This window comes from Humulus lupulus, chromosome X (assembly GCF_963169125.1).
Source record: "Humulus lupulus chromosome X, drHumLupu1.1, whole genome shotgun sequence".
In the NCBI taxonomy this organism is placed as follows: Eukaryota; Viridiplantae; Streptophyta; class Magnoliopsida; order Rosales; family Cannabaceae; genus Humulus; species Humulus lupulus.
The window spans coordinates 184176262-184295813 of record NC_084802.1 but is presented as its reverse complement, the minus strand read 5'-3'; the positions used below and the strand labels follow the sequence as shown (position 1 = coordinate 184295813).

At 33.3% G+C, this 119552-nt stretch overlaps 12 protein-coding genes and 2 pseudogenes across 16 annotated transcripts; 7 read left to right on the top strand and 7 right to left on the bottom strand.

Moving 5' to 3' along the window:
* Positions 1 to 9182: 9182 nt before the first annotated feature.
* Positions 9183 to 10948, bottom strand: LOC133805342 (26S proteasome regulatory subunit 4 homolog). Of its 3 annotated transcripts, XM_062243502.1 has the most exons (5): positions 10788 to 10948; positions 10177 to 10283; positions 9900 to 10077; positions 9653 to 9793; positions 9186 to 9568 (listed from the first exon to the last, which is right to left on the bottom strand). In XM_062243502.1, exons 1-5 carry the CDS (start codon positions 10866 to 10868, stop codon positions 9350 to 9352), a joined length of 726 nt encoding a protein of 241 aa, XP_062099486.1. In that variant the 5' UTR covers positions 10869 to 10948; the 3' UTR covers positions 9186 to 9349. The 3 variants fall into 3 exon arrangements, 2 of the variants coding, with proteins under 2 accessions (XP_062099487.1, XP_062099486.1); XM_062243503.1 differs by lacking the exon at positions 10177 to 10283 and having other exon boundaries at positions 9183 to 9568; positions 10788 to 10921; XR_009878932.1 differs by lacking the exons at positions 9186 to 9568; positions 10788 to 10948 and having other exon boundaries at positions 9665 to 9793; positions 9890 to 10571.
* A 1906-nt stretch (positions 10949 to 12854) lies between these two features.
* On the bottom strand, positions 12855 to 14723 carry LOC133804218 (uncharacterized). Its single transcript, XM_062242374.1, has 3 exons — positions 14569 to 14723; positions 14398 to 14450; positions 12855 to 13571 (listed from the first exon to the last, which is right to left on the bottom strand). The coding sequence occupies exons 1-3, from the start codon at positions 14633 to 14635 to the stop codon at positions 13002 to 13004; spliced, it is 690 nt and encodes a 229-aa protein (XP_062098358.1). The 5' UTR covers positions 14636 to 14723; the 3' UTR covers positions 12855 to 13001.
* Positions 14724 to 19974: 5251 nt separating this feature from the next.
* On the bottom strand, positions 19975 to 21152 carry LOC133803361 (uncharacterized). Its single transcript, XM_062241372.1, has one exon. The coding sequence runs from the start codon at positions 21086 to 21088 to the stop codon at positions 20357 to 20359; it is 732 nt and encodes a 243-aa protein (XP_062097356.1). The 5' UTR covers positions 21089 to 21152; the 3' UTR covers positions 19975 to 20356.
* Positions 21153 to 30084: 8932 nt separating this feature from the next.
* LOC133803454 (protein RGF1 INDUCIBLE TRANSCRIPTION FACTOR 1-like) lies at positions 30085 to 31822 on the bottom strand. The gene is made up of 4 exons (XM_062241507.1): positions 31646 to 31822; positions 31316 to 31561; positions 31017 to 31232; positions 30085 to 30906 (listed from the first exon to the last, which is right to left on the bottom strand). Exons 1-4 carry the CDS (start codon positions 31646 to 31648, stop codon positions 30544 to 30546), a joined length of 828 nt encoding a protein of 275 aa, XP_062097491.1. The 5' UTR covers positions 31649 to 31822; the 3' UTR covers positions 30085 to 30543.
* A 10206-nt stretch (positions 31823 to 42028) lies between these two features.
* LOC133803944 (uncharacterized) lies at positions 42029 to 43544 on the top strand. The gene is made up of 2 exons (XM_062242091.1): positions 42029 to 42537; positions 42752 to 43544. The coding sequence occupies exons 1-2, from the start codon at positions 42114 to 42116 to the stop codon at positions 43297 to 43299; spliced, it is 972 nt and encodes a 323-aa protein (XP_062098075.1). The 5' UTR covers positions 42029 to 42113; the 3' UTR covers positions 43300 to 43544.
* A 3093-nt stretch (positions 43545 to 46637) lies between these two features.
* On the top strand, positions 46638 to 48233 carry LOC133803263 (F-box/kelch-repeat protein At3g23880-like). The gene has a single exon (XM_062241234.1). It carries the CDS (start codon positions 46794 to 46796, stop codon positions 48033 to 48035), a length of 1242 nt encoding a protein of 413 aa, XP_062097218.1. The 5' UTR covers positions 46638 to 46793; the 3' UTR covers positions 48036 to 48233.
* A 618-nt stretch (positions 48234 to 48851) lies between these two features.
* On the bottom strand, positions 48852 to 50433 carry LOC133804761 (omega-hydroxypalmitate O-feruloyl transferase-like; annotated as a pseudogene).
* An 8718-nt stretch (positions 50434 to 59151) lies between these two features.
* On the top strand, positions 59152 to 59943 carry LOC133806495 (uncharacterized). The gene has a single exon (XM_062244588.1). The coding sequence runs from the start codon at positions 59152 to 59154 to the stop codon at positions 59941 to 59943; it is 792 nt and encodes a 263-aa protein (XP_062100572.1).
* A 674-nt stretch (positions 59944 to 60617) lies between these two features.
* Positions 60618 to 75952, top strand: LOC133806494 (shaggy-related protein kinase zeta-like; annotated as a pseudogene).
* Positions 75953 to 77625: 1673 nt separating this feature from the next.
* On the top strand, positions 77626 to 85549 carry LOC133803919 (uncharacterized). 2 transcript variants are annotated; one of them, XM_062242065.1, is made up of 13 exons: positions 77626 to 78022; positions 78431 to 79469; positions 79564 to 79788; positions 79877 to 80103; positions 80209 to 80283; positions 81449 to 81520; positions 81605 to 81703; positions 81993 to 82064; positions 82146 to 82260; positions 83438 to 83506; positions 83657 to 83912; positions 84016 to 84097; positions 84774 to 85549. In XM_062242065.1, exons 1-13 carry the CDS (start codon positions 77888 to 77890, stop codon positions 85272 to 85274), a joined length of 2967 nt encoding a protein of 988 aa, XP_062098049.1. In that variant the 5' UTR covers positions 77626 to 77887; the 3' UTR covers positions 85275 to 85549. The 2 variants fall into 2 exon arrangements, with proteins under 2 accessions (XP_062098049.1, XP_062098048.1); XM_062242064.1 differs by having other exon boundaries at positions 77627 to 78022; positions 84013 to 84097.
* A 2453-nt stretch (positions 85550 to 88002) lies between these two features.
* LOC133803923 (uncharacterized) lies at positions 88003 to 90271 on the top strand. Of its 2 annotated transcripts, none has more exons than XM_062242069.1 (9): positions 88003 to 88159; positions 88265 to 88291; positions 88383 to 88462; positions 88985 to 89057; positions 89219 to 89276; positions 89435 to 89486; positions 89568 to 89592; positions 89691 to 89782; positions 89883 to 90271. In XM_062242069.1, the coding sequence occupies exons 1-9, from the start codon at positions 88052 to 88054 to the stop codon at positions 89932 to 89934; spliced, it is 567 nt and encodes a 188-aa protein (XP_062098053.1). In that variant the 5' UTR covers positions 88003 to 88051; the 3' UTR covers positions 89935 to 90271. The 2 variants fall into 2 exon arrangements, with proteins under 2 accessions (XP_062098053.1, XP_062098052.1); XM_062242068.1 differs by having other exon boundaries at positions 89880 to 90271.
* Positions 90272 to 90358: 87 nt separating this feature from the next.
* On the bottom strand, positions 90359 to 93429 carry LOC133803922 (probable protein phosphatase 2C 27). The gene is made up of 4 exons (XM_062242067.1): positions 92560 to 93429; positions 91755 to 91949; positions 91343 to 91548; positions 90359 to 91237 (listed from the first exon to the last, which is right to left on the bottom strand). The coding sequence occupies exons 1-4, from the start codon at positions 92755 to 92757 to the stop codon at positions 90679 to 90681; spliced, it is 1158 nt and encodes a 385-aa protein (XP_062098051.1). The 5' UTR covers positions 92758 to 93429; the 3' UTR covers positions 90359 to 90678.
* Positions 93430 to 99262: 5833 nt separating this feature from the next.
* On the top strand, positions 99263 to 104158 carry LOC133803920 (glutamate receptor 3.3). Its single transcript, XM_062242066.1, has 7 exons — positions 99263 to 99564; positions 100070 to 100513; positions 100649 to 101994; positions 102086 to 102363; positions 102620 to 102651; positions 102752 to 103158; positions 103417 to 104158. The coding sequence occupies exons 2-7, from the start codon at positions 100198 to 100200 to the stop codon at positions 103876 to 103878; spliced, it is 2841 nt and encodes a 946-aa protein (XP_062098050.1). The 5' UTR covers positions 99263 to 99564; positions 100070 to 100197; the 3' UTR covers positions 103879 to 104158.
* Positions 104159 to 106843: 2685 nt separating this feature from the next.
* On the bottom strand, positions 106844 to 108909 carry LOC133803918 (glucan endo-1,3-beta-D-glucosidase-like). Its single transcript, XM_062242063.1, has 2 exons — positions 107433 to 108909; positions 106844 to 107339 (listed from the first exon to the last, which is right to left on the bottom strand). Exons 1-2 carry the CDS (start codon positions 108829 to 108831, stop codon positions 107308 to 107310), a joined length of 1431 nt encoding a protein of 476 aa, XP_062098047.1. The 5' UTR covers positions 108832 to 108909; the 3' UTR covers positions 106844 to 107307.
* Positions 108910 to 119552: the final 10643 nt, after the last annotated feature.

The following is a 119552-nucleotide window of genomic DNA, read 5'->3' as shown; positions in this document are numbered from 1 at the left end:
GTTGCGGTGAATATTTCAAAGTTGGTCCACTGTGCCGGTTAGCGATCCTATCAAAAATGTCTGCTAGGCTCGTTACACAAACAGCCCAACACGTTCCTTCTTCATTTCCTTGGTTCCAAATGGGACCAAGGTTAATCTGGTTCGACCAATCAAAAAAATAATATCTTCGCCTTGATCTTCTTGGCTGTGAAACAAAAATGCAAAACTATAAAACATATGATAATTATACAAAGGAAAAAAAAATTACAAAAAGAAAAATTAATAATCATGTTGATGAGCTCGGATAGAGAGAAGAAAAACTGATAAATTATACTTGTCAAAAACAATTTTTTGTGTGTGTGGGGAAACTACATCTTATGCAATCTATTTATGTACGTGATAAATACATACATATTTGACCTTCGTAGATCAAAAGTAAATATAAAAAAACCCTGTAGGAGAAATATTGTAGGTACCCAAAAGAAATCATAATAGTAGATCTATCCATCTTTTGGTTTTTTTTTTGTTTATGCCAAACCTGTATGTAAAATAAAAGAGATGCGATATGTGAGAAAAAAAAAAGAAACAAGAGCCTAAAGAATTCATAATAGTAGATCCATCTATCCTTTAGGTATTTTTTGGTTTCTGCTAAAACTGCAAGAAAAATAAAACAGATGCAATATGTGAAAAAAATAAGAGCCTAGAAGGGAAGACGCATGAGAGCTTATGCGCGTTTAGGTAAAAGGAAGTGGCATAAATAAAGAACCTTTCAATTTGATTTGCTTTTAATGAGTTTGTTGTGACTGGTAGGAATTAGATTGGGAGGTTTGTTGAATTTAATTGCTTTTAACCTCGACTACCCATTATTGCAACACTTATATGTAATAAGAAAAATATAATAAAGTAAGTCTTTTTTAAATATATAATAATAACAGCAATATCTTTTTTGCTGCATTGTTAAAATCGATAAAAAAAATTTATTGCTTTTAATGACGGGTAGGAGTTAGATAGGGAGGTTTGTTGAATTTAATTGTTTTTAACCCTGATTACTTATTATTGCAACACTTATATATAATAATAAAAATATATTAAAGTAAGTCATTTTCTAATATATAATAATAAAAGCAATATCTTTTCTGCTGTATTGTTAAAATCGATAAAAAAAATTTATTTAAATAAAAATTAATAGACATGTGGACCACTTTCAACTATCCACTACCAGCTTTGAATTACACCCACTACCCCATAATTCGTAATATCAACTTTCAACTACTCACTACCCATTAGTAATTGCTATTATCTCATAACATGTAAAGAGGAAGACGATGATTAATGATGACCAATATAAGGTTAACCCATAAATATTAAAAAGAAATTAAGGAAAAATAAATGTTGAATATAAAGGTTAGGACTTTCCTTAATATTCCTTCGCTGGTCAATGAAATCCTGCCACGGGCCATTTCAGAGGCCCAATTGCTACTGAAATACATAATGGGTAAAATATATGTATAAGAAATTACATAATTATCCTTTACATTTATGGATATAATTAAAAATCATAATATGGCATAATAATAATTTTTTACAAAAATATGAGAAAAAAATCCTATAGAAAGGTATACAAATTTTAAAAAATCATAAAATAATACTTATAAAAAAAAAGCTATATTTTTGAAAACTTTATTAAAATCTCATTTAACATATTTTTCACTTTTTTTTTTTTATATATATATGTACAACAAAACTAAAGAAACTCCAATAATCATATTAGAAATATTATTTACAATACAATATATAACTGAATATGAAATATATCTACTGTAATTAAGTCCACTAATTGCTCCACCTTCTTATTTAATTTTTTTTTTATATAAAACAACTTTCCAATTATTTGTTCGTGTAAACAAATTTGTTTATAATGTTGCACATTTATTTAAAAAAAAACAAATTGTTTATTAAGTTACATAGATTTTAAAATGAATCTATTTCAACCAACAATACTAGCATTCTAAATAATTTTTTTGAAAGACAATATAAATGTATTATTTTTATTTTATGAAAATTTATACATATTTGTTCTTTCTAAAAAAAGTCAATGACATCATTATTGATTGGTTAATTGATCCCAAATAATATATAAACACGTAAACATTATTGTTTATTTATTTTTAATGATATAAGATTTCATGAGTTTTGTCATGAACCACTCCAATGGCATGTCATTCTTGGAATTCACAAGAATGTATCTTCCTATTATCATTTTCCGACAATCTTCCTAAATATATAAATGTGTATTATTATGAGTTTCCTGTGGTTAAACCATAAATACAAATGTTTATGAGTTTCATGAATGTTGACTTTATTAGTTTATGTAACAAATTGTGTGTCTTATGAATAGATTTGTGTATTTCAATTCTTTTGTGTAACAGTGATCTTTTACAAAAAGACATCTAATAAACAAAATTAACATGGCTAATGAAGAACAAAAACTAAACAAAAAAGTAATAAATATATTAATATAAACCATAATAATACACAATTCAAAAGTAATAGATTTTTTTTAGACAAGAAAGACTTTTGGTTGTCAACAATAATGTGCATAACCAGAATAAATGAGTGGATTGATTTTTGAAATATATATATATTTATATGGTAACTTTCATTAATTAATAGTCATGTAGTCAATAGTTAACTTATATGTATAAAAAATATTAAATACAATTCTAAATAAATTTAAGAAATTAAATATTCTAAAAAAAATATATGGATTAATTTGGATTTAACTTATAAATTGTATGTTATAATATAAATAAGTTTTTTGGTATTAATAATGTATTAAAAAAATGTAATGATTAATGTAAACATTCCTTTTAAAATCTTAAAATTTGTGGGATCTATCAAAATATTTGATTAGTATATTGTTTTTGAAAATTATATCTTAATCATAATTCTAATTTTGTGTTGTAATTTGTTCTCTATGCTCCTATGAAAATTACACCTAATACCCAATTTAAGTTAACTTCTTTATTTTTTACCCACCTTTTAAAACTCTTAGATTAATACCCAAACTATAAATGACTCTACCCATTATACAGTGGTCTAGTAGAACTGACAGTGGAATATTATTTCAAGAGGGAAGTAAATGACACGATAAAAACAAATATTGAGATTTTTACATTGGACTTCTAGTAGTGTTTTAAGGGTAATATGGAAAATGTGCTTTAAAAAGTGGGTAATATTCAACTAAATGTTATTAGTAGCTATTTTTAGTTAACTAATCCTAAAATTGGGTATTTTTCAAGTTATCCCATCTTCTCTGCCTCATTTTACATGAGTATCTTCCTCCCATCTCACCTCTCAAAAGATCGTCTCCTTCTCCTAGTTCATGTCCTCGCCGCGGGTGTGATCGTTCTAACCTTGACAAAGCAACTACTCTAAATGAGCAATCTAGTCAACTCACCGCCCCTCCCAACTGTCCTGTTGACAACTCAGGATCTCCTTTTCCTCTCCTCTCTTGTTCTTGCCATAATCCATACGGTATTACTAAACTCTGGTTTCACCCTGAATGTTATATATATATATATATATGTTAGTATCCAAAAAAAAAAAGCCTTATTGGGCCTAGAGAGCGAATGCAGCGTTTATTGTTGGGCCCAAAGTTTCCACGCCGCCGAAGACGTTGCATTTAAGTAAGTAGGAATTCATTCTAATAATTAAAATACTGCCTCCGCAACAAAAGAAAGGTATGATCTCTTTGAGGAGGCGGTATGTAAATTGTATACAAATATTCAAACCGTTTTTAAGTGAGTGGAGGGAAAGTTGGTTACTCCTCAACCAATAAGATCTCATCATTTGTTTGAGCTCTCTCCACTCCGCCTCTATAAAAAGCTGATGTTGTAAACAGTAAAGGAAAGCTAGGATCTCTTATCGTTACTCTATTGGAAAAAATACTTTTCTGGTTTAAGCATAAAAGAGTTTTCTTGTAGGTAACTCCCGACGACGTTTTATTCACTTTAGCGATTCAAAGTCATCGGAGACAAGAGATTATGTTTCAAAAATACCGCAACAAAATTCAGACCCTAACAATTTATATGCAGTTAGGTGGTTGAATTTTTGTGGTTTCTTGTGACTATTAGAGGCTGAATTTGTAGGGTTTATTTTCTTTCATGGAGTTTTGATTTTTTCTTTAATTTACGTATATATAGTGTTTATTGTTTTTGATGGGTTCCTTACTGCCCCTTGACCATTTTGTTTATTGTTTTTGATGGGTTTCGCTTTTGCTTTGGTGTGTTTATCCTTGGTATTTTGTAAGAGGAAACTACAAGCACTTGAGATTAGGCCAAAATTTGCATGCTCTTATTAATTAGTGCCAAAAAATACACATTTATTGATTTTAATAGTCAAAATAAATTAAGTTTTAATTAATATTTTCATCAAATTAATATGATTAAATTTATAAATGAAAATATTTAATTTTAATTTAGTTTTTTTATTTTGTAAGATTTAATTAGTATTTTTGGCACTTGGAAACAAAGAAAAAAAGAAATAAATAAAATTGAATAAAGAAAAAGAAAAGTGACATTTTTGAAGTGAAGATACCCACTATTCGGCCCAAGCCCAGCAGCAACAACCCGTTTCCTCCCTAGCCCACCGAAGCCAGTCGCCTGACGCCTGCCAGCCTACCACGCAACGCCACCTCACTGCCCAGCTGCTCTTTCCTCTCTTCCCTTCAGCCTCACTCCAGGCCCAACCCAATAGCCCACATTCCCTTTAGCGCCCAAGCACTTCCAGCAAGCCATTTTGACCCGTGCCTTCTCCAAACAACTCCAACGTGACCCTCCAAATCCTCCTTTAGCCACAGTAAGCCCAACGCCAGCAAGCCCAATGCCAGCAGCCCTCTCCCCTCAGCTCCCCTTTTGACGTGGCCTCCTTTAATTGGCTGGGATTGGTCAAAGTCTCCTGTGCCACAGCCACCTTTTAGCCCATGTTTTGTGCACTTTGGGCTTGCAAAATTGCCATTTTGAGTTTTGAAGCTCATTTTTTTCGGTGCTTTAGAAAAATGGCATTTGACTATACACCAAAATAATTAGGTTAATATTTATAATAAGATTTAATTTTTCAAAATCATATTTTATTATTAATATTTCAGATTTATTTTGTAAACCCCATTTTGTTGTTTAATTTCTTTTTAGTACTTTTCTCTCTCTATAAATAGAGACCCTCATTTCACATTATGTATGTAATATTTAGGTAGTAAAACTCTACCAAATTTTAGTCTTATTTATCATATTTTCGCTCTAGAATTTCATGGGAATGTCTAGCATAATAGGCTAACCTTCTTGGGAAGGTTATGATGATCCTATATGCATTATGATTTTGTTTGGTATTTTTGATTCACCATGTGCTTAAAGTTTATATATTTGAGAGATTTATTTTCTTTCATCTCTATTTCTTTATCTTGTTATCTATATTTATGCTTACTAATAATATATAGATTTTGTCAAGCACTTTTTATGTATTATCAAATTAGTGAAAATAATATAGATAATATCTTTATCATTTTCCTCATCTCATTCATTTATATTTACTTTTGTTAAAATCTATATAGAATTAGTCATGTTCTTTCTATGTATTTTATAAATGGTAAAAATAATATTTGTGTTAGGTTTTATGTCCAATCTCCTATTGCATTATTGTCAATGGTATAATGTCATTTTTAGATTTCTCATAATATTTATCTCATCTTTCCATGGTAGAGAATAATAATCATTTGAATACATTTTTGTAAAATCTAATGGGTAGAAGGTCTACCTGATAAGCGTACAAAATATACGCTTATTTATAACTTTTTCAGATTGATTTGGTTGTTTTTCTCAAGAGAAAGTGTGTATTTAATTTGTTTGGTGACCTTGTGCAGTGTGTCGCCATAATTCTGATTAGTACGAGAATTTGGATAAATATCTGTTTTAGTAGTCGAAATTGGTTAATATTTGGAGATGTGGTGCAGGCGATACAACGCCACTTGAGGATATTCAATTTTTGGCTTAGTAGAAACGACATCAGAAATTACGTTTTTATCGAGTACATTCGGCAGGCGATATATCGACACAAGGGTATTTTTGGAAATTTTTATGGAAATTCGTTGGTTTTGGTCTTTGGAAAAAGAAAAAAAAGAAGATAACAGAGAGGGGGAGTTCTGACGGCAGGAGAAAAGAAACAGAGAAGAATCTATTTTTATTTATTTTCTTTATGCTTTTGAAATTTAGATTATGTGATGAGGTTTAATATTATGAACTAAATTCTTATTTACAGTATTTTAATGTAGTCACTGGATATTCTATTTATCTTTAATGCAATTTCTAAGATGTCACATAAGCCAAACTCTCTTAAGTGACTGAATCATAAACAACACATGGTAAGTAAACTCATCTGCACGAAGGCAAATAGGACACCTTGGGTTAGATGGGACCCCACAATTTTTGAGATTGAGCAATAATGGGATCCAATCCATTGAAGCCTTCCAAATGAATATCTTTATTTTGGATGGGATCCTTAAAGTCTATAGAAATTTCCACCATCTAGATGGACTTGTCGAAGCCCTTTACACGAACGACTTGCCAATAACCACTACGAACATTATAAAGACCTTAGATCAGAAGTAGCTTGATTAGTGAGCAGAATCGAAAGGATTGCTTCAGCTTCTTTCTGGATAAAAGCATGCTTAATTAGTTGAATATTCCAACCTACACCAGGCCAAGAAGAGACTCAGCCATAGAACAAAGAGCATCACCCCTTGCCAAGAGAATCCACTAACAAGTAACTCTCTTCCCCACATGACACTTTTCCACAAGTACAAAGCCTTTGGTGGATAAAGGGGCTTGAAGGAAAGAGCAAGAAGGGTAATAAAGGCCTTTAACTACCTATGCCGCAAGACAATTGGGGTAGTTTTCAAGAACAAATACTTGATTGCTCTCTTTCCAACACCATGTCCTAAAGTTATCAACAACATCCCATCATTTCCAAGTATTTCTTGAATAAATTTGCATCCCGTGTGAGGAGAATGAAACGGGAAGAAAAAGTTCATCATATTCCAAGTCATTTATCTTCCACTATCATTTATATTATGTTGATCAACATACTCATCATGCATAAAAATGAAAATATTAAGACTAAAAGTGAGACACATATTGTCCAAAAGTCTATATTTATAGCAGTCCATGAGTTTGTTTCATGTCTAATTCCAAAGACATTAGTTTCTAAGTATAATAAAAACAAATATGTAATGACAACAATATAATAGTCAAAGTGTATGTGACATCTACAAAAAGAGACTGTTATATCACAAAAAGTATGTCAAATTTTCCAAACACTAGTTAGTGTTTACTGTTAACCCAAGATATGTTTCCAAGAGGGGGGGTGAATTGGAAATTTAAACTAATTTCGGAAATTTAAAACTTAATATGCCAAATTATGCAATAAATCAAATTTATCAAGTATAAGCAAATAATATGGCAATCAAATAGATATAGCAAATAATTAAACTTGTAATGTAAAGAGTTGAAGGTTAAGAAATCGCAAACTCTCGAATTTTACAAGGTTCGGTAGAACTAAGCCACCTACGTCCTTGGTCTTCAAAGCTAATGACCTAGCTTTGAGTTCAACTATCGAGCCAAGTTAGCGGGCTTGACTAACCCTTACAACCGGGAATTTTTCACCAAGGTATTTCCAAACCTCTTACAATAGTTTTCCACCACCAAGGACTATCAACCTCTTTTTCGGATTGTTGAAGTGCCAATCTCACTCTAACCGGGTTGTTTACAAAACCGGTGCCAACCTCACCTCAATCTCAATATGGGAATGTGTTTGATATTACAAGCAAAAATCACTCTAGAAGTATGATAATACAATGAGAAACCTAGAGTGATTAGCAAGCACACTTAGAAGAAATAAATACAAATTTTGGCTCAAGTGTGTGAATATGTGTTTGGATGAGTTAAACTTTGAAAGCTCTTTGAAATCAATGGATTTGGTTTGGTATATGTAATAAATGCTCAGCCAACATCCAATTTGAAGTAAAAAACGAGTTTATATAGAGATTGGGAAAAAACTAGCCGTTTATAGCCGTTAGGGATCAATTTGCGAAGCTGTCTGCCGCGAACCGGAAGTCCGGATGAGGGAACCGGAATTCCGGTTGGAAGCAACCGGAATTCCGGTTGCCCATCCGGAATTCCGGATGGCAAACAGAGAGCAAAATCAGTTTTAAGCCTATTTTCCCGTTTTTCAATTCTTTATAACTTTTAGCTCGTTTATCCGATTTCAAAAATTCCAATTGCGTTACGACCGTATCGGGATGTATTTTCTTAAAAGTGAATTTAGGATAATTATTTCTCATTTTAAAAAATCACCATTTTTTAGTGCGTGAGTGAGCCAAATTCTATACTTATGACTTAAAGTATACTTGCAATCACTTTACAAGACTAAGAAATGAAGTTAAACCTTTATCTTGAGTTTCTTGAGTCTTGAAGTCCATTTCGGGTCGTTTCCAGAAAACTTGGTAAAATGACCATTTTGCCCTTGGTCATAATTTTGACTTTGAAGTGCTAATTCACTTTAGTTTTTGCTACAAAATCAACAAATCATTAGTAACAAATAATAATCAAATATTTGTTAATCATCAAAACAAGGAGACTTAAGAGTTTGGGTCAACATTTACTCCTTCAATCATCCAAGTGTTGATCCTTTATATACTCAAGTTGGTACTTGGGTTCTTTCAAAGCAGCATCAAAAATCTTCCAGTGTCCTTTTTTTGCAAACAAAAAAATCTCAAAAAAAGAAAAAGCCATTGAATAGGCATTGCAAAATGGGGTGGCGGGGCGGGGCCCCAACCCGACAGGGCATCTTTGCTCCGGTAAAAATGGGGTCCCGCCCCGCCCCGCCCCACTATGAATTTAAGCGGGGCGAGGCAGCCCCGCCCCACTAGGAATTTAAACGTGGCGGGGCCGCCCCGCCTCAATTTTTTTTTGTATACTCTAACTCAATTCTCTCATGTTACTTATATACATAGTACGTAAATTTGATATTTTATATGTGGTTTAGAATATTTTTAATTTTATATAGACTAGAAAAAATTATAAATATTGAAAAATATGTTTTATATAATTCATCCTTATTCTTGTATTTATTTTGTAAATTTTAAAATAAAAAAACAAAATATAATATTTGATGGTGTAGTTGATACCAAGTGTAAAATATAAAAATTACAATAAAAATAATATTTAGGCTTGGGGAAAATTCTAAAATTATAATTTAATGTTTCTTAAAAAAAAAAAGAGTTAAATGGGGCAAATGGAGTGGGGCAGACCCGCCCCAATTAAGCCGGGGCGGGGCTACCTGCCCCGCTCCAAGAAACTAATCGAGGCGAGGCGGGGCGGGGCAAAATGTTCCCGGGGCGCGGCGGGGCAGAAGCGGGGTGGGGCAGACCCGCTCCATTCACATCCCTACCATTGAATTTGATGAAGGCTTCCGGTACCCATTTTTTCTTGTTGGACATCACCTTATCTTTAGCCTCCTCAAAGTCTGCCTGGATCGTCTGAAACACACAATGAATGTTTTATTAGAAAAATCAACCAGGACCCAATTATGTATCTATTTAAGTAAGTCAATATTTTGTCACCTTAATTCGAAGATCCCCGTTGGCAATCAAACGAGCTTCAGTGAAAATTGCCTTGACATCAGCGCCGGAAAAATCATCCTCACTCCTCACAAATTTTTCCAAGTTCACGTCCACAGCTAACGGCATCCTTGATGCGTGAATCTGCAACGCAGAGTGAAATAGATACACAAAGAAGAATTAATATAATGTTGAGAAAAATCAAAATCATAATTTGAGAAAATGATAATCAAGTCATACTTAATGTTACCCGGAAAATGCGTCTTCTTGCTTTGATATCAGAGAGAGGCCGAGGTAGAGCAATTCTCCTCTCTATTCGACCCCGGGGTGAAGCTGAAGCTGGATCAAGAATCAGTTTAGCATCTCCTCTTGAATCAAAACCGCCTAACTGGTTTAGCTGCTCCAGCCCCCAAGAATGAGCATCATACCTGCAAAATGAAATGATATATAAATGATCCAAGCTCAGCAATGTGCAACAATGAGTGATTATTCTTATAACATTAAAATGTAATAGAAGAATGGCTCACCTCTTTGTATCATCATCTGCAACCCTAAAGAGCTCTCTAACTAGTTTTGTACCAATTCCGAACAACTTTTGAGTTATGAAAGCGGCTAATGTTGAATTAGCAACTGACTAAGAGAACATAAGTAAAAGGTATAGCTCAGAAAGAGTTTTACAATTCAACCAAATAGATCATCAATGTAATAATAGATCATGCAAAATGCACAGATTAAGTTTAATCCTCTATGAGCACATGAGAAGAAAACAAAAATATCATAGTTTGCTCTGTATTGCTAAATTTTTTTAAATTAATTAATGATCATTGCTATTGCAACTTGGTACCGTTTTAGTAAAACTTTTTGATTATTCCTACTTGGTTTGTCATGGTATTCCAACCATTGTTTTCTTTTATTATACAAATAAATATATATATATATATATATATATATATAAAAAACAACACAAGACTCAACAACAAGCACAATGATGAATCACAACAAAGATAGCAAACTAAAGAATTTAACAGGAGCAATAAAACTGGAACAACAATCTTGAACTCTAAAGCTAGTCTCTCAAAATCTTCTCTCTGTAAAAGCATATATTTTAAATATATATATATATATCTTGAATACATACCTCTGTCGCGCGCTTTGTGCGATTAATTTGAAGCTCCTCTGAATGTGTTGTGCGATTATCATTCTTCAGCCGCGGCCTCATGATCGACGAGAGAGAGAGAACAACTGTCTTTCGATTTGTCTTCTAAAAATTGAGCTGAGCTAGGGTTTTGAGATTGAATCCCAATAGTTCCTATTTATATATCATCCCCCAAACCCTTTTCATGGGCCCCTTGGCTTGGCAGAGTTCATGTACATGTTCATGGGCCGAACAAGTCTGCAAAATAAACTAGAAGATTTTTCATATATATATACAAGATTATGTAAATAATGATATACAAATAAACTCACATAATGTGGTTTCAAATAATATTGCAAGTTAATTTATGCATAATCTAATAATATATTTTGCATATTTGGAAAATCTTCAACACAAAAACGCCGGCTCACCAAGGATCTCGTCCTTTCTCCATTTTCCTCTTCTATAATTAGTTTGTGCCTTAATAGTCTCAAGTCAGTTGTTTGGAAGAAAACTATGGTGTAGATTGTTTGATGATAATCCAAGTGCTCTTAGGTTTTTATTAATCTTTTCCAAGAAGAATTCATGTCCTTATAGTTCTGACTTCATGACATTTGTTTCTGACTCTTGAGATTACAAACATTATCTTGTACTTGTACTCATAAAACTTATGATTTTTTAGTGTGTTGTAGCATTTAGAAGGAAGAAAACTGAAGTTTGCTATCTATGAGCAACTCAAATCAATCACCAAATTGAGAATTATTATATATGTTTTTAAACTAAACTAATAACAGAAAAGGAAAAGGACATAATGTTTTTATTCTTCTTAACATATTCTCTTATTAACTGAAATTTCTTTTCATCTTAGGAAATTGATTGCTGAAGCAATCGATGACTATGCATGGCTCCAGTAAGTACTATATATCTTACTTATTTATGCTCTTTTCGTTTTGTATTTGTTCCTTCCATCTTGTGTGAATCCTTTTCTTTATATATATATATATATATATATATATGTTTGGATTGGTTCCTTGGATCTCTACTCTATTCATCCATTCTTGTCAAAATTTCACATTGGTAATCTTGAATAACTTTATTTGTGTATTTGTCTTCATGAATTTTTTTCAAAAATATGTTTTGAATAGGCTCTGCATCTGCATGGAATACTTCATCTGTGATTGTAACGGTACTAGTATTTTTTTGTTCTGAAGGTGCATTATTAAGTGGGTTCAGAAAGCATGGAGATAGTTCTGGACTTGTTGTGATATATAAACGAACAAAATTGTAGTGATGCTGAAATCATATGCTGTTTTCTTGAGACAAAACAAAATTGGGATTCCACATCCTATGCTTTTCATATGGATTCCAATAATCCAAGAACAAAATGAAAATGGCCAGTCCAGTGATACATACATATATTTATTCTTGGTCAATCCAGGGAATTTCTTATGCGTTCAATGAGAGAGAAGACCAAAAGTATTGTGTCTTGTTTCATTCATGTAAAGTATTACTATTATAGCATGTCATAACAAGATCAGTCAGAGGATCAAGTAGCTGCTGCATTGGGGTTTTTGTAGATGAAGAATGTGAAAAAGAGTAAGTTAGAGGAGGAGCTGAGTGTGTGAATCATTTAGTAGATATTTCTCTAAAGTTGGAGATTAAGTAATCTTGTTGTTGTTATGATTATTGTATAGGAGGAATAGGAAGCAAAAATACACAAATGATGTTGATTGTCATTATTAATTAACTCATTAACTAATTAATTATATTACTATTTTTGCAGGGAAACAGAAGTGCACTTTAAGGGAGAATCCATTGCATAATAAAATTTGTATTTGTATTTGATGCTGATGATGATATGAGCTTTTCTCTCTAAAGCCTGCCAGCCAGCCAGCCCCTTTGAGTTTGAGATTTCTTCTCTCGTTTCCTTTCCAGAAATGAGATCACTTTATATATAATTAAATTGCTTTTTTATTATTGGCGGCTTCCATAATTATATCATATTAAAAAACTCAAACACTGAAACAAGAGACGCTGCGAGAGAATTTATGTGGAGGAAGAAAATTCATATTCATCATCATCATATATTAGCTAGCTAGCTAATATATTCATTACTTGAACCGAGAATTCATATTCATCATAGTAATAATAATCCTAATTAATAATAATAGTAGTTTATGTCATGCCAAATGCACAACGAAAACACATATAGTACCATCATGCGTCATCATCATCATCCTTATCCCTCTCCCCCTCCTCATCTGAAGCATCTGTAAAATCATCATCATCATCATCGGTTGGTTCACGTTCAGGAGGGACAGGTTTAGGAGCTTCAAAATAAGATGGATCAGGTTCTACATCAGATTCTGAAGACTCATATGCCAGCTCGTCAGGCGCATCGTACTCTCTGAGCAACTCCTGGTCGATTTCTGGGTAGTAAATCGCAGGCCTCACAAACTTGACAATCATATTTTGTGGATCACGACACATCTTTCCCTTGAACACAACTAGAACTTCAGCTTCATAGAAGTTGAAGTCTGTGCCCTCTAATGTCAGGAAATACGTGCGGGACATGGGTGTAGCCGTTGCATTCACTCGCACAAGTGACTTCAGCCCGATAGGTTCCTGCACCCAAAACTGCACACTGTCTCCTCCTCCTCCTCCTAGATAAGTCAGTGCAAGATTAGCTGCCGGCAACACCCTCCTATCTTGCAATGGATAGCGTAACAATTGATATTTACTTGGCTGCAAATACTGATGACCTCTCCATCTACCCACATAAAATCCCTGCAATGCATATATATATATATATATATATATATACATACCTCAAAATCTTTTATAACCAAACCGGAAAGTGAGGAAAGGAAGAATTTCATTTTAGTGAATCGATTTTTATAGACTGTGGTAGAATTTTATTTGTCTCCTATATATGTTAGATTATTACATGCATGTTACGTTTAATATTTGAACGTATTTGATTGTTTATTGTACGGAATAAAATTATGAAACAAAAAATAATCTAAAATATAAACAGAATTGATCATAATAAGTTACCTCTCTTCAAAAAAAAAAAAAAAATCTGAAGTTGGAATCCTCCCCATGATCATAAAATATATAATTAGAAGTAATAAACGAATATAACTTTGTTGTTTTCCATTTGGCACAACTATGTTATGGAATTTTGCATGATTCGATAAACCTCAATTCATCTTAATTAGTGCCAGCTGTATATAAAATATATTAATCTATCTATTCTGCAGTCGAAAATATACTTTAAAGATGATAAAATAAAACAATAATTAAGCAAGAGTCGAGGGTCAGAACTGAGCAATGCTGTAATCAAATCAAACTATTACTTTAAAATTTAAATGAAGGCAGCACGCAGTATCGTGACATTTTTTTTTTCTTCTAAATTTTTAATATTAATAATTGATTAAGAAAGAAATTAAAAAGTGTCAAGATTTAATTAATATTTGTGAAAAAAATAGAGAGAAAAAGAGAAAGAACCTCTCAACACTAGCATACAATACAATACCTCTCAACAACAACAATCTTCAACTATAAAGCTAGTCTCTCAAAATCTTTTCTCTCTCTATATATATATACATACCTCTGTAGCGGTAATTAAACTTGAACGTTTCCTGCGATTACTTAGAAGGTCCTCTTCGGATCATCGGAAACAGAGAGAGAGATAATTATTAATTAGTTTACAAAGAAGAAAGTACATGAATGCATAGATACATATGATCAACGAATTAAGGCAAAAGTAAGAATATTATACCATAAGAATACCGGTGACCATTCTTATATGTACCAATATGATTAAACCGGATCTTCTTCGGCGCCATAGATGATCGATTCAATCAGAGACAAAGATAAACAACACAAATCTCATCGAAACTGAATCCCAATAGGTCTTATTTATATATGGCTGTCATCCCAACCCGCTTTTGGAATTTTACACAATTCATTACAATATATTTTTTAATTACTATATTAATACCAACCAACATATTTTCATTTATATATATAAATCTAAACCGATTTCTCATTTTAATATAATTGTCTTTATTATTTCTTATACTAATATGTCCTAATTTATTAATTGGCGTGATATTAGGTTATCCATTTAAAACTTACCTTTCAATTTTTTTTTCTCTTTAAGTTTTTATTCAAAAAGTTTTCTGAACCCAACTGTCATTTACGTTTCCCAAACAAAGCTCTTTACCGATTTCTAATCTTAATTATTATAATTGTTTGATTTCATTTGTGTATATTTATTCCCTTGTCATTATTATCATTAATTTTATATATTAATTGATAGATATATTCATTTAGGTCAAATATTACATTTATGTGTATGTATTTTATTTATGGGAAATTACAAATTTTGAAACTAAAACATATAAGGAAAGTGACTGAACTTAAGAAATTGTATTTTTATAATTTTATATATTAAAATGGTATAGATTGTTTATATTTTTGTAAATAGTTTAAGTAATGTTATTAGTAATTTTTTTAATTTTGTTGTATATAAGTGAAATTGTCCAATCCTTTTCATATTAGGCCACTCAACGCCTTTGGGCCCATGACTTGGAAGAGTTCATACTTTCATGGGCCGAACAAGTCTGCAAAATTAAATGGGCCAGTGAGGAACAAGACCCAATAACTGTCTATGGATTAATAGAATGTCACTATTGAAATAAAAGTAAGAAAATTACCAAAAACGTGAGTTACGTAATGGATTGTGATTTGATTTTAAAAAGGGGTTTTTTTTTATATATATGTACAACAAAAACAGAGAAACTCCAATAATCATATTAGATATATTATTTACAATACAATATGCAATATATAACTGAATATGAAATATATCTACTGTAATTAAGTCCACCAATTGCTCCACCTTCTTATTTAATTTTTTTTAAAAAAATAAAACAACTTTCCAATTGTTTTTTCGTGTAAACAAATTTGTTTATAATGTTACACATATTTATATTAAATAAACCAAATTGTTTATTAAGTTACATAGATTTTAAAATGAATCTATTTCAACCAACAATACTAGCATTCTAAATAATGTTTTTGAAAGATAATATAAATGTATTATTTTTATTTTATGAAAATTTATACATATTTGTTCATTCTAAAAAAAGCCAATGATATCATTGATTGGTTAATTGATCCCAAATAATATATGAACACGTTTGTTTTTTTTTTTCTACAAATAAATTTGAATAATAGTACACAAAAGAATTGAAATACACAAATCTATTCATAAGACACACAATTTGTTACATAAACTAATTAAGTCAACATTCATGACATACTAAATGTTTATTTTTAACAAAATAGAAAAATATACATTCTTGTTTATATTCTCTTACAAAATATTACTAATAATAAACAATATCTTGATTCAATAATATAAACATTTATATTTATGGTTTAATCACAGGAAACTCGTAATAATAAACATTTATATATTTAGGAAGATTGTCCGAAAATAGGAAGATACATTCTTGTGAATTCCAAGAATGACATGCCATTGGAGTGGTTCATGACAAAACTCATGAAATCTTATATCATTAAAAATAAATAAACAATAATGTTTATCAAACAATCTGTGAATACAGAATCAAAAAGTTAATCATTTTACAATAATAAACTAATATAACAATTTAGTCCCATAATATACCATTCAGAAAATAAATTCATAATATACAATTATATATATATATTATTTTTTCTAATTTTAAATAGAAAAAAATTAAAATAATAGAAATTGATTAGTTATAAATATTTTATGTATTATTATAAATATTCTGGGATTTTTTGAGTGCAAGATTTTAAAATTTTTGAAATTATCATTTTAAGTTGTTATACTGTCGAATTTTTCGTGAAATTTAATTAAATAAACTATTTTTTTTGTTATATGTTATGTCAAATAAATTAGTAGTTAATTAGAAATTGTTTTGTTATCTCTATCCCGATTTTCCTATGATTGATGGTTGTTGACCACAACCATCAATGATAGGGATATGGCACAGATGTAATAAGTTTTGATTTATTAAATTATTAATTAGAGGCCCATTTTTTTATAAATTATTAAAAATTAATAACTTATTAATTAATGAATTTATAAACTAATTAGTAATTATTTATAAAATCACTATTAAATTTTTAATAATTAAAATTTTAAATTTTCATGTATAGAATTACTAATTAATTGTTGAATAAATTATAAATTAAAACTTGTTAGTATTAAGTGATACTTTGGAAATTGTTTGTATAGAGTATGCCACCTGACCGAAGCTGGCTAAGTGCTCGGAATCGGCTATCAGCTTAATATAAAAGTGGTGTTGCTGAGTTTGTTGAAGCAGCTAAGAATCACGTTGATTATCGGGGTCTAAGTCGTTGTCCGTGTAAGAAATGTGGGAATGCTCGTTTCCACACCCCTGATGCCATCAGAAGGCATTTATTCAACACTGGCATTCAACCATCCTACTTAGTATGGTATTACCACGGAGAGTTGGTAAGTGGGGAATCAGATGCAGTCCAAATGGAGGACAGTGACGAGATGGCAGCTGTGTTAGCTGATATTTTAGGAGAAGACAACGTTGACGGAGAGCCAAGTACTGCTCCAACTGGAACCTTTAATGACCCCCCCTTAGATGATGACAATAATCGTGACAAGTACAATAATTTGTTTAAGGAGATGTCAAGTGAGTTATACCCTAGTTGTACAAAGTATTCGGCATTGAACTTTTTAGTGAAGCTCATGCATTTGAAAGTGATGCATAAGTGTATCAACCATTATTTTGATGGTTTGCTCGAATTATTAATTGATGTTATGCCTGTGGGAACAATCTTACGTAAGAGTCACTACGAGTCCAAAGCTAAGTTACGAAGTCTTGGATTAGGAAACGAGACGATAAATGCTTGCAAACATGATTGTGCTCTCTTTTGAAAAGAGAACTCGAGTTTGGATTTTTGTCTTGTTTGTGGTGAATGTTGTTGGCAAGAATCTGGTGGGAAAGGGAAGAAAGTTCCCCATAAGGTGTTGTGTTACTTTCCATTGACACCACGTTTGAAGATGATGTATAGCTCTCGATATATTGCAGATGATATGAGGTGGCACTATTCTAAGAGGCCTAATGAAGATTGTGTGATGAGAGAGACCCTGCTAATAGTGGCTGATGGCCATTAATTCCCTTAATGGGGAGTTATTACAAATGCTCCCAATCATTTGGGGTTTAAATGCTCATTAACACCTCTGGGTGCACTAATTAAAGTTGTGGGCTCGCGTGTATCGCACGGGGCCCAATTCATATAGTTGCAGTGCACCAACTTTACGGGAAACATGTCCCTGACACTGTTATAATGCGGCTGCACGCTTTCCCATGTCAGACGACGCTTTGGAATATGCTATTTGTCGAGTGTATGGACTCGACACCACTGCTCAAGGTACCAAAAGCTGTCAGATGACCGCTGGTGGTCCAATGTTGTGGTGAGGTCACCTGGCAATGCCCTTTACGTCCCGAGGACAAACTTCCGGACCTAGAGGACAAAAAGATCAGGGAAACATGAAGATCATGACAATGGTCCTTTAGGGCGTGGCCTAGCTGGAAAACATCCACACTTGGATGGCCACAACGCACTGGGGAGAGCGCGAGGACACCGGCATGGGTTCTCGGGGCGTGGCCTAACTGGAAGACATTCATGCCAGGATGGCCACAACACACTGGGGAGCTCGTGAGGACACCGACAGGGGTTCGCGAGGCGTGGCCTAACTGGAAGGCATCCACGCCTAGGAATGTCACAACGCATTGGGAAGAGTTTACACTCCGAGGAGCTCTAATTGAACTCTACAAAACCTCACTGGCCCCCATGGAGCCCAATCACTTCTCTAATGACTGTCACATGTCAAATGATGAAATCACGGACAACAATACCCAATTTCAATTACAGGGTGACTTTCCAAACACACCATTAGTTTAGTCCCAAAACTATTATTATATAAATATTTTAATGTACAACAAGGTTAATTTAAACATTTTAATAGAATTATATATAATGTGTTCAAAATTTGATTTTTTAAGTTGAATTTGAGACATTTTTTGTTTTGTTAGAAAGAAAGTTGATGTTGTTTTATATTTGGAGATATTAATTAATTGGAATATTTAACTCCACGGAATGGATATAATATATATATATATATATTTATATGGCCATATTTATATATTGGTGTAAATAGTCTATAATTAATGTCGTCCTTCAAAGTCAGCCTCAAAATTTTGATGTTGCCGAATTTGGCAACCATTGAAAAAACGAATGATAAGATTATGATAGAGCACTGTATGTGGTCTCTAACATTATATTAATTATGAATTGGATTAATTAACTAATAATGAATTTGAAATTTTATTATTATCATTAATTATGGTTTGATGTACTCATACTTACAGGAGGAAAATCACACGTGTTTGAGATATTATATAATGAAAATCACATATAACTTGTTTTTAGATATTTATTACAAAATATGAACCACCTATAATATATTATATAGAAAAAATAACTATATTTGAAATTTAAAAAAAAAAAAAAATTGCGGTCCATTCAATATATCTATTTGACTTTTGATAAAAAGGTTCAGTCCATTCCGGTAGACGTCAAACCTCAAAATTTATTAAACCGCGTTCGCATTTCGGACTCGTAATCAATTATATATAAAAAAAAATTTATGTTATCTTCTACTAATGATAATCTCATCTAATCTAATTAGGAAGAATGATTATACATATGTCGACATATTGTATTTAACTAAAAAAAAATTAATTAAATTCATAAATAATTTACTAAATTAACAACTCATAATAAAAATACAACAATAAATCATATTTAGAGAATTATTTGAACACAGGTTTAAAAAATAATATAAACATTTATGAACATTGATTTTCTCTTATATGTAATAATATTACCATCCTTTTCTTATGTATTTATTTATGATGTTTGACAAATTAATTTGGTTTTAAATTCAAACTTTTTTTGATTTCGTTTTGTCGTATCGAAATTAAATAACTTCAACGAGTATTCGATTAATTCAAATATTAAGCTCAATAATTTAAAAAAAAAAATCGAACAAACAACATTACAAACACACGAAGCATTTGTTTTAGAATTGGTAAATTAAACTGAATGTATAAAATTAATAACAAGGATCTGATATACATTTGCAAACTTATAAACAAATTATAAGTATGAGAATTAATAATTAAGACAAAACTATGTAATTAATAATACTAATTAACAAACCTCAATATTATATATATTGAGAGATTTCGATGATGATGTGATGACCACGATGAACCATACCACACTGGATCTTTTTTTACATAAGCCGTAGATCTCTGGTGTGCTATATACATATAATTTATATATCTATATAGAGTTGTTTATCGCTTAATAATTACAATTAATTAATAAAAGAATATGTTAATATATCGAAGCTCGATGATGATCAATGATCAATGATCGATGATGATGATGTTGAAGATGACGACCTAAATTAGGATTGTACCTTCATAGATTGTTGTGAGTTTGAGCCTAAAAGAACGAACAGCCATCTTCGTTCTTTTAGAAGTCAATCTCTGCAACCTCCTCACAGATCCAGTTCTAGATATCCCCAACGGCGTCGTACCACCACTGCCGCCGCCGCCGCCACTACCTTTCTTCTTCTTCGAAGGCGCTATGGTCAAGTAATAGTCCTGATCGAATTGGATCGCCGCCGTCGCATCGTATTCTTGATGATTCTTCTTCATCTTCATTTCATGCTCCACCACTCGATCATCACCATCGTGATGCGTGATGCGAGAATACTTACGGCGGCGCTTGGCTGAGTATGAGGACGAAGACGATGATTCTTTCTTGTCGAGATCTAGTGCTTGAGTGGCTTTGAAAGCGAGAGCGGCCATGTCTGAGGCGGAGAGCGGGTGTTCTCTTTTCGAGGAGTGGAGAACGAAGTAGATGTGGTTGGGGTGGAGACTGTCGTGCAATTCCAAGGCCGGAATGTGTTGATCGAAGTACAGAGCGTCGGAGTTACAGATGAACAGATCGGAGGAAGAAGAGGAAGCGGCTTCAGCATCAAGGACTTGGGCGACGAGAGCCGGCGCAGGGTATTGGCGGAGATCGCCATTGATGGAGACGACTTTGGCGTTGTTGCTGTAGTTGAAATGAGCTGATCCGGAGGCAGTTGATGAAGTTGTTGCGGAGGAGATTGAGAAGCAAGCGCCCATGGTTTGATTTGATTTGGTTTTGGGGTTTGGATTTGGGTTATAATTAGTAGTAAGCTTTGTTTGTGGTTAGGATCGTATATATATAAAGAAAGAAAATGAAATGGAAAATTCAAAGAAGAGACAGCGAATGTGCATGCGTTTGTTGAGTGTGACGTAAGCGAAGGTGTCATCCCCGAAACCACACACACAATATAAAAAGCTGTCAAACAAGCCCCAAACAAAAACTGACTTGACTCTCTATAAATTATCAAGTTCGTTATACTTTTTCTTTTTCTTTTTTTAACTTTATGTGTGCGTAATTGCTGAGTCAGTGACCTTCGTCCGAGCCTTGATCGTCAAGTTTCACTGATCTGCCACGTGTCACTCTCTCTCGTCTCTTCGGAATTATATCTACGCAATGCATGTATGTGTTCAGATTAAGTCGATGCTTTTGTATTTCTAACGGGCTTCCTCAGTTGTCAGTTCATCAACTGTATGTATCATGTACGGCCTATGCTACTCTGCCACGTGTCTCTGCTGTGACACGTGGCTCTTGCTTATTGGGACATGTTTCAGCTAGTCATATTTATTTGAAATTTAATCTATTTTTTCAGTTTTGTAAAATAATAGAGTTTCAATTAATGTTGATAAATATAATTAATTTGGTTAAACTATCCATTAATTAATTTGTGAATTTTCTTTTCTCAGAAATATCTCTATCTCATTGTAGGTCAAATTAATTATTTTAAATATACTTTTAGACTAGAGAATAAATTAACCAAAACCTTTACTAATGTTATCAAAAATATGATCACCCTTCCTTCCTCATGGGGTAGCCGGGCCAATAGTACTATGACACGTGTCACTCTTTCATATGCACACGTGTCAATGATTGTATATTCACGCGCTCCCCCCTCAGTTGCGCTTATTGTGAGTTCAATATCATCATATGAGTTGCATGAATCGAGTGCGGCCGTCACTATTTTAGTGTTGAGGATCTTTGACCTTGTCCCAATATGTATTATTATAACATATCATACATTTATTAAAAAAAGAAAAAAATATATAAATATATATTATCTCCGTTGGTTTCCAATTTCCACACAATCAAATCTTTTCTTTTTTGTACTCATAAACATTAATTATAATAATAATAATAATTGATCGAGGTAATATCTCTAGTTCTATGGGCAAAAAATCAAAGTTATTCTCTTTTTTTTTTATTATTATTATTATCGTTTTCAATTATTGTGAGCAGGAGGTAGTTAATATATTATTATTTGAAATGATAATATTGTCAACAAAACAATTAAAGGGTTTGACTTTTGAAGAAAGGAAAGAAAAGTAAAAGGTCTTTGGACGTGATAAGCATCAATCACAACCACCAATATACACCAATATACGGCTACAAATAAGCTAGTTTTCAACAACAGCATTATGAAATCTTTTTTATATTATTTGAGTTTTTATAATATAATGAAAACAACCATATTGGCTATTAATTAGAGCCCAAGAAAACAATGACCAAATTGTACGGCTTGTCCCTTTCATATGCATTGTAATTAGACATTTTTCTCTATTGTTGTAGTTATAGATAGTGTGGACTTTCTAAACAAATAATCTATTGTATTGGGTTTGGTTTGGTATTTTTTTTTGGAACTATAATAATAAAAGCATTTGGGCTAACTAGTAGTATTGAGGAAAACAGGATCACCAGCCCATTTATACAATGTTAGTCCAAATCTATGTAATTAATATAATATGTAGCTATCTATAACTAGATTGATTCTTACACATATTTAGTACTATTTAAAATAGTGTATTTGTTTTTTATGAAGAAAAAAAAGTCTTACTATTTTTACTACAAGTTTTGAGTATATGTTTGGTAAGAGATACATATGCCATAATTTTTAAAAAAAAAAAATCATATTTGTTGAAATTCAATACAAAAAACAAAAAAGCATAAAAGTTGGTCTTTTTTTGAAAAATCTCTTCTTTGTTAGGTAAGATAAATTAGTTAGGTGTCCATTATTATTTTGAAAGGAATTTTTATTAGTTATATATATATATACATATACATAGCAGTTAGATGGAACCGACCACATGAGTTGTCCAACATTCTTACAAACTGCCAAATATATATACTTTTTTTACCTATTAATTAATAAATGTAGTTAAGCTAATCATCCTATTTATTAGGCCGGTCCTTGTCTCCAATCAAATTAATTATTTATAACATTAGTGAGACAAGTTGTGTTGTGCATTATTTTTTGTTGCATATATTTATAATTAATTTCCTTTTAGGTACACCATATCCTATAAAGTACTATACATATGTATCATTTAGTCCATATCATATTATGCTTTTCTTTTTTCTTTTTTCATTCTTAAAAAATATTTATAAACAATCAATCTATATGCTTTTTTTTTGGTAAGAATTAATATATAATAAACAATTAAACTACACTCATCAGTTGTTGTGTATGTTATCTTTTCATTTGGAATTGTGATCCATTTTATTTAATTTGTCTTGTTACTGGTACATTTGGGAGACTTTCTATATAAGATTGATGATTTGTTCACTAAATTAACATTTTTGGTAATTTTTAGTCCTCTAATTTGCTAATTCCGAGCCTGAAATTATTTTCACATGTAGAGCACTTGATATGGTCTCAACTCAAACTAAAGGGTCATTAAGCATAAGCAAAATTCAATTTTCGCCATGTTTAAAATTCCGGAAAAAACTAGATAGTGAAGTTGATTTGCTCCCCTTATTAACTAATGATTAGATTTAAGTCAAAATAATGATGATTTGGTACATGTTATAATTAGATTCACAAAATGACCACAATATAATGCAATCTATTATTATTATTATTATTAAGAAGGCAAAATGTTCCCACATTGTATGTGAGACTATACTCTAATACCTAATTTGAACTATAAGTTACCACCACCACCAAGTGAAAAAATAAAGTAAAGAGAATGTACATGCAATGTAATTTATTTATATAAAAATTTGCACATATACATTCTTTAGATTAGTCTATTTTGGTTGACTTGAATATTTTAGTTTGGAAGATGAACATTAACAATGATGATTGAGCACTCGTTAAAAAAATTTCTTTTATGAACAACAAAATTGTAATAGAAGAAAATCATTAATTATAGTGTAACAATTAAAATTGTATTAGGAGGGTAGTCCAATTATTTAGTTAATTATATATATATAAGTTGATAAATAGGAATTGGAAAATGGATCCATTCTCCAACTATTGGCTTTAGAGGTAACCTAAAATTCATTGTGACATACATAATTCTTTTTTTTATTTAAAAAATTCCATATATTATTGTTAAATGGCTAAGGGTAAGTGAGAATTAGTTTTTTTTTTTTTAAAAAGAAAAAGAATTAATAAGAAACGATCACTTAGTATACATATCTCATTCCTGAACTCTTCGGCTTGTTAAGCAATCTCGAGTCATGCATCTCTTCACTACAACAACTCTAGACTGAAAAATTACTCATTTGTTTGTTTTAGTTTTTTTTTTTTTTTTTTGTGGAATTTTTTGTTTCTTAGATTTTCAAGAATAGAAATTCTTTTTTGCTCACTCTCTCTTGTGTCTTAAGATCTTCCATCCAATGTTTATATATGATAATGTTTATTCTAAGGGAGGTGATCTGTAATATACCAAATTCTCTAATGTGGCTTAGTGCTTAGATTAAGGGGTCAGGAGAGTCATAATTGGTTTAATATGTGATTATATGCATGATTATGTGAATTATATTATTATATGATTGTATTTTCATGCATGTGGGCTTGTTTCTTATTAAAGTGGCATTTTCATAATTTTGGCATGTTGAGGACATATTTGTATGTGATATATGGGTGAGACCACATTGTTATGTGGATATGTTTGAACTATTCGGCATGAGATGATCCTAGGATGCAAGTCAGCGATTTGATCATAACATGATTAATTATCGGGCTTGGGGTGAGCCTAAGGGTAAATTAGTGTTTAGTACATTACTGGGAGTGAGCAGATAATTGGATATGATTTTATAATTATTTGAGGATATTGGGAGTAATGGGAATTGTAGGACGTTAATTATGATTAATGGGGTCGATGGAAATGACAATTTTACCCTTGGATGGCTTTGATGGCCCTAGGGGCAATTTGGTCATTTAGGCCATTGGATATGTTCAGCCAAAGGAAGGTTGTGGATTGAATTAGCAGAAAACAAGGGTTATTTCTTTTCTCTCGGTTGAGTTTTGAGGCAAGCTAGAAGATTAAAGTTGAGGATTTAAGGCTTGAGAGTTTAGGATTGTATTACAACAACTGAAGGTGTTAATTCTGGTATTGAGGTAAGGATTTTCAGCTTAAACTTCAAGGTTTTTACTCTGTTTTTAGGTGGTTTGAAAGCTTGATATTTTGATCTTAGGATTGGGTATTTGATGGTGTTTTGAGTGTTTCTGAGCTTGGGTTTGTTGTTAGATTATGTTGTATTAATGATTGGTTTTGATATTGAGATTTGTTTGATGAGTTTTGGCTGAGTTTGGATTGAGGAATATGCAGGGGAGCTGAGTTTGCGGGGTCAAGTCACGACCGAGTTCATGCAAGTCGCGACTTGAGTGAACACTAGAGCCTTCACTGGGCTTTGTCTGGCAGACGCGCCGTGACCCTCAGGGGCAAGTCGCGGCCCGCCCCTGGCACCCAGACAGAAGGCTATTTGTCTGGGGGGGCGCACCACGGCCCTTGGGAGCAGGTCGCGACCCGCCTGTTCTTTTTTAGCCAGGCTGGGTTTTGCTTAGTTTTAAGCACGAGTTTTCAAACCTTAAGGCTTGGGATCGAATCTACTAACCGTTTTAGCAGGATTCGAGGTCCCGGGGGCTGTGTTTTAGTCCATGAACCTTTTATTACTCATTTTATTGATGGAATTTCATATTTGGTTATGATTAGGTGACCGCTAAGGGCCTAGGGACATGATCATTCTCAAGGGTCGTTCTTTATTTATTTTACACTCAAGTCTGAGGTAAGAAAACTGCACCCAGTATGTGACATACATGATTATTGATGAGGCATATTGAGTGCTCTATATATGGACATTGGTTGCATTGTAAATGCCTGACAGCATTGCTTACTTGTGAATGACACTGACTTATTAGTCAGAAACGACAATGGTGTTTAGTACTGGTCGTGACACTCTGACTTATCAGTCATGATCAGAAATAGTACTAAGCGCTGGTCGTATGGAATTGACTTATGAGTCAAGAGCGGCAATAGCATATTGAACGCGGGCCGAAATGATTAGATCTAATCAACATGAGCATTAAATTCTTGATCGACCTATTGGTCGAAGAAAACTAAAGCGCTTGGCTAGTCTAAGGCTAGTTACTCAGAGCCATGGCTAAAAGGCTCAGGTGACTTGATAGTCACATGGCTTAGGGCGCAGGACCCCAGAAAGACTTAATAGTCATCTATTCAGGGTGCAGAACCCCAGGATGTCTCATTAGTCATCTTTTTAGGGCATGAGACCCCAGAAAGGCTTAATAATCATCTATTCAGGGTGTAGGACCCAAAATTGACTTGATAGTCATTATCTGATCAGGGCTGCGAGCCCCATAATGATTTCATGATCATCTATTTATATTGTATACATGCAGTAATAAGTTTTCTTACTGAGCCTTGGCTCACGAGTGCTATGTGGTGCAGGTAAATGGAAAGAAAAACTTACCCAGCCTTGAGTGGGGAGCTTAGGTGGCAATGTGTACATATGCGGCCGCCTGACCACCACAACCAAGGTGTTTCTCAGGGGAACTAGGGTTAACCCTATTTTTGCCGCTTAGGTCGGCGAATTGTAACTTTTGAACTGTATTGACCATTTTGGATTGTAAACAACTTTGTAAACACTTTTATGGGATCCCATGTATAGTTTAATGTTTAGTAAAATATATCCATTCATTTTGACCGAGATTTTCACCCTGGCCCATTAATAACACTTAGATGCACATTTATGACCTAATGACTCGTTTAGAGAGTTAAGCATTATTTAAAGTACACAGTGTTATGACCTTGGCTAACTAGGGCGTTACATGATCCCTTTTAATTTATTGTGGTCAGCAAAGTACTTTCTCACTTTTAATAACTTTGTTATTTATTAAAATAGATTATAGGATTTATTTAAAAAAAAAATAATGTTTGGATGTCGTATCTTAAAAGAGGTTTTCAAATTAATATATATTTTGATGTATTTATTTATTTTAATAATTGACAAAATAAGCCTACAGCAACGACTCTGTAGAGTAGACCAAAAAGTCGTTGCAATAGTCTACTTAGACGACATGTCATCATTAAAATATAGTTTGCAATAGTGATGACAATTTAATGTCATCACAATAGTTTTTCTATTTAGCGATGACGTCGTCGGTGAAGAACCATGATTTTAAAAAATTTGAATTCCGTTACCTATAGAGACGACATTGTCGTCGCTTGAGGCATTTGATTTTTTTAAGAAAAAAATAAAATACTCTATAAAGAGAGAGGAAAAAAGAAAGGGAAAATTGGTTGAATGAGAAACAAAAAGGGTGTGCAAATGGGTTACATTCACAAACCCTATAGTGACGACAATAGTCATTGCTATTAAGTAAAAAGATTGTTGCTATATACGCGATGACAATGTTCTATTTTTCGTCATTATAGTGTGTTCAAAATTTCCCACATTTTTTAGTTTTGCCAAAAAGAAATTGGTGTGGGATTTATCGTCCAAAATTTTAGCATTCTGTAATGATGACATTGTCGTCACTACAGACTTATTCAAAAAAAATTATTTGTATATATATTGTTTGTTGTTTTAAGGGCTTATGGCGACGATAATATCGTTTCAAGATGTCTTTAATTAATTAAAATTAAAAAATATATTTTTTATATTTTTTGTGGTTTTGAAAACTCAATACGACGATAGTGTCGTCGCAATAAATATCGTCGCAATAGGTTCATTTTGTTGTGGTTGATATAATAATGAAATAGAGAATTTATTAGAATCTTTAAAAATATATATTTATAAATTTCTTAAAAACTAAAAAAAAAAATAAAGAAAAAGAAAAAAGTATTCTTGAGAAGATATTTTTTCAAAGTTGTTCCAAACATTCTTAAAAGCTATTTTTAAAGATTCAAAACCTTGTTACAAAATAGGACCATAATATAGTCATGTCATGAGAGAGATTGGTCTTGTATTTCATATAAAAAATAAAAAATTGGTATCGTACCCTTTGGGGATTGTGGTAGGGCATGGACGTTACGTGGTAAATGTAGCAACGTGGACAACCCTAGACAAAAACAGTCACCTATATGTAATATATATAAATAATATAGGATAATTAATTCTTCTATATGATTTTTATTTTAAGCCCTATCAGTAGAACTTTCAGTGTTTCTTGACCCGTGAACAGTTTTCGGCGTGATTTTTTATTATGACCGTGTATATTGTAACTATTTAGGGTATCTTGCAAATTTTCAAAAAATTCTGAATAGTTTACAATACCAAAAACTAAGTTCAAACATGTTTTTTTCTACGTGCATAAAAAAAAATTAGTCACGTGTGTAACGATATATTTTAACTTAGTTTTCAGTATTGCAGACTATTCAGAATTTTCTGAAAATTTTCAGGATGCTCTAAATATCTACAATATATACGATCATAAAAAAATCGTGCTGAAAATTATTCACGGATCAAAAACACTGATAATCTCATCGATAGGACTTAAAGTAAAACCTAATAGAAGAACTTCCCGTACAATATATTCCAACTTTCTCGATCTTCATTTCATTTTTATATATGATAAAAAAAATGTAAAATATTGTCACTAACTGTCGTTGAATGTGGGGCCTTATTATTAATTAATAATCGTAATAATCACCATCATCATCGTCATCAATAATAGATAAAAATAAAATAGCTCAATTATTAAATAATTAAAAGAGATAGACTAGAGTGAAGAAAACGAAATAAAGCGGCTAATGAAGGAAGGAAGGAAGGAATGGAGTCGAAGGAGAGCACACGCAGGCAGCAGAAGCAGCCATTCAGATTCTTCACGCCTCTCACGAACCCACTTCCACTTGTTTATTATTCATTCATTTTTATTTATCTATTTATATATATATGGAATATGGATATATATCACTCTCTCTCTCTCTCTCTCTCTCTCTCTCTTTCTCACTCTACATAGACATAATACATATCATTATTATATATATATGTACTTAAAATAGTAGTCCAAATATATATGTTTGTATAGGAGTCACTTTCAAGTGGATAGAGAAGAATAGAGGTTATTTTGGAGCATCTGCAGGTGTGGGGCTTACGTGTCTTTCCCAGCTTTTTATTGATATTTGAAGTTTCGTCTCATTCACACTCTCATTCTCATTCTCATTCTCATATCCCAATCTCAATCCCAACCAAACTATACACACATTTTTGACTCCTTCTTCTTCAAATCCATATTCATCTTCATCCACATTCCATTCAAATTCAATACATAATACAAACTCATAACAAAAACCAACCAATCACAAACCCCATAAATAGCCCTAACAAGTTTATTTCTAGCAAGCTAGCTAGCTACCCCACATTTTTTCACTTTGGTCTTATCATCACTTTTCCTTGTTTTCTGTATTAATTAATAATATTATACATAGATAGAGCCAGTTAAGCTAGAATATCACCAATAAATGTAGAGAAGAAATGACTAGGATCGTCCTTTTAATTACAAACAAATAACAATATTACTCAGTTTAGTACTAAACAGTGACATTTGTGATCTAAGGGGATCGATTCGAACCAGCAATAAATTAAACGAAAAAAAAAATTAAAGACTCCCAACATTGTAAAACCAAGTGTGTCTGGATATTTTTTGAACTATAGTGTAAGATTATTATTCCTTTGATCTATCAAAGTCCAATATCGAGATTCAAAAATTCCCCAACTAAAAGCTAGGTGGGTTCATCCTTACCATGCAGAATAAACCAAGAATCATCCAATCCACAGAATATTTAACTTTATACACTGTACTACTATTCATTTACTTTACAATAAAACAAACAACCAACCATATAATACAATATCTCACACACATATATACATATTATGTATCACTTTCTATCAATCATATTCTACTGTACAATCGAGTAATGCTAATAAAACTGCATTCCTCTAATTTCAAAGAGACTCCACATACTAATATGTTTTTTCTTCTTCTTCTTCTTGTATTTACTACTAATTAATAACTTAAACTATTGTATTAGTACAGCTGATCTGTTTTAACACTACTAGACTATATGTATATGTATATATATATATGTCCTGTCCTGTGTAACATTCTTCTTCTTTCTTTCTTTCTTTCTTTCTCTGTACATATAAAAGTAAAAACTTAAACAGACTTATTAGTTTTTTAGAGTAAAAGAAGGCAATACTGATTTGATTAAAAGGGTGCGCGGTGAGGTATGCCTTTTCTTCTACTGGCATTGCGGTGGTTGAAAATTGGCGGAGTCGAAGGAGATATGGCCGAACCATTTTCAGAGCTCCATGACGACCTCCGATGCTTCTGATCTCCTTTATCATCCATGGATGTTCTCATCATCTTCTTCTTCGGAGCCATTGTCCATGAATCTTCCGAATCCGATCCACCACCATCACCATTGAAGTTTACGTTTGTGTTCTCGTGATCATCACCATCATCTCTGTTGTGTTTCCCCGCCATCGATGACGATGACGATGTTGATGATGATGATGACGATTTCACCATGAATGTCAACTCTTTGTCTCCTCGCTTCATTCCTCCCAGCTGCCAATCCAAACATATATATATATATAAAAACAAATACTTAAACAAGACAGAGAGAGAGAGAGAGAGAGAGAGAGAGAGAGAGAGAGAGAGAGAGAGAGAGATGAGACCTTGCAGCCCAAAGAGCAGAAACGAAAGGAATCGAGAAGGCTTCTGCAACAAATCTCACAAGTGTTGGTGACACCTTTTCCAGGCCTAGGCTGAGGACGCTCATTCAAGAAGACAATCTTGGCGCTGTTGATTATGTAAGTCTGAATACAAGAAATGTCTATGTACTTCTGAATCTCATTCACTCTCACCACGTTGTGATAAGACGACCTCCGAATCTAATTCAAACCCAATTAATCAATACATGTAATATACACATACATATTAGAAAGAAAAGAAAAGAAAAGAAAAAAGTATGTACCTGAACGAGGCGGTGATCTTTGTGATTGAATAAACAGTAAGAACAGAGTGCGTGGCCCATGCAGTCGAGACAGAACATATTGCATTCGCTCTTATTGGAATTTCCATGGATTGAACATCCCACGAAATAGCTTGCTCTCAGCATTGGTTTCAGCCACCGAGGACTCCTCCTACTCAACCCCATCTCCGATATCTCCTCTTTCTCGTAGTATTCTTTTCCTACTTTCCCAACTACCACTGGACTCACCTATATCCATACACACCCATCAGAACACTACTACTAAATAGTTTAAAAAAAGAAAAAGAAATTAAACCACAAAAGACAACATACCATATGGCTATGGCTATGGCTATGGCTGTGTGTGTTGGAACAGAGCAGAGCAGAGCAGAGCAGAGAAGAAGAGAAGAGAAGGGCTGTTATGTTATGTTGTGTTGTGGATTGTATTAAAATGTGTGTGAATGTGAAAACTCTGAGTTTGAACACCCAAAACCTATGATTATGATTGTACTGTGTTCATACATATATATATATATATTTGTAAGGCTAGGCTAAGCTAAGGGGTATGAGGAAGGCGGTGGTCACTCAAAAAATGCAGTAAAAAAGATATAGATAAAAGCCATTTTATGGCCGTAGGATTGTCTTGCCCACTTGGGTTGGGTGTGAGAGTGAGCCTTTTTCCAAATCCAACGACAAACGTTACACGTGTCTCATCTTTATGCATAATATATAAATAATATTATCTAATATAGGACTCTTTGCCAAATTATTTTTATTTTTATTTTTTTGTTAATATTTGTAGAAAATAGTATTTTAACAATTCATGTCTTATTCATTTTTTTTTTCGTTTTAATAATATCATGTTGTACGATAGATATTTCTAGTCAATAATACTTTATAGAATGAATGATATTCGAAACACACTCAATTTCACCTTCAAAACAAGACTATTTTGTAAAATAATAATATTAGCAACATATATATATTTTTTACTAATTAAAATACTTATGGGTTGTTTGGTGTGGGGGCAAAGTAAAGGTGAAAATTAAAATTAAAATTCTTTTTATGATTTGTTTAAATTTTAAGAGAATAAAGTTAATAATTTGTGTGGGTCCCATATGTATTTTAAGGGTAAAGTGAATTTTTTTATACACAAGAATTTAATATTACCTTTATTCTAAATCTATTTATATTTTTTAAGATAACTCAACTAATCAAAACAAACACTCATAAAATTTCCCAATCACTTTCAAAAGTACGGTACGTAATCAAACTTGGACTATTGTTAGTTTCCACCCATTCAATTCAACTCTTCTCATCTGTATCTTAAATTAAAAACTATATATTATACCTCCCAAACAAAACCTGGTCTCCATATAGGATATCATATCTGAATTTTGGAGCACTAGCTAGTGCATTAATTTTGGAATGAGCATTTGAAATATAATATAATAGCCTGATAGTGTTAAATCTTATGAGGTATTCACATATGCAATATATTAAAATAATACATTTTGTTACTTGTTACATAATTAAAAAATATAAATACATGGCTAGTAATACTTAAATTTTAATATGTGTGACAAGGGGTGATCTCATGTTAATATTCTAGAAAACATATGAGATATATAAAACAAAAGATTTATTGTAAAATTATAATATAATATTTTACTACTTACTGAATATGAACAAACATATCTGAATAAATATCTAATATACTATTTACTATTGCTGCCTCAATTTCATCCAATAAAAAATTGTTATACAATTAATAATATAATGTTAAAATTAATTAATTAATTAATCATTACATCCAAGGAAACCTCAAAAGTGCAGTCGCATCCTAACGCATTGTATATATAATAGATACAATTGGCTTAATTTTATTTAAAAAAATTATTAATTAGTTTTATTAAATTTGTATAATTAGTATATAAATAAATAAACAATATTATATATAAAATAATGACATAAATATATTAAAAAATAATTAAAAAAAATATTATTTATAGTTTTTAATATATATTTATATATAATATAATAATATTTTAGATCACAAAATAACATATTTAAAATTTATGATATTATTCAAATTACACTTTAATAATTGGATAATAAATTTGTTTATTCTTGATAAGTGATAAATGTTATTCTAATTTCTTACGTAGATATATACACGACAACTATGTATAATACACTTATAATATATATAGTCATAATATATATACACTAAGTTAAATCAAATAAAAAAAAACATGTTTTCTTTTTAAATATGTTGACGATGTTTTTCGTCAATTAAAATTAAATAAGAGCGATTAAGTACTTATAAACAATAAATGATGAAAAGAAAACATGGTTCAGTAGTTAAATTTACCTATATCCACGAGTCACTTTTATTAAGTAAGTAGTTTACGTTTAAAGCTTTAAGAGCAATTTCACAAAACTTTGAGTACAAATTTGTGCGTAAGAAATTCTTCTCATTTGAATTTGAAATACAAAAGAATATATTAAAATGCAATCAAATATATTAATAAAATAAATATTCCTTAAAAAGAGGATTGTTTACACACGATTTTAACTAGCCCATAATTGTAGAGATTTATAACCGCATACACGTTGTTACTCCAACGTGCTTTCAAAGCCTGTTTCATGTTTCGAGCTCATCGAAACATTAACATCGCCTCCTTACCAGTCTTTGGAGGCTATATTGGAGGGAATCTCTGCCTTCGAGCTCACATTGCATGCGTGGGTGCCAATGACGTGCCACCTTAGAGTGATCGATTACTTGCATAAGTTATTAACCATACGGTTTATATTTCAAAATTTGGGGTGTAACACATTTTGCCTCCTCAAAAGTATCTTTTCGAGACCCGTGTAACATTTTGCATTTATTTTATTTTATTTGGAAAAAAAAAAGAGATAGTTTAATTTAAGAGGCTTATGCATTACAATAAAGCAAAATTGTTTTCTAATATATAGATTGTAATCAAAATTATATGAGTGCAAGGACGGATAATTAATTTTTCAAGGGCCAAATAATCATTTTTTTAAAAATATAATAGTTTCTTGTAAAAATAGTACTTGAATAGTGATGAAAAAAAAAAGATTCATATAAAATAATTTGTTTGAAACTTTATTTTCCACATCTTAAATTAACTAAAATTTATAAAATGTACTAAATAATTATAATATACACTATCATATAAAATAATTTGAGTTATAACTTATTTATATACCAAAAATAATAAAAACACGTATTGGTGAATAAAAAAAATACTATAGTTGCTCATATATATATTTGATAATTATATGATTATAATTATTATTTTATCTAATTTTTATCTAAAATATTTGGTTTGTGAATCATATAAACTAAATTTTATTATATAAAACTTTAGTATATACTTTTATTATATTGTTATTTTAATAGTATTTAATACAAGACTAGATATTTAAATCTTAATTTTATTAAAAAAATTATCATTTATGTTTAAAAATATTATCATATTATATATATATATTTTAAATCATAAACAATGTTTTTGTTTAATTTTTCATTTAATATATTTATATAATTTTTTTATATATAATATTATTTATTTATTTGAAATTTATATAACAATAATACAAATTTAATAAAAATAATTTATAAATTCTATAAATATAAATAAACAAACGTGTATTGCTTGTATCTGATACAATATTATCTGTTTATAATGTTTGTTGTTGTTTAATTAAGCTACACTAAGTAATAAAAGAAACCTGTTTTCTTTATAAATATAAATAATAATTTTTTTAATAAAAATTAAGATTATATATGGTATATTATTATAATAATGATATTTTATAATATTTGAATTTATATTAATATAATTATTAAATATCTAGTATTGTATTGCCAGATGTAGAGTGGGTAATGGGGAGACCATTTCTATTAGCCCAGACCCATGGCTTCAGGATAAGGTTAACCCCTAGATCACTACAACTCATCCTGCTTTATTTGGGACAAAAGTCTCCACCTTGATGCATGCCGATAGACTTGAATGGGATGAGGATGTGATAAACGACCTTTTCAATTCTAGAGACGCCGATTGCATTATGAGCATTCCTTTGTGCTCTAATCGGCCTATTGAAAATTGGTATTGGTCGATGGAATCATCTGGGTTTTTTTCTGTGAAAAGTTGTTATAAGGCGCTTCAAGTTCTTAAGCATGGAGAGGCTTCAGATATGGAAATAGTGTTTTGGCTGGGTCTGTGGAAAGTGAAGGTACCCCCCAAGGTTAAGGACCTCGTATGGAGGGCTTCTTCTGGTTGTCTACCTACAAAAACCCAACTCCACTTTAGACATGTGGAAGTGAGTACAATCTGCCCTTTGTGCGAGTTGGATAGGGAGACTATCTCTCATTGTTTGGTGACTTGTAGTCAAGTGTGGCCTTGCTGGGTTCGTCTGGGGCTCAACCTACTGGCTCCAGGCGCTGAATCATTTGGCAGTTGGTTAATGCAGGCTCTAGTTCGGCTAGATGAAGATCAGAAGGCTAAAGTCTTTATGTTGCTTTGGGCTGTGTGGAAGAGGCGTAACGATTGGGTATGGCAGAATAAAAGGGGCTCGTGTTATGGTATTTTGCATCTGGCTGAACATTTGTTGACATCTTGGAAGAAGGCTCAAGACCGTGACATTGCTCCCCTGCCTCATTTCTTGTTGCCTGAAGATGGGCGTGAAAAATGGAGCAAACCTCCGCTGGGATCCCTAAAGATAAATGTTGATGCAGCAAATTTCATTGAGACCTCGAAGTACAGCTTTGCTGGAATTATCAGAGACCACGATGGAGTCCTTTTGGAAGCTTTCTCTGTTTGCAGATCTTGTTATGTGGCTCCGGAGTTGGGAGAGGCGTTGGGGGTGCGCGAGGCTTTGAGCTGGCTAAAGGGAAGGAATTGGATGCAGGCGGTGATTGAAACTGACAGTGTTCTTGTAGTTCAAGCCTTGAGAAGCAACATTACCATGGATTCATATTTTGGGTGTGTTATAGAAGATTGTAAAGTCCTGTGGAAGGACCTCAGTTCTGTTTCAATTTTGTTTGTGAAACGCGCTGCTAATAGGGTAGCCCATGCTTTGGCAAAGGAGTCTTTCTTTGTGGCTGAGCGTAGTTTGATTAAGGAGACTATCTCCTCTTTTGTGTTGGTTGTAATTTTACAAGATTGTTGCTAATAAAGTCCACACTTTTCAAAAAAATATCTAGTATTGTATTAAATATATTATTATAATAATGATATTTTATTATATTTGAATTTATATTAATATAATTATTAAATATCTAGTATTTTATTAAATATATTATTATAATAATGATATTTTATAATATTTAAATTTATATGAATATAATTAATAAATATCTATTTTTAATAATTTTGGAAGATATATTTCGTTAAAATTAACCCAAAAAAAAATTGTTAAAACAAAAAATATTTATTATCTACACACTTTTTATATAAAAGATATATATATATATAGTATACAAAATATCATACAGAACATATTCAAAATTCGAATGTATCTTTCTCTGTATTCCATTATTATCCCTTTTAATTAATTAATATATATATATATATGTATATATTTATGGCTGATTCTCATTCTCATTTTCCAATAGTTGAAATGGGCCAAGATCAATCTATTTGATCAGCCTCTATCCATCTTCTGCTTTACAAGCCCACCAAGCCCAATAATCTTATGATAACACATTGTTGAAACTTATTTTAGATACAATCCACTGCAATTTGTTGTCTTATAAGATATAAAATATGTATAAATAGACACAGAAAGTAAAACTTATGATAAATTTAACATATTTCACTCTATTGTTTTGAAGGTTCTTTCTTTTTTTAGTAATACCACTTTCCAAACCAAATGATTATAATTAGTATATATATATCACAATATACGTTTGCATAATTTTATTTATAAAATTTATTAATTATATAAATTAAATTTGTATTATTGTCACATAAATTTTAAATAAATAAAAAATATTATATATAAAAATTTATTAATTATATTTATTAAGTTTTTTAATTTTCAAATAAATTTTTAATAAATAAATAATACTATATATAAAAAAATGACATAAATATATTAAAAGAAAAATTAAACACAAACATTGTTTATGGTTTTTTAAAAAAATATATATATAATAACATTTTAGATCATAAATTTTACTATTTAATGTATAAAATATTAATGATATTATTCAAATCACACATTTATAATTGGAGAAGAAACTTATTTATTCTTGATAGAAAATAAATATTATTATAATATTTTATGTAGTTACATGTTTTCTTCATAAACATAAATAATTATGATATTTTATAATATTTGAATTTATATTAATATAATTAATAAATATTTAATTTTAAAAGTATATTATGTTAAATATTTAGAATATTCTGTTAAAATTAATAAAACAAACTATTAAAATAAAATTTGTTGCCTTATCTGCATATTTTTTATATAAAACATATATTATTGAATAAGCTGGCTAGAAACTTTAATATTTGTCATGAACTGGTTGCGATTCCATTAATAATTCTCTCATTCTCATATAAATACATATAGGGAATTGTATGTTTTTCTTTTTGGACGTACTCTTATGTGTTTTTATTTTTGGTTCTTAGATTAATTGTAACATAATTTGTTTTTATACGACAGTGCATATTATAGTTAAGTGTATATTATAGTTATCTACAATTATGTAAAAATTCTAGATCATTTAAGAGGTTAAAAATAGAGTTTCAAATAACTTATAAACTAAAACAAACATACATGTACAAAATTCGGATTTCTCAATCTAATAGATACGAATTAGGGATGATTGAATATTGATCACATCGAGAAGAAAATCAAAGCTATATATGGATTTATATATATATAAATATTAAAAAGTAGAAAAATAATTGAGAAAAATTCTTGGGGAATAAGGAACAATATTAGTTGGCAGTAAAGTATGGGGCAAGGCAAAGGCAGATTATTATTACTTAAAAAGCATGCATTATTAATTAATGTGAATTTCTGGTTGGGTACAAGTAAGTGATGATTGGAAAAATTAATTAATACTGGTGACAAATATTATGTATATAATAAAGTACATAATTAATATGTATGTATACATGGAATGGATTGATCGAGTAGTATAAGATACCATATGCCAAAGTAGTGTGTTTGGAAAAGTTGTATAATTCGGTTTTTAAAAGACTTGAAAGTCTAAAAGATAGAGACATAGAATATTTTCCTTTTTTTTCTTCTAATCAAATCATTTATATAAATATATATATGTATTTATTTAGGAAGGTAGCGTACAATATTCATCCTCTTTCCAACAAATAAGTCTCAATTAATATTTCAACTACACCACCAAGTTTGAAATTATGTACGTATATATATAATTTTGAGGAATATTACTAAAGAATGGGGAAAGTGATTAGTGCAATTTAATAATACGAGTTTAATATTAAATTGCACAAATTATTATTTGCTATGTTATGTGGGCAATACTCAGTATTTGAGGTAAGTAAAATTTAGTATAAGAGAAACACTTTGTACATATTAATATAAAATAAAACCAAGGTATATACATAATAAGTGAAAGTTGATTAACTAGTCCTACCAATTACTCACTTAAATTAATTACTAAAATTCAGATTCAACAGAGAAACATATAGTGCAGAAAAATAAAAATGACATAATCATTTTACAAGGCTTAACTATAATTTCTCACAATCTACTTCATTAGATATAGTTCGGTGGTACGAAGCAAATCCACTAACAAATACTCAAAGTTATTACAAGCACTTGACTAGAAAAACAACCAAAAACTCAATTTTGAATTGATTCAAGAACATGTAACCAACTCCCTATTTTTAGTGAAGATCTCCAAGCAACTAGCCTCCCGCTGGTCTAGTGGTTTGCGCGAATCCCTCCACCTGCTGGATCCCTCCAGCTTCACCTCGAGCTCCCCTCAAAATCTGCTTGAACTCCCTTCAAGCTTTGAACCAAAAAACCAAATATAGAGTGGTGAGCTCTCACCAAAACGCTATAGGCAACGAGCAATGAAGCATTGAATGCTTTAGACTTTTTGCAGAGGTTGTTTCTTGAAGAAACCATTTTTTAGCTACTCAGAACGGTATGGTAAACACACACAAAGAGAATATATATATACTAGGGCACAAATATATAAAAAGAGAGCTCGTCAAGGCATGTGCTAAATTAAAATCACGAATATTTTGTATTTTTGATATCTCATTATTCAAAAGTATGTCTTAACATGATATTTAAAATATGAAAAATACGAGATTAATAAAATGAGCTTCCAGTATGTTAACATGCAAATGCATGTCTAAACATGATAAAACAGATGCCTTTACAATAAGTATATAAACTAGGGGTGAATATTTGACCCGCAACCCGAAAACTCGTTTTTTTGGAAAACCTGTCGGATTCGGGTTAAATCTGACCTGAACCCGAAAGGAGTCGGGTCGGGTGTGAAATTTGTTGAAACTGGGTTCATGTTCATACCCGAAACCCAAAAAAATGGTATTTTTGAAAAAATTGTAAAAATTGGTATTTTTGCAAAATTGGGCTTTTCGGCCCAAAACCCAAAAGGCCTAGCCCAACCCGAATCCAACCCAAAAAAATCCGAAACTCGAAAAAATTTGAAAAAATTGGATCGGTTTTGGTACAATTTTTCTCCACCCGAAACCCGCAAAACTCGAACCCGATGAACCCAAAACCTAAAAATCTAACCTGTGTGCACCCCTAAAATAAAGGGGTCTCATTTTTGCTTAGTATTTTGTAAAGATGAAAACATAATTCAGTGCCAAAATAAAATGAAACTTACATAATTAAATCGTTACAATTTATATATATATATATATATATAATTGTTTAACCTTACTAATTAGATAATTATAAAGATACGATATTGGACTTGGACTAGACCAAGCTAGGTGGCTAAGAAAACGTGTAATATATATTGAAAATAAATAAAGAGAAGTGAGAAGTTGGGTTGGGAGAGATTCGTGATGAGTAGAAAGTAGAAAAAGAAGGCACGGAAAGAAAGAGGCATGCAGCTACCCACCACCTCTTAAAGGAAATTTCATGTATTATGCATTGTACTATAACATAATTATTATTTATGCCACTATAATTAGAAATTCCCAAAATATGCAATTTTAGAAAAATTGGACACAAATGCCCCTCCCACATTAACAACCCACCTCTCTCTCAAACTTCTATCAATCCCTTTTTCTACTACAATATCGCACCATCACCACCGCTTCCCCGCGGCGCGAGGGCGGCAGAGCACCATTTCAATGCTGCTACCGCCATTAACATCACTCTCACCATTGATGTTGCCCTCCCACCACTATTGAAGCACCTCTTTGAAGAACTAATCTATTTATATATATATACATATATTAATGATTTAAAAATATCAAATCAAAAACTCAAACTTAGTATTCACTTAAAACAATATATTTTACGGTTTCTAACACATCTATGCATGATTTATTGGTTTTGGTTGCATTTTTTTTCATATCTAAAACTTTGAAAAATCTGTCGAATTTTGAACAAAATAGCAATGATCTGGTGATGTTATAATGATGCTCTAGCGATGCTTTTGTGGTGCACTAGCAATGCTCCACGATGCTCCAATTTTGTCATGAATTTTTAGATAAAGAATGATGCATTATAAATATTTTTACGACGTTTTTCTAGCAATGCTACAGCGATTCTCTCATTTTTTTCACAATTTTGAGGTAAAAAGCATCGTTATAGCATTGTAAAAGCGTCATGGAGCAACACTAGTGTGATGCTATACTATGCAATAGTAATACTCCCATTAAATCATATTTTTGAGGTAAAAGATATTGCTATAGCATCCTAAAGGCAACACACTAGCAATGCTCCATGATGCTTTTACCAAAAAAATTATGAAAAAAAAATATGAGAGCATCGCTGGAGAAGCATTGTGAAAGCATCACTGGTGCATGTTTTAATGTGAAAAAGTCAATTGTGTCCAATATTTACAAAAGAGCATATTTTGGATGTCTAATTATAGTGGCATATATAATAATTATGTTATACTGTGATACATAATATAATACATGAAATGTCCCCTCTTAACTTAACTACTTAACTCACATGCAACTGCATGCCAATATTTGTTATTGAATATTATTGATTAAAGAAAAAGCTAAAAGGAAAAACCTTGACTTTTGGGCTCCTTGTATATAATATCGTATCTTACTTTCTTTCTTTCTTCCACTCTCCACCAAACTTCCCGGGAATCAACTCTGTTTTAGGGGGCCACCATATGTAACCTAGCTCGTGCTGCCTTCCCAACCAACAAATAATATATGTATATATATATATCCAACTCATAACAAAATTGATGTGTAATCTATATATATATATATATATCTATGTATAGTTAGCTTTTGTAACATACAAATACATGTACTAACTATACAGTATTCCACATATACATAAATATATATATATATTTACATGCACATGCATGCGGTGGCCGCCATGCATGCTCTGCATATTCGATTGTGTAGAAGAGATTAGTTGTCCCCAAACTCCAAATAGTACTACTATTAGCTATAGTGGAAACATTTTTTCAACTATAAATATTCTCATCCTTTGCTAGCTTGGAATTTGCATACACTACAAATTAACTAATCATTATATACTAATAACCAAACTCATCGATCATCTTGTACTGAGAATTTTTTTATCAAGCATGAACAAGCAGGCCTCTGAGAAGAGTAGAGCGTTTCTACTAACACAGATGCATTCGATGGCCCAACCAGGCAGTGTTACTGCTAATATTACCACTACCACTACCACCACCAACACCAACACCATGGCCACTGCTGCTGCTGCTGAGATGAGGGGACAATACTCTCCTGCGTATCCGCCGAGGTCTCCTCAGCTGATATCGGGGGAGGAGATGATTCACTTCAGCCACCCCCAGCACCCTCTCTCCTTGCTTAATCTCCCGGACCGCTTCACCTGCGCCTCCTGCAAGGAGCGCGGCGCAGGCAACAGGTACTCTTGCCTGCAATGCAATTTTCAGCTGCATGACTTCTGTGGCTCAGCTTTCCCTTCCCTCAAGTCCCATCACCTCCACTCTCAGCACAAGCTCCTACTCTTTTCCAAACCAGGTAATCTATATATATCGAATACATATTATACTGATTAATGATTATATATACTGGCCAGGCTTGTGCCTTGGATCCTCAATCAAAAAGGTCGTTAATTTTAATTCTTTTATGAAAAGGGTCCTTGAGTATATATATAAGCGATCCATGGATTAGTCTGCATGATCAAATAGTAGTCTTATCATCATGAGTTAATTTTAAGTACGTACGTGTGCAGTGAAAGGTGGTGGAATTGTGCAATCCAAGTGCGATGTGTGCAGCAAGGCAATCCAAGGGTCTGCATACAGATGCAACGCCTGCAGCTTCCAAATGCACCCCTGCTGTGCCAACTTGCCCTTGGAAATGCAGAAGTTCTGGGTTCACTCCCACACTCTCAGGCTTCTTCCACCCAATTATTACGGCAATAATAATAATAATGACACTAACGTGGTGTGCGGTGAGTGCAACCGGAAGAAGTCAGGCAGAGTGTACCATTGCAGCGTCTGCGGTTACCATCTCCACGCCGTCTGCGCCAAGACCTACATCAACGGCCTCCGCGAAAACGGCCACAAAAGCGATGACAAGCCTAACAACATGCTCGGCACAGCCGCTCGAGTGGCTTCTCAGGTGGTCATTGATTTTCTTGGGGGTCTTATAGAGGGCATCGCTGAAGGTGTTGGCCAAGCCATTGTTCAAGATGTTGCCAAAGGCAGGTCCAATACTACTACTACTTCTACTAGTAGTAGTAACGGTGCCAAAGGAAAATCATCTTGGAATAATAATTAATATTTATTATAATAACTCAACCCATCCTTTTTCTATGCATACTGCTATATAAATATATAGAGAGATTTATTAATGATTTGTTAATTAATTAGCTGTTCATATATATAATATATGCATAGCTTTTTTCTCCAAGGACAAAAAATTACTACAATATATTAGTGGAGGATGCCCTGGAGATTATAATATATAAATATGATGTATAGTTTGGATTTGTAAGTTTATTCATATATTTCATATGCATAAATGATATATATGTATTTGAGAAGTAATGTCTATATTTTTACTTTTATTTCTTGTGTGTTGTGTTTCTGTAATTGGCTTGAAACTCTCTTTCCTAAAGTAAATAACAACTAGTCTTTTTTACTTTTGAATATTAAAAAAAAAAAGCCAAACATCTTATTTCTTTTTTACCTTTTTTGTTTAAGAAAAAGGATTAAGGACAGAGTATTATTGGGAATTAATTTTAAGGTGATTTGCCTTTGAGTCAGATTTCTCCATACAGAATCAATAGTTCACTCCCTCGCTACTATCTGTTATGTTTTGTTTGTCTTCAGTATTACTTAAATGAGATCAGTTTAATTAAGCCAAAATTAAAGGAAGGGATATCAATAACTCTAAAAGTAACCAAAATAATGGTGCTGATTGCTTTATTCAACTTTGCAATGAAAAGACAACAAGGCCAAGATCTTGCCAATCAAGTAGTGTGCAACACATAGATATTATAAATTATTACATTTGCACAACTGCACCAAAAAAGTTTGCTATTAGATGAATCAAACAAAGAACTGCACTACAAAATATACTGAAAAAAGTCAAAACTCTGAGGGATTCATAAATGAATCATATGAAAAATTTAATAGCATTATTCCTCATTCATGCAGCCTCTCCATAAACTCATGAATCACCATACAAAATAATCTACCTTGTGCATTGATGCTTCAAAGATTTTAATTTCTAACTGATCAACATAAATTAAAGCAAGATCTGCAACAGTCATAGGCACCAAAATTGAAAGAGATCATATTTTCTTAGTTTCTTTTGTTCCTATAGTTGAATATTAGATGCATTTGTTGCCAGGTAATAAGACATTGTTTGGTAATAAATAAAAAAGTTTACGGAAATCAATAACTGAACAAATTTGGTACCAAATCAAATCATAAAAATTTCTTGATATATTTTTGCAGATTAAAATTAAACTGTGGAAAATATTGTATATCAAATCAATATTTTGATTTATTTTTTTCAATAAACTAAAAGACCAATAATGAACCTGTCCTTTTCTTCTTTTTTTTTTTCCATAATAACTTAGTTAAAAGTTAAACTTTAACATAATTTTGCTTGATTGAGAAATTGGTAGAATTTTTTTGTCAACAAAAAAAAAATTGGTATAAACAGATAATGTTTAATTAATACTATATTTTTACAGTATTTTATAGAAAAAAAATATACAAACAAAGTGTATTTGGAAAAATTATAAATTATTCTGTATTTGGAAAACAAAATGTATTTTATGTTAAAATTATTTTCTAAATAAATTAAGCATTACTTTTTTTTTTGTTTACTAAAAAAAATGATTAGTTCTAAAAAAATGAATCCATTTTTGTTTTTTAATCAGCAAAAATATGTAAAGAAAACTTTATTTAATTTTTTTAGGGATAATGAAATATTTATGATTTGAATTATGCAAATTTTGTGGAGTTGTTGGTTTTCGTGAAAATTTGGGATCCTTGTATTGTATTTGTTAATGTTATCAAACAAATTACAATGCTTTATTATTGTATATATAAGTTAAATGACATGTGTAAAGTCAAACCAATTAGAACATTTCTTTTGTCAAATGCCTAAACTAAAAGGCAGTTTACACATTTATACTTATAAGAATAAATAATAATAATTTTGTTAGAGATAAAATAATATAACTAAAATATATTAATTAGTGTTGTATATAACTGATTTCATTTTATTTAATAAAATATTACACTTCCTTAATTTACTCATAAACTTAACAACTTTCCTAAAATAGCTTAATTAGTCAATTTGTCTATTTATTACTAATTTATTTTATATAAGATTTGACTACTAAAAAATCGTTATTATTATTTGAATAATGAATGTGAAGCTACAACCAACTTGAAGATCATACCAATATTAAAGTGGCATGGATTATTGAGAAAATCAAGTATTTTGAATACCAATTGGTAGTTATTTATTTATTGTTTATGTTATTTTTCTTCTTATGTTTCATCCAAATCTAATACAAAATTTAGACTTTTACCCAACCTCTATATTGGATGTATCTGATTTTAATAAAAATTTTCATTCTATGAATATTATAGCACACTTCTGATTTATATATTTTATTTTTTTAGGTGTTTTATAAAATTTTATTTTATTTATATATTCTATAAAACTTTCATTTTATAGATGTTCTCTTTCATACTTTGACGTTTATTATGGCTAATTTCTTTTAGGACATTCATATTTATTATAGGATATGACATATAATTTATTTGGTATTAATTTTTATATTGCTTGCATATTCAGTTTATATGTAAGAAAACTAAATGTAGCTTTTATTTTATTTGATATTAGCCAAAAGTATATAATTATATAAAAAGATACCATTAAGTATATAATTAAATAAATGATGATTTTCTATGTATAACATAATAATTTAGTGGTAGTTTTTTTTTTAAAACTTTGATGTTGATAATGTTATTTTCATGGATATTAAAAAGTGTTTTTTTAATTATTTATATCATCAATGTTATGCTTTTATTGTATGTAAGACACGAAGGGTATTAAAAATAAGAAAAGAAAAAGAAGTATTTATAAAAAAAAAATTATTGATGGACACGAATTAGTATTTTTCTATTTGTTAAATTAATCACTTTTATACTATATATGAATGGATATTTTTTTTTTTTTATGTAATATACCCATAAGTATGTATTTATATATAAAGTTTGGAAAAAGTATTCAAATTAGTAAACAAATACATTTAGCATAATTATATTTGACATAAAATGAATTTCAATTAATTGGGATTGCCATATGAGATAAGAGTATCAATTAACTACCCATAAGTAATTAAGTAATAAAGTGATTCGGTAATAAAAAGGCCAAGAAAATAAGGAAATAAAATAATGTATCAAAATGGCAACTAACATACACCATATTAAATTAAAAAATAAGAGGTACAATAAAATAAAATGATAAATAAATTTGGAATATATACTATTTAGTATTTAGGTTAATTAATATTATAATATAAGTATATTAAAATATGCATAACAAATTAGTAATTAATTACAATAGTGAAATGTGTGTGAGTCGATTTTGTTTGCAAATCTTGTTTAAAGCTAAAGGATTTTGCTGGAAATTTCAATGTTTCGAGGGAGCGAATCGTGAACGATGACTATATGGGTTAATTTAATTCTCTCTCTGTAAATTAGGGTTTGGTTTGTTTGTTCTTTTTCTTTTTTTTTTGGACGATGCCGATGGCAATGATGGTCAATAATTCGAGCTATGGCTGCAAATTACCAAGGGAGATAATTGAAGAGATAGTGTTAAGATTAGATGCAAAATCTGTGACACGGTTCAAGTGCGTCTCCAAATCTTGGTTGTCCAGAATAAGCGACCCAAGTTTCATGAGTTGCCACCACAAACGACAGGTACCTCGTACACTCCTAGGCCTGCAATTTCTTGACGATGTTTTGGGTATTAACGAAGATTGTGGAATGTTATGCTCATTCCGTAGCTCGGAAAACTTCCATGAGATTTCGTCTAAGGTATTCCCCATTTACAAGTTGAGGAGGGAGAATATGGCAATGGCCTTTGTGGGTAGTCATTATGGTGTGATTTGTTGGGTAGACAAAATTCATAATTGTGTTTATCTTTGGAACCCAACAATCGAAAAGCATAAGAAACTCCCTCCATCCCCATATACTCCATCTGAACCTGGTAGTTTTTCTCCACTACTTACTCTGTATGGCTTTGGGTACGAACCATTGACCAATGATTTCAAAGTGGTGGCTGCGTGTGGAGGTAAAGATACAGAAACACGCAAGTGTAGTAACTTCTTTCAAACATGTGAGCAAGTTTCACTGTATAGTTTGAACAGCAATTCATGGAAAACTATGGTCATGCCTGACCTGTTTTCTTCAGATCAAGATTATGATTCTACCATGCTGCGTATCTTTCCGATCAATGGTACGGCTTCCGTTGTTGTTAGCGGCTCTATTCATTGGCCAATCACTATTGTACGTCCACAACTTAGACAAGAAAATTTGGTTAAGGTGTATTCTGATGGGGTAGTTGCTTTTGATCTAAGTAGCGAGCAATTTAAGCTCATTAATCCCCCTTCGTCTTTAAACAATGAAGTCTTTTACGTTAGAAGTATTTATAACTTGTGTGGCTGCCTATCTCTGCTCACTTCACCATCATATTTGTTATCATGTATTGAGATATGGGTCATGAAGAAATATGGTGTCTCAAATTCTTGGACCAAACATATTTCTTTGGACTTGGTTGACCGATCTTTGCCATCCTCTCCTAGAAATACATTCCAGCCATTAGGTGTATTACATAATGGTAACCTCTTACTCGAATCAAGATATCGTGGTACTCTGGCCTTTTATGATCCCAGGAGTGATAGTGGAAGGCTCCAAAATGTATGTCCATGGGAGCAGGTTTTCTACTTTGCTACTTATGCTGAGAGTATCTTCCTAAGTTAAACAAATGAGGCACAAGTTTTTGTCTTTACTTCTTCAAAGTATGGTTCTTGGCTGATTGATTCGATCTCTTCCTCTTAATTTTAGTAGTGTTATTTTGGTGTTCTGGTACTTTGTATTTTTGGAATATTTATTAGTTTATTCGGGTTTCCATTTAGAATTTTATTACTGGTTCGTTAAAATGATTTCATGCTTATTATTCTGTTTTTTGTTTTGTTTTGTCGGTATGCATACTTTATATCTACTTACAAGTTGAATATATTATGATATGATATAATTGAACAACCACATATCAAACAAGATATAATATCCAAGGTACTTTGATTGGCTCATTCATTAATCCTGAGTAGAAAACAAAATGAAAATTTGAATCTATGCTATAAAGAGAGTACGAGTAAAAAACATCTAATTCTGCTAGTATTATTCCATTATACTATTCTATGGTAATACAAATTCACCATGACACAAAGCAGTATACTTAATAATATGAATTTATCAACATTTTTCGAGTAAAAGCAGTTATCATAGCCTATAAAAGAAAAAAGTACAATAATTAAAATTTCATGGGATAAAGGAGAAGATAAAGAGTTAAGAAAATTACAAAATGGAAAGACAAATAAGAAAATGGTTTTGCAAGTTCAGTCACAGAGCCTTGGTGTTCAAGAGACTAATCCATTTTTTTTTATCATTGAATTGATGAATTATAAGACCTTATTCCTTTTCCAACCAAATCCAAGGCCTGGGTTCCCACTAATGACACAATGTTCAATAAATAATGCCTCAATAGAGGTTCATAGGTAATATATGGATAGATATAGTTCAAATCTGCATTAGTTCTGCAAAGACTTTCATGGCTGATTCTGCCAAACCCAATAAAACATTTATGTTTTTCCTCTTTTTCCCATGAGAGAGGAACAAAATACGAAAGGCTCTCCCCAACCGAAATCAGTGGTGTAAGACCAAGTTGTGATCAAAAGAGTTGCAGCAAGAGAAGGCCTGGCTCTTGTCATTTCAAAGTAATCAATAGCAGAGCTCTTGTAAGTACTGTCATTAACCATATTAACTGCTTTCTGAACTTGGTCAACTGCGATAGACAGTGGATTCTCCAATAGATCACCTGCTCTACAAAATGAATTAGTTAGCACAATTGCACTGCCAAAGGATGCCACATCTGCACTTGCCTTCAAGCAGAAAGCATTTGTTTATTTGACATCGAATCTCCTTTTGGAATTGGTGACTCAAATTTAGACCAGCCAATAACAGCAAACAGGAGCTTTGTGTTCTGATCAGGTTGTATCTTTAGCGACTCAGTTCTCGCTCTCCATACAAAGGCTGAGAGTGATTCAGATGTTGTGCACTTGTCTTGAACGTCATCTTCTCTGGCTTTTTTCTGAAGTTGTTCAAGTTTTCAGGATTAAAACAGGACCTATAAAGCATTTCTTGCTCACAGAGCTTGCTGGTTTCTGAGATATCTTGAAACTCGCTGAATTCATCATGAGAATACTCTCTTTTTGGAGGGTTACTTGCTTTAAGTATGCTTCTATCTAGAATTGGAGAGAGACATTTAAGGGTAAGCCTCTTGCAATCTCACCCCAAGAGTTCACAAATTCCATAGCTCCAGTCCCATCAAACATACAATGGTTCATGCATATAGCCCAAGTACAAAGCCTCCTCGTCTGAACTTAGTCACGTGTAGTTTAACCATAACATCATTGTAAAAAAGAAAGATAAACTTAAGAAGTGAACTCTGTTATAACTAAACTCATTCCACAAATAAGAAGAAACTTTTTTGTTCTAATACTTGAACTTCATAGCTGGAACACTGTTAATCAATCCTTGTCATTCATTTTCATAAAAAATGAATCATGAAAAAGCTCAAATCAAATCAAATCACATATGTTATCTTATTTGAATTCTAGTTAATGAAACTTCAAATACTCAAATCTACAAGTAAAACTAATGAAAACCTTCAAGTTATGCAAACCCTGAGCAACTAGAGGAGGAATCTCAAGTATGTTTTTGGCATTGGGAATCTCATAAAACAACTTTCAGGATCAGTCTTTGTTATGTCACCAATCTCTTCAATAGAACAGTTAGCTTCAGCCTAAAAAAAACAGCACCTTCCCCAGTACAATTCACTTATCATTTTCCCTGCTGAACTAATAGTTAACCTTCCAGCTAGAACTAAAACCTTTGACAAGGCCTTCTTGATAACTTCCACAGCTTCCTCATGGCCTTTCGAATCCGATTTGAAGCAGTAGATAGTGCGAAAAATCACGGTTGTATTCTAGTCAAGGGTGGAGAGGAAGCGGAGACCCTTCTCTGTCTCCTCTGCAGGTGCAACCAAAGTTGGCTCTTCTAGATTAACACAAAGCTCAAAGGTCTTGTCACTAACTTGAATTTAATAAGTATGAAAACTCAGAATGCATATGCATTATGCTAATGAAACTTTCTCAAGGTATGCATACTTGAACTGAAGGGAGTATTTTGATCAGAGACTAACAATAATTGGTATCTGTGTATTACATTATTGAATGTGGGGCTGGAATTATATAGGGAGAACTAGATAGAAAACTTGACCATTTTCTTGTATTGGTTACAATAAAATTTAAAACCATAAGGGTACAGATGCTCAGTCCTAATTGGAGATATTAGATAAATCAATAATGAAATCCCTTCATATTAGAAAAGGACTCAAGCATAGAGTGCGTGAAAATGACAGAATTTGGATTTTAATTATTTGTTGGTTTTTCCTTTTTGTCTGGTTTTGAACAATGGTCTTCTCTGTCAGGTTATGTCTAAGCTCATATGGACTGTGGTAGGCAACTGGTCAACGAACCAATACCTCAACATATAGCAAGATCTGCAACAATCATAGACCACCGAAGAAAGACATTAGCTGGAAGAAAATAAAAAGGCACCAAAATTCAAATAGCTCTTATTTTCTTAGTTTCTTTTGTTCCTAGTTGCTCAGAGTGTCATCATCTTCTCAATGACAGAAGTATGTTGTCATTTATGATATAGTATGTTATATTTTAAGAAAGCTAACTATGATCTAAACAAATATTGGTTCTATCATGTAAAAACTGGCAGCCAAATATGTCACTCTGAACCAAATTTGGCATCCAAATATGTAAAAACTGGCATCCAAATTTGGTTCCTGTCAACAAATTTGTTAATTTTTTTTAATACGGAACCAAATATGGGTTCTACCACATACATATACATACGAAAAGAGAAAAAGCATGTCAAAACAAGGCATCCAAAATAACATATTTGCACACATTATATTATCCTGCAATTGTGGTTTAGAACTTGAAGTGCATATAGTTCATGAGCTTCAACATAATTAATACCCACATACCATAATCCAATTCTTTTCTCTAAAAGTAAAAAACTCAGTAAAGATTTCTACTTATCACAATCACATATCACCCAGAAATGCATTTCCAATAAATAAACAAGCTTTCAAATCGAAAAATACCCAAATATATATATATATATATTTTATAGAAGATGAAGAAGAAATGACCTTTAAATAGAAACAAAAGAATCAAACTTCCGTTTTCTCGCAAAACCAAACATGGGTTTATTTTGACTGAAAAGTAAACCACGTCCAACCTCCCTAATTTTGTAGTGTCATTTGATTTTTTTTTTTTTTTTGACAAAGTGTCATTTGATTATTTTATTGTATTTAACTTTTAATAAAAATAAAGAAAGAAAATTAAAAATAATATTAAAAAAAGAGTCTTTTTTTTTTTTAATATCAGTAAAGAAGTCTTAAAGTCAAACACCTGGCTTCTAACGGAAATAAAATGTAAATCTATAAAAGATTTGTTTTACAAAACAAGAAAACACAACGTTCTTTTCTCCTAACGTCTTCTTTTCTCCCCAAACACAACTTCTTCTTCTCCCAACTCAATCTCTTAAAGTCAAACTCCTGGCTTCTAACGGAAATAAAATGCAAACCGATAAAAGATTTGTTTTACAAAACAAGAAAACACAACGCTCTTTTCTCCTAACGTCTTCTTTTCTCCCCAAACACAACTTCTTCTTCTCCCAACTCAATCTCTTAAAGTCAAACTCCTGGCTTCTAACGGAAATAAAATGCAAACCTATATAAGATTTGTTTTACAAAACAAGAAAACACAACGTTCTTTTCTCCTAACGTCTTCTTTTCTCCCCAAACACAACTTCTTCTTCTCCCCACTCAATCTCTTAAAGTCAAACTCCTGGCTTCTAACGGAAATAAAATGCAAACCTATAAAAGATTGTTTTGATCTTTGGGATTCCTGGGAATAGGAATCGATACCTATTCTTGTATTTAGTGTAATTACTTATGTATTTCCTATATATACCTCTAGTCCTAGGTTGTACAATATATCAGTGAATAAAATATACAGTAAGAAACAACTTTTTCCTCACCATTTCATCATGGTATCAGAGCTGTAAGGCTCAATTCTGTCCCCCTCTCAGTTTTCCTCCATTTTTTCCGACGGTCGTCCCTCCTTCCAGTTGCAAACCAGTCCGGCGACACTCCAGGCCTCCGGCGAAGTCATTTGGCACCTGCTCCAGCGCTCAACCTCCAGTCGCTCCTCTCCGGCGTCATCTCCAGCGTCTCGGCCAGTCCATTCCGGCGGCAGTCCAGTCCGGCGACGCTACAGTCGGACCCCTGTAGCCCTCAGCAGCTCTCGGCTCCACTCTCGGCACAGAAGCTCTCGGCCCCGTAGCCCTCCAGTAGTCTCTCTCAGTGATGTCGAACAGTGAGGAGGTTACTTCTCAAAATATTGGGCCTCACTCAACCCAGCCCAATGAAGGTAACCCTAACCCCAACTCAGCCCACACTCAGCCAAGTCAGCCCATTGGGTCTATGGGCTCTCTTTATAACCTTGATAGTGGTTCACTTAATATTACAGCCCATAAACTTGATGGCAAAAATTATTTACAATGGGCCCAATCTATCAAACTTGTTATTTGTGGTCGTGGTAAATTAGGATACATTACTGGTGATCTCCATGCACCTCTTTTCAATGATCCTACATACAAGGTATGGCAAGCTGAAAATTCTATTGTACTTGCATGGTTAATTAATTCAATGGACTCAAAAATTAGCCGCAGATATCTATTCTATAAGACTGCTAAGGAGGTGTGGGACGCTGCCCGGAAAATGTATTCTGACCTTGGTAACGCCTCTCAGATTTTCGAAATCCGTACTAAGCTTAAAGAAATCAAGCAAGGTAATCAAACTGTTACCCAATATTTTTCCGACTTACAAGACTTGTGGCAGGAACTCGATTTGTATCTGGATACCACACCACTATGTGCTAACTGCACTACAATCCAGCGGAAGCAGTTAGAGAAAGAACGAGTCTTTGAATTTCTTACGGGGTTAAACAGTAATCTTGATGAAGTTAGAGGTCGTCTGGTAGGTCGTGCCCCATTTCCTGACACTGAAGAAGCCTTCTCTGAGGTTAGACGTGAAGAAGCACGTCGTCGTGTCATGCTCACTACTCCTGACCTGCAGCCCATTGAAAGCTCAGCTCTCGTTTCAAAATCTGGGCCTCCACCACATGGCAGATCCACTCCCGACCCTCGACCTAATCGTAAGGGTGATCGACCTTGGTGTGATCACTGCCAACGTCACGGTCATACTCGATCTACTTGTTGGGTTATTCATGGTAAACCACCCAATTGGACCCCTCACCGCCAAAATGAAAGAAAGGCCTATCAAACTCAAACTGAGAGTACCAATGATCAGAATAGTGCTGGTACCCCTTCATTCAGTAAGGAACAACTTGCCCACCTATACACTCTTTTGAGTCAATCATCCATAAAACCCAGTTCCGGTCCTGAGACTCATAGTGCATCTGTTGCACACTCTGGTAATTTTTCTTCCACCTTCAACACACCATGGATCATCGATTCGGGTGCCACTGATCACATGACAGGTTTACCACATTTGTTTGATACTTATTCTCCATGTTCCACTAAATCTAGTGTCACAATTGCAAACGGCACCCATTCTCCTATTGTTGGAATAGGCACTATTAAATTATCTGCTGACCTCATTCTTAAATCAGTACTTTATGTTCCTTCTTTGAAATGCAATTTAATCTTTGTCCAAAAATTAACCAGTGATAATCATTGCTTCGCTAAATTCATGTCAAATTCTTGTCAATTTCAGGATCTATCATCGGGGAGGATGATTGGCAGTGCTAGGGTTCATAATGGACTTTATTTCTTTGAAGGACAACATCCAGTTAACGAGCTCTCTTCTCTACTACGCTTGGGTTCAAGTTCTATTTCTAATTCTTGTTCAAGTTCATCGTTTGTTTCAAACTCTGTTTCAAAAACAATTATGTTATGGCATTGTCGACTTGGGCATCCAAGTTTTTTATATTTAAAACAATTATTCCCATCGTTTTTTGTAAATAAGAATATTACTGATTTTCATTGTGATATTTGTCAATTTTCCAAGCACACACGAATTTCGTTCCCTCACAAAATATATACACCTTCAAACCCATTCTCTCTAATTCATAGTGACATATGGGGACCTTCCAAGGTCAATACTTCTCATGGTAAGCGATGGTTTATCTCTTTCATTGATGATCACACACGTCTCACTTGGGTCTATCTTCTTAAAAGTAAGTCTGAAACATGCCAAATTTTTCAGAACTTTCATCAAATGATCCAAACACAGTACCAAACATCTATAAGAATACTCCGTACCGACAATGGTACTGAATATTTCAATACCACTCTTGGTCCCTATCTTCTCAAAAATGGGATTGTCCATCAAAGCTCGTGTGTTGATACTCCGCAACAGAATGGAGTTGCTGAACGCAAAAATCGCCATCTCTTAGAAGTAGCTCGTGCTCTTATGTTCACTATGCATGTCCCTAAACATCTTTGGGGCGATGCTATCCTTACTGCTGCTTATCTCATTAATCGCCTCCCTAGTCGGCCCCTTCAGTTCAAAACACCATATTATGTTCTTCAATCTCTACATCCTCACATCTCTACAAATACTCTGCCTGTGAAAGTATTTGGTTGCACTGTTTTTGTGCATGTTCACTCCCACCATCGGAGTAAATTTGATCCTAGAGCCATTAAGACTGTGTTTTTGGGTTACTCTCCTACCCAAAAAGGTTATCGGTGTTATTTTCCCATCACCAAAAAAACATTCATCTCATGTGACGTCACATTTTTCGAGGATACTCCTTACTTCACTCCCACATCGCTTCAGGGGGAGTCCAACCATCACCAGCAAGAAGCTCAGTGGTCGTGGGGGTTAGAATTACCCTTAACAACTATTTTTCCATTTACCTCTTCCACTCCACTTTCTTCTGAACTAGATATCCAGACTCTCCCTCCTGAACAAGAAAATCCACCAACCTCTCCTAAAAACACTGAACCAGAAGAACATCCTCAAGACCAAAACGTACAGAAAGAGATTCGGGTGTATTCCATGAGAAATAAACAAGTTATGAATCCTCAGCACAGTCAAACGCCCAATCCGGTGATGGAACCGCTTCCCTCAAAAGATCCAGGTATTCTCCAATCTAACAAACAGTCAGATCTAGATATTCCTATTGCATTAAGGAAAGGAACCAGATCATGTACCCAACACCCCATTTCAAAGTTCATTTCTTATTCAAAATTGTCATCTCCATTTAAAGCTTTCACCTCGAATCTATCAAATATTGTGATTCCCAGGAATATCGAAGAAGCTCTTGATTCTCCTCAGTGGAAAGCAACAGTGCTTGAAGAAATAAGAGCACTTAAACATAATGGAACGTGGAAATTAGTAGAGTTACCACCAGACAAGAAGGTAATAGGGTGCAAACGGGTGTTCACCGTCAAATTCAATGCAAATGGATCTATTGAGAGGTACAAAGCTCGGTTAGTTGCCAAGGGGTTTACTCAAACTTATGGAATTGACTACACGGAAACATTCGCTCCAGTTGCCAAACTCAACACTATCAGAGTTCTTCTCTCACTAGCGGTTAACATGGATTGGGAATTACATCAGCTTGATGTAAAGAATGCGTTCTTGAATGGGGAACTTGAAGAAGAAGTGTATATGAGTCAGCCTCCGGGATTTGAAGAATCTCTCAAGACAACCATAGTTTGCAAACTGAACAAATCTCTCTACGACTTGAAACAATCTCCCCGAATATGGTTCAATCGTTTCCTGAAAGTTGTCAAAGGGCTTGGTTACATACAAGGCCAGACTGATCACACTCTCTTTGTCAAACACTTAGGAAGTGGAAAAATTGCGGTACTAATCGTATATGTTGATGACATAATTATCACTGGTAATCACATTGAGGAGATAGACTCAATCAAAGAAATGTTGGCAAAGGAGTTCGAAGTCAAAGATCTCGGTGCTCTCAAATATTTTCTGGGTATGGAATTTGCTAGAAGTAAAAAAGGTATTTCCGTGTCACAGAGAAAATACACTCTAGATCTTCTAAAGGAGACAGGAATGCTCGGAAGCAGACCCAGCAAAACTCCAATTGAGCTCGGAGACAAAAAGAAAATGTTTGAAGGAAGTCCAGTTGACAAGGGGAAGTACCAACAGCTCGTAGGAAAACTCATCTACCTCTCACATACTAGACCCGACATTGCTTTTGCAGTGAGTCTAGTCAGTCAATACATGCATGATCCGTGTCAAGGACATCTCAATGCAGTGTATCGAATTCTGAGATATCTCAAGCAAACTCCAGGAAAGGGTCTTTTTTTCAGGAAGACAACTGAGAGAAAAGTTGAAGTATTCACAGATGCAGACTGGGCTGGTTCAATTGATGATAGAAAGTCGACATCTGGATATTGCACAATGGTATGGGGGAATGTAACCACATGGCGAAGTAAAAAGCAAACTGTGGTTGCAAGAAGCAGTACAGAAGCAGAGTATAGAGCCATGGCTCATGGAGTGTGTGAAGCTATATGGATCAAACGTCTACTAGAAGAATTGAAGATTAAATATGAAGCCCCTATTCAGCTTTATTGTGATAACCAATCTACTATCAGCATTGCACATAACCCTATACATCATGACAGAACCAAACACGTGGAATTTGACCATCACTTCATCAAAGAAAAAATTGACAGAGGAGTTATCAGCATTAGATATGTGCATACTAATCAACAGCTTGCTGATATTCTCACAAAGGGACTATCTGAACAAACATTTGATTTTCTTGTAAACAAGCTTGGACTCATCAATATCTATAGTCCAGCTTGAGGGGGAGTGTTGACAGTTAGAAGAAAATAGGTTTTTAATGTTTTGATCTTTGGGATTCCTGGGAATAGGAATCGATACCTATTCTTGTATTTAATGTAATTACTTATGTATTTCCTATATATACCTCTAGTCCTAGGTTGTACAATATATCAGTGAATAAAATATATAGTAAGAAACAGTTTTTTCCTCACCATTTCATCACACAACTTCTTCTTCTCCCAACTCAATCTCTTAAAGTCAAACTCCTGGCTTCTAACGGAAATAAAATGCAAACCTATAAAATATTTGTTTTACAAAACAAGAAAACACAATGTTCTTTTCTCCTAATGTCTTCTTTTCTCCCCAAACACAACTTCTTCTTCTCCCAACTCAATCTCTTAAAGTCAAACTCCTGGCTTCTAACGGAAATAAAATGCAAACCTATAAAAGATTTGTTTTACAAAACAAGAAAACACAATGCTCTTTTCTCCTAACGTCTTCTTTTCTCCCCAAACACAACTTCTTCTTCTCCAAACTCAATCTCTTAAAGTCAAACTCTTGGCTTCTAACGGAAATAAAATGCAAACCTATAAAAGATTTGTTTTAAAAAATAAGAAAACACAACGTTCTTTTCTCCTAGCGTCTTCTTTTCTCCCCAAACACAACTTCTTCTTCTCCCAACTCAATCTCTTAAAGTCAAACTCCTGGCTTCTAACGGAAATAAAATGCAAACCTATAAAAGATTTGTTTTACAAAACAAGAAAACGCAACGTTCTTTTCTCCTAACGTCTTCTTTTCTCCCCAAACACAACTTCTTCTTCTCCCAACTCAATCTCTTAAAGTCAAACTCCTGGCTTCTAACGGAAATAAAATGCAAACCTATAAAAGATTTGTTTTACAAAACAAGAAAACACAACGTTCTTTTCTCCTAACGTCTTATTTTCTCCCCAAACACAACTTCTTCTTCTCCCAACTCAATCTCTTAAAGTCAAACTCCTGGCTTCTAACGGAAATAAAATGCAAACCTACAAAAGATTTGTTTTACAAAACAAGAAAACACAACATTCTTTTCTCCTAACGTCTACTTTTCTCCCCAAACACAACTTCTTCTTCTCCCAACTCAATCTCTTAAAGTCAAACTCCTGGCTTCTAACGGAAATAAAATGCAAACCTATAAAAGATTTGTTTTACAAAACAAGAAAACACAACGTTCTTTTCTCCTAACGTCTTTTTTTCTCCCCAAACACAACTTCTTCTTCTCCCAACTCAATCTCTTAAAGTCAAACTCCTGGCTTCTAATGGAATTAAAATGCAAACCTACAAAAGATTTGTTTTACAAAACAAGAAAACACAACGTTATTTTCTCCTAACGTCTTCTTTTCTCCCCAAACACAACTTCTTCTTCTCCCAACTCAATCTCTTAAAGTCAAACTCCTGGCTTCTAACGGAAATAAAATGCAAACCGATAAAAGATTTGTTTTACAAAACAAGAAAACACAACGTTCTTTTCTTCTAACGTCTTCATTTCTCCCCAAACACAACTTCTTCTTCTCCCAACTCAATCTCTTAAAGTCAAACTCCTCGCTTCTAACGGAATTAAAATGCAAACCTACAAAAGATTTGTTTTACAAAACAAGAAAACACAACAATCTTTTCTCCTAACGTCTTCTTTTCTCCCCAAACACAACTTCTTTTTCTCCCAACTCAATCTCCGTCGACGGCCACTCTCCTCCGTACCTCTCCTCTTCCTTTGTGCATCTTCCTCGTCCTCTGTTTCTTCACATATAGTATTTTTAATTTTTTTGATTATTTTTTTTAATACATTAGTCTTTTTAAATTTCCTAGTCTAATAGTGATGATGTCTTTTTATAAAAAAAAAACTTCTTAGCCATGGCTCGACTAGTTACTCTGTGTATGAACATTCTTATCATCATTCTTTCAAAAGTGCCACTGATAAGGGATCTGATTAGATGGAGAACCGTCAATCAAGAGTGGAATGAAGCACCCCGGCAATGTAGATTTGTTAACATGCACTCAGATAATCAAGAAGCCAAATTTCTTATCCAATTCAATTCTTCCGAAAGGACATTTGGCATTTCTTCTCGAACGTTTGAAGTCCATTCAAGATATTCATTTCGAGACACAGTTGGGTTTGGGTGCTGTATGGGAAATAAGTATTATGGTGGGAGTTGCTCGATTGCAGGTAGCTATAATGGTATTTTGTGTGTGCGTGGCACTCTTATGGATGGCTCAGATAATGATGAACATGTTTATCTATGGAATCCTTCTATAAAGAAGTTGAGAGAGCTTCCCCAACCACCACTGCACACCCCATTCCAATTTCACATGGGATTTGGAAGCTGCCATAACAATAAGAACTACAAAATTGTCCGACTATCAAAAAGTACTAATGACACTCCGAATCATCACATCTTAATCTGTACCGAAGTGTTCCGATTCTATGAAAATAAATGGATAGTTTCTATGGACCAATTTACTGTTGAGCGGCCACAAATAATTTTTGATAGAAATGGGGGATTCCAGTGTGACAAGCATCCCGTTTTTTGCCATAACAACTTCAATTGGATAGTGGATTTCCCACTTCGGGTCATCCAAAAGCAACTCTCCCCACAGAGTCAACACATTCCATTATCACATTTCATATTGAGAATGAAGAATTGAATTTCCTGTGCCCACCACAGCCTCTATTGACCGATGCAATTCTGGCAGTGATAGATAAACAATTATCTATCCTTACTTATTGTTGTGAACGCAGGCAATGTAGATTTGTTAACATGCATTCAGATAATCAAGAAGCAAAATTTCTTCTCCAATTCAATCCTTGCGAAAGGACTATTGTCATTTTTCTCGAACCTTTGAAGCCCATTCAACATATTCATTTCGAGACACAGTTGGGTCTGGGTACTCGATGGGCAATAAGTATTATGGTGGGTGGGAGTTGCTCGATTGCAGGTAGCTATCATGGTATTTTGTGTGTGTGTGGCACTCTTATGGATGGCTCGGATAATGATGAACATGTTTATCTATGGAATCCTTCTATAAACAAGTTGAGAGAGCTTCCCCAACCACCACTGCACACCCCATTCCGATTTCACATGGGATTTGGAAGCTGCCATAATAATAAGAACTACAAAATTGTCCGACTGTCAAAGAACACTAATTGCACTTCGAATCATTACACCTTAATCTGTACTGAAGTGTTCTGATTCAATGAAAATAAATGGATGGTTTCTATGGACCAATTCACTGTTGAGCAGCCGCAAATAATTTTGGATAGAAATAGGGGATTCCAGTGTGACAAGCATCCTGTTTTTTGCCATAACAACTTCAACTAGATGCTGGAATTGCCCACTTCGGGTCATCCAAAAGCAACTCTCCCCACAGAGTCAACACATTCCATTATCACATTTGATATTGAGAATGAGGAATTTAATTTCTTATGCCCACCACAGTCTGTAATGACCAATGCAATTCTGGCAATGATAGATGAACAATTATGCCATGCTTCAAGATGATAAAGTTGTTGATTCTTTATTTAGGGGAATGATCAGGTAACCAGTCATATCATTTCGACTACCATTGGTGGCAAGAATGGTGAACCCAAACAGGTAAGTAGTGGACAATTCTTGCTTTTCCTCTCTCTCTCTCTCTGTATACATATATATATATTGTAAATATATTTGCTTATTCACACCTTGCATTCTGAGGTGTATTTCTTTTATGCTTGTTACAAACAATTAGTTACACGGCTGAGCGTGTTGTTGGTACTGGTTCATTTTGAATCGTTTTTCAGGTATGAATATCTCACTCTCATTAGAATAGAAGTATTTGTTTCCTACTCTTCTCTAATCAATTCTACTTCATGCAAAATGTCTGGAAACTGGAGAAACGATGGCAATAAAGAAAGTTTTGCATGACAGAAGTTATAAAAATTGTGAACTGCAGTTAATGCGTTTGATGGATCATCCAAATGTGGTTTCTCTGAAGCATTGTTTATTTTCCACAACAAGTAAAGACGAGCTTTTTCTGAATTTAGTCATGGAATACGTACCTGAAACCATGTATAGGGTTCTGACGCACTATAGCAGTATGAACCAGAGGATGCCACTCATATATGTGAAACTTTATACATATCAAATACGACATTGTTTGTTTTAGTCCTAATTGTGTTGTAAATTATTATTTTTAGTTAGAGGTACTTTTTTATTTTATTTTGAAAATAATTTTTTTTTCTCTACAGTTATTTTAAATAAACCGCGGAGAAATATATTCTTTCTCGGCGGTTTACTTAAAATAACCGCAGAGAAAAGATATCATTTTCTCTACGGTTTTTTTAAGACTTTTCTTTGTGGTCGAATACACTGTAGTTCTTATTAATCCAAAACACTGCAGTGTATTAAGGGAAAAAACCGCGAAGAAAAAGTTATTTTGTAGTAGTGATTATTCTTCTCCCAACTCAATCTCCGTCGACGGCCACTCTCCTCCGTGCCTCTCCTCTTCCTCTGTGCATCTTCCTCGTCCTCTATTTCTTCACATATGGTATTTTATATTTTTTTGATTATTTTTAATCAAGAAGCCAAATTTCTTCTTTATTGATTATTCTTCTTTATATCAATAAAGAAGTCTTAAAGTCAAACTCCTAGCTTCTAACGGTAATAAAATGCAAACCTATAAAAGATTTGTTTTTCAAAACAAGAAAACAGAGCGTTCTTTTCTCCTAACGTCTTCTTTTCTCCCCAAACACAACTTCTTCTTCTCCCAACTCAATCTCCGTCGACGGCCACTCTCCTTTGTGCCTCTCCTCTTCCTCTGTGCATCTTCCTCGTCCTCTATTTCCTCACATATGGTATTTTTAATTTTTTGATTATTTTTTTAAATGCATTCGTGTTTATGAATTTCCTAGTCTAATAGTGATGATGTCTTTATATCAAAAAAAAAAAAAAAAAACTTCTTAGTCATGGCTCGACTAGCTTCTCTGTGTATGAACATTCTTATCATCATTCTTTCAAAAGTGCCACCGATAAGAGATCTGATTAGATGGAGAACCTTCAATCAAGAGTGGAATGAAGCACTCCGGCAATGTAGATTTTGTTAACATGCATTCAGATAATCAAGAAGCCAAATTTCTTCTCCAATTCAATCCTTCCGAAAGGACTATTGTCATTTTTCTCGAACCTTTGAAGCCCATTCAACATATTCATTTCGAGACACAGTTGGGTCTGGGTGCTCGATGGGCAATAAGTATTATGGTGGGTGGGAGTTGCTCGATTGCAGGTAGCTATCATGGTATTTTGTGTGTGCGTGGAACTCTTCTGCATGGCTCGGATAATGATGAACATGTTTATCTATGGAATCCTTCTATAAACAAGTTGAGAGAGCTTCCCCAACCACCACTGCACACCCCATTCCAATTACACATGGGATTTGGAAGCTGCCATAATAATAAGAACTACAAAATTGTCCTACTGTCAAAGAGCACTAATTACACTTCGAATCATTACACCTTAATCTGTACTGAAGTGTTCTGATTCAATGAAAATAAATGGATGGTTTCTATGGACCAATTCACTGTTGAGCAGCCGCAAATAATTTTGGATAGAAATAGGGGATTCCAGTGTGACAAGCATCCTGTTTTTTGCCATAACAACTTCAACTAGATGCTGGAATTGCCCACTTCGGGTCATCCAAAAGCAACTCTCCCCACATAGTCAACAAATTCCATTATCACATTTGATATTGAGAATGAGGAATTTAATTTCTTGTGCCCACCACAGTCTGTAATGACCGATGCAATTCTGGCAGTGATAGATGAACAATTATGCCATGCTTCAAGATGATAAAGTTGTTGATTCTTTATTTAGGGGAATGATCAGGTAACCAGTCATATCATTTCGACTACCATTGGTGGCAAGAATGGTGAACCCAAACGGGTAAGTAGTGGACAATTCTTGCTTTTCCTCTCTCTCTCTCTGTATACATATATATATATATTGTAAATATATTTGCTTATTCTCACCTTGCATTCTGAGGTGTATTTCTTTTATGCTTGTTACAAAAAATTAGTTACACGGCTGAGCGTGTTGTTGGTACTGGTTCATTTTGAATCGTTTTTCAGGTATGAATATCTCACTCTCATTAGAATAGAAGTATTTGTTTCCTACTCTTCTCTAATCAATTCTACTTCATGCAAAATGTCTGGAAACTGGAGAAACATTGGCAATAAAGAAAGTTTTGCATGACAGAAGTTATAAAAATTGTGAACTGCAGTTAATGCGTTTGATGGATCATCCAAATGTGGTTTCTCTAAAGCATTGTTTATTTTCCACAACAAGTAAAGACGAGCTTTTTCTGAATTTAGTCATGGAATGCGTACCCGAAACCATGTATAGGGTTCTGATGCACTATAGCAGTATGAATCAGAGGATGCCACTCATATATGTGAAACTTTATACATAACAAATACGACATTGTTTGATTTAGTCCTAATTGTGTTGTAAATTATTATTTTTAGTTAGAGGTACTTTTTTATTTTATTTTGAAAATAAATGTTTTTTTCTCTACAGTTATTTTAAATAAACCGCAGAGAAATATATTCTTTCTCGGCGATTTACTTAAAATAACCGCAGAGAAAAGATACCATTTTCTCTGCGGTTTTTTTAAGACTTTTCTTTGTGGTCGAATACATTGTTGTTCTTATTAATCCAAAACAGTGCAGTGTATTAAGGAAAAAACCGCGGGGAAAAATTTATTTTGTAGTAGTGATTATTCTTCTCCCAACTCAATCTCCGTCGACGGCCACTCTCCTCCGTGCCTCTCCTCTTCCTCTGTGCATCTTCCTCGTCCTCTATTTCTTCACATATGGTATTTTATATTTTTTTGATTATTTTTTTAAATGCATTCGTGTTTATGAATTTCATAGTCTAATAGTGATGATGTGTTTTTATCAAAAAAAAAAAAGAAAACTTCTTAGTCATGGCTCGACTAGCTTCTCTGTGTATGAACATTCTTATCATCATTCTTTCAAAAGTGCCACTGATAAGAGATTTGATTAGATGGAGAACCATCAGTCAAGAGTGGAATGAAGCACTCCGGCAATGTAGATTTGTTAACATGCATTCAGATAATCAAGAAGCCAAATTTCTTCTCCAATTCAATCCTTGCGAAAGGACTATTGTCATTTTTCTCGAACCTTTGAAGCCCATTCAACATATTCATTTCGAGACACAGTTAGGTCTGGGTGCTCGATGGGCAATAAGTATTATGGTGGGTGGGAGTTGCACGATTGCTAGTGGCTATCATGGTATATTGTGTGTGCGTGGCACTCTTATGAATGGCTCGAATAATGATGAACATGTTTATCTATGGAATCCTTCCATAAACAAGTTGAGAGAGCTTCCCCAACCACCACTGCACACCCCATTTCGATTTCACATGGGATTTGGAAGCTGCCATAATAATAAGAACTACAAAATTGTCCGACTGTCAAAGAGCACTAATTACACTCTGAATCATCACACCTTAATCTGTACTGAAGTGTTTTGATTCAATGAAAATAAATGGACGGTTTCTATGGACCAATTCACAGTTGAGCGGCCGCAAATAATTTTGGATTGAAATAGGGGATTCCAGTGTGACAAGCATCCTATTTTTTGCCATAACAATTTCAACTAGATGCTGGAATTGCCCACTTCAGGTCATCCAAAAGAAACTCTCCCCACATAGTCAACACATTCCATTATCACATTTGATATTGAGAATGAGGAATTTAATTTCTTGTGCCCACCATAGTCTCTATTTACCGATGCAATTCTAGCAGTGATAGATGAACAATTCTGCAATTCTTCAAGATGATAAAGTTGTTGATTCTTTATTTAGGGGAATGATCAGGTAACCAGTCATATCATTTCGACTACCATTGGTGGAAAGAATGGTGAACCCAAACGGGTAAGTAGTGGACAATTCTTGCTTTTCATTTCTCTCTCTGTGTATATATATATATATTGTAAATATATTTTCTTATTCACACCTTGCTTTCTAAGGTGTATTTCTTTTATGCTTGTTACAAACAATTAGTTACACGGCTGAGCGTGTTGTTGGTATTGGTTCATTTTGAATCGTTTTTCAGGTTTGAATATCTCACTCTCATTAGAATAGAAGTACTTGTTTCCTACTCTTCTCGAATCAATTCTACTTCTTGCAAAATGTCTGGAGACTGGAGAAACGGTGGCAATAAAGAAAGTTTTGTATGACAGACATTATAAAAATCGTGAGCTGTAGTTAATGCGTTTGATGGATCATCCAAATGTGGTTTCTCTAAAGCATTGTTTATTCTCCACAACAAGTAAAGACGAGCTTTTTCTGAATTTAGTTATGGAATACGTAACCAAAACCATGTATAGGGTTCTGACGCACTATAGCAGTATGAACCAGAGGATGCCACTCATATCAAGTATGACATTGTTTGTCTTAGTTTCAATTGTGTTGTAAATTATTATTTTTAGTTAAAGGTACTTCTTTATTTTATTTTGAAAATAAAAAATGTTTTTCTCTGCGTTTTTTATAAGACTTTTCTCTGCGGTCGAATACACTGTAGTTCCTAGTACTACAAAAAACCGCAGTGTATTAAGGACAAAAATCGCGAAGAAAAACCTATTTTGTAGTAGTGATTATTCTTTCTTTTTTTGTCTAATATTCCTATTACTACATTTTAGTAAATACTACCAAAAAATTTACTTATTATATAATCATAAGTTCTTAATCGCAATAAGATTTTTATCTTCATTGTATACATTTAGTAACATCAACTGATAATATTTTTTTTATTAAAATATAATATGTAATATAATTATCAACATGATCACTAATTAATATCTCTAGAAGAGTTTGAACCGCGCCGAAACTTTTTGAGTTTTTAGGCACCAAGAGGAGCTACCCATGGAGAAAGCTCTAGACATGGCGACTGTGGTGATCATGGATCATCCAAATGTGGTTTCTCTGAAGCATTGTTTCTGCTCCACAACAAGTAAAGATGAGCTTTTTCTGAATTTAGTCATGGAATATGTACCCGAAACCATGTATAGGGTTCTGACGCACTATAGAAGTATGAACCAGAGGATGCCACTCATATATGTGAAACTTTATACATATCAAGTATGACATTGTTTGTCTTAGTTCTAATTGTGTTGTAAATTATTATTTTTAGTTAGAGGTACTTCTTTATTTTATTTTGAAAATAAAAAATGTTTTTCTCTGCGTTTTTTTTAAGACTTTTCTCTGCGGTCGAATACACTGTAGTTCTTATTACTACAAAAAACCGCAGTGTATTAAGGACAAAAATCGCGAAGAAAAACCTATTTTGTAGTAGTGATTATTCTTTCTTTTTTTGTCTAATATTCCTATTACTACATTTTTAGTAAATACTACCAAAAAATTTACTTATTATATAATCATAAGTTCTTAATCGCAATAAGATCTTTATCTTCATTGTATACATTTAGTAACATCAACTCATAATATTTTTTTTTATTAAAATATAATATGTAATATAATTATCAACATGATCACTAATTAATATCTCTAGAAGAGTTTGAAACGCGCCGAAACTTTTTGAGTTTTTAGGCACCAGGAGGAGCTACCCATGGAGAAAGCTCTAGACATGGCGACTGTGGTAATCATGGATCATCCAAATGTGGTTTCTCTGAAGCATTGTTTCTGCTCCACAACAAGTAAAGATGAGCTTTTTCTGAATTTAGTCATGGAATACGTACCCGAAACCATGTATAGGGTTCTGACGCACTATAGAAGTATGAACTAGAGGATGCCACTCATATATGTGAAACTTTATACATATCAAGTATGACATTGTTTGTCTTAGTTCTAATTGTGTTATAAATTATTATTTTTAGTTAGAGGTACTTCTTTATTTTATTTTGAAAATAAAAAATGTTTTTCTCTGCGGTTATTTTAAATAAACCGCAGCGGTTTACTTAAATTAACCGCAAAGAAAAGATACCATTTTCTCTGCGTTTTTTTTAAGACTTTTCTCTACAGTCGAATACACTCTAGTTCTTATTACTACAAAAAACCGCAGTGTATTAAGGACAAAAATTGCGAAGAAAAACCTATTTTGTAGTAGTGATTATTCTTTCTTTTTTTGTCTAATATTCCTATTACTACATTTTTAGTAAATACTACCAAAAAATTTACTTATTATATAATCATAAGTTCTTAATCGCAATAAGATTTTTATCTTCATTGTATACATTTAGTAACATCAACTGATAATATTTTTTTTTATTAAAATATAATATGTAATATAATTATCAACATGATCACTAATTAATATCTCTAGAAGAGTTTGAAACGCGCCGAAACTTTTTGAGTTTTTAGGCACCAGGAGGAGCTACCCATGGAGAAAGCTCTAGACATGGCGACTGTAGTGATCATGGATCATCCAAATGTGGTTTCTCTGAAGCATTGTTTCTGCTCCACATCAAGTAAAGATGAGATTTTTCTGAATTTAGTCATGGAATACGTACCCGAAACCATGTATAGGGTTCTGACGCACTATAGAAGTATGAACCAGAGGATGCCACTCATATATGTGAAACTTTATACATATCAAGTATGACATTGTTTGTCTTAGTTCTAATTGTGTTGTAAATTATTATTTTTAGTTAGAGGTACTTCTTTATTTTATTTTGAAAATAAAAAATGTTTTTCTCTGCGGTTATTTTGAATAAAGCGCAGCGGTTTACTTAAAATAACCGCAGAGAAAAGATACCATTTTCTCTGCGTTTTTTTTAAGACTTTTCTCTGCGGTCGAATACACTATAGTTCTTATTACTACAAAAAACCGCAGTGTATTAAGGACAAAAATCGCGAAGAAAAACCTATTTTGTAGTAGTGATTATTCTTTCTTTTTTTGTCTAATTTTCCTATTACTACATTTTTGGTAAATACTACCAAAAAATTTACTTATTATATAATCATAAGTTCTTAATCGCAATAAGATTTTTATCTTCATTGTATACATTTAGTAACATCAACTCATAATATTTTTTTTATTAAAATATAATATGTAATATAATTATCAACATGATCACTAATTAATATCTCTAGAAGAGTTTGAAACGCGCCGAAACTTTTTGAGTTTTTAGGCACCAGGAGGAGCTAACCATGGAGAAAGCTCTAGACATGGCGACTGTGGTGATCATGGATCATCCAAATGTGGTTTCTCTGAAGCATTGTTTCTGCTCCACAACAAGTAAAGATGAGCTTTTTCTGAATTTAGTCATGGAATACGTACCCGAAACCATGTATAGGGCTCTGACGCACTATAGAAGTTTGAACCAGAGGATGCCACTCATATATGTGAAACTTTATACATATCAAGTATGACATTGTTTGTCTTAGTTCTAATTGTGTTGTAAATTATTATTTTTAGTTAGAGGTACTTCTTTATTTTATTTTGAAAATAAAAAATGTTTTTCTCTGCGGTTATTTTAAATAAACCGCAGCGATTTACTTAAAATAACCGCAGAGAAAAGATATCATTTTCTCTGCGTTTTTTTTAAGACTTTTCTCTGCGGTCGAATACACTGTAGTTCTTATTACTACAAAAAACCGCAGTGTATTAAGGACAAAAATCGCGAAGAAAAACCTATTTTGTAATAGTGATTATTCTTTCTTTTTTTGTCTAATTTTCCTATTGCTACATTTTTAGTAAATACTACCAAAAAATTTACTTATTATATAATCATAAGTTCTTAATCGCAATAAGATTTTTATCTTCATTGTATACATTTAGTAACATCAACTGATAATATTTTTTTTTATTAAAATATAGTATGTAATATAATTTTCTACATGATCACTAATTAATATCTCTAGAAGAGTTTGAAACGCGCCGAAACTTTTTGAGTTTTTAGGCACCAGGAGGAGCTACCCATGGAGAAAGCTCTAGACATGGCAACTGTGGTGATCATGGATCATCCAAATGTGGTTTCTCTGAAGCATTGTTTCTGCTCCACAACAAGTAAAGATGAGCTTTTTCTGAATTTAGTCATGGAATACGTACCCGAAACCATGTATAGGGTTCTGACGCACTATAGAAGTATGAACCAGAGGATGCCACTCATATATGTGAAACTTTATACATATCAAGTATGACATTGTTTGTCTTAGTTCTAATTGTGTTGTAAATTATTATTTTTAGTTAGAGGTACTTCTTTATTTTATTTTGAAAATAAAAAATGTTTTTCTCTGCGTTTTTTTAAGACTTTTCTCTGCGGTCGAATACACTGTAGTTCTTATTACTACAAAAAACCGCAGTGTATTAAGGACAAAAATCGCGAAGAAAAACCTATTTTGTAGTAGTGATTATTCTTTCTTTTTTTGTCTAATTTTCCTATTACTACATTTTTGGTAAATACTACCAAAAAATTTACTTATTATATAATCATAAGTTCTTAATCGCAATAAGATTTTTATCTTCATTGTATACATTTAGTAACATCAACTGATAATATTTTTTTTTATTAAAATATAGTATGTAATATAATTATCAACATGATCACTAATTAATATCTCTAGAAGAGTTTGAAACGCGCCAAAACTTTTTGAGTTTTTAGGCACCTGGAGGAGCTAACCATGGAGAAAGCTCTAGACATGGCGACTGTGGTGATCATGGATCATCCAAATGTGGTTTCTCTGAAGCATTGTTTCTGCTCCACAACAAGTAAAGATGAGCTTTTTCTGAATTTAGTCATGGAATACGTACCCGAAACCATGTATAGGGTTCTGACGCACTATAGAAGTATGAACCAGAGGATGCCACTCATATATGTGAAACTTTATACATATCAAGTATGACATTGTTTGTCTTAGTTCTAATTGTGTTGTAAATTATTATTTTTAGTTAGAGGTACTTCTTTATTTTATTTTGAAAATAAAAAATGTTTTTCTCTGCGGTTATTTTAAATAAACCGCAGCGGTTTACTTAAAATAACCGCAGAGAAAAGATACCATTTTCTCTGCGTTTTTTTTAAGACTTTTCTCTGCGGTCGAATACACTATAGTTCTTATTACTACAAAAAACCGCAGTGTATTAAGGACAAAAATCGCGAAGAAAAACCTATTTTGTAGTAGTGATTATTCTTTCTTTTTTTGTCTAATATTCCTATTACTACATTTTTAGTAAATACAACCAAAAAATTTACTTATTATATAATCATAAGTTCTTAATCGCAATAAGATTTTTATCTTCATTGTATACATTTAGTAACATCAACTGATAATATTTTTTTTATTAAAATATAGTATGTAATATAATTTTCTACACGATCACTAATTAATATCTCTAGAAGAGTTTGAAACCCGCCGAAATTTTTTGAGTTTTTAGGCACCGGGAGGAGCTACCCATGGAGAAAGCTCTAGACATGGCAACTGTGGTGATCATGGATCATCCAAATGTGGTTTCTCTGAAGCATTGTTTCTGCTCCACAACAAGTAAAGATGAGCTTTTTCTGAATTTAGTCATGGAATACGTACCCGAAACCATGTATAGGGCTCTGACGCACTATAGAAGTTTGAACCAGAGGATGCCACTCATATATGTGAAACTTTATACATATCAAGTATGACATTGTTTGTCTTAGTTCTAATTGTGTTGTAAATTATTATTTTTAGTTAGAGGTACTTCTTTATTTTATTTTGAAAATAAAAAATGTTTTTCTCTGCGGTTATTTTAAATAAACCGCAGCGGTTTACTTAAAATAACCGCAGAGAAAAGATATCATTTTCTCTGCGTTTTTTTTAAGACTTTTCTCTGCGGTCGAATACACTGTAGTTCTTATTACTACAAAAAACCGCAGTGTATTAAGGACAAAAATCGCGAAGAAAAACCTATTTTGTAATAGTGATTATTCTTTCTTTTTTTGTCTAATTTTCCTATTGCTACATTTTTAGTAAATACTACCAAAAAATTTACTTATTATATAATCATAAGTTCTTAATCGCAATAAGATTTTTATCTTCATTGTATACATTTAGTAACATCAACTGATAATATTTTCTTTTATTAAAATATAGTATGTAATATAATTTTCTACATGATCACTAATTAATATCTCTAGAAGAGTTTGAAACGCGCCGAAACTTTTTGAGTTTTTAGGCACCAGGAGGAGCTACCCATGGAGAAAGCTCTAGACATGGCAACTGTGGTAATCATGGATCATCCAAATGTGGTTTCTCTGAAGCATTGTTTCTGCTCCACAACAAGTAAAGATGAGCTTTTTCTGAATTTAGTCATGGAATACGTACCCGAAACCATGTATAGGGTTCTGACGCACTATAGAAGTATGAACCAGAGGATGTCACTCATATATGTGAAACTTTATACATATCAAGTATGACATTGTTTGTCTTAGTTCTAATTGTGTTGTAAATTATTATTTTTAGTTAGAGGTACTTCTTTATTTTATTTTGAAAATAAAAAATGTTTTTCTCTGCGTTTTTTTAAGACTTTTCTCTGCGGTCGAATACACTGTAGTTCTTATTACTACAAAAAACCGCAGTGTATTAAGGACAAAAATCGCGAAGAAAAACCTATTTTGTAGTAGTGATTATTCTTTCTTTTTTTGTCTAATTTTCCTATTACTACATTTTTGGTAAATACTACCAAAAAATTTACTTATTATATAATCATAAGTTCTTAATCGCAATAAGATTTTTATCTTCATTGTATACATTTAGTAACATCAACTTATAATATTTTTTTTATTAAAATATAATATGTAATATAATTATCAACATGATCACTAATTAATATCTCTAGAAGAGTTTGAAACGCGCCAAAACTTTTTGAGTTTTTAGGCACCTGGAGGAGCTAACCATGGAGAAAGCTCTAGACATGGCGACTGTGGTGATCATGGATCATCCAAATGTGGTTTCTCTGAAGCATTGTTTCTGCTCCACAACAAGTAAAGATGAGCTTTTTCTGAATTTAGTCATGGAATACGTACCCGAAACCATGTATAGGGTTCTGACGCACTATAGAAGTATGAACCAGAGGATGCCACTCATATATGTGAAACTTTATACATATCAAGTATGACATTGTTTGTCTTAGTTCTAATTGTGTTGTAAATTATTATTTTTAGTTAGAGGTACTTCTTTATTTTATTTTGAAAATAAAAAATGTTTTTCTCTGCGGTTATTTTAAATAAACCGCAGCGGTTTACTTAAAATAACCGCAGAGAAAAGATACCATTTTCTCTGCGTTTTTTTTAAGACTTTTCTCTGCGGTCGAATACACTATAGTTCTTATTACTACAAAAAACCGCAGTGTATTAAGGACAAAAATCGCGAAGAAAAACCTATTTTGTAGTAGTGATTATTCTTTCTTTTTTTGTCTAATATTCCTATTACTACATTTTTAGTAAATACAACCAAAAAATTTACTTATTATATAATCATAAGTTCTTAATCGCAATAAGATTTTTATCTTCATTGTATACATTTAGTAACATCAACTGATAATATATTTTTTATTAAAATATAGTATGTAATATAATTTTCTACACGATCACTAATTAATATCTCTAGAAGAGTTTGAAACCCGCCGAAATTTTTTGAGTTTTTAGGCACCGGGAGGAGCTACCCATTGAAAAAGCTCTAGACATGGTGACTGTGGTTATCATGGATCATCCAAATGTGGTTTCTCTGAAGCATTGTTTCTGCTCCACAACAAGTAAAGATGAGCTTTTTCTGAATTTAGTCACGGAATACGTACCCGAAACCATGTATAGGGTTCTGACGCACTATAGAAGTATGAACCAGAGGATGCCACTCATATATGTGAAACTTTATACATATCAAGTATGACATTGTTTGTCTTAGTTCTAATTGTGTTGTAAATTATTATATTTAGTTAGTGGTACTTCTTTATTTTATTTTGAAAATAAAAAATGTTTTTCTCTGCGTTTTTTTTAAGACTTTTCTCTGCGGTCGAATACACTGTAGTTCTTATTACTACAAAAAAGCGCAGTGTATTAAGGACAAAAATCGCGAAGAAAAACCTATTTTGTAGTAGTGATTATTCTTTCTTTTTTTGTCTAATATTCCAATTACTACATTTTTAGTAAATACTACCAAAAAATTTACTTATTATATAATCATAAGTTCTTAATCGCAATAAGATTTTTATCTTCATTGTATACATTTAGTAACATCAACTGATAATATTTTTTTTTATTAAAATATAATATGTAATATAAGTATCAACATGATCACTAATTAATATCTCCAGAAGAGTTTGAAACGCGCCGAAACTTTTTGAGTTTCCGGGCACCAGGAGCTACCCATGGAGAAAGCTCTAAACAAGGCGACCGTGGTGATCATGGATTATCTAAATGTGGTTTCTGTGAAGCATTGTTTCTTCTGCACAACAAGTAAAGATGAGTTTTTTCTGAATTTAGTCATGGAATACGTACCCGAAACCATGTATAGGGTTTTGACGCACTATAGAAGTATGAACTAGAGGATGCCACTCATATATGTGAAACTTTATACATATCAAGTATGATATTGTTTGTCTTAGTTTTAATTGTGTTATAAATTATTATTTTTAGTTAGAGGTATCTTTTTTATTTTATTTTGAAAATTTTATTAGATTTTTTTGTGTGTTTTCCTCTCATTTTAATGTACGTAAATTAATAAAATCTGAAACATTGCTTTTCAGATTTTCAGAGCCCTGGCTTATATCCACATTGTTCCTGGAGTTTGCCATAGGGATGTGAAACCAGAACCTGTTTGTATGTTTCTAGGTGGGTTTTGTTCTTTTATGTAACAGACTGTATGTCTAACCTATTATGTTGCAAATACACTACAGGTTGATCCTCTTACTCATCAAGTTAAGTTATGTGATTTTGGAATTGCAAAAGTTTTGGTATGCTTACCTTGTCATTTTTCCTCTTTTACATTTCTAAATATAAGTTTGTGGTGGTCGGGCTCGAAATCACGGTGACCATCTTTGGGTATTTCCGGCGGGAAAATTTTGGACAAGACAGAGATTGTTATATCTTTATAATTAGCTCTGGAAACGGTGAGAGAAAAAAATGAGTATGGGTTATTAATTTTGGACAAGAGAGAGATTGTTATTAATGAAATTGTAGGAAAACTCTTATCTTTTCTGTGATCAAGATTCTTAGAATTCAATCAGTAATGACATAAAACAATTGTAATAACTAATATATCAGATTAGTTATAATGAAATGCTAATAATAAAAAGTTAAATGCAGAAAAATAAAGAAAGAACACCCAGAAATTTTATAAAGGTTCGAACCAGATCAATCTGGCCTACATCTTGTTTGATCCACTATCATCATCATCAATTGATGCAATCTCTTAATACAATTACAGTTGAGAATAAGCACTTCAGGGCTACCAAGAACCTTTCTCTCTCTAAGGTTCTAATCTCAAACACTTTCTAATAGTTGTGTTTTTCTCTTAGTCCTCACAACACACACGCTCAAATTCTCTTTCTCTGTATTCTCTCTTTCTCTCAATACAACTTATCTCGTCTCTCTTTTTCACACACTTCTTTAAAATGAAAGACAATAACATATATATATATAGGCTGCCAAGTTAGTTGACAGCTAATACAGTTAGGTTAGTTAGGATTTTTAGGAAAGATCTCCACAAAAATTTATTAATATGCCAACCTAAACACTTTTCTTATGCATAAGTGTGGTCCTGAACTTTTTTTTTTTACCAAAATACTCCTTTCATTCAAAAAAAAAAAAAACATTTGCTTTTCTCTAACATATTATCTTATATCTCTCTCTCTCCCTCCCCTCCCAGCATATCCTTCTGTCTTTCTATCATGTCAGCACCACCACCACCTCCCTACAACATCAAGCTCTCTTTCTCTCCCACAAATCGTCTTTCTCTCTCCTTTCTTCTCGTCTCTACTCAAGGCTATCTGAAAATAAAGATTGAAGTACTCGTGATTAAATTTTTTGTGTTCTATTTAAAAAAAAATGCAAGACTTTAAACATACTAAACGTATAGATCTCGAAAAAAAATACTAAAACTAAAAAAAATCAATTTAAAATTGACATCTAAGCTAAAAGTTATGTCTCACCAAAATTTTTGTCTACTTTCAATGCATAGCATCGCAAATATTTGATTTTGGGCTAAAAAATCAAGTTTTCATAGATTTGTCGCAATTGCATCGCAAATCCATGATTTTGCCCAAAATATCAAGTTTTCATGGAAGCATCATAATTACATCGCAAATGCATATTTTTTTGCCAAAAATCATGTGTTTGCGATGCAATCATGATACATCCATGAAAACTTGACTTTTTGGCAAAAATCATGCATTTACAATGCATTTGTGAAAACTTGATTTTTTTGGCCCAAAATCATGCATTTGCAATGCTATAGAGATGTTTTGCGCTAAAATTAAAATAATTTTTTTTTCCAATCTTAGTATTTTTTCGAGATCTATAAATTAGAATGTTTAAAGCCTTAATTTTTTTTATGTAGAACGCAAAAAAAATAAAAAATAAAAAATCGTGGGTGCTTCAATGATTGTGGATTTCTATTTTCTCTTTGTTTTCAGATGGTCATGAGTAGAGAGAATGATAAATACCTTCATTTGTGATGTGTTTTACGATGCCTTTGCGATGCTTTTGTCCATGTTATGATGTTAGAGATGGTTATGTGATGCATTTGTGGTGTTTTTTTTTTTTATATTTTTTCCTTGTATTTTGAACTAATTGTAATTTTCAAAAGAAATTTAATTAAAATTGTAAAGTTTGATATTTTGATTTTTGGTTTTTAGGTCTGAATTTTATTTATTAAAATTATTTTAAAGTTTTAATTAATTTAAATAGATTTTTATAATTATTTTTTATTAAAATATTTTTTTATTTATAAAACATGAATGTATTTTAGTCAAATGGAAAGAAATTGACCATAAAATTTCTGAATTGTCATTTAACAAAATACATGGACCGATCACATATTACGGCAAACCACAAGAGCCAAACTGATATTTTTCTTTATAATTATTAGAGTTATTTGTTATCATTTTTTTTTTTTAAAAGACCTTCGAAGGATATAAGTTTTTACTTTTCTTGTTTATTCTAATTAATATTCTTTATAATTATTTTGGCAGATATTATCACCCATAAAGTTGTTGTCTTTTATTGTGGTTTCTTCATTGTTCATATAATAATTTCACTTTACTAATATATATATATATATATATAGTTTGATTATTTGCAGCCACAAGAAGCAATAAAGTCAGCCTGATTTCTTTTCTACTTCAAATTTGATGATGTCCATCGTGAAATTCTAAACGTTCATTTTCGATCATCAAGCAACAAAATGTGTGTTAATAATTATGGTGATCGTTTCTTCTTGTTCTACTTATTATTCATGTTGTTGAACCAAACTTCTTATCGTATCTTACTGGAAAACTATATTATTACTTGTTGATCAACTTTTTGGGTGTAACTTAGTTTTCTTTATTACAATTCTAATAAGCATGGTTGGTTAAAACTCAAATTATTGTATACTTTTTATTTTTTCTTAATAGAAAGTTATAGTAGTTTTGTAAAAACAAAATATATATTTATTTATAATAGGTTTGAATTTACAATGAATTTAATAAATAAAATTATTACAAATTATTACAAATGTAATAATAAAAATAAATTAAGAGTGTATATATTTTTGGACCTTGTATTTTGACTCATTACTTGTTTAGGCGCAATATTTTGATAAATTATTTTTGGACCATGTATTTTGTAAAATGGTTCAAAATCTTATTCAATCAATTTTTTTTAACTAAAATTAGAAATAATTCACCAAACTAACAAGTCAGAACAAAGAAATAATTATTTTGTGTTGTCATATTCAATTTTTTATTGATCAAAATTAGATTTATGGAGTTTATTTAAATCATTTTACAAAACTTAAGATCCAAAAATTAATTTTTCAAAAACACATGGTCTAAACATGTAACGAGACAAAACACAATATCCAAAAAAAATATAAGAGATTTGATTGTTAAGAAATAAAATATAAGGATGAATTTGCTAATTTTAATAAATTTAGAGGACAACCATGATAAAAATATTACAATTATTTTGTTTGGAATTTTTTTTTTTTTGAGAAATTTTGGGATGCATTTTCAGAAAAAAGAAAAGAAAAAAAAGAAGAGAGTCATAAACTTTCCGGTCATAGCTAGCCTAGCCAGTAGCAAGTGAGACAAGTCAGTCGGACAACTCATATATCAAATTTGTAAGGAAAAGAAAACCACTTAAATAGAAACAATACTCTCTCTCTCTCTCTCTCTCTCTCTCTCTCTTCTTTGAATATATATATAACATGTAAAAATTGAAAGTTGTTCTCACCGGTTCTCGTTCTCGATCTGATCTGATTCGATCTCACGCAACAAATTTATGCTATTACAGTACAGTGGTGCTGAATTGATTCAATTCAAAGACATCTTCCAAACTCCATTTTCATGTATCTAATTTCGATTGGATAGGGCGATTTGGGGTTTCGATTTTTGTCCAAGATATCAGATATGGCGGGGCCGAATATGGATCAGTTCGAAGCTTACTTTAGGAAAGCAGATTTGGATGGCGATGGCAGGATCAGTGGAGCTGAAGCCGTTGCTTTCTTCCAAGGTGCCAATTTGCCCAAACAAGTTCTTGCCCAGGTTTCTTCTTCTTTTCTTCTCATCTTTAGGTTTTTATGCATCACTTCTTCTTCGTCTTCTTATGTAGATGTAGATATAGATATATACTCAATTGCCATTGCTGTTTTCGAATTCTATACCTTAATATCAGAGATTAACAATTGCAGATCTGATTCGATTACTGTTAAATTATTAATGTTATTATTACGGTTCTTCATTTAATATCAAATTTCTTGGTTAAGCTAAATATTTGTATATGTAATTGACGAAAACCATAGAATTCGCTTCGAGTTTAATATATTGTTATCTGTTACAGTTTTGTTTTTCTACAAAAGAAGATGAAGTTCTGAATTAGCCATCTTATTGTTCTTTATCGCCTTTGAATAACAGAATTTCAAAATTATAATGTGCGATGTTTATGATTGTCAGATATGGATGTATGCCGATCAGACCAAAACTGGTTTTCTTGGCCGCCCAGAATTCTATAATGCTCTTAGACTTGTGACTGTTGCACAAAGTAAGCGAGATTTAACACCTGAAATTGTCAAGGCAGCATTGTTTGGTTCTGCTGCTGCCAAAATTCCTCCTCCGCAAATTAATCTAGCAGCTGCATCCGCTCCTCAACCAAATGCTCTTACAGCTGCCCCAGCCCCTGCCCCCATCCCCCAACAGATGGGATCGGTTGCACCACCATCTCAAAATTTTGGATTTAGGGGCCCTGGTGTTTCTAATGCAAATTTTAACCAGAGCTTTTTCCCTCAGCAAAATCAGTCTGTGAGGCCACCCCAAGCCATGCCGACAAGTACAGGTAGTATGGCTCCCAATGTCCTGAACTCCAGTATCTCAAACGATTGGCTTGGTGGGAGGCCTGGGCCTCCTCCTACTGGTCCTAGAGGGATCACTCCTTCTGCGTCCCCTCCTGTAGTTAGACCACAACCTGTAGTTTCTACGCTTTCCCAACCAGCAGTTAATGACCCAAAAGCACTAGTAGGTTCTGGAAATGGGTTTTCTTCCACTACAGGTTTTGGTGGTGATTTGTTTTCTGTAACCCCTTCTCTACCTAAAGAAGACTCTTCTAGGTCTATGTATTCTGCCACTAGTGCTTCTGCCACATTGGCTGTCGTTCCAGTTTCTAGTGCACCCCAGTCTTCCAACAAAAACAGTTCACTTAATTCATTGCAGGATGCATTCTCCGTGCAGCCTGCAGCTAATCAATTTCAGCGGCCACAAGCACCTTTGAACCCAAGCCAGCCGGCTGCCCCTGGTTCTTCCTCTTTCACGTCATCTGGTACTTCAGTTGGAGTGGGAACCACCACACCAGGCAATTCACAGCTTCCCTGGCCAAAGATGAAACCATCTGATGTCCAAAAGTACACTAAAGTGTTTATGGAAGTAGACACTGACAGAGATGGAAGAATCACCGGCGAGCAGGCCCGGAATCTATTTTTGAGTTGGAGGTTGCCAAGAGGTGAATTTTTTCCCCCCAATTTGAATGCATTGTTTGTTTGGATGTTTAGTTTACTATTTCCCATTTTTAACATAGGTTTCATTGGCTTTACCAGAGGTCTTAAAGCAGGTGTGGGATTTATCTGATCAGGACAATGACAGCATGCTTTCGTTGAAGGAGTTTTGCTTCGCTCTTTATTTGATGGAACGGTTTAGAGAAGGTCGCCCTCTTCCAGTTGCCCTTCCAAACAATGTATTATTTGATGAGACCTTGCTGTCATTGACAGGCCAACCCAGGGCCCCTCATAGCAATGCAGCTTGGAGTCCAAGCCCTGGATCTGGTAAGAGTAGTTCTTTATGTATTTGATTTTGCCCTTCTCCCTTCATATGTTTCTTGATAGGCTTTTTTCTTTTTCTTTTTGTGTTTAGGTTTTGGACAGCAGCAACAAGGGATGCCAGGTCCTCAGCCAATGGGGCCTAATGTTAATTTGAGGCCAACAGTGCAGGCAAATGCTCATAGGCGAGATGGAGTGCAATCAAATCAGCAAAGTTCAAGAGCACCTGCTTTTGGCGACTTGTTTCCAGATCAACGTGACAATGGGCATCAGAGTTCTGCTGTATCAAAACCTGAAGAAACAGCAGCTGCAGGGAAAAAGGCATGTCCTTTGCTCTAGTTCATTTATTGCAGCTACTCATTTGCTTTTATCAGAATTTTTTCATTTTCTTAGATAATAAGGAATTTTTTTCTTTGATTCTTGTAGGTTGAAGAACCAAAGAATGTCATATTGGATTCCAGAGAAAAGATTGAGTACTACCGCACAAAAATGCAGGAACTTGTGAGTAGCTTCTGTTCTTAATTTTTTGACCATCTGATTTTAGTAAACCACTGTTGCCAATTTTTTTTTGAAACAAAGCAGCACTACTTGAATTAATCAAAAAGTATCAAATACAAAAAGAAAGAGCGTACAGAAGTTGTACACCCAAGACAGAACTCAAAAAATAAAATACAAATAAAAACCTTTCCTTAACAAAAACAGAAAAAATAGAAATAAAAACTCCAATTTCACAACCACGACGAGAAAGCAGCGTCTTTGAAATTCCTATCATTATGCAGTCACAGAGGAACTTTTAGCCTTAAATTATCCCAGTCTCTTCAATTCACTTTCCTCGTCTTCAAAAATTCTTTTATTCCTTTCCAACCATAAAACCCAAAGGACAGCAGCTACGTCTTGGCCTCCTTTAATCTGAAATAGTAAAACTTTCTCACATTGAGCTGGAATGCACCAAATAAGGCTAAACTCCTTTAAAAGTCTAAACCAAATCTGCAACGAAACAGAACAATGCAGAAATAGATGGTTGACAGACTTTGGTCTATATCTCTGTATTACCTCGTGAACATTCAGCTTACCCAACATGACCTGCCATAAAAAAACTTTGACTTTTGGAGGTACAATGGTTTTCTAAAGGGAAGAAGCCCACTGAAGTGTTCCACTTGCAGTGTAATTTCTGAGGGTGTCAAATGCTGCTTTACACGAAGACATCTCTAAACCCTGCAATCTTTCAAGAATATGCACCAATTTCTACTACGCACTCTTTTTAATAAGAGAAGAACCTCATTCATCTCTCCATCATTTAAATTTCTGAAAAAAAAATGAAAATTCCAACTAATTTGTTCCCCATCCCTTTCCTGTAAATTCCAACCATTATTGCCAAATTGACTTAGTTTCTTTCTTTCCTAAGAATTAAATCACATAAATGTAAGTTCACCGACTTGGGATAGTCTTTCTCTGAACTTGTGAAATTAGTCTATTTCATTATTGCTTATGATGCTTGAATCATAAAGAAGATACTAAACTTGGTATTTTGGGTTGAAAACAAACCTGACTTCAGTAGTTCTATGACGTTTGTTACCTTTGTTTGTCACTATCGATTCTAATGTGGTTCGCCTCTTTTTATTCTTCATTTGTTATTGTTTATGGCTTTATGCTATCTTCGTTTCAGGTTCTATACAAAAGCAGATGTGATAACAAATTAAATGAGATTACAGAAAGGGCATCTTCAGATAAGCGTGAGGTACTTTAAAAATTTACTGATTTTATTTTTCTTAAAAATAGTTTGAGTGTCGTGTTTAATATATGGTTACAATATTTATTGCAGGCTGAGTTGCTGGGGAAGAAATATGAAGAAAAGTACAAGCAAGTGGCAGAGATAGCATCTAAATTAACCATCGAGGATGCTACTTTTCGTGATATTCAGGTGATATATGCAGCACCATGACTTTCTCTGCTCAATAGTGCTTAGCTTTGTTTTTGACTAGTTTCTCCCACTCTCAAAAATTTATTGTCCTTATAGTATGTCTTTTGGGTGTGAAAGGGTACTCTATCTGCTTCTTAGTTAGAAGTTACATATTATTGGTGAATTTTGTTTCTTGGCTATTCACATAGCATAATTACCTTAAAAGAGCCCTCATATTAATGTTGTTCTCAATTTATTGGATGTCTCAATTTTTTTAATATTTTATGTTATGCTCTTGATTCTCTCCCAGGCAAGGAAAATGGAGCTGCATCAAGCAATTGTCAAAATGGAACAGGGAGGCAGTGCTGATGGTATCCTTCAGGTTAGCTATGACTAAGAAACTATAATGATCTGTTAGAAGTTCTAGATAAGTTTATTTTTACTGACAAAGCAGTACTTATAGGTTCGTGCTGATCGTATACAATATGATCTTGAGGAGCTTTTGAAGGCTTTAACTGAACGTTGCAAGAAACATGGATTACATGTTAAGTCAAGTGCGATAATTGAGCTTCCAAAAGGTACGTATGTCTTTCTCGATGTTCAGTATCTGCTGCTACCTTCAACAAAGAATCTTTGTTTAGATAGAGAGCACAAATAGTATAATTTTTTGGAGTGCGCATGCTGTATACAAACATGCGTAAATACTAGGTGAAAGCAACGTGCATTGCACGTTTGCTTAGTTTGATTTAAAAAATATATTAATTTATTTTTATTATATTTTTTAATTATTATATAAATTTTAAATAAATAATGTCATACTATATACAAGAATGACATAAAACATATTTTAAAAAAATAAACTAAAACATCGTCTATAGTTCTAAAAAAAAATAAAAAACCGTTAAACAAAGAATTCATTAGAAATACACTTTTCATATATAAAGATATGGTGCATTTTAATTTTTATTTAAAATTTTAAGATCCAACAAAAAGTTATATATATAAATATATACTATTTAATTAATGGTTAGAACAATTAATACAAGTAATTTCTCATTTAAAAAAAATAACTATATGGCAAAATAAGAAAAATTGTATATTAATGTCTTATTTCACTATTGGATAAACAAAATAAGTTAAATGAAAAAATAAATAGTAATAAAACAAAGAAAATAATAAATTTAAGCACATAAATATTTTTTTGTTATAGTTTTGAAAACATAATTGATAGAGTAATTTAAATATTTTAATATAAAGTTTTAAAATATGTGATAATTTTTATTTTTTTTAAAATTTATTTATCTTATTTAGATGATTTTAAAACTAACGGAGTTAGAGAACAATAGAAAAAATGTTAAATCTACCCGAGAATAATAATTTCTGTCAAACTCACATTTATAATATATAAAGATAAGGATATGTTCTTCTTCAGGAATATTTACACCTTTACATATGAATATATTATTAAAATACATCTGTTTTAAGATAAGCCTATATACTGTTTCTGGTGAACTCGGATGTACTTACAAATGGTTCATTCTTAGAATTTACTTCTTTCTTCATGCTTCACAGCAAGCCCCGCTAATTATCTTTCCCATTTTCCAATGAGTGGTGGTAGTTTTGAGTACATGGAAGTTTCTTTCAATTGGAAAAACGAGAAATTTGTAGAATTACACATAATTGCAACCTGTTATTTTATTTGTTATATTGCCTGAACAATTTACTTAATTGTGTTTCATTTATGCATTGCTCAAGGCTGGGAACCCGGCATTCAAGAGGGAGCAGCTGTTTGGGATGAGGAATGGGATAAGTTTGAAGATGAAGGTTTGCCCTCTAGTTGTTCTTTTGCTTAGATTGTATTTTGGTCTTCAATAAACAGTGTCAATTTTACGGATGCATTGAAGTAAAGTATTTTTGGAAAATATGTCGACTGATACTTGTTTATTTGTGTGGAAACAAAAATTCAACTTTCAGGATTTGTGAATGACCTCACAATTGATGTGAAAAATGCACCTGTTAGTCCAACATCTCAATCGGCTTCTGTTCAGAGGGAAATGCTTTCTGCCGATGGTGCCCTTGTGAATGAATCAGTATTCTCCCATAATGAAGATGAATATGCAAGAAGCTCTCATGATAGTCCAGCTGGAAGAACTGCTGTAGAAAGTCCAACTCAAGAATTTTCAACTGCTCATTATGGTAAAGGTTCTGAAGCAGATGCAGAAACTCATAGGTGGGGGGTTGATCTTTGTTTATCCTCTTGAATTTTATCCATTTTTAGCAGTCATTGATAATATCATATGATAATGCTGATTTAAATTCTCTTTGGGCAGAAGCTTTGATGAGTCAACATGGGGTGATTTCGACAATAAAGATGATGCTGACTCCGTTTGGGGATTTGATGCTTCAAAAACCAATGTGAGTCTTTGCTTCCCGAAGCACCTTGGCCTTTTTCATAACCTTTTAATTAGACACTGAAACCTGTGTGACCGTTATCTGTTAAACATTCACCTAAAGGTCTTCTAAATAAGGCTATTTAATTCCCTAAAAGATTTTTTTCCCCCACATTGGTTGAACTTATACATGAAATTTTAATGTCAAAAAATTGCAATTTTCTTTTAAAATACATTTTGGACCTGGAAATAATGTGATTTACGTGCTTCAATTTTTAGCTTGTATACATGAAATCTTTATTTTAAGAATATATTTTTCTTTTAAAGACATTCTACATCTGGACCTGGAATGTGATTTACCTACTTCCTTATTGTACCCATATCCCTGTATTATTCTATATTGAAGGTTATATCTGATGCCTGGAATTTTTCAAGATTTGGTGATTGGGCATGTGGTTAAGCTTATGAACTATAACTAAAACGCATTTATTTAACTCTTTTGCCTGGAAATTGGATGTACTTGCGTCTAGGCCTAAGTGAGATGCAGTTGCCTTTAAAGGCGCACTGTTAAGCTCTATAATGACATTGGTTTTATGCTGCTGTGTCATTTGTTTTGTTGTAAACATTATCAGACTATTTTATAGTTTTTCATAATCTCAATCCTCTTTTCGTGCAACTCTCATGTCATCCTTCTCCTTCAGGATTTCTTTGGTTCAGACAGTTTTTCAATTGACCCTGTGAGAACGGGATCTCCTAATGCAGAAAGCGCCTTTCAGAGAAAAAGCCCCTTTACTTTTGATGATTCTGTGCCTGGCACACCACTTTCAAGGTTCGGCAACTCACCAAGGTACAGTGAGGCAGGTGATCACTACTTCGACAATTTCTCGAGGTTTGATTCCTTCAGCACGCACGATGCTGGATTTTCCTCTCAGCCTGAGAGGCTCACTCGATTCGACTCCATAAACAGCTCGAAAGACTTTGGCCCCAATTCTTTCTCAAGGTTTGATTCCATGAGCAGCTCCAGAGATTTTGGTCAGAATCACGAGAGGTTGACGAGGTTCGACTCCATAAACAGCACAAAAGACTTTGGTGCCAGCAGTGGCGGTGCCTTCTCATTTGACGACACAGATCCATTCGGCTCCTCTGGTCCATTCAAGGTCTCATCTCCTAAGAAAAGTTCTGATAATTGGAATGCATTCTAGTTGGTGATCTTATTATGTTATTGCATTTTCCCGATTTTGTTGTGGTAATATTAGGGGTTTGATGAATCACGTAGCAATTATCATGATTTTTGTGTGTTGTTGTATAGCTTGCTATAGATGAATTAGTTCTATTGTTTTTGCTTGTATGGCCTTTCCTTCCTGGACTTTCCTTTGAAGATGTGTTTCTTGTTCCATTTTTTTCTTTCCTTTTTGGGCTATGCAAAGATTTATTTGAAAAAAAATAAATCAATGAATAGACGTATATTTCTTTAAAATTATGTAGTATGTTGTTTTGAGAACTTGACTCTGTCTAACCTACAATATTTTGGAACAAAGAACTGGAATCTCAAATTTTGAGGGAGCATACTTGAGCTGGAAATTTTAATTGATGATAACAATCATGGTCTTTCATTTCATATTATAGAAGTTCTATTTCGAAAATGCGATCTAAGCTTCATCAAAACCTAATGTTACTCTTGAAATGTACTACCCCCTTTAATGGAAAAAAAAAAGACATAGAAAGCCAAACTCAAGTAAACAAAACGTTGAAAGATGATGTGAATCATTCGTTCATTCTTCGTCGTAATATGATGATGGTGATGATGATGATCAACGAAACCTTCTTACCTCCCTCTCGAACTCGAGCAAGGTGAAAATATTGGCTTCCCTAACATTGTTGATCATCATCATCATCACTAGAGTAGTATGAATAGTGGTGGTAATATGAAACAAGTTTGATCATCCAAAAACTTGACTCTTGCCTGAGTCACATGTCCTCTTCATCCTGCCACACCCGACCATCACTACTCGTACTACTCTAAGGGGGTGTTTGGTGTAAGGATGCTTCTTAGTGGGTTAAGTTGAAAAGGGTTGAGATTAAAGTAATATTAAACTCAAGTATTCAAGGAGTTTGATATTCCCTAATGTTATCCAAAAAACAGGCATGGATAACATGGCAGACATTTAATACACGTGGCTGACATCTGGCAGAATTCATGCTCGACTATCGACCAGGAAGATATCTATTGGCGCAACACTCAATCTCTATATACGACTAGCCTGGTCGTATACACGCTATATACGGAGAAAATCTTATGTAGTTATGATCAAATCCGAAATCATCTCCCATGATTTCCTGAGTATCTGATTACTTAGGAAAGAATATCTGTAACAAATTAATGTAATCTTCCTTGAGCCTATAAATAGAGAAAGATAGCTCAAGGAAAATGGACTTTTTGCTTTCTAATTATCTGAGATTAGAGTTATCATATTTGATATATTGTTTTGTTCTTCAGAGGTTTGTGAAACTCATTGAACCCTAGTTTTTTGATCACTCCTTTGAATCCTACATCAATAACAGTTCAAGTGGACGTAGGTTGTTACCAGATTCTGGGGCCGAACCACTATAAACTCTCGTGTGCTTTATTGTTTTTGTCATCATTCTCATTTCAACGTATTTGTCCACAGCAAGCATATTTGACTCCGTGTCAGTTAGCTAAAATCAGGGTCAACACCTAAAAATAAACTAAAAATGAGACCCACACCAACATAAACCCTCCACTCAAATTCATACCAAATAAAGTTTTGGTTTCACATTCCTATTCCTAAGAACCCAAACCTGGCAATTTGTGTCATCGTGTCATGTTCGTGTTCGTGTCCTAGCAGGTTAGCGTGTCTAAATGGTCAATCCTAACCCGACCCGTATATGTTTCGTGTCAAGAAATCTCAACCTTAACCCAACCTATCGTGTTCGCATGTCGACCCACCGTGTTTACGTGTCGACTAGATTTATCATGCACTACATGTTGATCGACATGATTAATATCACATATTTGATTTATTTTGCATTTTTTAATTATATCAATCTATTTGGCTCATTTGAATAAAATACTATATAAAAATATATAAAATTTCAAGTAACAAAAATGATGAAGTAAATAATTTATCACAAAATATCAATATAAGTAATAAAATTCTTAACATTAATTAATTATTTAAGTGTGAATAAATTATGCTATATTATTTTAAGCGTGTTGTTATTTGGCATCTTAATGTGTCCAACACCACATGAGGGACACTCTATAGCTGGTTAGCGATACCCCATAATATTTATTAAATTCAAATATGTGGGACCCGATATTGGATTGCACCAATAACAGTATGCTATCTCCTTGTGGTACTGGGCACCAGTGGTACTTCTTAGCAATTCTCTTATTTTAAAGAGTTTTCTTTCTTCTTAAGATTTATTTTATATGAAAATAAATAATATTTTAACAATAAATTAATAATTTTAAAGATACAGTAAATTTAAACAGGTCAATTTGTGTCAATTTCGTATGATAAAGGTCAACACTAACACAACTCAAAAAAATCGTATTGTAATGCGAGTTCAACCTAATTTCAACCCACATCTATTTTTCATAACACTAACCCGCAATAATTAGAATCCTATTGTTGTGTCGTAATTTTAATTGTCACTCCTATCCAAATTACAAAAATACTTAAGATTTTAAAAAATACTAAAAATACAGAATTTAGAAAAAAATTGCAAAATAAAAAATGGACATAATTGTAAATATAGACCAAGTTTGCAATCACTGTACTTTTTTTTGCAGCAAATATGGGCCGCAATTCGATAGATGTGGGCAAGTATTCTTACTGAAACATGGGCCAAGAAACAGTCAGTTCGGCCCAAGAGAACAGACTTGAAAAGAAGCGTGGGAAAATTCTGAAAGAGAGAAAAGAGAGGAGAGACGACGACGACCAAGGCGAAGAAGATGATGAAGATGAGTGTGTCATTGGTGCTGAAGCTGATTTTAATGGTCTCCTTCCTCTCTGTCGTTACTTGCATCGACGATAAATGTGCTGCTTGTAATGCTGTTGCTGTAAGCTCAAAATCTCTCTATTCCAAAATTTAGATCCAGAAATGTTTATATATTTGATGAAATTCAGTGAAATCAACATAAAAAATTCATGGATTTTTTTGGCAGGTGGAGCTTGAGCGAGGCCTTTCCAATGTAAGATCAACTTTTTTTCTTTCTTTGTTTTAAGAAATTTAGCTGGGAAATTTGTTTAATTAATGCATTTCTAATGTAATGGATTCATCAGGAAAAGCCTAGGAATCATTTGGATATGAGACACCGTTTGGATTCTAAAGGTCAACGGAGAGGAAAGGTTATTGATTACAGGTATGGAAATGTGGAATGGGATGATTTCAATCTCTGCAATTGTCCATAATCTTGTCAGATTAGTTCATCAATATTTGATTATATGGGTCAGACTATAATTTTTCATTATAAATTATGGTGCAAAACTTGATAACTTAGCTTAGAGGAGTGACTGATTGTTTTAAGGAAACTTCACTTCCCATCTCAGAATGTTTCTAAAGTATATGAATTTTCTATAACTCAGAACACAATGGAATAGGATGATTTCAATCTCAGCAATTGTCCATATTCTTAATAGATTAGTTCTTCTACTATTTGATTGTATGGGTGAGAGTGTAATTTTTCATTATAAATAATAGTGCAAAACATGATATCTTAGAGGACTGACTGTGTTTTAAAAGTATATGAATTTCAATAACTTAGAACACAATGCAGAATGCATCAGTAGTAAAACAATGGATCGTGTGCTAATCAAATTATATAAATAAGTGAATTTTTCAATCAACTTAACAAATTATGTTGGAACGATTTTTTTTTTAACAGAATGAGTGAGCTGAGAGTTGTTGAACTTCTGGATGGCCTTTGTGAAAAGATGCAAGATTACACTCTTAATAAGGTAGCCTATGGTGTTCTTTTAGTATCTTTTTTCTTTGTGCTTTGATCTTTTCGAAAATCTCTTTCTAAGGCATTCTTGCTATTTCATGTGATAGTAAGAAGCTAAATGGCATCTTTCATGGTAAGGTATGATGACATTTTTGTCTAATTTCCCGTGCCCAGGTCAAGTCAACTGAACAAGAGGAGTGGATCAAAGTAGATGACTGGGATAATCTCACAGGTAAGTATTTTCTGTTGTTGCTCCAGTTGGTGACTCGTGATGCCTCAATTAAATATTCTAATCAATCAAATGGGGAGCATAGCAGGAAACTTGCTCTAGAATGAAATATGGTTTTTATTCAGTTTCTTTGTAATGATTTTTTCCCCTGTTGCTTTTAGATAAACAAGAAGCTCGTGCTTATTCAAAAGACATCTCAACTTATTGTGGAAGGTGAGAGAATTTGACTTTTGTATTTGTTATGTAATTAACACTTGACAAAGATGATTAGCATAATCTTTGTTTGTGATACAGGTTACTTGAGGAAACAGAAGATGAGGTGAGTTCATGCACTCCCATTCTAAAAATTTGAAATTTACTAAATGTTGATTTTATTTGGTCATTATTGACAGTTCATTTTATCTCTTACCTGTATAGTTTTCGGAACTGATAAAGAAAGGATCTGTGAAAGTAGGAGATGTAAGCAAGGTTTTATGTCAAGATTTGAGTAATCACTGCAGCAGAACAAGGTAAGTTATTTCTTAACAGTCTTCTCTAGGATACTTTGCTATGTATACACCAATTGGCTTACATCTAGATTTTAAGAAATGATCAATCTATGTGCAGCAGTGGTTCTTACAAAGGAGATGACCAAGATGATGAATCAGATGCAGAACTGTGAGTTTCTCAAACTGAAGTTGCAGACGGGGCAAAATATTATACGGCGTCAACAGTCGAATAACTTACGAACAAGTTAGTGGGCAATTTTAGAAAAGTGATTATTAATATGTTAAAAGTGAGAATTGCATATCAATCCAGTAAAATTTGGTATGTGCATTGAAGTTATGTGATGTACTATTTAAACACTCTTATTCCTACTACTTGACTTTAATTTTCTTTATAGAATCAATCTAGGAACTGGGGCCTTCGTTTCTCATTATATGTTTTTGATTGATTGTAAACGTCAAAGTTGGAGACAGTAATTGCTGGGATAAACTATTGGATCTTCAGTAGTTAAACATTAAGTGTCATAAAAATGTACTGTTCCTCATGTAGTAATAATAATAATAATAAGGAAATAGAGAAGATAACAAAAGCTTAGTTGAAAAAAAAAGGGGCAAATCTCAGTGGTCATGTTTCTCGTAGTGGAAAAAGAATTGCGAAATAGATTTCCTAACTCAAAAATCAAACAATGAGCGGTTCCAAACTGCCAATGGATACAACATTTCTCTCTCTCTCTCTCTCCCCGATGTACAACATATACAGTAAGAAAGAATAGATCTTATTTCCCTGAATCCACCAATCATCAATCATGGCACGAACAGCAGCAGTGGGCATGGGAAGAAAAAAAGAATACCACCTAACCAATTCGAACCCTTTGTGTTGTTATCTGTACAGGCCAGTTTCTCTTTGCTTTGCTCCCAAGTCAGGAATTACAATCCAATACGCCCTTGAGTAAATTAAGACCTTCCAAAGATATACTTCTCCTCACTCGTGTTTGAGGTATTTCTATCCGAGGGGGTGGGTCTGGCGAAAAACATACCACGATAACAGTCAAATTATCGCAAGTGTTACGCTTGAGCGCCTCCCTAACCAGCTCTCTGGAGCACCTTTCAGGATCGTTGTGGAGCATCAATTCCTTCCTCACTATAGTTACTGCGCATTGGCTGCTCATTACGTCCCATAGTCCGTCACACCCCATTATTAAAAACTCGTCGTCCTCAGTCAGATGGGTCTCCTTCAATTCTGGCTCCGAACTCAGAGGGCAGGCAGAACCTTTCGGGCCTTTCATATGCCAGTCACCGAGGGCGCGAGCCACAGATAATTGGCCGTTGAGATAGCCATCATAAATGACCCCTCCGAGTTTCTCTATTCGCAGTTTTTCAGATGTGCAATTGGGTTTGTGATCGTTTGACATCTCAATTGCTCTACCTCGCCTTCCCAACACGGCTCTACAGTCCCCAGCATTAGCAATGATCATGGTCCTGAAAAGAAGTAAATAAAAATGTAAGCTGTTGAAAAGTTTTCAAGAGTGCGTGTCGTGTCATGCAATTATACACAAGAAGCAGCTTTGGGGCTACCCAGCTTACCTCCCAAAAATAAGGGCAGTCAATGCAGTGGTTCCAGAAGAGATATCAAGAGAGCTGGCATCCGCAAAAGCATAGTCAGCTTTCAGAAAGGCGCCCTTAATTGCTTTCTCCAAACATGTTGGGAAATGGGAGTCCTCCACTATGAATTTGAGGATGTTATTTCGAATGAAGGATGCTGCATCCACACCTCCATGACCATCAAATACCTGCAATGTTCGAAACAAGCTCATCATCAATTATACACACTCCACAAATTAGAGTAGCTTAGCTATAAAGGCAGCAACCAAGTTAAAAAAATTAACAAGTACTTCATCACAAATTCATCTGTCCCAAATTTCTCAATTCCAGGTAGAATTTTCATCTCTGTCTACGGTACTGATTATGTACAGGCAATGGGATAGGAAAGACTCACCCCATAAAAGGCTCCAGGAGATGGGATCTGCGGTATATCGCCTATATGTTCAACAAGACCATCTATGCATAAGTGTTCATCCTCCATGTGCTGTTTAGGTCCTCTTTCGGCACAACTTCCAGATCTGAAAATGGGTAGAAACCCAGATTTCTCATCTGAAGGCGACTTATCGGGAATCATCCCAACATCCAAAGTCTGGAGAAGAGTGAAAAGAAAATGAGTTATGAAGTTATCATTTTTTCAGTGTATTATAGCATCACAGAATCTGGTGTTAATATACATGGAAATGTATCTAAAAATAAACAAATATCTTAGCCGCAGAAAGACAAATGCAACCATTTGGATTACATAGATGTTGAAAATATCAACACAATTTTATCTTCCTACATAAATTCACAAGTTCAAAAAGCTGACAAATTGAAGGTCCCAAGTAATATAAATCTATTTCACCAGATATGGTTTCTGAGCTTCAAACAGCAGTGTCATGCTTTGCTTCCTTCAAATATGTGGAAGAACTACAGAACTTACAACTATGTTTCAACTTTCAAGTGCAGATACAGATATAACAATCCACCTCGAGGACACGATATCTCGTCTATTTCAAAATGAAAACAAAAATGTAATTTCTATATTGAAAAGATAATTGTATCAACTATCAAGGGTAGGTGTTGAAACTGTTTCATGATCACCATAATGTGTGGAATAAGACAAAGTTCAAAACCAAAATATCAAACGTTTAGCATAGAAGTACTGATTAATAAAAACATACCACATAAACAGAGAAAATAGCAATTGAAAAACTCACCAAATCAGCAGTTGCCAACAGCTTTAAAGAGCTCATAGTATGCCGCACGAGATGTCGTGGAGGCTTCCCGTTTGTGTTCTGTTGTTTTATACCATTCAGACTCTCTGAAGTTTCATCTTCCATGGCCGATGCATTGTCCTTATTGTAACCACCTTCTAAAAGTGTGTATGGAGGTGAAAAATCCATACCCGCCGCCATATTGCTTCCAAATCACAGATTTTACTTCCTTGTTATATAAACCTCTTAAAGAGCTACCCCGATTCCAAGTCAAGCAGCTTATTATATCATCAAACTTATAAAGATCTCGCTTTCATATGAATTCTCACTTACGAACTCCAATCTAAGAGAAATAGATTGTCTTTGTCTATATAAAGAAAACCAATTGCTTCACGACATCTACCCTAATCTTTCTCGCTCAGAATTCAATTCTTTGGCAAATCAAACATCCCACGAAACCCCAAAAAATTCACTCTTCTAAAGCACGTAACAAATTGGACAAGAAGCAGAAGACACTACCCGAAGGCACAATCTCAGAACCCCTCTTCTGTGAAATCGTAATCTTAGAAGGTTCGGAGGGGCTATCCCAAAATTCAGAGTAGGAAAAATGAGAGCCAGCAAAAAAAAAAAAAATAACCGGGAAAGATCACAATCGAATGCGAAAAGAGAGGATGTCTTGAAGAATTATAAAAACACGAAACCGTATGATAAAAAAGTAGAAGAACCCTCACGGATGACGATGGCGATGGCGACTCTTATGCCTTGCCTTCTTCTTCTTCTTCTTCGTCTTCGTTGTAAAGATCAATGAAAGCCCTAGGAACGATGTCTGCACCAGACTAGAGAATCGAAAGAGAAATTCAAGAAGGATGAGTGAGAGAGAAAAGGAATGAGCGCTAAGCCGTTGGTATATGGTTGGTCACCGGCGATTCCAGGTAATCCGGTGGATCTCGCAGCATGGGGAAAGTGTTTCCGGACACGTGTCGGGATTTTATTGGAGGGCTATATGAGTCACGCGGGTGTACTCGTGTTAGTTCGTGGATTGGTGCCGCCAGAGCTTCCCAGCCGTTCGATCTCTGAGAGCACTGTAATGGACGGTCAGATCCTCATTTACGGGGTTTGATTCGTTGACGGCTACTAAAGACCATAGCCTCGGATTCTTTGAGGACACGTGGCAGGTTATTATTTGCAGAGTGGTTATTTCGGCTAAGATTTAATGTTAAATTCTTTTTTCTTTTCTTAGTTAGCCCCTTGAATTTTGATGGGTTTATTATTGAGATTTTTTTTTAATGATTTTGATAGTTCTTTAAAAAGTAAAGGTGCTGGATGTTAATTGTTATATATGTATATTACTATTTGCAACCAAGTAGACACGTACCAAAAATTATAAAAATATAAAAAAATATATTTTTATACAAAAATAGGAAACTTTACATTAGTATTAGTGGTGACAATTTGGGTCATAACACGATGACATGACACGACACGACACGATTAAGGTAAACACGAACACGACACGTTTAATAATCGTGTCGTGTTCGTGTTTGAGTTTTTGACACGTTTAATAATCGTGTCGTGTCATAATCGTGTTGACCCATTTAATAATCGTGTCGTGTCATAATCATGTTGACTCATTTGATAATTGTGTCGTGTCATAATCGTGTTGACCCATTTAATTATCGTGTCGTGTCAGACACAATAACACGAATACTTTACATAGGTTTTATGATTTTTTTCGTATAGTTATGATCAATCGCGTCATAATCGTGTTATCGTGTTCGTGTTCATATTTCTGACACGTTTAATAATCGTGTCGTGTTCGTGTTTACCTTAATCGTGTCGTGTCATAATCGTGTCGACACGAATCTAACACGTTTACAGGAATTGCCAGTCCTAATTAGTATAGTATTATCAACAAAAATACCTACCCTAAAATAATTCCCAAAACACAATAGCAAAACAAAAATAATTACAAAAAAATAGATATCCAATTTAAAAATTATTTTGATTGTATAAGCTCAATTTATAAAATAAAACTTAAGTAGTAACACATCTCACAAAATGTGAGATTTTCTAGGTAAAATTGCCACCCCATTTTTTTTTTGGATTTCTTAAAAATTATACCGATTGTTACCTTTTAAAAAATGATTTCACTTTTGTATTATATTATAAGATGAGATACATTTTGTATGTGTATGATATATTATTATTTAAGATACTTTTTGGTTAAATTTTAATATATTTTAGAAATTAATGAATTATCATATAGTATAAAAAATTACAAAATAGGTTATTAGCAAGGTTATACTATTTTAGGATACTATATGGGAACTTTTAATTGTAAAATAAAAATATATTTTGTCATTACTCATGTAATTTACGTTTGAATTATAATAATTTTATTCATTAACCAAGTAGAAAAGAAACAAAAATGCACATTTTGGCTACTAATTAAAATTAATTTTTTTGCTTAACCAAATTAACTACTTTTGAATCATAACACAAAATCGACCCATTTAAATCATCTACTATAGCTTTGGTGAAAAATCTATACTTGTCATATACTAAAATGATTCACTCGAAGAGTAAGTCAAGATGGTACCACCCTTAAGCCCAAACAACAAGTGATGGTGCTATTAGAAAAAACTTCTAAAGTTGCAGGTATACCGTACGATCTCGTAAAAAAACGACGATATAAAGGAAATGAGTGTCTGGATTTTGTTTATCTCGAATCGAATAGCTCGTTCCAATGGTACCACCCCCAACGTAAGAGTGGCCGGAGCTGGTCACTCTCGTAAAAAAGTATAATTCCTATGATAAAACTAGGGGTGGCAATTCGTGTAAACGTGTCAGATTCGTGTCGACACGATTATGACACGACACGATTAAGGTCAACACGAACACGACACGATTATTAAACGTGTCAAAAATATGAACACGAACACGACACGATTATTAAACGGGTCAACACGACACGAACACGATAACACGATTATGACACGATTATGACACGATTAATCATAATTATACGAAAAAAATCAGAAAACCTATGTAAAGTATTCGTGTTATCGTGTCTGACACGATTATGACACGACACGATTATTAAATGGGTCGACACGATTATGACACGACACGATTAAGGTAAACACGAACACGACACGATTATTAAACGTGTCAAAAACTCAAACACGAACACGACACGATTATTAAACGTGTCGTGTTCGTGTTTACCTTAATCGTGTCGTGTCGTGTCGTGTCGTGTCATCGTGTCGTGACCCAAATTGCCACCCCTAGATAAAACCCCGAAAATATTATGTGTTCTACATAGCAGATCGTAGGCCCAAACGGCAACAACTGTGGCTGCTTTAGAATAGCTAGGCCCAACCGGCAACAAATGCTGATTTTTGTCACATTCATTCGTTACAATGTTGGACTTTTTTTTTTTTTTTTTTAAGTATTTTTTTTCTTCTATAAATATTTTTGTATAGTAAAAGCAAATACAAAAACGTCATACTCGATATATTCTAAACAATGCAAAATTATATAAAAAAAAAAACAAATAAAAAAACATGTAATACATGAAAACTTCTTTTTATTATTTGATTAATTGTGTCTTGTGATGGGTAAAAAGTGACATAAAAACTTTTTCACATTTGGTTGGAATATCTATTATCTAGATGCAATGGAAAAAAGCCAAGTTTAATCTGATAAGATTATCTTAATCATTAGTTAGTTAAAAATTGAAAAAAGTTAAAGTAATCATTTTAAAAAAAAAAAAAACTTATAATTCAACATCCATAGACAATAAATATTAATTTTTTTTAAAAAAGAAAAAGAAAAGAAAAGGTCAATAGTTATTTGGTTATTGGGTCACACAAATGCGTTACACGTTTGGAACAATAAATAATAATAATAAAATAATAATAATAATAATAATAATATACGTGATAGGATTGATCGAAGCAGAAGGTGTAGGCCACTCTGTACAATTGTGTTGAAGGGAAAAATAACTATAATTGTTCTGCAGGAAAAAGCAACTGCCTGTTGGAAATAGTATTAGTTTGTTATATTTATTTTATTTTATTAAAAAAATTTTACATGTTTAAATTAAATATATTTCTTATAAAAAATTAATAAAGTCATCATAAACAAAAAATATTATATTACATAATATATATATATATATATATTATAACTAGTCGATATAGCTAGCTAAAATTTGAATTATAATAAGAGAAATTAGTAAAAATGATTTTTTTTTAAGTAATTTTGCACTCTGACCTACTTTTGATAATTTTTTTGTAAAATGACCTCTATTTAAAATTCCACTAGTTGTCTAAATTTTTCGACCAGCTCTCTAAAATTTTCGACCGACTGTTGGAATTTTTCGACCAACTGTATAAATTTTGAGAGTCCATTTTACTAAGAATTATTAAAACTAGACTAGAGTGCAAAATAACTTTAAAAAATATGTCATCTTGCCAAATGACTCTTATAATAATAATAGTATTATAATCTTGTTGATGATATAATCACAAATATGTAAAACTTAAGTTATCTTAAGACTATCACTTTTTATGTTCTTAATTATTTTCCTTTTTTTTTTTTGCCTAAAACATGAAATTGATATATTTTGATAAATTATAATTTAAAATATTATGAAATACAAAAATAATATTACAATGTATAATAAACTCTTATTAAAGTGGTTTGTAAATTTAAACTTACTAAAGTAAAATGATATCTAATAAATATATATTATAAAAATATTTTTTGAACCAAAAAAAAATTAAGAATTAAATATTGTTTATTTTATTACAATATTAATTTATTTTAAATATTTTATCTTGATTAATATATAATAAATAAGTTTATTGCAAAAAAAAAAAATTCAAAAAACTATTTTAAAAAAAAAATTAAAAGCTGAGTTATGTCTTTATCTATTAACTGTAACTTCTGAAAAAATTCTTCAATAAATTGTTTTTTGACCGTTTACCAAACACCATTATTACACAATTTTTTTTCTTCAGAAAACAACTTTTAACATTTTTAAAAGTGGTCACAAACGGGGCCCATATCTCATACAAATTAGAAAAATATATTTTCAACGATCTCATTATCATTTAGAATATTAAATGATAAAGTGCTAACTTGTGTTTTTTTTAATTGATTTGTGATATATATATATATATATATATATTTGGGGAGAATTGATTCACGAGATTGAAATCATGTGTATTTAGAACAATTTGAATGGAGTGCTAAAAATATGGTGCATTCTTATATTTAACATATTTTAGAAAAAAATATCACTTTAAAAAATGTGCCAAATTTAGTACAATAATAAATATTATTTTTTTATTTATCATATTGCCACTATTTTAGTAGTTAACAATTAATGACTAATTATATTTTTTTACAATAAAAAATGAAAAAATATTAATTTTTGTATATTATCAATAAATATTAAATGAATCGTTGATTTTTTTTAATTAATTTGCATCTGTGTATTGGAGAACAATTATAAATGTTGAGCCAAATATAACATTGACTCACTTTTTGTGCTAAATTTACATGTTGCATTAGAGATGATCTTATTTTGTAGTTTCTTGATTAAGCTAAAATATGAATTTAGATTGTGTTAGTGAACAATTTTCTTCTTTTTTTAAAAAAATATAAATAATTATTTAATTTTTCTAAAAGCTTTATCAAACTCGATTATATATTGAGGAGGATCATTACAATATATATAAATATATATATGTTGTTGCTATAATAAATTTATTTGTTCCATATCATCAATTTTAATACAAAAAAAAAATATTTTCGATTGGAAAAATAAAAATATAAATCTTGAACCAATGAGTCTTTTAACACATTTATTAAAATACACTAAATCTTAATTTTAGATCTAATTTTTACACTAGCTTTCATATTGATTTCTTAATATCATTTAGATTTTATATTATATTTAGTTATTTGATTCATTTCAAATAAGGAGAGATGACAGAGGAGAGTTATATTATTAAAAAAAAAAAGCTAAAAAGAAGAACAGTAATTTATAAAGGTAGAGAAGATACCGTTGTAATATGTAAAAAAAAAAAAAGAGAGAAGTAAAATAGAGAATTAGATATAGAGTGGGTTTTTGATAATTTTTCTTTATTTTGTGAATAAATATCTATTTTACATAATTTATTGAATATTCTCCAAATTTTATAGTTCTACTTAAAAAAAAATTATTTCAATCATATTTATTAATCATCAGGGTGAGAATGGACTCAATGGCATAGCCATATATAGCTTCCTCTTGAAGTGGTGCTGGAATTTGGGTTAAAATCAGAGACAAAAACAAATGGCATAAAAGAAAAAGTATGTTGAAAAAGTGAGTTGGTGGATGTAATAATCTCATGTTATGCATTATTCTAAAGCTAACTTTATTCTTTTCTTGGCGTATATATATCGATAAACATAACCCCTTTGACCATGTTGTGTATTATGTTATTTTCCCTATTCTACAAGTCATCCATGTGACCCCACACATCCAATATGCTATGCTATGCTTCTCTAGATTTGAATGACATGATTGGTCACTAAATGGAATTGTAAAGTAACTTGCATTATTCTCTCGTCTTAATTATGATAATAATGTTCCTAATCCCATAGCATATATCAGTATTAGTGTGATTTAAACTTTAGATCTTTACGTATGTACACACATATATATCTTTATCTCCAACAAAGAAGCATATTTACGCTGTTACCTACTAAAATTCCCAATACCCACTTGTGTTTGGAGTTTGGAGCACGTGATTTTCGGATTCTTTGTTGTTTTTTGAGTGTTTTTATCTGTAACAATTGAGCAAGGGGACCAGGGGTTTTACCATTTATAGACCTTTTTCCCTTAAACCCACACCCCATATATTTTTTCTCTGTCTCTCTTTCTGTTACTTTTTTCAGATAGGGAAGGGAGGAAGGAAGAAGATTGGGATGGCTCCACTCAACTGCTTTTGGGTAAGTTTTTTCATTTGGGTTGAATTGAATATAATTATCTTTGATGCATCGTTTGGGTTCCAAACCGAACTCAAAAGTTGTTATCTTTGTGATTTAGAGTTTTACATTAGCAATAGAATCTAATCCATTCTTTGACTTTTTCTGGGCTGTGTTTGTGTTGTGCTGTGATGCTAGCTGTATTTCTGGATTCTTATAGTTTTTGCTCTTAATGATGTGAAACCCATCAAAAAAATGAAACTATAATGTTTATCACGTGTGGATTAAATGCTATCGTCATTGCCAGAATAGGTAAAAATGAAGTCAACTTTGCCAATTATTAGATGAGAGAGCTCCTTCTTCTTTTTATTTTTGTTTCTTTTTATATTACTTTAGTAGGGAAGAACAAGAGCAAGAACCTTGGTTTAACTTCTTTAGGATTAGTTTTCCCATTCCCCAATTACTCTTTTGGTTGAGCAAAAAGATAGTTTTGGTGCTTAATTTGTTAATAAATTTGTTCTTTGTCCAGCTTTCTGTCAAGAAGGGTGAGGTTTTGGGGTTGACATATCGAAACACATTAGAGGAGTAATGGTCTGCGTATTAGGAAATCTTGTATACTCATGAATCAAATTCTGAACCAATTTCGTCTTGGAGGATATGGATCTGTGTCATATTGTATCAGAAAGAAAATTTTGTTGCCAGCTGAAGATGAGGTTGATTTGGTTTTTTCCACTTTTGTTTATATGCCTTGGGGATTTTCCATTTGGGCATGGTAAAAATGTTTCTACAAGGCCTGCTGTTGTGAATATCGGAGCTATCTTCACTTTTGATTCCACAATAGGTCGAGTTGCCAAGATTGCGATTGAGGAAGCAGTGAAAGATGTGAACTCAAATTCCAGCATTCTTCAAGGGACTAAACTTCTTGTAACCATGCAAAACTCCAACTGCAGCGGGTTTCTTGGCATGGTTGAAGGTACTTTGGATTAATTCGTACCAGTTTGCTTGCACAACTTTTTGTTGTTTTATTTGGTGTTTGTTCTTGATTATCATGGCCAGAAATTTGTGAAGTGAGTACAATAAAATAAGCTAATGACTGTGTTGTTTACAGCTTTGAAACTCATGGAGAAAGATATCGTTGCCATTATTGGCCCGCAATCATCAGTTGTTGCACATATAGTATCCCATGTTGCAAAGGAACTTCAAGTTCCTTTATTATCCTTTGCAGCCACAGACCCAACTCTTACTTCCCTTCAGTTCCCATTTTTTGTTAGGACAATACAGAGTGATTTGTATCAAATGACTGCAGTGGCTGAGGTAGTTGATTACTATGGTTGGAAGGAGGTAATTACCATTTTTATAGATGATGATTATGGACGGAATGGTATCTCAGCTTTAGGTGATCAACTTGCACAGAGACGCTGCAAAATTTCCTACAAGGTGCCAATTCCCCCAGGCTCTGAAGTTAGCCGGAGTGAAATCCTGGATCGTCTTGTAAATGTTGCATTGATGGAATCTCGAGTTATAGTTCTTCATGTAAATCCAGATTCGGGTTTCATGGTTTTTAGAGTGGCACAATATCTTAAAATGATGGGAAATGGGTTTGTATGGATAGCCACAGATTGGCTTTCATCTGTTTTGGATTCTAGTTTTCCACTTCCCTCAGACATCATGCAGTCAATGCAAGGAGTGCTTGTTTTGCGCCATCACACACCCGAATCAGATAGAAAGAGAGCATTTGCGTCTAGGTGGGCCAAGTTGACTGGCGGTTCACTGGGATTAAGTTCTTATGGACTTTATGCTTATGATTCTGTATGGTTGGTTGCTCATGCTATTGATGCATTTTTCAATCAGGGTGGGGTTATTTCATTCTCTAATGATTCCAAGATAAAAAATTTAGAAGGTGGCGAACTTCGCCTTGATGCATTGAGTATTTTTGATGGTGGTAATCTTCTTTTGAACAACATATTGCATAGCAATCTCATTGGTTTGACAGGCCCCATCAGGTTTGATTCAGATAGATCTCTTGTTCTTCCTGCCTTTGATGTTATTAACGTGATTGGAACTGGTTTTCGACGAATTGGTTACTGGTCCAACTATTCTGGTTTATCAATCATTCCTCCAGAGACACTCTATGATAGGCCACCTAATCGTTCAATGGCAAACCAGAAGTTATATACTGTTATCTGGCCAGGAGAGACAACGGTAAAGCCTCGTGGTTGGGTATTCCCAAACAATGGGAAACAACTAAGAATTGGTGTGCCAAATAGGGTCAGTTTCAAAGAATTTGTGTCAAAAGTTCACGGAACTGAAAATTTGTTTAAGGGTTTCTGCATAGATGTATTTGTTGCTGCTGTGGGTTTATTGCCTTATGCAGTACCATATCGATTTATCCCATTTGGAGATGGCCATGAAAATCCAAGCTACACAGAACTTGTGACTAAGATCACCACTGGTGTAAGTTCTCCATTGTGAATATATTATGTTATTCAAATGTCTACAATTTTTTGCAGATGACTGATTTTTTTTCCCTTTGATTATCTCTCAGTTCTTTGATGCTGCTGTTGGTGATATCGCAATTGTCACAAACAGGACAAGGATAGTAGATTTTAGTCAGCCATATGTTGCATCTGGCCTTGTTGTAGTAGCTCCATTTAAAAAGTTGAACACTGGTGCCTGGGCGTTCCTGCGGCCATTTAATGGACTTATGTGGGCTGTCACTGCAACCTTCTTCATTGTTGTGGGAATAGTTGTGTGGATCCTGGAACATAGGACGAACGATGAGTTCAGGGGCCCTCCTAAAAGGCAGCTTATAACCATTCTCTGGTGCGTTCTTAAGTTGAATAATACATATCAGACATGCCTAATTTGTATGAAACTTTTATGTAGCTCATTCACTCTCTTACATATTGATGTGATTGAGAGAGCTTATGTTTGTATAACTATGCAAAATCTTACCATTTGATTCTAGAGCTTGCTATAGAATCAAATGGTAAGATTTCTTAGCAATTACTTCATTGCTGATAACTTTCTTAGTGATTAATTCATTTCTGATAAATCTCTTGTTTGTGAATCTCAACAGGTTTAGCCTCTCAACTATGTTTTTTGCTCACAGTAAGTATTTATGTCTGTCTATAGTAAAGTTTCAAAAAATGAGGTAATTGCTCAAGCAAAAGTTGATCTGATTGAGTTGGTTTTGTTATCCCTCTTGCAGGAGAGAACACCGTGAGTACTCTTGGTCGTTTTGTGCTGATTATATGGCTCTTTGTGGTTTTGATCATAAACTCGAGTTACACTGCGAGTTTGACATCAATCCTTACAGTACAGCAGCTATTTTCTCCCATTAAAGGGATTGAAAGCTTGAAATCCACTGACGAGCCAATTGGGTATCAAGTGGGATCTTTTGCTGAACATTACCTTAGTGAGGAGCTAAACATACCTAAGTCTAGGCTTGTTCCCCTTGGTTCACCTGAAGCTTATGCTAAAGCACTTCAGGATGGTCCTAAGAATGGAGGCGTGGCAGCTGTGGTTGATGAACGCGCTTACATTGAGCTCTTCCTCTCAACACAATGCAAATTTAGAGTTGTTGGCCAGGAGTTCACTAAAAGTGGCTGGGGTTTTGTGAGTTTTTGATTTACAGTCATCATTCGGTTAATTTTTTTTTTTTTAAATCTAGACTCTGCCTAACCATACAATATTTGGGAACCAGAAAACTATAACAATTGTTATGTAGGTATCCAGAGGGACTTGAACCTCAGACCTTATGGGAGCAAACCTCTTGCTTGATTGTCTGAGCTACCTCTCTTGGGTTTCATTTGGATAAAGATTTTATAGCCTTTGTATAAACTCTTGACATTTCTTTTTGTCTCATTGTGACAGGCATTTCCAAGAGACTCTCCACTAGCCATTGACATGTCAACCGCGATTCTCCAGCTATCTGAAAATGGCGACCTTCAAAGAATCCATGACAAGTGGTTGATGAGAAGCGCTTGCCAAATGGAAAGTGCTGAACTCGAATCTGATCAGCTTCATCTCAAGAGCTTCTGGGGCCTCTTTCTTATCTGTGGTGTTGCTTGCTTCCTTGCTCTTCTCATATACTTCTTCCAAATTATGAACAAACTATGGCGTGGTTCTCCACCGGATTCTGTTGCAGGCGGTTCAAGTGATATGAAATCAGGGAGGCTTAGGCGGTTTATATCATTGATTGATGAGAAGTCAGAGAACTCCAATAAAAGGAGGAAAGTGGAGAGATCATTATCTGAAAATGATAAGCGGAGGCAATGGGGAGGTGATCCACAAACAGAAATAGCTAACAGAAATAGCATTCACAACATCAATTAACTTATGTTACTTGTAAGGTAATTGTTGATCAGGTAGTGCTGAGTCAAAACTCTTACCAATTCTAATTGTTAATATTTTGTATTTATTTGGAAAATATATACATGTGTATGTATGCAGGAAAGTGGAAGAAACATGAGAACAATTTATATTCCATTTCTTGCCTAATACATAATTAAATATTATATATAAAAAATAATAATAGATGCTTATGTAAAGCTCAGATTGAGTGAGTGTATTAGATATTATCATATATGCTTATGTTCAGCTCATCTTCTTTTGCTTCTTCAAAATTTTGTCAGGTGTCGTGATTGAAATGTGTACTTTCTATAAACATGGAAATGTGATGCTTTATGCTTCTTAGTATACCATAATTATAAAATATGCCAATATAATTATACATCACAAAAATATATCATTTTGCAAATATTGGACAAAATTGCATATCCCATTAACAACCCCCTCTATCTCAAACTATCTCTCTACCACGATGGCACCACCACCACCTCCCCACGGAAGTAGAGCACCACCTCCCATCACCATTGAAGCACCCCATCAAAGCACCAATCCATTTTTTTTTTACAGAATTAATGATTCAAAATCAAATTGAAAACACCTTAGGAATATTCATTTAAAACGCATCTATGTATGATTTCTTGGTTTTGCTCGTATTCTTTTTCATGTCTATCTTTGAAAATCTGCAAATTTTGAACAAAATGATGCTTTTGCGTTACTTTTGCAATGCTCCAGTGGTTCTTTTATGATGTTTAACGACGCTTGACGATACTTTTAATAATGGTGTCATGATAACATGATTTTTGGGCAAAAAAAAATTTTACAATGCTTAATGATGGCTGTATGACAAATTGATTTTAATTTGGCAAAAAATGATGTTTAACTATAGTTTTGTGATGCTTTGCGATGACATCTGATGAAAACTTTGGTGAGACATAAATTTTTACTCAACATTGGTTTGAGGTGATTTATTTTTTGGATTTTTATATTTTTTTTTAGATTAACACGTTTAGAATATGTAGAGCCTTAAATTGGAATGTAGAACGCAATTTTTTTAGAACGGTTTGTTTGAGGCCATAATGAAGTTTAAGACTTAGATAATTGACATTTTGTGTTCTACACACTCCAAATTTATGCTTCTACATATTCTTAAAGCGTAGATTTCGAAAAGATACAAAAATTATTTCTATTTTTTTTTCACCCCAAACCGACATTTGAGTGAAAAGTTATGCCTTATTAAAGTCTTCATCAAATTTCAGCGCAGAGCATCGCAAAACCATCGTTTTTGGCAAAAAAAATCAACTTTTCAAAGCACCATCATTAAAGCATCATTAAGCATTGTCAAGCATCACCAGAGCATCATTTTGTTCAAAATTTTGCAAATTTTCAGAGATTTAGATCTGAAAAAAAAAACGAGGAAAACTAAGAAATTATACATAGATGTATTAGAAAACTTTGAATTAGTATTTTAAGTGAGTATTCCTAGGGATTTAAATTTTCAATTTGATTTTGAATCATTACAACATTAAAAAAAAATTAAATTGGTGTTTTGATGGGGTGCTTCATGGTGATTAGAGGTAGCGGCGTCAATGGTGAGGGCGATGGTGTGCCCTCGGGAGGTGCTATCGTAGTAGAGAAAAAGTAAGAGCTTGAAAGATAGTTTAAGAGAGATCCTCAACTTTTAGAGTTTTCCGGAAAACTTAATTTATCACTTATTTTCATGTATTTTTTTTATTATAGATATTCTCTACCTTTTTTTACTTGTTGGCATATTTTTTCTTGTTATAGATGTTCTCTATTTTTTTTCCCACAATTAAAAATTAAAAATCTCATATAAAATGTAACTTACTCATTTTTTTTTTTTTACTTGGCATTCTAGTATTTGAAATTTGTTTGGCAATAGTAACAATTAAGTCTTGTACTTTATCTTTTAAATCTTAGTTTTTTAATAGAAATTTTTTACTATTTCCACACTATAATGTTTAACTTTTTTTTTTCTTTTGGAAATGTAGTAGAAAAATAACAATTTTACCCATTAATTTTAGAATTTTATTTAAAAATAAATAAATACTACTGTTTTAAAACTTATTTTTATTGCTAAACTTTGCTCTTAGTGACTAAATTGCCAAATAACAAACAAGGATAGTATTTATGTTAAAAATTTCAATGGCAAATGCAATGAAAGTGGCAAGTACAAAATAGTATATAATGATAAATATAATGTGTTATTTAATGATGACAAACAATGACATTATCCCTTCCCTTCCATAAATTCAACTTAAACAAAATTGAAATATGAGCATTGGGTGGGGAAGGGGACAAAATTGATGCCCCCTAGGCCCCCTCCTCTGCTTGATGTGATCATAATATTAAATGGTAGCAGAGATTTTTCAGTGAGTTGTTGGAAAATCAGCTAAAGCTAGCTACCTCTAGCTGAGTTGTATACCATTTTATTTCATCCCAAAATCATGGTTTTTCTTTCTTTTTTTTGGGATATGGAACCCACTACTCTAAAATTTCTACATATAATCATTGACCCAGTTGGTCCCACTTACTCACAAGCAAGCATAGAAGAAGCAGCCTTAAATAGAGAGTGTTGAACAGCTTCACCGCTCATTAAAATTAAGGAGTATAAAAATAAAAATAATTATAATTTATTATTATGATTTATGCGTAAATTAAGTTTGACAGATCAAACTCTCAAATCAATGGTAACTTGAGTCAATAATCCACATGTATATAACATCATTTAAGCCTTTCTTTTAGTCTTATTAAAAGAAGAACAAGGACAAAAAAGATTGGCTCCCCAATAAAGTTAAAAGAGGAGTAACTTTTGTTCCCAACTTTCATTTTCACCAAAAAGCCATTGTTAATCGTTATTGTTTTTTATCTGGATAATATTCATTTTCAAACAACATAACAGAAAAGCCATTGATTAGGGGAAACATCATACTTTTGAGCACGTGCAATAGACAGGGCCTTATATTATTATGTAGCAGTCGCAGGACAAGCCAGCACGTGAGGGGACCCATGTAAGAAAATTGGTAAAAAAAACAGAATCAGTTTCACACACCAACCCCATTTCACTCAAAATATTCAAAATTTGTAACACTAGCTTTCATACATGGTTTCAAAATTGAAACTATGTCATTCAAAAATACCAACCAATACTCTTATTGCACAATATTAATGGCTCACAGTTTCATTCCACTTTCACACACTAATGATAGTTTTTCATACATTGCTTCAAAATCTCTTGGACTGAATCTAGGGTTAGTACTCTCTCTAGATATCCACCTCAACTGAAACTGTGAAAAACAATATTGATAATTCTTTCTTAAAACCACATCATAGAAATAAATTCAAAATTACCTTACAAATTACAATACTCCTATCCTATTACACAAAATTAATTGCTCACATTTGAGGATACCGGCAAGGCCCATAACCTGAAATCAAACCAAAACAAATTTTTTAGAATATAAATTTGTAAATTTTATTTAAAAAATAAATAAAATTATGGGTTCCCTTTGTATACTTACTTGGATCACTGAAAGTAACAAGACCAGTGCCCTTGAAATCACAATTCCAAAAATTCCTTCCATGCATTTGATAGTAAGAATTCATGGCATAAGAAGCATGGGCAAGAAGCTTATTGGGCTCAAAACAGGGCCCACTGTCATTATAAATCTCTCTACAGTCCACTCCACCAGGCCCACAGCAGAAGTCCAAAACGCCCTGAAGAACCTTGTCGTTTGCATGGGGTTTGGCCACACACCAAACCGAAGGACCCCTTCTCAACTCAGTATTCACTTTCTCACCGAACCCAAACGACGTCGTTTCATCCCCATTGCTACTGCAAAACTCACAGCTCAAATCCATGTCGTACACCTTCGACCCGTCGCCATTGAACATCCCGAAGTTCCTCTCCGTGGTCGCTCCTTTCTTCTTGTTCTCGTTGAACAGAGCAAACACGAAAATGTCGATTTTGTCCCTCGGCTTCATCGGAGTCCCCTTGCTCGACTGAGCTCGCTCGATCAATCTCGTGTTGTACGTCTTCGCGTTCTCCTTCGTTGCCGCTATGTCTCCGGCGTCGCCCTTCGAAGGCCAGCCAGACTCCGATACCGTGATCTTGATCGTACGGTTCCCGAACCCCAACGCGTTGATCGCTGATCTAACGGCGTCGATTTGAGCATCCAACATGTTGTAGTACACGTAGCCTTTCGGGTCGCGAACGCCGCCGCCGGTTGAGTTTCCGAGCAGTGCGTACTGTAGATTCACGGTCTCCGGGTTGTCTCGGTAAGCAAAGTACGGGTATGCATTGACCATGAAGGGGGAGTTAGTATCGGCCAAGAAATCGAGCAGAGATTCCATGGACTGAGCTAGGTTTGGGGCGAAGGTTGAGGAGGATGGCGGGAAGGAGGAGGCGAGTACGGCCATGCTGTGAGGAGTAGTGACTTTGATCTTCCGATCGAGGCCTCGGGAGACGAGGACGGAGTGGAGATTCTTGATGGCTCGGAGGAGGGAGGCTGGATCGGGGACTCCGTCGTCGGTCGTGGTCAGGTATTCGTTTCCGACTGCAATGGCTACTACGGAGGTGGCGGGGATGAAGGGAGCGATGCGAGTGGTGAACCATTGGTCGGCGAGGGAGGTGTCGGAGCTGAGATTGGAGACGTGGTGGTTCTCGACGGCAACAATGAGGTCGATGGCGGTGTTGGAGAAGGCGTTGAGGATTTCTGGGTTGGTGTCGTAGATTTTGACCTTGTCGATGAGAGTGGCTTGGAGGAGCTGAGCTACTCGCTTTGGGGAGGGGAGGTTGTTTCCGAGCGTGCCGTAGTTCACGCCCACGCTCGAAGCAAATGGAAGTATTAGAATAATGGAGAAGACGAAGAAGAACAAGAGCTGGGTGGTGGTGGTGGTGGTGGTAGCCATGGCTGCCATACCATATGGTTATGGGAAGTGAAGTAGTGAGTGAATATTATTCTACATTCAATAAGATGAAGCTCAGTATATAAGTACACAACCTTTGTTCCAAATACAAAAAGATAAATAATGAATTATTATTACTATCATTAGAATACTATTTTCACTTGCAGTCATGCTTCCGAATTTTTCACTTTCTTAAAAATTTACCAAATTACCAAATGTAACGAGACAAGATCAATAAAATGATAGTTATGTGAATAAACTTTATTTATTATCTCTTTCACATTGAAAATGGAAAATGATGTATATTTTATTGTCAAAAAAAGAATTTAGATTATCAAAAGAACATTGATCAGCTGGACATTGAGTACAAAATAAATGTATGTAACAAATTAGTACCACTAAATAATAATATTATTGATTGTGTGTGATATTTTTTAAGAGCATAAGTTATTTGTTGTTAGCTGCCTAGTAAGGAAAAAAGAGATAATAAGTTTAGTGAATATCTATCTTGTCTAAACATAAATAATGGGTATACAACAAAAAAAATTTTAAAAAAAAAACGTTTTTCTTCTTCTTATACAATAAAATAGTGTTTTTGTTAAGATTATAAAATAGGGAAAGAAAAAAAAAATAGGAGTTGTCATGTACTTGTTTGGCAAACATGTAATAATCTTAAATTTTTTTTTTTGTCAGGTTCTAAATTTAGTTATTTCTCCATATAGTACTTAATTTTATACCCAACAAAAGGAGTTCTTATTTTTTTTCTTCAATTTTTTTTAGATATGAACACTAATGACAAAAATGATAAACTGCATTAGATGTAATATAAAAATTATGTAAGAGCTATAAATATAGATTTTCATGTTCTATATGTGGCCTTTGTTAATGGTGATAATTATGTGATATAATATATTATATAAAAATTAAAACGATAAAAACAATTAAGTTTTGAACTTAAACCTAAAAAAATATCAATTAATTGATAGATTATTAAAGTTAAGGCTAATTAACTAATTAAGAGGGGAATTAAGTAAGTAAATATTTGGGAAAAAAAATCGTAAAAATCAATAATTAAGAGAGAGAGAGAGGATGAGCTAATATATTTATACGTTTTTCTATAAGAAAGGTGGGACCCATACTAAAAATTTCCACTCCAAAATGGAAAGAAACGAAGAGGAAAACATTTGTGCATTTTTATATTTATGCTAATTATGATAAAATTATATTTTTTAAATAATAAATTATAAATTAAATTTAAAATAAATATAAAAATAAACATATAATATCAATCGTAAAGAAAAGAAAAGAAAAGTTAGACGGGTGATTTAATTATAGTGGCATAACTGAAAAAAAATTAAACTATTATAACTAAATGCAAAAATAAACATAACTTAAAAATGACACATGTAATCAAAATTAAAAAAAATACAAAAGAGAATAAAGTATAGAGTGTTTTTCTTTAACACTCATCTTCCGAAATAATATTGTGTTTCTGAATAAATTGAAATTAATTCCCATCATCTTATACTCATATATTATACGAGAGAGATTTTTATCAACTGTGAATATTCTTCCCTTGTTTTTTTGTTTCTTTCCATTTCAGTTTCAGCATTGATAACTCTATAAAATAAACTTATTTTATTATTTTTTGTATGTGTTAATTGTTACTTAGTTCTTGAGTTTAATTGATTTATTAAGTTTTTAAATAATTTTGTATTTATTAGTCTTATTGTAATTTTATAGATTTTTATATGTTTTTATAGATAGTTTATTGTGTTGTTGTAATTGAATTATTTAAAATTAGTATTGTTAGTTTGAATGCTAAAAATATGATTTTATTGAAACTAAATGTAATGTAAATTAAATTTTAATTAATGTTTTTATGGGAGTTATTTGTTATATTTTATTAATAAAAATATTTAATTTTAATTTAGTTTATAATTTATTTTGTAGGAAAATTATTTCATTGGTGGCTCTTGAAAAGCAAAGAAATCAAAGAAAATGTGGTAATTTTGTGGAAAAAGCAAAGAAACTTTGGCATTTTTGAAAGCATCTCTTATAATCCCAGCCAGCCCAACAGCCGAGCCCGGCCCACCACAAAGCAGCTGCTAACCCGCTGGCCATTTCCCAGCTCCAGCCGTTTCTTCTCCTGCTCTCCCAGCTGAAGCATCAATTCAGCCTTCCTCCTTGCTTCAGCATCACCCCAACGTGACTTGACCATTTCCTTCCCCTGCCGAAACCATTTCCCAGCCACATGCCACCTGCTCCATTCCACTAGGCCCAATAAATTCGGCCCAGCCTAAGCCTCTTGCCACCAGCAGCCACAAGCTGCCATTTTTTCCATTCTGAGTCCAACAATGTACTTTTGTCCGTTTTGTCTAAAATGCTAACTTTTTACTCATTTTTCACCACAACATCATCATTACACCCTATAATTTACCTCTACATACCATATTTATTTTATTTAATTAATCTAATCAATTTAATTAATTTAAATTGATTATTTTAATAAACTCACTTTGGCTATAAATATGGACTTTCAAGACCATTTTTTGTGTGCTAAATTTTTTGTTACCATCTTTTTTCTCTCATTTTCTCTCTACCATTCTCTCTTCCATTTGGGTTTTTCAAGAGTATTTTGCAAGTATGTATGTCATTTATTTTGTAATTTCTACTCTAGTTATGTGCTTCTAATCTTTTTCATAAGATTATTAAGATCACGATGAAGCAATTTGTAACTAGGTAATATTTATGTTATATGTTGATTTCCCTTGTAATGCAACAAGTTTATGGATTTTTCTTCTTCATATATGTCTTTCATCTTTAATATCTCATATTTTGGATTGTTAGATAATATGCACTTTGTTCTTCATTTTGCAAAAACATAATATTCTTTGTGTAAGATGTGTCATTAAATTGTACACATCCATGCTTAGAACAAAAATATTATGTTTTGCCTTATAAATAATGTTCATTGATTTATTTGTTATTTCATTAGATTGATTTACACTAAATGCTTTGAAATTATAATTTTGAAAAGTGAAGAAAAATCCTATCTTTTTATAAGTAATTTGTGCTTAAAATTATAAATCTATTTAGAAAATGATAGTTTAAATTATTTTAACTATCACTAAAACTTGGGAATCAATATACTAATAAATATTATTAAACTTACATTTTGTGGATTCTAGTATCTTAATAATCTTTTCTTTTAACACTTTTTTTCAACTCATTATTGCTTTATTTTTATTCTCTTAAATAGCTTTATTTTTAGAGGTCAGGAGTAGGTCTCAATTGACATTCACTGAATTTAGAGGCTTTGATATATTCCATTGGGGCTTTGTAGGATGGTTTGATGAGTGCTTTAATGGAACGGGTAAAAGGAGTAATGGATTTTTGATAAGTGAATTTTAGATTCACTTATTAGTGTCATTTTATATCTAATTTGTAGGTGTTTAGGGTGTTTTTGTTTGGTTTTATGCTTGTGTTTTGTTTGTGTAGGGTTCAAGGAAAAGTGGCGAGAAATTGGTACAAAACGGGAGTGAAACGAAGAAAAAAGCAAAATTCGTGCATTAGGGCCGCAGCCCCATATTCAGGGGCTGCATCGCTATTTCCAGGCTGAATTAGGGCTGCAGCGCCATCCTTAAGGGCTGCAGCGCCTGACTGAAACAGAGGCTCGTTTTTGGCACATTTGAAGCGCAGCAGCGCCTGTTTATGGGGCTGCAGCGCCGGGAGCCGTACGGAAATCGTAAATTGAGATTTTTGAAGGGCAAAAGAGGGCTTTTTGCAAGGGATATATAAGGAAAAGTTTAATTAGGGTCTAAGGACGGTTTTTTGGAGGAGATTAGACAGAGATTAGAGGCTCGGAGAAGAAGAGGAGGCTAGACATCATCAAGATCATCACCATTACATCTAGTTTATTCCTTCTTCCTTTCATTTTAGTTTTTTTTATTATGAACAAATACATTGTTATTATGTTTATGTTTATAATGGAGAACTAAACTCTTTTTGTGCTAGAGTATTAGATGAATCTATTTTGATTATTGAATTGCGGTTTCTATTATTATTTCTATGAAATTCTTCTCGTTTGTTCATATCTTCTTGAGTTACTTTTATCATATTAATGTTTGGCCATCATTATTGTGAATTGAAATCTAGGGTTTATGCTTGAGAAAGATAAACATAGATTGGACATAAGAAGATTTGACATAGAGTGATTGTGAGATTGAGAGATTCCTTGAACTCTATGAATTTGGTTTAGAATAGCTATTGCTTAATAACGTCTTGATTAATTAATAGCGAATAGATATATCATATTGATTAATTGAGATTAATTGCATATATGCTTGAGAAAGATAAATGCATTATATTATAATTCTAGAAATTACAAATGAGGAGAATTGATTAGAATAATAAAGAAACTATGTTCATAATTGAATAGTGAAATCATTACTCTAGTACATTTATCTTCTATTTAATCACTTTTCAAGAGCATAAGATTTGGTTATTTTGTTATTTCATATTCTTTAGTTAATTGTTAATTTATTTATTGGCTTTTCTAATTAAAATTATAGATTTAACAGTAGTAGTAATTAGTGAATTTAATATTTAATCCCTGTGGGTTCGACATCTTTTAATTTAAAACTATATTGCAATACACCGTACGCTTGCGGTAGAAAAATTCTGTATCAAGTTTTTGGCGCCGTTGCCGGGGATTAAAATTAATTTTACTAATATTGAAACTTTAAGTCTTGATTTTAAATTAGATTTTTATTTATTTTGTTACTAACGTTATAGATTGTTCTTGTGTTCTCAGTATATGCGAAGGACTAGGAGTTCTACACCTGTTGAGCCTCTGAATCCTGAAATTGAGCACACACTCCGTCAGTTGAGAACTAAGAAAAGGACTGAAGAGCTTAATATGGACAACAACGGGGTGAACAACAACGGTGGCAATGGCAATAATAACAATCAACCAGCAGCTGCTGGGGCTCCTCTTAATCCAGCGCAGCGGGCAGTGCGTGATTTTTGCATGCCTATTGTGAATGAGAATCTCACTGGAATAGCAAATCCAGCCATTGCTGCCAACAACTTCGAACTGAAACCTGCACTAATCAACATGGTGCAACAAAATCAGTTTGGGGGTCTAGCTACTGAAGACCCCAACATTCACTTGGCCATATTTCTGGAGGTATGTGCCACAGTGAAGATGAATGGCGTTACTGATGACGCCATCAGATTGCGTCTCTTCCCTTTCTCCTTGAGGGAAAGAGCCAGGAGTTGGTTGCAATCTTTGCAGCCTGGAACAATTACGACATGGGATGAGATGGCAAGAAAGTTTCTGATTAAGTTTTTCCCTCCTTCCAAGTCAGCCCAGTTACGTAGCGATATTGGACAATTTCGACAGTTAGATCAAGAACCATTCTATGAGGCTTGGGAGAGGTTTAAGGAATTATTACGACGTTGCCCACAACATGGTTATCAAAATTGGATGCAAGTTCAGATTTTTTATCAAGGGTTGAACGCTCCAACACGAACAATAGTTGATGCTGCTGCAGGGGGTGCTCTATTAGCCAAGACAGCGGATGAAGCCTTCACTTTGATGGAGGAAATGGCCACCAACAGTTATCAGTGGCCTAATGAGAGGTCAGGACCAAGGAAAGTTGCTGGGTTGTATGAAGTTGATCAAATGACAGCCTTGAATGCCCAAATTGCTGCTCTACAAACCCAAATGGCTGCTCTATCAGCGCAAAATAATCCAACGGTTATGGAGAGTGTAGCAGCGGCTGCTGCAATGCAGGGGCAAGAAATGAGTCCAGAACAAGCCCAATTTATGGCAAACCGCTCCTTCCCCAATAATTACAGAAGCAACAACATGCCTAATTATTATCATCCAGGATTGCGAAACCATGAGAATTTCTCTTATGCCAATAATAAAAATGTGCTGCAACCACCTCCGGGATTCAATTCTCAACCGCAACAAGAGAAAAAGCAGTCGTTGGAAGACATTTTGGGCACTTTTATTTTGGAGTCTAACAAGAGGTTCGGAAAGAATGAAGCAAGACTCGACAATATAGAAACCCATATGACTAACATGGGTGCTTCAATGAAGAAAATTGAGACTCAAGTGGGACAATTAGCTAATGCGGTGAATTCGAATCAGAAGGGAAGTTTTCCTAGTGACACTGTGGTAAATCCAAAGGAATCATGCCAAGCAGTTTCTTTGAGAAGTGGTAAGGTGCTTAAAGAGGGTGATGTTCAAGCTAGTTCAAAGAAGAAAGTTGAGCCAGTGGTACGAGAGGTAGACAAAGAAGAGCAAGCCAAGAAGCAGAGTGGAAGTGACCAGAATGACATGAAGAAAGATAGCCTTCCAGTGTATCAACCTCCCATTCCATACCCTCAACGATTTCAGAAGAAGAAATTAGATGAACAGTTTGCAAAGTTTCTAGAAATCTTCAAACGAATTCACATAAACATTCCCTTTGCAGATGCTCTTGAGCAAATGCCTAATTATGTGAAATTCATGAAAGAAGTTATGTCTAAGAAAAGAAGATTAGAAGACTTTGAAACTGTGAAGTTAACAGAAGAATGCAGCGCCATCCTACAGAAGAAGTTGCCTCAAAAGGTGAAAGATCCGGGTAGCTTTACTATACCATGCACTATTGGAGGGTCGTCCTTTGATAAGGCTTTGTGTGATCTTGGAGCGAGTATAAATCTGATGCCACTTTCAGTTTTCAAGAAATTGGGGGTAGGAGAGGTGAAGCCCACAACCATTACTCTTCAATTGGCAGATCGGTCACTTACTTATCCTAGGGGAGTGATTGAAGACGTGTTGGTTAAGGTGGAAAAATTTATTTTTCCCGCTGATTTCGTGGTTTTGGATATGGAGGAGGACCATGAAATCCCCATTATTCTTGGTCGTCCATTCTTAGCTACTGGAAGAGCTCTTATTGATGTACAAGGTGGTCATTTGACACTGAGGGTTAACAATGAAGAGGTTAAATTTAACATTTATCAAGCACTACAGCAGCATGACAACACGAGCACATGTCACCGTGTGGATTCTATTGAGGTAGTAGTAGAAGAGACGATGAGAAAAGAATTATGTGCTGATCCTTTACAACACTGCCTTAATTCTAGTATTACTCAGGCTGATTTGAAAAAGGTGAATGGTGAGTTTGTGGGTGACGAAGTGGCTGAATGTGTGATGGCTCTCAGTGCTATTCCTTGTGCTAGCAGTATTAAAGTAGAAGAAACTCTTTGTCAAGCCAAGGAAGGAGGAGTCGAGAGGGAAGTGGTGGAAAAGAAAGATTTGAAACAACTCCCAGAGCACTTGCGTTATGAGTATCTAGGGGAGAATTTCACTTGCCCAGTGATAATTTCATCAAAACTCTCAGAATGTGAAACTGAAAAATTGCTAAGAGTTTTGAGGAGATATAAATCTGCCATAGGATGGGAAATTTCAGATCTGAAGGGAATAAGCCCAACTGTTTGTATGCACAAGATTCTTTTTGAAGAAAATTATAAGCCTTCGATTGAGCATCAAAGACGATTGAACCCAGCCATGAAAGAAGTAGTAAGGGCAGAAGTACTGAAGCTATTGAATGCGGGGATCATTTATGCTATTTCGGATAGTAGTTGGGTTAGTCCTGTGCAAGTTGTACCAAAGAAAGGGGGAATGACAGTGATCAAGAATGAAGCCAATGAATTGATTCCGACAAGAACAGTGACGGGGTGGAGAGTTTGTATTGATTACCGGAAGTTGAACAAGGCGACTAGAAAGGATCATTTCCCACTTCCATTTATCGATCAGATGCTCGATCGTTTGGCTGGCTATACACATTACTGCTTCTTAGACGGCTATTCAGGCTATAATCAAATAGCAATCGCTCCTGAAGATCAGGAAAAGACAACTTTCACATGTCCTTACGGCACTTTTGCTTACAGGAGGATGCCTTTCGGACTTTGTAATGCACCTGCCACTTTTCAGCGGTGTATGATGGCCATCTTCTCAGATATGGTAGAAGAGATCATGGAGGTATTTATGGACGACTTTTCTGTTTTTGGGTCGTCATTCGACCAGTGCTTGCACAACTTGGCATTGGTCCTTTGTAGGTGTGAAGAGAAGAACCTTGTGCTAAATTGGGAGAAGTGTCACTTCATGGTTCAAGAGGGGATTGTCTTGGGGCATCGAGTTTCAAAGGAAGGTCTTGAAGTAGATCGAGCCAAGATAGCCATCATTGAGAAGCTTCCTCCACCGGTGAATGTCAAGGGGATAAGAAGTTTTTTGGGGCACGCGGGCTTTTACAGGAGGTTTATCAAGGATTTCTCGAAAATCAGCAAGCCATTATGCAATCTCCTAGAAAAAGATGCTGATTTTATTTTTGATGAAGAGTGTAGGAAGGCATTTGAGTCGATAAAAGAGAAGTTGGTTTCAGCCCCTATTATGAGTGTCCCGAATTGGAGTCAAGCATTCGAGATTATGTGCGATGCTAGTGATTATGCGGTAGGGGCTGTCTTGGGCCAGCGAAGAGAGAAGATTTTTCGAGCAATTTATTATGCGAGCAAGACTCTTGATGATGCTCAACGAAATTACTCAACCACTGAAAAAGAACTATTAGCGGTGGTGTTCGCATGCGATAAATTCAGACCATATCTCTTGTGTTCCAAAGTTATTATATACACAGACCATGCAGCACTGCGTTATTTGTTTGCAAAGAAGGAGGCTAAGCCAAGACTGATACGTTGGGTATTGTTACTTCAAGAGTTTGACATTGAGATTGTGGATAAGAAGGGGAGAGAGAACTTTGTGGCAGATCATTTATCACGATTAGAGAATAAAGATGCTGAATGTAAAGACTCGATCAAAGAATTATTTCCGGATGAGTTACTGCTGGCTGTATCAACAGAACTTCCATGGTATGCCGATATCGTGAATTATCTGGTTAGTGGCAAGTTACCTCCTGATTTTAATGCACATCAAAAGAGGAAATTGATTCATGATTGTAAATACTACTTCTTTGATGATCCATACCTGTTCAAAATGAGTACGGATCGAATAATTCGTCGTTGTGTACCAATGGAAGAGACTCAATCAATAGTAGAGCAGTGTCATTCGGCGCCTTACGGTGGGCATTTCGGGCCATCGCGTACAGCAGCGAAAGTTTTGCAATCGGGTTTTTATTGGCCTTCAATTTTTAAAGATTGTTACACTTTTGTCAAGACCTGTGATAGATGTCAACGAGTTGGAAATATCTCGTAAAGAAATGAAATGCCTATGAATGTGATTTTAGAGGTGGAATTATTCGATGTGTGGGGCATTGACTTCATGGGGCCTTTCCCACCATCTTTCGGGAACTTGTTCATTTTACTCGCTGTTGATTATGTTTCAAAGTGTGTCGAAGCGATAGCTACTACTACAAATGATTCCAAGGTGGTTTCTTATTTTCTGCAGAAGTTCATATTTAATCGTTTTGGAACTCCAAGAGCGATAATAAGCGATGAAGGAACACATTTCTGCAACAAAGTTATTAAACCACTCTTGGTGAAATATGGAGTTCGACATAAGGTGGCTTTGGCTTATCACCCCCAGTCTAATGGCCAAGCTGAGGTATCAAACCGAGAGATCAAGTCTATCTTGGAGAAAACAGTGAATTTGAATAGAAAAGATTGGTCTCAAAAGCTTGATGACTCTTTATGGGCCTACAGGACAGCGTACAAGACTCCTCTCGGTATGTCTCCTTATCGACTGGTATTTGGCAAAGCTTGTCACTTACCAGTAGAATTGGAGCACAAGGCTTACTGGGCGATCAAGAAGCTGAATTTTGATTACCAAGCAGCGGGTGAGAAGAGGTTATTGCAGCTGAATGAAATGGAGGAGTTCCGGAATGATGCATATGAAAATGCTCATATTTACAAGGAGAGGACAAAGAAATATCATGATCAAATGATATTAAAGCGAGAATTTGTGCCGGGGCAGCAAGTTTTACTTTTCAATTCTCGTTTGAGGTTATTTCCCGGTAAGCTAAAGTCAAGATGGTCTGGTCCGTTCGTTATCACCAAAGTTTCTCCTTTTGGTTCTGTGGAATTAAGGAATAATGACGGTTCACTTTTTCAAGTGAATGGACAAAGGTTGAAACATTATTTTGGTGAAATTCATAAGAAGGTGGAGACGATGTATCTCCAAGACAGCAACTGAAGCATCATCAATGTCTAGCTAAAGACGATAAATTAAGCGCTTAATGGGAGGCAACGCATTGTTTTTGTATTGTTATTTTTATTTAGTTTATTTTATTTTATTTTAGTAGACTTTATTTTATTTATTTTGAGCCGTGAAAATCGTGAAAAAAAAAAAAAAAAAAAAAAAAAATTGAAAAGCAGTGTTCCAGGGGCTGCAGCGCCACTTCATAGCGCTGCAGCGCAATTGTGGCGAGAATTAGGGCCGCAGCGCCTCCCTTAAGAGCTGCGGCGCCATACCCAAACAGAGAGGCTGATTTCTGGGCGTCTCAGGCGCTGCGGCGCCACTCACTAGGCGCTGCAGCGCCAATTCGCGAAAAAAAAATCCTGGAGCAAGGGCCTTTAGCGCCGCAGCGCCAGTTAGTGGCGCTGCAGCGCCCCTTCGAATAGAAAAATAAAAGATTTTTTTTAAACTCTTTTTGTTTCCCTCTTTCTCTCTAACCACCATTTTTCCCTCTTCTCTTCTCCCTACTCCGAAAAATCAATATCCCAAACAC

Excerpts from the sequence above, each read along its gene's own strand:
- LOC133805342 (XM_062243502.1), bottom strand. The coding sequence starts at position 10,868 with ATGAGGCCGCGGCTGAAGAATGATAATCGCACAACACATTCAGAGGAG. Across the intron at positions 10,078-10,176 it reads GCAGATGATGATACAAAGAG|GTATGATGCTCATTCTTGGG; the intron begins GTGAGCCATTCT and ends TTCATTTTGCAG. Across the intron at positions 9,569-9,652 it reads ACGGGGATCTTCGAATTAAG|ACGATCCAGGCAGACTTTGA; the intron begins GTGACAAAATAT and ends TGTGTGTTTCAG.
- LOC133804218 (XM_062242374.1), bottom strand. The coding sequence starts at position 14,635 with ATGGCGCCGAAGAAGATCCGGTTTAATCATATTGGTACATATAAGAAT. Across the intron at positions 14,451-14,568 it reads TGGTCACCGGTATTCTTATG|AGGACCTTCTAAGTAATCGC; the intron begins GTATAATATTCT and ends GATGATCCGAAG. Across the intron at positions 13,572-14,397 it reads GTTTAATTACCGCTACAGAG|GGATTTTATGTGGGTAGATG; the intron begins GTATGTATATAT and ends TATGCATTGCAG.
- LOC133803361 (XM_062241372.1), bottom strand. The coding sequence starts at position 21,088 with ATGGGCGCTTGCTTCTCAATCTCCTCCGCAACAACTTCATCAACTGCC.
- LOC133803454 (XM_062241507.1), bottom strand. Across the intron at positions 31,233-31,315 it reads AAGATCACCGCCTCGTTCAG|ATTCGGAGGTCGTCTTATCA; the intron begins GTACATACTTTT and ends GGTTTGAATTAG. Across the intron at positions 30,907-31,016 it reads TCTGCTCTTTGGGCTGCAAG|CTGGGAGGAATGAAGCGAGG; the intron begins GTCTCATCTCTC and ends TTGGATTGGCAG.
- LOC133803944 (XM_062242091.1), top strand. The coding sequence starts at position 42,114 with ATGAACAAGCAGGCCTCTGAGAAGAGTAGAGCGTTTCTACTAACACAG. Across the intron at positions 42,538-42,751 it reads CCTACTCTTTTCCAAACCAG|TGAAAGGTGGTGGAATTGTG; the intron begins GTAATCTATATA and ends GTACGTGTGCAG.
- LOC133803263 (XM_062241234.1), top strand. The coding sequence starts at position 46,794 with ATGCCGATGGCAATGATGGTCAATAATTCGAGCTATGGCTGCAAATTA.
- LOC133806495 (XM_062244588.1), top strand. The coding sequence starts at position 59,152 with ATGGCTCGACTAGTTACTCTGTGTATGAACATTCTTATCATCATTCTT.
- LOC133803919 (XM_062242064.1), top strand. The coding sequence starts at position 77,888 with ATGGCGGGGCCGAATATGGATCAGTTCGAAGCTTACTTTAGGAAAGCA. Across the intron at positions 79,470-79,563 it reads GAGTTGGAGGTTGCCAAGAG|AGGTCTTAAAGCAGGTGTGG; the intron begins GTGAATTTTTTC and ends TGGCTTTACCAG. Across the intron at positions 82,065-82,145 it reads GTGCTGATGGTATCCTTCAG|GTTCGTGCTGATCGTATACA; the intron begins GTTAGCTATGAC and ends CAGTACTTATAG.
- LOC133803923 (XM_062242068.1), top strand. The coding sequence starts at position 88,052 with ATGATGAAGATGAGTGTGTCATTGGTGCTGAAGCTGATTTTAATGGTC. Across the intron at positions 89,593-89,690 it reads TTGAGGAAACAGAAGATGAG|TTTTCGGAACTGATAAAGAA; the intron begins GTGAGTTCATGC and ends TTACCTGTATAG. Across the intron at positions 89,783-89,879 it reads AATCACTGCAGCAGAACAAG|CAGTGGTTCTTACAAAGGAG; the intron begins GTAAGTTATTTC and ends ATCTATGTGCAG.
- LOC133803922 (XM_062242067.1), bottom strand. The coding sequence starts at position 92,757 with ATGGCGGCGGGTATGGATTTTTCACCTCCATACACACTTTTAGAAGGT. Across the intron at positions 91,950-92,559 it reads TGTTGGCAACTGCTGATTTG|ACTTTGGATGTTGGGATGAT; the intron begins GTGAGTTTTTCA and ends ACTCTTCTCCAG. Across the intron at positions 91,238-91,342 it reads ACTGCCCTTATTTTTGGGAG|GACCATGATCATTGCTAATG; the intron begins GTAAGCTGGGTA and ends ACTTCTTTTCAG.
- LOC133803920 (XM_062242066.1), top strand. The coding sequence starts at position 100,198 with ATGGATCTGTGTCATATTGTATCAGAAAGAAAATTTTGTTGCCAGCTG. Across the intron at positions 102,364-102,619 it reads CAGCTTATAACCATTCTCTG|GTTTAGCCTCTCAACTATGT; the intron begins GTGCGTTCTTAA and ends GAATCTCAACAG. Across the intron at positions 102,652-102,751 it reads AACTATGTTTTTTGCTCACA|GAGAGAACACCGTGAGTACT; the intron begins GTAAGTATTTAT and ends TCCCTCTTGCAG.
- LOC133803918 (XM_062242063.1), bottom strand. The coding sequence starts at position 108,831 with ATGGCAGCCATGGCTACCACCACCACCACCACCACCCAGCTCTTGTTC. Across the intron at positions 107,340-107,432 it reads TGTTACTTTCAGTGATCCAA|GTTATGGGCCTTGCCGGTAT; the intron begins GTAAGTATACAA and ends GTTTGATTTCAG.